The 144,179-nt window shown below is 35.5% G+C and overlaps 9 protein-coding genes across 25 annotated transcripts; 5 read left to right on the forward strand and 4 right to left on the reverse strand.

Annotated features, from left to right (window-relative positions):
- The first annotated feature begins 2,682 nt into the window (after positions 1-2,682).
- Positions 2,683-13,476, forward strand: LOC122275998 (protein REDUCED WALL ACETYLATION 4). Of its 4 annotated transcripts, XM_043085402.1 has the most exons (17): positions 2,686-3,000; positions 3,129-3,187; positions 4,198-4,289; positions 7,094-7,231; positions 7,356-7,412; positions 7,497-7,569; positions 8,871-9,029; positions 9,638-9,787; positions 9,920-10,175; positions 10,961-11,076; positions 11,164-11,250; positions 11,366-11,454; positions 11,604-11,666; positions 11,821-11,877; positions 12,431-12,527; positions 12,631-12,789; positions 13,015-13,476. In XM_043085402.1, exons 2-17 carry the CDS (start codon positions 3,155-3,157, stop codon positions 13,018-13,020), a joined length of 1,632 nt encoding a protein of 543 aa, XP_042941336.1. In that variant the 5' UTR covers positions 2,686-3,000; positions 3,129-3,154; the 3' UTR covers positions 13,021-13,476. The 4 variants fall into 4 exon arrangements, with proteins under 4 accessions (XP_042941335.1, XP_042941336.1, XP_042941338.1 ...); XM_043085401.1 differs by having other exon boundaries at positions 2,683-3,000; positions 9,638-10,175; XM_043085404.1 differs by lacking the exons at positions 2,686-3,000; positions 3,129-3,187 and adding an exon at positions 5,220-5,522.
- A 4,631-nt stretch (positions 13,477-18,107) lies between these two features.
- On the forward strand, positions 18,108-20,389 carry LOC122275999 (purine permease 21-like). 2 transcript variants are annotated; one of them, XM_043085405.1, is made up of 2 exons: positions 18,108-18,285; positions 19,075-20,389. In XM_043085405.1, the coding sequence occupies exons 1-2, from the start codon at positions 18,246-18,248 to the stop codon at positions 20,241-20,243; spliced, it is 1,209 nt and encodes a 402-aa protein (XP_042941339.1). In that variant the 5' UTR covers positions 18,108-18,245; the 3' UTR covers positions 20,244-20,389. The 2 variants fall into 2 exon arrangements, with proteins under 2 accessions (XP_042941339.1, XP_042941340.1); XM_043085406.1 differs by having other exon boundaries at positions 19,078-20,389.
- A 10,763-nt stretch (positions 20,390-31,152) lies between these two features.
- LOC122275440 (probable starch synthase 4, chloroplastic/amyloplastic) lies at positions 31,153-49,287 on the forward strand. Of its 3 annotated transcripts, none has more exons than XM_043084494.1 (16): positions 31,153-31,524; positions 32,988-33,225; positions 39,994-40,075; positions 40,188-41,280; positions 41,352-41,403; positions 43,037-43,159; positions 43,236-43,311; positions 43,386-43,570; positions 43,681-43,875; positions 43,955-44,026; positions 44,395-44,625; positions 45,389-45,514; positions 47,891-48,040; positions 48,145-48,206; positions 48,299-48,374; positions 48,639-49,287. In XM_043084494.1, the coding sequence occupies exons 1-16, from the start codon at positions 31,391-31,393 to the stop codon at positions 48,813-48,815; spliced, it is 3,072 nt and encodes a 1,023-aa protein (XP_042940428.1). In that variant the 5' UTR covers positions 31,153-31,390; the 3' UTR covers positions 48,816-49,287. The 3 variants fall into 3 exon arrangements, with proteins under 3 accessions (XP_042940428.1, XP_042940429.1, XP_042940430.1); XM_043084495.1 differs by having other exon boundaries at positions 31,154-31,524; positions 44,395-44,604; XM_043084496.1 differs by lacking the exon at positions 31,153-31,524 and adding an exon at positions 33,323-33,439.
- Positions 49,288-49,854: 567 nt separating this feature from the next.
- Positions 49,855-50,890, reverse strand: LOC122275442 (chlorophyll a-b binding protein of LHCII type 1-like). Its single transcript, XM_043084505.1, has one exon. It carries the CDS (start codon positions 50,888-50,890, stop codon positions 49,961-49,963), a length of 930 nt encoding a protein of 309 aa, XP_042940439.1. The 3' UTR covers positions 49,855-49,960.
- Positions 50,672-65,039, reverse strand: LOC122275441 (CTD small phosphatase-like protein 2). 7 transcript variants are annotated; one of them, XM_043084499.1, is made up of 9 exons: positions 64,863-65,033; positions 60,970-61,229; positions 60,024-60,163; positions 58,706-58,790; positions 57,604-58,140; positions 56,279-56,616; positions 55,469-55,613; positions 53,278-53,325; positions 50,672-50,950 (listed from the first exon to the last, which is right to left on the reverse strand). In XM_043084499.1, exons 2-9 carry the CDS (start codon positions 61,136-61,138, stop codon positions 50,898-50,900), a joined length of 1,515 nt encoding a protein of 504 aa, XP_042940433.1. In that variant the 5' UTR covers positions 61,139-61,229; positions 64,863-65,033; the 3' UTR covers positions 50,672-50,897. The 7 variants fall into 7 exon arrangements, with proteins under 7 accessions (XP_042940433.1, XP_042940434.1, XP_042940435.1 ...); XM_043084500.1 differs by lacking the exon at positions 50,672-50,950 and adding an exon at positions 51,984-52,518; XM_043084501.1 differs by lacking the exon at positions 50,672-50,950 and adding an exon at positions 51,984-52,438 and having other exon boundaries at positions 64,863-65,031.
- Positions 65,040-80,751: 15,712 nt separating this feature from the next.
- LOC122275512 (phytochrome E-like) lies at positions 80,752-86,380 on the forward strand. Of its 2 annotated transcripts, none has more exons than XM_043084610.1 (4): positions 80,752-83,144; positions 83,627-84,431; positions 85,295-85,585; positions 85,797-86,380. In XM_043084610.1, exons 1-4 carry the CDS (start codon positions 80,906-80,908, stop codon positions 86,038-86,040), a joined length of 3,579 nt encoding a protein of 1,192 aa, XP_042940544.1. In that variant the 5' UTR covers positions 80,752-80,905; the 3' UTR covers positions 86,041-86,380. The 2 variants fall into 2 exon arrangements, with proteins under 2 accessions (XP_042940544.1, XP_042940543.1); XM_043084609.1 differs by having other exon boundaries at positions 80,753-83,144; positions 85,292-85,585.
- A 287-nt stretch (positions 86,381-86,667) lies between these two features.
- LOC122275514 (protein MEI2-like 5) lies at positions 86,668-95,847 on the reverse strand. The gene is made up of 13 exons (XM_043084616.1): positions 95,632-95,847; positions 93,362-93,446; positions 93,129-93,272; positions 92,580-93,049; positions 91,065-91,223; positions 90,842-90,958; positions 90,583-90,734; positions 89,660-89,751; positions 88,632-89,577; positions 88,451-88,535; positions 88,282-88,350; positions 87,686-87,865; positions 86,668-87,419 (listed from the first exon to the last, which is right to left on the reverse strand). Exons 2-13 carry the CDS (start codon positions 93,390-93,392, stop codon positions 87,291-87,293), a joined length of 2,574 nt encoding a protein of 857 aa, XP_042940550.1. The 5' UTR covers positions 93,393-93,446; positions 95,632-95,847; the 3' UTR covers positions 86,668-87,290.
- Positions 95,848-98,436: 2,589 nt separating this feature from the next.
- Positions 98,437-117,408, reverse strand: LOC122275513 (alpha-protein kinase 1). Of its 4 annotated transcripts, none has more exons than XM_043084612.1 (11): positions 117,180-117,408; positions 116,814-116,914; positions 113,520-113,749; positions 112,895-113,041; positions 108,286-108,655; positions 108,065-108,208; positions 102,669-102,821; positions 102,449-102,565; positions 101,696-101,776; positions 101,102-101,251; positions 98,437-100,427 (listed from the first exon to the last, which is right to left on the reverse strand). In XM_043084612.1, the coding sequence occupies exons 1-11, from the start codon at positions 117,196-117,198 to the stop codon at positions 98,727-98,729; spliced, it is 3,213 nt and encodes a 1,070-aa protein (XP_042940546.1). In that variant the 5' UTR covers positions 117,199-117,408; the 3' UTR covers positions 98,437-98,726. The 4 variants fall into 4 exon arrangements, with proteins under 4 accessions (XP_042940546.1, XP_042940545.1, XP_042940547.1 ...); XM_043084611.1 differs by having other exon boundaries at positions 112,874-113,041; positions 117,180-117,407; XM_043084613.1 differs by having other exon boundaries at positions 112,874-113,041; positions 113,520-113,757; positions 117,059-117,187.
- Positions 117,409-133,801: 16,393 nt separating this feature from the next.
- On the forward strand, positions 133,802-135,396 carry LOC122276717 (UDP-glycosyltransferase 89B2-like). The gene has a single exon (XM_043086625.1). The coding sequence runs from the start codon at positions 133,886-133,888 to the stop codon at positions 135,287-135,289; it is 1,404 nt and encodes a 467-aa protein (XP_042942559.1). The 5' UTR covers positions 133,802-133,885; the 3' UTR covers positions 135,290-135,396.
- The last annotated feature ends 8,783 nt before the right edge of the window (positions 135,397-144,179 follow it).

Here is a 144,179-nt window from a genome sequence, read left to right on the forward strand (position 1 = left end):
TCCCCATTGCACTTGCTATAACTCCCTTTCCCACCGCACAATCTGAGCATATCTTTCCAATAAGACTTTTCTCTCCCTTGCGATGTATTTCATCTTCACATCCCTAAGGGAACTTAATGACTTCTTCTTCTTCCTCCGTAAGCCTCAGGTTACTCCACCGATCTTCTATATCTTCCATTGTGCTTTACTTTGGACTCTCCCCAACGAGGACTGGAACTCTCCTTAGAGAGAGACTTAGCTATCAAGGATTCTTTAAAATCTGTATTAACAGTCATTTTGTTGACATGTATTTTTACAACACTATCTTAAAATGATGGTATTTATATAAAGTAATTAGAGAATCAATTAGTCTCTCTTAAATAGTGGGCCAAACCCATGATTGTAAAGGCCCATGGACTAAAGGTCAAAGGCCCGTGAAATAAACATAGAAGGACCAACCTCCAAAATATACCAACACATAAGGTCAAATATGGTACCCATTAACGGTGATTTAATGATATAACGGGCATATAATCTCCCACCTGATATCCTTTCGCGATACTCGTCCAGGACATCAATTCACTTTAACATAACGGTTGATTTAGAGTTCTCATAATCCGCGATCCAGCAAAGATCAGAGAAGGTCAAGCCTTCTAATCTCACACTCAACTCATATAAATAGAGGTCAAAAGATGTGTCTGATATAATTTTTGAATTATTTAAAAATTAGAATACTTTCCACATTTTATACTGAGTTAGGCACAAGAAGTGTCTTCCACCACATCGAGCCCCTCTCATCTTTTTTGTTGCAATTTACTGAAAGTCGTTCGCATAAGTATGAAATACATCCGCAACAATGATATTATTTTAAATATAGTTATATAAACTGCTACTCGATGCATACAACAACCTTAGTAAAAAATTATGGGTTGGAATCTCCATGGGATGAGCACTGAATTTGTAAAATATTTGAGAAAGTTATATACAAGTCATTTTCAGCATTTTTTTATTATGATGATTTGGTGCTTTTTTAACATCTGCCAACCTGTCTGTCACAACCATATAAATATAACTTGCATTAAATATTGACTATGTTCTGTTACCAAAAGCGTGAAAAGTCAGAATTTACAGTTTTTTTTTTAAATTATTATTATTAAAAAAATGAGGCTTAAAATGGTTTTAATTAATAAGTAGTTATATATTTGTGAATGTATAAATATCGTATAATTATTTAAAAAAATAAAATTTATTATTAAAAAATTAATTTTTTATATAAATTTTTTTTATAATGTTTACACATTCACGATTGTAAATATTATTTATTTTTATTAATAAATTAATGGTTTCTTTATTTGCACATCTGCAAGTTTGAGTTGGATGGTAACCCCTCATTATTGTTAAAATGGCTCTAGTCATACGAAGGTGCTACTACTTTTCCTACCAATGCTTATTGATGTCAGCTACAATAATCCAATCACTTTCTCCAAGTCTTGATCATTAATGGTTGTCAACGACATGGTAGTGCCTATATGTATATATAACTGCACCTATAAGTACTTTTTTTAATGTAAAATTGTAAGTATAAATGTTATTTTTCTAAGCACCTAGAAATTGTAAGCATAAATGAGATGTGGGCCTTGCATTATTTATTGGTTATTTAACATTGCACGACAAGCGCGTTGAAATAGTAATGGAACATATATATATATATATAACTCATTTCATTTATTTATTTCTCATCCATTAACAAAAACCTAACCCCGATAATAATATAAGTCATTTCATTTATTTATTTATCATTCATTTATTTAAAATAATGTTAAATATAATCGTAGAGTGCATAAATACTATATAGTTATTTTAAAAAAGAGTAAAGTTTATTATTAAAAGATTAATTAATTTTTTTATATAAATTTTATATTTACTTATTTTTTCAAAAAAAATTATGCAATAATTAAATACTTTATAATTATAAATATCATTTATTACCGTTCCTTTTTCCGATTGTTCTTTTCTTTTCTTAGGTTAGAAGCTAAACGAAGACTAGTGAATAAGGATGACTAATCTTAAAGTCGCCAAATCAACTCAAATTCTATATGCTTGACCACCTAACCTCAGATCTTGAATACCAAAATCATAGGCTTGTTTTCATTCATTATAAGTGCACTAAAAATTGAAAAGGTCACCAAAGCGATTAAATTTTTAAAATTGTGTAAGTTTTATGTAATTATTTTAAAAAATTAATGTTATATATAATTTTAATATGTGTAAATCTCGTATATTATTTAAAAAATAAAATCGCTTTTTAAAAAATAAAATTTTCATATTAATTTCAAATTTATTCACTTTAAATACATGAGTTTGCATGCTATAAGAGTAGTTTTGCTTTCTTGTATTGACAACTATGCAGCAAAAGAATAAAATTTTTATATATACTCCTTTTGCATATTATTTGCACACTTTATGAATGGAATATGTTGTTTTGCGTATTGTTTACACACTTTACTAATAGAATGTGTTGCGTCATTTTTTTAAAAATAAATAACTATTTTTATAAAGAATATAAAAAAATAACTGTAATTAGTAAAACTTGAAAAGAAATTACATCACAAAACAAAAAAACAAAGAAATGGAAAAACTTATTTTATCTACACCGACACAACACAAATTCTGATGAAATGAAGAAAATTTTAACAAACGATGTTTTGTTGAACTCAGTTAGCGAGAAAACAAAAGCACAACTACAACCCACCCCCAACAGCTTTGAACCGCTGAGCAGAGAGAGAGAGAGAGAGAGAGAGAGATATTGAGAGGGACGTCCCCTCCGACATTTTCTCTATTCTTTACGCGAAGGCTTTCTTCTTCGTCTCCGTCTCTTTCTTGTATTTAGATCTCTCTCTGTGTGTGTTCGATCTCTAGCTAGGGTTGTTTTTCTTCTTTCTTTTTCTCTCATTTCTCATATATATGATTCCGATGTCCTAGAGATCCAATCGATCTGTTTTGCAATCCTAAGCTTCAAAGGTACTTCTCTGTTCCATCTGCTACTCAAATTTTACAATTCTGTTGTTTCTTTGGTGTTGTTTGTGATATGATTACAATATCGCATTTGTCTGTCATTGATGTGATTAAATTTTCTCGGGATTTCGCAGTTCCCTACCGATTTGAGGGGCCGAAAATGGTGGTTTCGGCGCCACTTACGCCGGGGCAGGTACGGTTTTATGCATGCTTTTGTGTCATACTCTCATTTTTCTGCTTTTTTTTTGACGGAATGCTGAGAACGTCGGACATAATCGGTTGAATTGAATAGGTTATTTGGACTTATAAAAAAATTGAATGTTGAATTTGTGGTTGTGTTAATTGGATAATAACGTGGGTCAGGGTGATGTCTGTGTTCTAGCTTGTGAATTTTTGTTGAACACGTAATCATTATTCTTAAGTGAAAATTGTTTGCCAATTTGAGAGTGGCCACTTGATCTGCAGAGAATTCTATTTCATTCCGTGATGTCTTATTGGCTTATGGAATGGCTACATACATACTTTGTTAGCTCATCATTAGTATTACTGTGTCTGTGTTTATTGGTCCATTCCAAAACTTTGTGCGGATCATGTGTCTGCTTGTCCTAAAGTCATGCTCTTGGTTCACTTTATCAAATTGTTTCTTTCAACGCATTCATTGCAAACTCCAAATTTTCTAAACTCCTTGGATTTATTGTATGTTTTGAAGAAAATTTTAAAGGATTTGTGGTGGCTTTCTTTTGCTTTAATTTTACACTTAAAGTGGACGAAGCATTTCATTTTTGTTATGGTTTTGAGGACTCAGTAGCATAACTATTCCTAAAAGAGGAATGTTTCTACTTGACTCCATGCTGTACACAATTCTCTTCCTACCTGGACACATTTGACTGATCTAAATGCATAACACACTGTCTACTTGTATCTAATATAGGGTGGATGACATCGATACCGTGATTTAGTACCGCAAAATAATAGAATTTAATAACTGTTTTTTTAATAAGTAGAATTTAATAAATCTTTGGTACATGATTACCATAAAACTTTGCAATATAACCTCTTGTATACTATCTTGTGTACTTGGGTTTTGCCTATTGATGCCATGCTGCACATCTTGTTACTGCTCATCTTATCAAGATCTGTTTAATACATATCTGTTCTTTTTGCTTCCCTCTTGTTTAATGGAGCTTCCCTTAATACTTTCAGGTGTCTTTTTTGCTTGGAGTAATACCAATTTTTGTTGCATGGATTTATTCAGAGTTCCTTGAATACAAGAAATCTTCACATCCTTCTAAAGTGTAAGTTTCTTATGTCAACATGGAGACCTACAGATTTTATGGGTTGGGATTATTCGCATGTTTGGTGGTCTTGATTGACGTTCACTTGTTTACATGTTATATGTTTTAACCAATTGCAATCTACTTCCTTTATTTTACTTACCATAAATGTATGCTTAGCTTATTCTTTTTAAAGTACTCACATAAGAAACCATGGATATAGAGCTTGGTTATTAGTAGTAAGCCTTTGCCTTTCAAAGGGTAAAATGATATATGAATTAGTTTTAAGACAGAAGTGTTAGCTAGATTTTTTTTCTTTCTTTTGATTGTATTTTTTCAACTTGTGCCTCTTTTAGAGTCAATTCGACTGCACAAATGAATTATGATCTCTAGTTGGTGTCTATGCCAAACCCGCTTGATAGCCCTGCCCATATTTTACTGGATAAATTAATTATGATACATGGTTAGTGGCCATGCCAAACCCTCTGCTCTTTTACAGTGTTTGAAGGAGTCAAGCAACTAGTGAGTGTGCCTTGGATAAGGGAGAGATTTAATATAGTTCTTCTAGGTTTCTTGATCTGTTGAGCACAAGGTTTAATAAAGCATTGTTAGGGAAGTGGTTTCGGCATTACACTGTAGAGAGGGATTCTTTATGGAGACGTGTAGTTGAAATGAAGTAGGATATTATGAATGGAGGATCATGCCCTTAGGAGGTAGTGGGTGCTTATGTAGTTTGTGTTTGGAAACACATGAGGGGGCTGGGTGGGGGTTTACTTTTTTAGATACGAGTTGGGGAGGGTACTGAGAAACTTTTTTTTTTGATAGGTAAGGGAGGGTACTGAGAAACTGTCAGCATGATCTTGGTGTGCGAATTATTCATCAAAAAAAAAAAAATCTTGGTGTGGGAATTGATCACCAAAGGCATTTTCTGGATTTTTTTTTTGATGTCAGGGAACCTCTCCAAGGCATGCGCTCGTCGGACCCATCCTTGCAGAGTAAATCCCAGTCCTTTGCACCATACCCTTGGAAGTTTCCCTTCACGGAACTGTTTAAATCGCTGGCTTTTCACCAAGGGGTGTGGCCCCAAAGGATTGTTTGCACCCATGAGGCGTTAAACCTTGGACCTTGAAATGAGTGATACCCCAAGACCAAGGTTTTCACCACTTGGGCCAGCCCTTTGGGGTTTTCTGGAGTCTTCTAGTGTTGCTTGTAATAAGGAGGCTTGGGCAGCAAATAACAGGGAGTATTCAAATGGTATTCTTCATTTGAATTTATCTTTTATTATATCTTTTCAGGATTGGGAGGTGGAGTTGGTGATGTTGTCTTTTTTATTTTGGGTTTTATATTTTGTTTGATTTACCTATATATATATATATATAAAGGAGACTGAGGCAAGGGATGATTATAGTATTTGATGGATCCCTTACATAGAGGAGGTAGTTTGAAGTTAATTTGTACCACCAAGCATTATCTATCTAGGAGGACTCCTATTTTGCGTGGAAGAGCATATGGCAAGTCAGTGTACTTTTGAGAGTAAGTTTCTTTGTGTGGATGGTGGCTCTTGGGAAGATTTTGAGTTTAGACAACCTGTTGAACAGAGATGTGATAGTGATGGATTGATTTTGCATGTGCAAAAGGAGTGAGGAATCCATATATCACCTTCTTCTCCATTGCAAAGTGGCACAAGCAATATGGATTGTGATTTTTAGCCTTTCCGAAGTTGATGGATTGTGCTTAGACAAGTGATGATTGTTGGAGAGGTCAACTGGGGGATCACTTCATTTTAGCCATTTGGAGGATGACACCTTCATGTTTATTGTGGAGCTTATGGAGAGAGTAGAATGTCAGATGCTTTGAAGATTGTGAGATGTCGGTGGAAGAACTCAAGAATATGCTGCTCCAATCTCTATAAATGGACCTGGGCGCATAGTATTTCTCTTTACACTAATATTTCTGAATTTATGGATTTATATTCTTTTGTCCATTGAAGGGCTAATCTCTTGTATGCATTTGTGTACTAGGGTTGCGCCTCTCTGCATTTTTTAATGAAATGAATTAACTTTTTAAAAAAGATATTGGGATTGGGCTGGGTGGATTAGGTCATATTTAATCCAGAAAAAGACATGGTCGAGAAATGATATCAAAGACTAATGATGGATCAATGGTGACTGAGGCAACACTTGATGAAACCCTTAAGAGTATGTTGCATCAAATTGACAGGAAGAGTGTTAGTCCAAGATAACATGATGAATATAAAAAGGGTAGGGTCATTTACTACCGCTGTTATTACTTTTTGGCCAGTAATAGAACATTTGATCTCCATTTGATGCTGCAATTTGTTGAATTTGATTGAAATTTAGTTTCCTAAGATGTAATTTACTCATAAATCTTGGCTATGCCTAATTACTTGGTTTCTTAAAAAGCATTTCTACTTATAAAAAAAAATAAAAATCATAAATTAAATGTGTCTCCCTTTTTCCTTTGGTCACATGCGGCTAGGTTTGGATACAAAAAGCATTTCATCTTATCTCATCTAATCATTACAACTTTTCCAAATTTCCACACAAAATATAATAAACAATTCAACATTTTCAAATTCCAAAACAATAATAATATTAAAAAAATAATAGTAAAAATATTTTATTCAACTTTCAACTTTTATCTCAACTCATCTCATCTCAGTTCACTGTCCAAACCTCCCCTAGTCTCCGATCTTCTATTTGATGTATTTTCAAAATTGAGAAGGTTATTATTTTTGAGACGACAGGAAGAAAGAATGTGACTTTTGATGCTAGTATTCTCTGAATAATTTTTCTGGGTTGCAGTCACTCGGACATTAATCTGGTTGAATTGGGAAAGGAGACAATCAAAGAAGATGATCGGGCTGTTTTGCTGGAAGGAGGCCTCACAAGATCAGCATCTGCAAAGTTGCATAGTTCGTCCATGAAATTGAATCTAATTAGGTCACTTGCTATGACTAATCCTTTGTAGTTCTTTTTTTTTTTTTTTTTTAACTAACGGAAAAATGGACTTCCATTTTTTATGTGTCTTTTAAGTGTTCTTACCCTCTGCTCATCATGTTTATAGGTTCTTGACCATGGATGACTCTTTCTTGCTCGAAAATAGAGCCACTTTGAGAGCAATGTAAGTCGCTATTTTTTAAAAATCTCTTTATTGAAATACATAACTTTTAGGCTTTCTGCTTTATATCTTATTACACTCTTGCAGGTCTGAGTTTGGGGCAATTCTGCTGTATTTCTACACATGTGATCGCACGAATATTTTGGGAGAATCTACTAAGGTGCTTTTGTCGTGCTTCTTGATTATGTCTGTTAATCACACGCATGATCCTATTTGGCATAGCTTTATACTTGGATGCTACTCCAAGATATTATGATGCTTACTGATCTCTACGCGGCACTATTTTCTACATAATTCTGGACAATAGTTCTTTTTGTCACTGATTATAGTGCTGCTTCATACCTGTCCATCTTCATGTCATACATAATTTACATTTGGATGACATGAATTTTCATTTGTTGTAACATGCCATAATTGTAAAATATTACATTTTTTAAAATTTTTTTGTTTGGTGTATGTGAAAAACAATTCTTTCCTGTCTGCCATGCTTGCTTACTTTTTCCAAATATGATTGTTGATGGCAAGATTTAGATAGTATCTTTTTTTTTTTTTCCGATAAGTAGTAAGACCACCCTACTTAAGAGTTTTTAACTATCTGAAAGACTATAGTAAGATTTTTCGGTCAAACGCCTCCTATGTTTTACCTAAATTGAGATACAATTCATCTGTTACATATTCAGAAAATATATGGCAATCAGCAAGACTGTCGTGTGAAAAACTTGGAATATTTAAAAATATGAATTAATTTTAAAAAGTATAACTAAAAAAATAATCTCAGAAATTTTTTTTAAAAAAATAGTAAGACCACCCTTTTACTTTCTTTTTTATAAAATATTTACAATGTAAAAGGTTACTTTTTATTTTTTTTTTAATTTTAATTTTATTTTTGAGTAAAATTAATTTTCACGTTGCAGTCTTACTAACTTCAACATGTTTTAAGATAGTAAGGGTGGATGAGATTTTTCTGACTTCATCGAATATCAGAGATATCGTGAGAGGTTATTTCTAAAAAGAAAAAAAATATAGGTAGCGAATCTCAACTTAACCAAAGCACAGGGTCTAGGGGTGGTTGACCAAATATTCCTCATAATTTAGGTACTTACTTTAGTTTGGAGATAGAAATTTTCAATTTTTTTTCAGCTGTCTAGATTCATTATCATTAATGCACCTACAAAAAATTACCTTCAATGCAGCACTTAATTTATATTCAAAACGTACCAATGCTATTGATACAAGAGAATAAAATAACAACCATGCCACTGTATGTTATGGATTGTTTATTACTTTCTTTTTTCGTAAAAGAACATTATATTTTGACATCTTGGATGTAGGTGTCAGAGTCATGCTTTAAACTACTATGTTGTTACACACAATTGGTTGGATTTTTTTTTATAAGCACAATTGGTTGGAATTCATTACTGACAATTTTTATAAATTTTTGGTGATGGTTTCCTTGGGCAGAATTACAATCGTGATCTTTTCCTCTTTCTCTACATTCTCCTTATCATAGTTTCAGCAATGACTTCTTTGAAAAAGCACAGTGATGTGTCAGCATTCTCTGGAAAATCCTTACTTTATCTTAATCGACATCAAACTGAAGAGTGGAAAGGATGGATGCAGGCAAGTACACTTTTCAAAGCTCACAACTTGTGATCAGCAACTATGGTTGCATTTTCTCTTTTCTCATGCTTAGGCCTACCTTTTTTTTATTTTTTTGACGGGGGAACCACCCCACAGCAGAGTCCTTAGGACTCACTCATGGAACCTAAACCCCCGGGGAGACTAGCACAGCAGCCCACCACCATGGCCTCCCACTTAAATTGCAGTTTGATCCCAGGGGGAATCAAACCTGTGACATGGGGCGCATGCACACAAGTTCACCCTTACCACTTGGGCCTACCCACGGGTGGGTACTTAGGCCCGCCCTTTCTTTTAATGATTTCTTTGTTTTTGGATATTTTTGCTTTGGAGCTGCTGGCATTTATACAAACTTAGTTTACATTTCTTTCTAAATTTGCCTCACATGTTCGCACTTTTATTTCATTCCAGCAATACATTATGATTTGGATAATAAATGCTACTAAGAAATTATGAAACTATTTTATTTGGTTTTCATATGTTGGAATGTTAAAGATTGAGGAATGCAACAACCTTTGGGGATATGCCTAATCCTAGGTATCAGTTTAATATCTGAGATGGCATCTACAATTCTGTTTATGTTTTGGCAGGTCCTATTTCTAATGTACCATTACTTTGCTGCGACGGAGATATACAATGCAATACGTGTCTTTATCGCTGCATATGTTTGGATGACTGGTTTTGGAAACTTCTCCTATTATTACATTCGAAAGGATTTTAGCCTTGCACGCTTTACCCAGGTAATAGACTGTACAACCATTTCATTCAAAGACTCAATTAACTGTTTTTCTTTAAATCTTCTTTCCATATATAGTGATAATTCCATATATAGTGATAATCAAAATCTTCTAAATCTCTATTATACAATGCAGATGATGTGGCGGTTAAATTTCTTTGTGGCGTTTTGCTGCATTGTTCTTAATAATGACTACATGCTGTACTATATTTGTCCAATGCACACGCTTTTCACTTTAATGGTGTATGGAGCCCTTGGGATTTTTAACAAGTACAATGAGATACGCTCAGTGATGGCTGTGAAGATTCTTGCATGCTTTCTCGTGGTTATCTTGATTTGGGAAATTCCTGGAGTTTTCTACATATTCTGGCGTCCACTAGCATTCCTTTTAGGTTAGTAACCTACCTGTGTTACCTTTTTAATGTTTTAACTTTAATTTGGTGCTAAATTAATTATTAATATGAAAGTTACTGAGTCATTTCATAGCTCTGCTTGTCAGCTTGCTTGATTTTAGCCTTCAAGTGATCTTTGCCAAAATTTTTGGGCACACAACTTGGACTTGAAATCTAAAGCTTTAGTTTTTTGGCATTTATATTTGGAAGTGTTTTGGTTAGGTCTCATCTTTTGTCATTGTGTTTTTGTTGTTGTTGTTGATGATGTTATCTCTTGACCGCAATTATATGTATACTTTTATGTTTTACTTTTATCTCCCTTGAACTTTGATTTTTCACCACCTTCCCCTTTTAATGGGAATTTTATTTATTGTAAACTTCTGTCCTTAAACTATTTTTGTTCTCATCAGACTCTATTTGATCATGATTATTAACTCAAGCTCTCCTCCTGGTTTTCTTATTATTCTTCCTCTGATTTTCTTCTTATTGTGTTTGTGGGGTAAGATCTTTGTAAGGAATGATGACTGAATCTGTTTTAGTTTTTTACTTTCTAACTTATAAAAAAAAAAAAAAAAAAGGGTTTGCCTGCTTTCTAGATTGTAGTAGGTATTTCCTTGTATACTTCCTGTGTACTTGGCTGTGCCTATTCTTGATAATAAAATTTCTTTTCAATTATATAAAAAAAAAGTTATTTGCTTCTTCCCCTACTTTTCTCTCTTTTCCTTTCTATCCTTCTCAATTCCTAGCGTCTTTTGCGTGTACTTAACAGTTGCTTCTGATGACAGGGTATACTGATCCTGCAAAACCAGATCTCCCTCGTCTGCATGAATGGCATTTCAGATCTGGACTTGATCGGTATATATGGATCATTGGAATGATATATGCATATTACCACCCCAATGTAATCTCTTGAATGTTCGATCATCTGTTAAGTCTTGCTTTCTTTGGTTTGCCAACTACTAAATTTTCAAAAAATTGAACTTGTTAGGTTGAGAAATGGATGGAAAAATTGGAGGAGTCTGAAACTAAGAGGAGAATCTCAATCAAAGCAAGCATTGTTGCAGTCGCTTCATTTGTGAGTTGCATGATCTTGTGACCACATCATATGCATTTTTTGCTTATAGATTATTAACGATCTATTTTGGATTTTCTCACTTATCATCTTTACTTCATTTTAATATCTTTTCTAGGTTGGTTACATGTGGTACGAATATGTTTACAAGCTGGACAAGGTTACATACAACAAACTTCATCCTTACACATCATGGATTCCAATAACGTGCGTACTGACTAGTTGCTATATTTGTCCTATTTTATCTTTACTTTTGGGAGTGTGTATGTGGAATCTTGTAAAGTTTCACATCGACGTTCAATCAATTACCCTTTTTTGTTCATTTCCAGCATCTTACGTGACCTTTGTTATTGCAGTGTGTATATTTGCTTGCGGAACTTCACTCAGCAGTTTCGGAGTTTCTCATTGACTCTTTTTGCGTATGTTTTCTTGTCTTTATAATGAAACCATTCCATTTTTGAGACACCCCCTTTTCAGTGATTGAATGGCTTTATTCTTCGTTTTTTAATAAATTCAAATGAATTCCGCTACCATATTTTGAAGGTTCTTTAATGTTCTACTTGGCATTATTAGGTGGCTTGGAAAGATAACTTTGGAGACCTATATTTCACAGTTCCACATCTGGTTGAGGTGTGTAAAATCATTTATCTTTCACTGGTTTGGAGACCTATATAACAAATCTGTATTTATTAATTTATATATTTTAAGAACATCCTTTTTTTTTATTTTTTTTATTTTATTTTTTATAAGTATGAAATTTATATTTTAAGAACATCCTAGCATGGTATCATTTTTAATTCTCTTTGATGTTGTCTTATATAATTGCTTAACCTCATGTGACCCTTCTCGGGAGTGAATTAATGCTATGGTTTCGAAAGCTTTTCCTTATTTACACTTGGTGGATGAGATATTTAAGCTTTCTTGTTAAGATTTCCATGTGATATTTGGATATTTTTTTTATTGTCTAAATTGATATTATGGTAAAGGTAGTCACTTTCTCTTCCTCTAACAATTCCAAGAAAAATTACTAATGAATTATGAAACAGTACCAAATTGCAAATGTACAGAGAAAATAATTTGGTAGAGATAAGAGATAAAATGAGAGAATATTAAAAGAAATCTGAAAACAGACCATACTGATTCAACTCAAATGTGTTTCTAACTTCCCTCTATCTATCTGCAGATCAAGCGTGCCTAATGGACAGCCCAAGTTGCTTCTTTCTTTTGTACCAGAATATCCCATGCTTAACTTCATGCTCACTACTGCTATTTATGTCATTGTAAGCTTATTTCTTCTTGACCCTTAATTTATGAAGGCCGCCAGTACTATTCATGTCCCATTTTTTATGCATTTTTTGCTGCACTCTGAACTTGCTTATGCAGGTATCTCTTCGGATTTTTGAATTAACCAATACGCTGAAGACAGTTTTTATACCCACAAAAGACAACCGGCGGCTGCTGAATAATTTTCTTGCTGGGTCTGCCATTTCCCTGTGTTTGTATTTCTTATCACTCGTTCTTCTTCAGATCCCTCATTCACCGGTAATTCCATTTATGGCACTTGAAATTTTCTTTTTGCTACATAATGGCACTTAATTGTTTATTAGGGAGAGTTTTCATATTTTGAATTTGCGAAGGGCTTTGTCATAATTGTGGGTCAGAGATTCTGGTATATAATATATACATACACAGTATTTAAACGATCTCTGAGCTCAACTAGATGTTCTTACTGCATATGTTGACTAGTAACTGAAATTCCTCTTACAGGCCTGACAAATTAAGACTTAGGACAGAATTACATAGATGTTTCCTGTCGGATGTACAAAAAGTATCGTGGCGGGAGTTAAATAAGGGGACTTTGGAAGATGTTGGTTGCAAATCTAGCTTTAAAAGCAAAATTTCCAATGGGCTGGAGAGACTTGCCCTCACTGCTGCATCAGGGCTGAAATTAGAAGTCTGATATACATTTCTCATGTGGCAGAGGGCAGGAAATGACAGGAAAGATCTTTTTGTTTCTTCTTCCCTTTTTGTAATACTGCTGAATGGTGCATATAAATTCTTTCTTCTTGGTGTTCAATCATTAAAGAAAATATAGGATCCTGTGACATATATCACTTGTCTGGCATCAAAGAAATTCGAGATTCATTGCTAATGTAACTTTGATTGTCAATGTTGTGTTACATGATTGGAGCATATTTGAATTTTCAATTGGAAATCTTAATTCTGAGATTTTTTTTTTTTTGTTTTTAATATTCTTGGAACATTGTTCATACCCGCTGGATTTGAGTAACGCATTCTCAGTTCTCAATTTTGTTTTTAACACCTCGAGCATCCCCATCCGGTGTCCCAAACACCGAATTCCCTATAATTTGAAAAAATATTTAGAAATTTTATCCCAAACCACCCTCCATCCCATTCCCCATTTTGGGATTTAGGGATGTGGTTGCTACAGTAAGTCCCTAAATATGAGGATCTACTATTTGTCTCCAAACCATTTTTATATTGATAAAATTATTTGTAGTTAAGTTTATAAAAGGAGGTGAGAGAAAAATGTAATAAAGAAATAATAAAGAAATGTTATTTTAATAAAATAGAGAAAATATAGGGAATGAGATATAGGAGGTTTTTGAAAGATGAGTAAAATTTAAGGAAAAATTTTAGGAAATGTACTTTTTAGTTAAATTATAGGAAATTTTATAGGGAATAAGATGTGAATGCTCTTATGTTACCATCCATTCCAAATTGACCGCTTCATCAGATATTGTGCAATTGTCAGATAGAGGAAGCATTGTTTCGTATGTTTAATGCATTGCCTTCTTTATTATTCTTTATCGCAGAAATGGATGATATAGAAAAATAGAAAGGAATAATAGAAGCGGATTTGTTTTTTTCTCTTTCAAATGCCTTGTGCCCAATCTTCCAGCTCCTCACACCAACCTCCTCTCATGACCTTTTAGTTCCGGTCCATGCTTGTTGCATTATCAACTCCTTTGGCACCGTATTTGTCGATAAAATGACGCTCCCTAAGACTGGTATCAGTCAAATTTGGACAAGATCGACGTCCCCAGCGGACTGGTGTTGCAATAGAAGAAGTAATGAAGCTGAAGATCCCGCCAAATATGCCGTTCTAGAAGCCAAGGATTCCCTTGGTTCTGAAGGTCTGGCTCATGGCGTCAAAGGTGTAGGCATAGGTTATACACGTGCGTATAGTATGGAGCTTGGATTTTGTTGTGTCGAAGGGTTTGAGAGGTAGGATTTAGTGGTGCTGAGCTTGACATGGTTTGGAGAGTTTTTGGCTGGGACTTGGGAGGGGATACCAGGGCGCCCGGTGGAGAAGGATGGGGTTTGGAGGTGTTAGGCAGTGACGGAGCTAGGAAGTTTTCTGCACCAGGGTGGGGGTGAATTTTCGACACATTGAAATTTAAAAATCATAAAATATAAATATATATAAAATTAGATTTCAATAATTTACAATACATACGCAGAAATAAAATTCTAAAAATAAAACATCTTAATATATGTTTCAAATTTTTGATGATAATGTTTTATAAAATAATATTCATATATTATTATTTTTATAATAAAATATTTAAAATTTATTTATTTCGTATAACTATCAATTGATTTTTTAGAATGTCATTTTTCATTTTAATATATATGTAAGCTAGTTTATTAAATTTCATATAAAATCTACATATTTTCATGTCGCATTAAGCATATGATACTATAATAGAGACCTTAGAGAAGATTTTTCGTGCTTAATGAAGTCTAGATGATAAAACCTCAACTATTTTTCATATAAATTACTAATTTTAAATGATTTTTCTTGTATTTTTATTTTTGATTCCAAATTAAGAATTCTAATATTGTATAAAAAATAAAAAACTTTGGGATCCATATTAACAAGTTTATTATTTCTCCTAAACTTAATTTTGATTTAATTTTGATGAGATCACACTCTTAAAAATAAATAATATATAAGAATCATACAAAATTTTGAGACTAGGAAAAAAATTGAAAAGATATTTCTAAGTATATTAAAATTTTATAGAGTATATAGAGATTATAATTTTTTTTGGAAGGGCCATTTTCTATCTTTATAAAATTATGATTAAAAACTAAGGTATATTTTGATTTTTCAAAAAATCTTGGGGCGATGGCCTCTCCCTTAGAAGCATGTTGTTCCACCACTGGTGTTAGGTGTAGGAAGACGGCGGTGTTTTCCGTTTGATGGGGGACAGAGAAGGGTTCACCCGACATTGGTTTCAGATTTCTTGCAACTTCATTATTGGTACGGTTAAGACTTGCTGAAGTGTGGAAGCATCTTTGTTGCCATAATTCGTATCATTGTTAATGGATTATACATATATAAAGAATAATTTTGATGAATATAAGATGAATTTAAATTTTAATTATTTTATTTATATAAATCTCTACGTTAGAATAGTTATTTTTTTTATATTATATACTAATAAAATAATATAAAATAAATTTAATTTTGACTATTCATATCAAATTTCTATATTGGATTATCTATTTATTTATTATGTAGTAATGAGTAATTAATAATTTAAAAAATATTTATTTTTTAATTATTAATTTATTTCATTTTATCATATTTTATTATTTAATTTAAAAAAAATGATGGAAGTTTATGAATATAAATAGAGACAAGAGAGAGTGTGTTATAAAAAATAATAAAATAAATATTTAATATATGTATAGTAACTATTAATTTTAATTTTAGTTTTAGATTTACTATAGCTAAAACTACTGTAGCGAGTGTTTTTCTAATTTAATGTGAACGTATTTGATGTTTTAATAATTAAAAGGTATAATAATTATTTTACATTTAAATAATCCGGCGAGCGTGGTCTCATGACTTTCTGTGGACCGAAAGCCGTAACGTCGCAGCAAGGCTTGGCATTTGGTTGATTCACACTTTCAACGTCACATGAACATCATCGTTACTGGTTTACCAAAAGTCGTCATACACAGACACCCCCACCATTTCGGTTAGATTATGGTCAATTTCACACGCTGTAGGCACTAGTGATGAACTCTCACTCACGATGCCAAGGGATTCTCCAATCAAGAGAAAGAATCCAAAAAATAAAAGTTGGAAAAGAAACAGTAAATATTTGTCCTTTTGCATAAGGCCAATTTAGAAAAATAAGCTCCAGATGGAGGCCAGGCTGCTCCAACTTGACAGCTCGAGCCTTTTCGTCCGTTGACTAAGGGTAGTCTAATCTCAAAAGTGTTTATAATTTTATTTTTAAATATTATTAAAAAAATAAATATTTTTAATTTTAAAATTTTCGATTTTTTTATTTAATCATTATATAATTTTTATAAATTAAAAAAATGAAATATTTTCAAATTAAAAAAAAAACATTATATTATAATAATATTTTAATTTATAATATTTTAATTTAATTTCTTTTCTTCTTTATTTTTTAAAAATTTAATAAAATACCTTAATTCAAATTATTTTATTATTCTCTATAAATTATTTTAATACTATTCATAAAATTTTCAATATTATCATTCAAATATACCAAAATAAGGATGAGAAAAGTTTCTATGTCGCTCATGTTTGACCTGCCTAGTCGACCACTGGTTAAAAAAAAAATTTTTACTTGATAATTAAAAAAATGATTTTAAATATATTTATGTATTTTTTATTTTTTAAAAATATTTAAATATATTAAAAAATATGAAAAAAAAGAAAAAAAATATGTTGGGTGGCATAATAGCCCGATCCAATAAGAATTTAGAAGATGTTTTTTCACACACTAGTGAAGGTAGAAAGCGTCATTGTTTAGATTCAAAAATTATTTTATCTTATTATTATATATTTTTTTAAAATTTTTATATAAAATATAATAAATAATTTAATTTTTTTAAATTTAAATTTTAAAATATTAATATTATTAAAAAATAATATTTTATTTAAAACCATCTGTCCCATCGTACTCATTTAAGGATTTAAATCAATCACTACGGGGCAAACCCACCCAGGACAAAGGTGGTGCATCTTTGAAAGAATTGAAGTTAGAATAGGTGGGCCCCACCTCATCAGTTTCTCAGCTACCGCCATCCACATAACTGGACGCCACTTGAACTGATTAGCTTTCCTCAATTCAATTATATATACCGCCACTTGAGGCCCCACCAAACATGATGTTTCACTCAATCTATGGCTTTGTATTTAAGACAATGCATATGTCCTTATCCCGTCAATTATTTCCAGCTTTCTCCGCTTTATGCATGGGCCTCTCCGTCTCATTTAATTCTATCTATTTTATTTTTAAGTTTTATTACGTATTAATATTAATTTATTTATATTTAAAATTTAAATTAATATTATTTTTAATAAAATTTATTTTTTAATTAATCATATTAAATTAATATACATATTAATATATAATTATACTTATAACTATATTTTTTTATATTATTTAAAAAATTTAATCATAAAAAATAGTATTTACAGTTATAAAATATATAAAAAAAACTAATTTTTAATAATATTATAACATTAGTTATTAAATATTAATATTGCAAAATCTATGTTATATTTATTTATCTTTAAATTATTAAAAATATATGAATAGAAAATTGTAAGAAATCTTCGGTCTCTTTTTAACCCCTTATAAAATTGGTCAAGAGGCAGATTTAATTCCGAGCAACTGATGATTACTTAAGTTAATACACAAAAAATAAATAAATAAAATAGATCCAGGTGTCTAATTTTAATTTTAATGGTTAAGTACGTACCCCAAGACTACTGTCACTGACTTATATAGATGGGTCCGCCCTTGGAATAGTAAAAACAATAATATTAATAGAATTCAACGTTTATTGCACTGAGACACACCCATCGATCAGCCGCCAAAACTGCACGTTGCGCATGATTAATCATTTTCATTGATCTGTGTATCTCTCTCTCTCTCTCTCTCTCTCATCTTCATCTTGGGAACTTCTTGACATTTGACATGGGAGAATTAGCTCAAGAAGTGCAGCTCCACATCATGAGTAAGTTAAGCTTCCATAAATGATTTATTAATTAGCGAGAAAGAATTTGGTTTTCTTATTTTTATATTTTCAGTGGTCAGAGTTAGTATAGACTTGGAGAAATATAGATTTAGTTTGATATTCAGCACTACAATCGCTGCACATACATCAACTCTGAATCAGATGCTGTACTGTCAAGTGTACATGTGATCTTCCTACGTCCTTGAAGAACAAGATATGGGTCCTTTCTCTTCAGTTTATGGAATTACTACGCTAATAATAGATAAAAATCTTGGAAATATCCCATCTCTGTAGATAAGCTCATGATGTCTAGAGTTGTAATCCAAGGAATAGTTGAGGTAATTTATTCGACAAGGAATTCTGTGAACAGCCTCTTAAGGCCCTGATATAAAGCATTAATATATTCGAGCTTAATTATACCATGCCACAGCCAAAGTAGATTTACTTTTCTACGTGATCCATATATCAGAACTGAGAAGAGGCTCTTGGAATTTGATTATACGAGGTAAACTAAGGTCCAGAATGCAAAAAAGAAATATCACAGGCATGAAAAACATGATCCTGATATATTTGAGGATTCTGAAGTAGATCAGGTGAGAGATGAAATTAGACCCCTTTTAAGTTCTAACACCAAAATATGTAGATCAAGTGAAGAAGATAAGAACAGCCCAGATCGAGTGTGCAAAAGAACTGATCAAATCGATCGATGTAACTTTTTTCATACCATATATATATATATATATATGTATATATATTCTAATCCAGCTTTCGTTGTATTATTGCTCTTAGCAGCTGGTCATGGGGAGGACAGAGAAGCAAACTCAACTGAGCAACTGCATCTCAGCAGCCAAGCAACAATCGGTCAACGTGGAAATTATATGCGGTGGGTGCGGTTGGGCATCTACGCACTTTTTCTCCTCTCTGGGCAGTCGGTAGCGTTACTCCTGGGAAGGTTGTATTACGACAAAGGTGGAAAGAGCGTATGGTTAGGAACCCTTGTGCAGCTTGCTGGCTTCCCTCTCCTCCTTCCCTACCTCATTATCTCAGCACCCAAAAGACACAGTACCAGTACAGACACATTAATCCACTCAAAACGACCCTCCGTCTTGATACTTTCATCAGTTTATGTAACTCTTGGCCTTCTTGTAGCAGCAGACTGCTTCTTGTATTCAGTTGGGCTGAAGTATCTTCCTGTATCTACTTACTCCCTCATTTGTTCCTCACAGTTAGCTTTCAATGCGTTTTTCTCTTTCTTCCTTAATTCCCAAAAGTTCACTCCTTTCATAATCAATTCTCTTGTCCTTCTCACCATATCCTCCGTTCTCCTTGTTTTTCAAACAGATTCTGCAGACCCTTCTGGATTCTCTAAAGCAAAGTATGTAATTGGGTTCATATGCACTATTGGTGCATCTGCAGGATATGGGTTGGTGCTTTCCCTTACACAGCTTGCCTTTAAGAAGGTTATAAAAAGGGAGACATTTGCAGCCATCACCGACATGATAATCTATCAATCAGTAATTGCAACATCAGCTACTGTGGTGGCACTTTTCGCTAGTGGAGAGTGGAAGGGTTTGAACAGAGAAATGGAAGAGTTTCAACTGGGGAAGGTCTCATATCTCATGACTTTGATTTGGACAACCATATCGTGGCAGGCTTTCTCTGTTGGCTGTGTAGGGTTGATTCTTGAGGTGTCTTCCCTCTTCTCCAATTCCATAAGTGTTCTAGGTTTGCCGATTGTTCCGGTTATGGCAGTGATCTTTTTCCACGATAAACTTGGTGGAATAAAGGTGATCTCCATGGTTTTGGCTGTTTGGGGATTTGTTTCGTATCTCTATCAGCAGTACCTCGACGATTACGAGTCCAAGCCTCATGAAAATAGAAATGATCATAATGAAGTTTCAAATGCTTCCCCAAAGAGATCATCAGAGCTGGTTGATGGAAAAGACAGGCCTAGCTAGATAGATCAGTGCTGTGAGGCCAAATATGGTATGAAACAGCAGATATATGATCATCATATATTTACGTAGATTGAATATTGCAGGCTAAATAGTACTAAAAGACAAGCAGACATCATGCAATAAGCAATATTGTCCCTTTTCGATCATTCGTGCATGTGTACGGAGTTCTACTTATTCAGGTTTTTTTCCTCTGTAGATTGATGTTAATTAATTATCATATATAGGACTGCATGGCACCAAGAAAAAATTCCCCCCGGCCACGCCTTTCTTCAAGGTTAATGATCTTGTTAGATCCGCTTCCTATATTGAAAAACAAAGGGTTTTTAGCAATATCCCAGCTTGCGGAATGTAAAAAATCAGATTAAAAAAGAATAATAAAAGATCAGTTTTCTTATCTCTAATCACTCTGGTACGTTCATATGATATATTTTAAGTAGTTTTTTTTTTATTTATTTAAATAATTGATATGAGAAATCAAGGGTACTGTACGCGATTGAGATTGACAAATTAATAAAAATATATAATAATATTAGCAGGCCTCAATATATATTTTTTGGGATATCGACGAGTATTAATATAATTAGTTCGAACAAGACTAACAAAACAAAATCTGACTGGGAATTAAGACTCGAGTGACACTCCATACCCTAATGAAATGAAGTTCTTCCAAAAGTACTATAGAGCTAATTGGCCGGTGGAGAATATATGATATATATAGGACGCGGATCACCTCGGATTTAGGATGTTTTGTCTTCACTTCTATGGCATTATATATTTGTACGTACATCTTATACATATATGCAGTATCAATATTCACTAAGTTTATATACATCTTATATTCTTGAGAAATAACACAAAAAACGACGCATTCGTTTTCTCTCTCCAACGAAAAAGCTTTCTAGAGAAGGTCCAAAAATCTTACATTCTCCATCTAGATGGCTCTCATTCCGCGGTCTGTATAGCTAGGTACTATTCCATTGATCGTAGCATAGAGAAGTGCAAATCTACTGCTTTTTGGCATCCCACGACTACCACGTGCTGCACCGCAAGACTTGCCAGATGTTGATCATTTGAATGGCATAAAAAAACCATTGAAAAGAGTGGTGTGTGCATCTCACGAGCAGCCCAACCTGTGCTTGGATCTCACGGGCCACCACACTAGGGCGAGTCTACCGCCACCACGCATGATATTTTTAGGATTGGTGGCCTCAGATCTCATAGATTCGACTAACCTCCTCTCTCCTAGTGTGGCACGTGCTCATCACGCACCACCACAGTTCCTGATGATTGTCTGCCGGCAATTCTACAGTTTTTCCCTTACTATTTTTCTATGTTATTGCTCATCCTAGCTAACCAAGGATCGTGAGAAAAAATATAGTGAAATTCCCATTCAATCAGTCCAGACCAGTGACATGCAGCACAAATTCAAATCTATTCATTGCGGCTTCCGATATAGCATTATAGTCCATTTATCAGACTATATCAAAACCATTTTAGGCTGCTTCCTTTTGTGGGAAATGGATGATTGTTGAGTCTTTGGCCCCATATCTATTTTTTTTGTCTTTTTATTGTGTTGTACTAGTTGGTTTGAGATGAATATTGGGGCCTCCCACCCTATTATCTCTTATATCCTGTAACTATTTTATATATCTATAATATGCTTGATTAGAAGTAAAAACTAAGTTTAAAAAAACACTTCTACGTAAGTAATTAGTAAGGTACGTGCATTGAGGTATAGGAAAATGATACACTTACAACTCTTTTTTATAATTTTTATATAACTATATTTTGAAAGAGAGATATATTTGTAAAACAACTTATAAAAATAATATCACTTTACATAAATATTCTCAATTTAACATATAGCAGTATCAAAGTTATAAAAAAGAGTTGTAAGTATATATATCACCTTAAAAGTGTGTAAATCATGTTAGCATTTTGATTTTAAAATTTTGGTTAGCAACTGAATCTTCAATCCCCCTACTCTCCATTAATTGGTTCTATCTTAGTAATGAGCCCCACAACCTTTGCTTGAATGAATAGGGAGGCTAATTAAAAACTACATATTTATCCAGTGTGTCCAACTATTTCTTTTTACAGTTTTTTAGTTTTATTTTATTTTTTTGTAATTCCAAAGTGTATGATTGTTACTATAAAGGCAAGAATAGACAATACACTGAAGGTGTACGTTGAAATGCCTCAAAGGCAGAAGAAAAGTTTATTTGCTTTTACACTCCTTTCCATCCATACATGTACATTATTTATAATGATTAATACAACACCAACAATCCTCTATGATTTAGACACGTGTATATTATATTTCTATACAAATATATTCTATTTGTTTATGGAGCTTTATTGGCCTTTTGTGCCGCGTACACTTTCATTTCCGTTGGCCCTAGCTGCTACCTTCACGTCCTTGATGCTAGCTGTTGCCTTGTCATGTTCCGCTCCGGTGAGTACCTTATCTGTTGTGACCTTGTTGTGATCTTGAGAGCATGCTACGGTGACTAACTTATTATACCCCTTCGATGCAAGTAGCAATTGGAAAATAGTGAGGCTTGATCGCAAAAAAGTGAACTGAGTAGTAGATAGAGGTTTTGTTAAAATATCTGCAAGTTGTTCTTTGCTGAGAACAAAAGAAACATTAAGAGTTTTTGCAGCTACTCTTTCGTAAACAAAATGATAATCCAATTCAACATATTTGGTGCAAGCGTGAAGCATTGGATTGACTGACAAGTATGTGATTTCCAAATTATTACACCATAAGATTAGGGTTTTGGATAACATTATACCAAGTTCCTTGAGAAGAGATTGTATCCATAAGATCTCACAAGCGGTGTTGGCAACTGCCTTGTATTCAACTTCAGTCTTTGAACAGGCAACCGTAGGTTACTTTTTGGATCCCCAAGAAATAAGGTGTGAGCCAAAGAAAATACAGAAACCTCTCGTGGACTTTCTATCATCAAGACATTCGGCCCAGTCAGCATCAGAGTAAGCCGAGATGTCAAACAAAGAGTGAGCAGAAAAATATAATCCAAAGTGAGTTGTGGAATGCAAATAACGAAGGATTTTTTTGACAGTTTGCCAATGGAAATTTTTTGGACAATGCATAAACTTACAAACTTTATTGACAGCAAATGAGATATCAGAACTGATAAAAGTTAAGTATTGTAAACTACCAACTACACTTTTATAAAGATGAGGATCCTCAAACGAGGAGCCATCAAATGTTGAAAGTTTAGTGGTAGTCGACATAAGAGAGGAAACAACTTTGGCATTGTGCATATTAGTGCGATGTAAAAGGTCAAAAATATATTTAGACTGACTTAAATAATGACCTCGACTAGACTGAGAGACCTTTATACCAAGAAAAAAATTCAAATGGCCAAGATCTTTAATAGGAAATTGTCGGCTCATGAGAGTAATAAAATCAACAATTAATGAGGAATTTGAACTAGTAACAATGATATCATCAACATAGGCTAGGACAAAAACAACATGACCAGCTTGTTTAAAAATAAATGAGGAAGAATCAGACCTGGACTCTTGGAAGCCAACAGAAGAAAAGTGCGTACTAAGCTTGGAAAACCAGGCCCGAGGTGCCTATTTAAGTCCATAAATGGCCTTTTTCAGCTTACAGATGTATGTCAAAAAATCATGATTAACAAAATCAGGAGGCTGGTACATATATACTGCTTCTTCCAAGTCATCGTGTAAGAACGCATTTTGGATATCTAATTGGTGTAAGGGCCATTTACACGAAACAACAATGGAAATGAGTAATCTAATGGTCATGAGTTTCACTACAGGAGAAAAGGTTTCAGTATAATCTACCTTGGGCTGCTAATGAAAGCCATTGGCAACAAGGCGTGCCTTGCGCCGTTCAAGAGAGCCATCAACGCACCTCTCTGTTTCAAAATCCATTTTGGACCTAGCACATTAAAGGAGGAAGAATAAGGTACCAGATCCTAAGTGGAGTTGTGAAGGAGAGCCTGAAATTCCAAATTCATGGCTTGGCGCCATTCGGGATACCGTGCGGCTTCAGTATAGGTAGCTGGTTCTTCTGGGATTTCAGAGGAAGATGAGATCGAAAGTGAGGCTGAGGGTTTAGGAATAGGCTAGGGGAGGGTACCATCTTGACGCACTTTAGGACAACGCACATTTGCTTTCAACCTTGTGACCATCGATTGGGTGTTGATTTAAGGAGGAATTTCAGTAGCTGACAGCACTGGAACACAAGGATGTGAGTGGTTTCGGGATGAAGATGATGAACTAGGAGGGAGCGGACTCAAAACACTAGTGGGTTCAGAAGGGGGGCTTGATTATCTTAGTTGGCTGTTGGATGTGGATGGGCCCGTGGGTATGAGAGGAGAGCCACCTATGGTTTGGGTATTACGGGCCATTGGAGGACTTGATGAACTCGTGGGTATTGAAGAGAACACAGCTGGGTATTAGATGAACCCGTAGGAAGTGAGTCAAAGTGGGTATTATGTGAGTCAAAGTGGGGCAAACGAAAAGCTGCTGTGTATGTGGGGTAGGGGTGAAAACCGAACTCATCGGCACGATTTTTGGGTAAAACCGACGTTGACTGACGAGGTGAGATTTTTCGGAGCAACCGACCTTAACCGGTCAATGGGGAGGAGGAAAACCATCCATATCTACTTCGGCGGTTCTCTAGCGGTTCACGATCGGATCTCGGTTCCTCTAGCGGCGCTGGTTCTCGAAGAGAGTAGAGAGAGAGAGAGAGTTACAGAGGAGAGAGAGAGAGGATGTGAAACCCAGGTGAATCGCGGAAGAAGAAGAAGAAGGAAGAAGAAGATCAAAACGATGTCGTTTGGTTCTAAATCCAACGGCGTTGTTCTACTTATTTTTTTTTCGTTTCTCATAGATAAAACAACGCCATTTGCTTTAATACAAATGATGTCATTTATATGTATTTTAATCATAACTGATAGCATCAAACGACGCTGTTCCACTTAAGTGGAACGGCGTCGTTTTATAGGTATAAATTAAAATATATATATATATATATGTGGTCGGCTGGTTCAGCGGTTTGAGCCGGCCTCAAACAGTGACCGAACCGACGGACGTCGGTTTTGTTAATTTTCTGCTACCCGCCGATCGGTTCTTTGGCGGTTTCGGCCAATTTGGGACTCCGGCAGCCGGTCTGTGTCGGTCACGACCGGTTTGTCGGTTTCTTGTACACCCCTAATGTGGGGCGAGAACTAATGACCTCCCTGGAACCCTTAGGAGTAGACTCAGAAATAGAGGCAAACAGAAATTGATTTTCATAAAATAGAACATCCATAGAAATATAGGTATGACCTGATGATGGATGAAGACAACAATAACCTTTATGGTCAAGACTATATCCCACAAAAACATAAAGTTTAGAGTAGAAGTCATTTTATGCTTATTAAAAGGACGTAGATTGAGCCAACACGCGGCGTCAAAAGTCTAAAGGAAAAGATAATCAGGAGAACGTTTAAAAAGTTTTTGAAATGAAGATTTATTTTGTAAAATTGGGGTAGGCATTCTATTAATTAAAAACACCGCGGTTTGGAAAGCAGTTGACCAATATTGAAACGGCATTGAGGATTGGGCAAGCAAAGCTAGTCCAGTCTCAACTATGTGGCAATGTCGTCGCTCTACACTACCATTTTGGGCATGAGAGTATGGATAAGTGATACGATGACTGATGCCATAAGATTGTAGTACATTTTTAAGAGGGCGAAATTCACCACCCCTATCCATTTGTACATTATGTTTGTTGTAAAACAATTGGTAACATAATGTAAAAAGGCAATAAAAATAGAAGTAATATCAGATTTAGCTTGAAGTGAAAAAATCCAAATATATTTAATAAAGTCATCAACAATTGACAAATAAAATTGACATCTAGCATATGATAATATTGGTGTCGGGCCCCAAACATCAATGAATAATAATTCAAAAGGATGATAAGAACGAGATGGAGAAGGGGGTGAGGTAAGACGTGGGTTTTGGCTTGTGGACAAGCCGAACATGGAGATGTCAAGTTACTCGTATTTATGGGAAGTTTAAAAGTATTAATAATAAAAGAAGTAGTGCGAGAGGAAGGATGGCCAAATCGCATTTGCCAATTGAAAGCCGATGTGCGTTCTCCAATAAGTATTTACATAAGCTTCAATCTAACTCTGACTTTGACTTGTTGATGCGAAGTTAGAATTGAGCTTTTTTCTTGATTTCATTTTTAGCCCATTTTGGGCTTTATTTTTATTGTGGACTTTCACGTTTCAAGTTTAAAAAAAATATTTAAAAAGAAAAACAAATTTTAGATATGTAAATACAAAAAATATAACTAAAAATATTTCATATAATATGCAAACCTAAAAAATTAAAGAAATTAAAAATATATAGTAGGCCCTTTAGACTATTATTGATAACCTATCATTCATAATTTTATATTAGAGTCTCATACTCTCAAATAAGCTAAAAAAAAATGATTGTTCAACCAGCTCAAGCTAACAATTAAGGCCCAAATTATAAAAACTAACAAATTAGATCAACCATAAACCATCATAGTCCAATGGCAATGTCCATAATCCATTCATCCACTACTAACTAAATTATAAATAAGAAACAAAACCAGCCATGCAGCCACTCAAATACAAACTAAAATATTGTTCCAACCACAACATCAACTGACAAAACTAAAACACAAATTGAAATCAATTACATTACAGACAAAATAAAAACAAATAAAATCAATTAACTTATATATATATAAATATATTATATTAGACTTATTTCTATATTAATGTTTAGCTTATTTCTATACTTGATTATGTATGGCAGTAATACTATAATATTTATATGTACTAATTTATTAGTCTATTTATCGTATAATATAAGTATATTATTTTATAATACTGAACTCATACTAATATATTATTGAACTAAACTATGTAAGTTCTAATATAAGTTCTAGTTATATAACTATGTAACTATATTAGTACATATGATCAACCTACAAATAATACATATTTTTATAACATATGTATAATATTAGAATCGGAGGATAAAAGTCAAAGTCGAAGTTAGTCAAACAACTCTTCCGACTCCAACGATACAGATCGGTCGGGTTTTTGAATTTTTGGTCTGCCCTAGTGAAGGCATCCCATATAATAATTGTAATAATTGAGTCCCATATAATGATTGCAATAGTTGAGAAAAAATACAGGTTTCAAATCACGCATTAACGATTAGGAAATAACATCACCACAAATTCTATACCCAACACCACTTATCCATATTTCATCCTGTTTTATGTTTATGTTTCGTTACAATGTTTTTATGAAGGCTCTGGCTATGTGTGCGTGCATCTTTCTTTTATAATTTTATTCAACATGATGCAAATAAGCTCAAAATCTGCAATCCCAAATCAATATATATTAAAAAAAATGCTACTTTGCTCTCTGGATTTGATTTTTCGTACATTTTTTTAAAAAATGTTTAAAAACGTTACTGTTAGTAATTAAATTTGTGTTTTTTTTTTAATATTTAAAAATGTTTAAAAATGTTTGAAAAAAAAGTGAAGTTGCACTAACAGACATGCTGGCGATAAGAGTTGGGCCACCTAGTAAGGATCTATTGAGTAATATCATGGGCTTTGATTTGCAGGGGAAAAGAAACAAATTGATCTCAAAGAAGAAAGGACATTTTTTTCCCCTTTTTCTTGATATAAAGAACAATATGTGTTTCTAATCACTTATGCACAACCCAAGAGGCTTTTCATTGGATGGCCCTGATAACATATGGTGCTTCATACTCTAGATGCTTATTGATGAATGGTCTATGTCGAGCCCTAACGATGCTTGACACCTCCGAGTTTCTAGAACAAATTCTCAACTAATTTTAAGAGTGACTAAACTCTTGATTTAAGAGAAAATTCTCCCAATCCGATATAAGAGAAAATTCCCCCAATCAGATATTCCTAGAAAGCTCAAAGAAAACAAGTGCTAACGAATGTCTTCTATAATTCATATTTCATTTTGGTCCCTAGCAATAACTACCTTGTTGAAGGTAAAGAAAGTCTTTATTTGTAGTAACAAACCACTGCTCCCACATTTAGGATATCGAGAGGTTTTAGTAAGAAATAATTGTTCCATAGCAGCAGCTATCTTCAGATCAAGTACTGGTGAAATCATTTTTGCAACTACTCACAAAATTGATTCTGTTAATCCCAACTTTGGAGAAGCTATGGCTGCCAAGCTAGCCATTGAGGAAGCAGTACATCTTAAGCTCACAAACATAATCATCAAAGGAGACAATTAGGTGGTAACCAATGTTGTAACATGCCCTTCGTCTTCACCAGACTAGTCCATCCACAACATCCTAACTGATATCACATACCTTTTAAAGTCATTCAAAAGTTGATCAACACAAAAGATTTATAGATATTAGAACAAATGAGTGCATTGAATGGCGCAATGGGATGCTACAAACAATATGTTTGGCAAATATCCCTTATCAAAATACCTCAATGTTTACTAAATTTTCATAACGGGAAAGATCCTCACATTAACAATTTGGGATGAATAAAACATTGGCATGTAAGCATACATATAATTTGCCATTATTAATATGATATTAATCTTGCCAAGAAAAAAAAAAGGCTAAACTATACTGGATGAATTAAACAAGTAAAACTCAATAAAGAAAGTCAATTACTTTTTTCTGGTTTCAAATCTATTTTAAATATGAGCTATGTTATATACAATCATTTTTATGTATTTCTTACACACTTTACTAATATGATTGATCAAAACAGTTATTTTATATTAAAAAAAGTGACACAGCCAATTACATTAGTGGAGTGTACAAGGAGTACATAAAAGTGATTGCATATAAAATTTTTGATCAAATATTCATCGTTATGCACAGATGATATGTACATATACTAATACTAATTCCTGAGAATTAGGATTTGGGTGTTGTCGCAGTAAAATTCTACTACAACCCTTACTCATTGCTCCACATTTCAACTCCAGTTAACTTCAAACCTAAATGCTAAAGGGAGTATCAACATGGAAACAGAGTAATAAAACAAATTATAGGAAATCTAGCCATACTAGTCAGGAATTACTACTGATCATGAACATAAGTACATGACAATAAGAAATCCCTCAATTTTATCAAAGATAACAGTTTCTAAAATATATACTGCTTGTGAACATCTTGAGATTTGACTCCATCCATGTCAAAGAATTCACCTCCTACATTGTTCCCTAGATAGAAAGTGCAAAACTCTTAGCTGTGGTGTGAAGAAGAGGAAGAAGAAGATAGCATTTACCGGTAAAGTATTGTCTCAATGCCACGTTAGCTTTCCTGCTAACACGATGCTTTTATCGGGATGCAATGTGTCTTGGACAATCTGTCCATTCCTGTTTGATAGTAACTTTTCACCCTGATCACGAAAAAGAAAAATTTCTTGATCTTATTTATCGGGATGCATCACCATTCATCTCTAGGGTAATAATATCCTTACACATTCTTTATTACTATTTGAGTCTTGCTAGAAAGAAGTCTAATCATTTTGCATACCCCACACACCCTAATGTAGAGGTGACATGGAGCTTTTATTAATAAGAGGACAAAAAAGAGTCACAAGTGTTTTGGGCATAGCATAGCATTTCTGACTCGGTGGTTCTTCTTCTTTCTTATTCAACAGCAGTACAACTTTTCTAGTCGTTGAAGGTAGAGGAGGGTAATCACAAATTTCCTTTTTAATCTTCTCTGCTCTAAACAATTTTTACCACTCTACGAAGGTGGCTTCATTGATTTAACCAATCAACAACCGCATAGCATTTTTGGGCATAGCAGTAATGAACTTTCTCGAATAGAATTTGGTTTTGCTAGACCCAAACTCTCTCTATCTCTAGCTTAAGTTGCATACAATAGATTTTTGATTGTGTATTCGATTTATTAGCTTCACAGTTGTAAACCAAAAGGCCCTAAAATCCCTCTTAATATCCCTTCTCTTATGTTTATAGCTCCAGTTGCATACAATGAGTTTGTGATTGTGATATTAATATATTGGCTTCATAGCCATACACCATGGTAGTCGTTCCCCATTTTTTTTACATAAATGTTTCTTCTGCAGGTGAGTCGTGAGCTTGGCTGCTTCAGGAGGAAGAAGAGAAGGCTCCATTGAAATGGTTTATTTTTTATAAAGGTAAAATTGACTTTTCATAGTACTGACACGGAGGGTATGCGTTTCATGCCTGAATTTCGGCGTGCTTTCTAGCATTTTTCTTACTATTTTACTCTCATTTAGTTATTTTTTTCCTTTTGCTGTTTGAATCTAGATAAAAAATTTCAAAACATGTCTTTTTTGTATAATTTAAAAGAAAATAAATTCAATAGAGAGATATCAAGTTTTATAAAGAATTTATTTTAAATTAAATTACATAATTACTTTTGCTGATTGAAATTATTTTCTTTTATATTATTATGTAAGAAGATAATATAATAAGATTTTTAATAGGTTTGGAGAGTGAGATGAGAATTTTTTATTTTAGATAAAAGTTTAAAATATTATATTTTATTATTATTATTTTGAAATTTGAAAAAGTTAAATTTAAATTTAAAAAATTAAATTATTTATTATATTTTATATAAAAATTAAAAAAATTTATAATAAAATGAGAATTTTAAGGATCATCCCATACCGTAAACTTAGCCTAAATATCATTACTAAGATCTAATCAAAGTTCAAATCAACGAAAAAATAAAATAAAATAAAATATCAGAGGGGAACGTGGAGGGCGAACCTGGACCCCACCTGTCGAGCCCAAAGTCCCAGCAACCGTTCGATTTAGATAATGCTGTGATAAGAAAGCACAAACGATGGATGGCTCAGTAAACCCGCACGTAGCATCATACAATCCTCAATCGAAGATACCAAAGGCTCTCTCTCCCCCCCTCTCTCTCTCTCTCTCTCTCTCTCTCGTTGGTCCTTACCCGGGAGAGAGAGCAATCACATGCCAAGTTGCCACCTTCCCAAGAAACCGTTTTGTTCCATCTCTTACTTGCTGCCGAGTGTTTATAGTCTCTCTTACATGTAGAGTATAGACACAAGGGTTTCAACTCGAGGAAAAAATATGTCTGTGAAGTTATCGACGTGGTTTGTGAGCGAGGGGATCGGCGGATTGAGCTGCAAGCACTCGGCTGTGCGCTTTTTCTTACCTCGTCGCTCACTTCCTGCTTCCTGCAAAATGCGTCAGCGTAATTTTAGGTTCTCTCTATCGTCCCCAATTCTGTATATTCGGTCTCGTCTCATTTTCCTGTGCTGGCTTTTCTTTGTTTTTTCTTCTTTTGCAATTGGAAGTGTGTTAATGTTCGGTTCTGTTTCTTGATGATTATTATTTTTTTTGTAGTTAGAATCTTGTAAATTGAGCTTTTGTATTGGGTGAATGGTCTAAAACTGATTACCATTTCGTTCTTTTTGAAGTTTGGTACTTTTCCTTGGGTTTGGAATGAACATTAGGATGATGGTTGATTTGTTTTGTTTTCTTATTCTTTTGGCCATAGAGTGGTGGTGGTGTGTGAAACCGCAAAGTGGTTCGAGAATCAGGGCTGTAGGATGGTATTCATAACTCCAGATAACAACAAAAACCGCATTGATTTTTGCCTTATTGGTACATTTGATTCTACACTCCTTTTCCAAAGTTATTCAATGGACTTATTATCGCCATTGCCGCTTTCTTGCAGTTGATGTGCCTCTTAAGAATCTTGATGGGTAACTTACATAAACAGTACATACAATTATATAGAAAAAAAAAAAAAAAAAAACAATTTAGAAAAAATCTATGAATTTTCTGCTTCTAAGCTTGTAGTACCTAAGTTCTTGGTTGAGTTTGAATAAATATAGTTGGATCAAGAGGTTGACAGAATGAGTGGCAAGGCTAGATAGAAATTGAAGTGGACATGTATATTTTGAGGCATAAGAGATTGCTTGAATCAATAGAGAATGCGGAATGCCAACAAGATGAACATATACTATGAGGCGCAAAGGGTAAGAATGCTGACCCACCCATTCTTTATCATGTAAGGTGGATAAAATCTAATTGCTAAACATTTTTAAAAAGGAATCCTAGAGTATTATTATAACTTTAATTGGCTTTCTTTCATATGATCTTACGTACAAATCTTGCTTTCTCTCATATGATCTTACATACAAATCTATCTACATGCACTCTTAGGAACATTATAGCACTTGCCGGATTTGGAACTTCCTAGCATCCATTCACATTGGATTTTGCTCGCAATGTTCATTATTCAACTTGGATGCCGTGCCTTCTGAACTGAATGTTGTTTTTCTTGTTTGAGTTGAAATAAAATGAGGGAAAGTGGTTAACTATCTGAACTATGTGCTTTTATTCCAGATTGACTTTCCTTAAAAAGTTATTGTGCTTAATTTGGATTCAATTTTTTTCTATTAGGAACATTTACAGTGGAATATTTTTTTAGAACGTTCATAAATTCTCACCAAGTCACCAGCTCCAGCCATGTGCTTGTGGTTTTGGGGGAAAAGGACTTTTATGTTAACTTAATCTTTCTAGGAAATTTAAAACAGTCTTCTCATTGGATGTTTTATCTTTTGTATAATTTATACTGAGTCCATCTGACCTGTGGAGAGAGTTCTGTATCCATTGTAATTAGTGTACGCTAACTTGATAATATTGAAAATACTTGCAGTTCCCAGCATAAAAAACAACAATTGAAGAAAGCCTCTCATGAACGGACTTCAACAAATGCAGATTTCCAGGCAAATGGTGACGAGGAGTCTGAAACCGAAAATGCTTCAATTATTAATGTTCCAATTTTGAGCCAGGAAATTATATCTACTGATGATGTTGACACTGGCATAGCTATAGAGCATATCAATGCAGAGGAGTTGAGTGGCCCGACTGTACCCGATGAACAAAAATCTTTGGTATGCTCCTTCACCAAGAAATTTAAAATCAAACCAATAATCCATTTTGAGATAAACTGCCGTGTTTCTTTCTATATGTATTTTTTTTATTTACCAGGTGTTGGGATTCTTGCTGGTGAAAGACTAACTGCAGATAGATAAAGACTAACTGGTATTAATTCATTGAATACCCAGAGATTGACTACGCGGAACTTGATAAGTTTTCACTGCTAAGGTAGTCAACACTGTCAAATGGGGGTTTTTGGTGGGAGCAGGGGGGAGGGTTGTGCACATCTCACATTTGTTTTGGATAAGAATAAAAAATGTCTTGTTGAAGGACAATATATGTGACTAGTTTCTCTATTTTTTTTTTTACAAGTAAGATAAGTTTTACTAATGATCAAATAGACATTATCCCAAGTACACAAAGAGTATATACATCAAATACACCTAATTAGAGAGAGAAAAGAGATTAAGAAAATCCAAGAAGCTAAAGCTAGAGAAAACTCAAATAGGCAACGGCCTACTGTGAAAGTGATTTAAAAAAGAAATCTGTGAGGTTCTCCACAGCCCTTTAGAGAGTAACAAAACTTCAAAACTTTGATCATTTCTTTTTTCTCCATATGCACTACATCAAATAGATCGTGATAATTTTCCCCAAGGTCTCACTGTGATGACTATCAAACTGTCATTTCCAGTAAATGGTCTATCACCCATCTAGGCACCGCTCAGCCTAGCTCAAAAAGACTATAAATAACTTGCCACAAAGTGCTAGCTACATCACAATGGAGGAAAAAGGATCCACAGTTTTTTTTTCCTCTTGCACATATAATATCATTCTCTCGCTATAACATGCCTATTCATTAACTAATCCAAGGTGAGGATCTTTCCTGGCACAACTGTCCAAAAGGCAAGCTGTTCTCAAGGGAGACTGGCTCCTCCAAATGGTCTTGCATGGAAAAGTAATGCGTCATGGGGAAAAAGGAGGGGGGTTTTAACACCTTATAGTATGATTTGACTTTAAGCACTCCTCATTTGAGAGATCACAACTGGTCATAAAATAGGGTAAAGAGGTTCACCTCCCAACCTTGCATTGCCCTGATAAAATCCACTTCTCATTGAGAAAGATCCATTTGCAAGCTGTAATTTGTCTGCCACTGATGCATCGTAAAAAATGTTGAATAAATCCTGAAAAGCTTCTTTAAAGGGCTAATCCTTGCATCATACATGATGGTAAAACTTTACTTTCGATCCATCTTCCACCTTTTATCTGGTGTGCGGGGAAAACTTCCAGCAATGCCATTGAATATTCTTCTATAGTCCGATCCCGTAGTTCCCATGCACCTCATTAGAACTCTATCCACCCCATGCACTACCATACTGCATAATTATGATCGATCTTCGTAGGCTATCTCTGTCATTGGCATAGAGCTTTATTGAATGTAATCAATTTCCTGATAAACAGACCCTTTAGAGATTGGGGAGCAGACCTTGGGCCAATTTGCTGAATGGGATTTTAGATTTTCCACCATGGCACCCCATAGGAGGTGCCTATGTAACTTTTCATGCCAATAGGGAGGAGCAATGAAGACATAAGTAAGTCGGGAGGTTTGAAAGGGCGTTGTCTTACCTTTCTCATACAAAAATACAACCTCTTCCATCTAGCCAACTGAATACCCTCCCAAACCAATTAAGCTTTAAAATGAGCTTCCAATGGGAGGCTTATGTGCATCATAGGCAATGAATACTCTATTTATTCCAAAATTTGGGTCAGGTTGTCTCCATCATCCACATTGCTAACTAGGAGAAACTCAAACTTAACCAAAGTAATCTTCAACCCTGATACTGGGTCTCCACTAAACAGCCTGATAAAAGATTCCCAGTGCTCAGAGCATTCTAGTAAGGCCTTGACAATGAAGGAAACAAATGATCCCTATTTTGCAATCCATGTGCCACCAAGACTGAAAAGCATTCTGTGCAGATGCATACAACTGAAATGCACTGTTGTTGTTCTTCGTTTTGGAGGCCCACCCATGCAAAACAGCAGAGATCTTGCCTGAATTACCAGTCTGGACCCTTTGTCTAGCATTGTATTAAGGAAAACAAAAGACTTTGCAGAGCTCCTCGGCTAAGCTTTTCCTACCCATCCCCTCCAATTCTCCAGGTATTACTATGAAACCCCGCTGGCCACCTCCACCATAGTCACTTGAGCCAAATTACTCCTGTTAGTGTTTGAACACCACTAGGTATGCTCTGTTCCTGATACGTGAGGTTTTTATGAATTGTGATAGTTGGGGATCATCCTCAAGCTATACGTGGCTGGAGTCAGAGAGAGAGAGAGAGAGAGAGAGAGAGAGAGAGAGAGAATTTCTCTGCTCTATAATTTCTAAGTAGAGGGAATCTGAAAAATGTCCCAAGTATATAATGTTTAGACAGAAGTTCTTTATATATAGTGTTCAGGGCAAATGAAAGGGGCAAATCATGTGCCTCTCCACTTGTGGCTGTAACAAGAACTCATTTTGTTTGGAATTTCCCAAATTTCCCTACTCTAAGTTGCTAAGAAAAAGGAATCTGGGAAATGGTCTTGGTCTATAATGTTTTGATCTTTGAGTCAGCTGTTTTTCATATTGTTATGTAGTTTCATCTTAGGCAACTTGCCAAGATATCTATGTAGCGACAGATATACCTCGTGGTGTCCCCGTTGTGTCCCCACCTAAGATCCTATCTTGGAATGTGTGGAGGTTTAATGATCATATCAAGCACCTTCGCATAAACTCTTTATTGTGGACATGGAAGATTGATATTGTGTGTTTTCAAGAAACAAAGTTACGTTTTATCAATAGAATCATCATTCGGAGTCTATGGGCGTGTCCTTTTGTGGGATGGTCTTTCTTGGCATCTTTGGGAACTTCACGTGGTTTTCTTTTAATGTGGGATGGAAGAGTGGTGGAGTCTATCAAGGACTGTATCAGGAATTTCTCAATTGCTAGTTTATTTAAAAATGTTGCGGATGGGTGGGAGTGGGCTTATGCAAGCACTTAAGGGCCAAATTTGGATAGTGATAGGAGACTTCTTTGGAAGGAGCTGGTGGGTTTATATTATCTATGGAATGTGCCATGGTGTATGAGTGAGGATTTCAATATTACTTTGATTTCTGAGCTTATCTTTGATTTGGATCTCATGGATCTACCTCTTGTTGGGGGTGAGTCCACGTGGTCCAATAATCGGGGTTGGTCACGATTGGATAGGTTTCTTGTCTCTCCTCCTTGGCAGGCTCACTTTCTGGAGCTGTATAAGAAGCATTTGCCTTGAGTTTGTTTGGATCACTTTCCCATTTTGCTAGATTGCGGAGGTATTCATGGGTAACGCCGATACTTCAAGTTTGAAAATATGTGGTTAGCAGCTCATGGATTTGGAGATAAGGTTAGAATTTGGTGGTCTTCTTATCAGTTTACAGGCACTCCTAGCTTCATTCTTGCTGGTTTTGGAGGGTAGGGAGGTGATTGGAGATACCTCTAAGGAGGTATTGTTGAGGAAAAATTCGGTTGTGGCTGAACTGGAGAGGGTGTTGTTGATGGAGGAGACATCACGGCAACAAAAATCGAGGACTCTTTGGTTAAAAGAAGGTGATGAATGCATGGAGTTTTTCCATAAAGTGGCTAATTCACATCAACAAAGTAATGCTATTGAGATACTTCATTCAGATAATTGTGTGCTCTCTTCCCCTCTAAGATTGAGGATCATATTGTGCATTATTATGAGAACCTTTTCACGAAACCAACTAATTGGAGGCTGAATCTCAATGGCTTGGTTTTTGAGTCTCTTTCTCCTTAGGATGCGAGTTGGTTGGAAAGACCTTTTGAAGAAGTTGGCATTTATCAGGTGATTGGTGGAATGGCAAAAGATAAAGCTCTAGGTCCGGATGGTTTTCTATGGGATTCTTCCAAGCTTGTTGGGACATTGTGAAAGAGGATGTGATGCGGGTTTTTTTCGAGGTCTATTCTTTTAAGAATTTTGAGAAATGCCTTAATGCGACTTTTATCACTCATCCAAAAGAAACATGGGCTTACGTAAGTTAAGGATTTTAGTCCTATAAGTCTTGTGAGTGTTACAAGATTATTTCGATAGTTCTAGCTAATTGTATGAAAACGGTTATGGATTAAATTATTTCTAAGCCTTAAATGCCTTTGTTCGGGGGAGACAGATTCTTGATTTGGTTCTCATTGCCAATGAATGCTTAGATAGTAGATTGAGGGAGGGAGTTCTAGGTATTCTGTGCAAGCTTGACATGGAAAAGGAGTATGATAATGTGAATTGGGAATTCCATTTTTATATGCTTGGGAGGTGTGGCTTGGGCGATAGGTGGATTTTGTGGATTCAACATTGTGTAACTACCGCTAGTTTCTCAGTGCTAGTTGTGGCACACCTGCTGTATTTTTTAACAATTCTTGTGGCTTGAGGCAAGGGGATCCGTTATCTCTCTTCTTCTTTATTGTTGTTATGGAGGCACTTGGTCAGATGTTGGAGGTTGCCATTGGGGGAGGCTTTTTATCTAGATTCTCGGTGGGAAATGGTATTAATGGTTCTACCATAATTTCCCATCTCCTTTTTGCATATGATACCCTTCTTTTTTGTGAGGCGGATCATGGCCAGATTCAAGCTTTAAGGGCACTTTTGTTATGCTTTGAAGTTGTGTAGGGTCTCAAGGTAAACCTTGGTAAATCCAAGATGGTTTCAGTGGGGTTGTTGAGAAAGTTAAGAAAATGTTGGCAGGGTGGAAATAGATGTATTTATTGAAAGGGGGTAGACTCATTGTAATTAAGAGTACTCTTTCCAACCTATCCACTTATTTTTTATCCTAATTCCCTTTGCTTGTAGGGGTGGCCAATAGAATTGAGAAATTATTTCGGGCTTTCTTGTGGGGTGGAGTGGGGGAGGAAACTAAGTTCCATCTTGTTAATTGGAAAAAATTTTATTCCCCAATTTCTAATGGAGGCTTGGGGATTCACAATTTGAGGATATTCAATAAAGCATTTTTGGGGAAATGGTTATGGAGGTACCACTTAGAGGGGGATTCGCTTTGTAAGGAGGTTATTGATCATAGATATGGAAGTGCTTGGGGGGTTGGTGTTCTAATGAAGTGAGGGGGGAGTATGGTGTGGGCTTATGGAAATTCATTAGGAGGGGTTGGAAGAGTTTTGCCACTAATATTAGTTTTGTAGCTGGTGAGGGATCTAAAATCAGATTTTGGCATGATGTTTGATGTCGAGATTGTGCTCTCTATAGGCCTTTCTCAGCTCTCTACGCATTCCTGTGAATCAAGATGCTTCTGTGTTGGATCTGTTGGCATTTTCTCATGGTTCTCACCAGTCGGATGTTCTATTTAATAGGGATGTTCATGATTGGGAAATGAATACTGTTTCTGAAATTTTCAGTCTTATATATTCTACGGGAGGGCCAACGATACATGGGGATAGGATGCAGTGGAGGCCCAATGGGAGCAAATGGTTTACTGTGAGATCTTATTACAAGATGTTGGCATCACATGGTAATGTTCCCTTCCTGTGGAAGAGTATTTGGATGTCCTGTGTGCCCTCTAAAGTAGCTTTCTTTTTATGGACCGCCTCTCTTAGGAATATCTCGACCATAGACAATTTGAGGAAGCGAGGTCTCATTGTTATGGATTGGTGCTATTTGTGCAAGAAGGATTGGGAATCAGTGGATTGTATATTACTGTGTTGTGAGGTGACAAGAGTGTTGTGGGAAGAGGTCTTTAGAAGAATTGGGGGTGGCTTGGGTTATGCCTTTGAGGGTGGTGGATTTATTAGCCTGCTGGAAGAATATTCAAGGCTGCCCCAAGTGGCTGCAGTTTGGAGGATGATTCATTTGTCTATTATGTGGTGTATTTGGATGGAAAGGGATGATCGGTGCTTTGAAGATATGGAGTGCACAATAGAGGAACTTCAAAACTTTTTTGTACACGCCCTATTGCTTTGGTTTTCAGCCATTGTGCTTAATGGAACTAGTGTTCATGATTTTCTGTCTTTAATTTCTGGTTCCTAGAATGTATTTAGGTGTTCTTTTGTATACTTCCTGCATACACGGGCTTCGCCTACTTCATTTGTATCAATGAAATTTTCATTCTATTATAAAAAAAATAAAAAACTCTTTTGACATCAATTGCATAAATTATAACGTCATTTTTTTTTATTGGAATTGGGTGTTCGAGAACAGTGTCCTGGCTAATCCTGGGGGTGCACAGGCCCTCGGTAAGGAGTTTTCCGCAAGTGTTCCTCGGGTAAGTCAAGAGGAAAATCTCTCAGTCCGATGACTTCTAGAGATTGTTTGCACTCAATGGGATTCGAACCTTGGACCTTGGAGGGAGCATACTACCAAGACCAAGACCTTTACCACTTGAGCCAACCCCTAGGGGTTTTTAAAAATAAAAGTAAATCAACAGCGACTCCGCTGGGGATCGAACCCAGAATCTCTGGTTTTTATATCGTCAGGTTGGATGATATGATTGTATAGGAAAAACTAACAATCAAAAATTTCTATCACCGTTAATAACTTTAGCTCAACATCATGGAACTGTGGTTTCCCACTTAGGTGATAATAGGTGATAGCCAAAGAAAGAATTGGAGTTATTGATCCATTTTCTTTCTTAAACAAATGAGGGTCCTGTTTGTGTATTTCTGTGTATATTGAGATAGCTGAGCCAGTTAAAAGATTATAATCTTCTACTTGTTGGAGACGGTATATTGTAATTATTCTTTGGTTATCTCACAGGCTATAAACATAAGTGGTGACAAGCAACTTTCGGGTGTTCAACAAGAGGACTTAATTGGCATGATAAGATATGCAGAAAAAAGTAGGACGTCTGCTAACTCTTAAAGTTCTTTTGATATTTTTCTCTGTATGTTAGTGCCTTTGTTTCAATTCTGAGTGAAATATATGTGCCTGTGTTGTCATTCTTGCTATAGATGTCATTCTTTTAAATCAAGCCCGAGTGAGTGCACTTGAAGATCTTGAAAAGATTGTCACTGAGAAGGAGACACTGCAAGGAGAGATCAATACTTTGGAGACGAAACTGGCAGAAACTGATGCCCGGATTAAAGTTGCTGCCCAAGAAAAGATACGTCTGGAACTCCTGGAAGACCAGTTAGAGAAGCTGCAGAATGAACTGGCTCACAGGGATGTTAGTGAGTTAAGTGAGATTGATATGAATGAGAATCATCACAAACTTTTGCATCATGAAGGCTACGTACTAGATACTAGTAGTGTTAGTTCTGTTAGCAAGGAGCTTAACTCATTGAGGGAAGAGAATATCTCCCTCAAGAATGATATAGAAGTACTCAAGACTGAGCTTAGTGATGTCAAGAACACAGATGAGCGCGTGCTTATACTGGAAAGAGAACGCTCATTGCTGGAGTCTTCCTTGAAAGACTTGGAGTCTAAACTCTCTGTTTCTCAGGAAGATGTTTCCAAACTTTCCACTCTGAAAGTTGAATACAAGAGCTTGTGGCAGAAGGTAGAAAATCTACAGGTATTGTTAGATAAGGCAACAAAACAGGCAGATCAAGCTATTATAGTATTGCAGCAAAACCAAGAGCTCCGGAAGAAGGTTGATAAACTGGAAGAATCCCTTGAAGAAGCTAATGTCTATAAGCTCTCATCAGAAAAATTGCAACAATATAATGAACTAATGCAACAAAAAATCAAAGTGTTGGAGGACCGTCTTCAAAGGTCTGATGAAGAGATTAATTCCTGTGTACAATTATATCAAGAATCAGTGAAGGAATTTCAAGATACACTTCATAGTTTGAAAGAACAGAGCAAGAAAAGGGCAGCAGATCAATATGTGGATGACATGCCTTTGGAATTTTGGAGCCGCTTATTGCTTATAATTGATGGTTGGTTGCTTGAGAAAAAAGTATCAACCAATGATGCAAATTTATTGAGAGAAATGGTATGGAACAGAGATGGACAAATTTACAATGCGTACATGGCATGCAAGGAAAAGACTGAACGGGAGGCTATAACTACGTTTCTCAGGCTGATATCATCACCAACACGGTACTAATTATTTAAACCTAAATTTAGAAAACATGTAGGCTGTGATTTAATTTGTGCCCTTTGTTGACCAGTCCAGGATTACATATCATTCATATTGCAGCAGAGATGGCACCGGTTGCTAAGGTGAACTCAACTTACTGCAGTACATTTTTTCAAGTTTTTACTTGATTTTTTTTTTTAAAATGTTAATGTATTTCTTTGTTATGCTTACTCAAAATTACATTACACCCATCAAAATTACTCAATATTACTTGAGAAATTTGATGTTGTTAAAGGAAATGTAAGTTTGGGGAACATCTCAAGGGAGGTCCATTCAAGTTGGAAGTAGCATATTATGTCAAGTTATTTTAATGTATGCTTTTTAAAATTACGTTACACACTTTCATCGTTAATAAAACTTACCATACTTATAAAGAATTACGTTACACTGCTTAGTGGACAGACGCTGTTACTTGAGGAATTCAAAAGAAGTCAATATCACATGCTATTAAAGAATCTCTATATCATCCGTTTAAAGGAAATGTAAGGGGGAATCCTGAGGAACTTTCATTCAAGTTGGAAGTAACATGTTATGTCAAATTATCTTAGTGGGTACAGCATGTCAGCATCCACCGCTTTACTTAAGCTTATTTAGTAAGATGCTTACAGCTTAATAGCACTTGAAACTTGCCTGTAGTATAGTTTCCATGTTCAGAACTGCAGTTTTCCTTCTGGCTAAATACCTGAATTGGAAAATTGTTTAGACAAATTCTTAGTTTGTCCTCTTTGGTTGAACTGTTTGGTTGATCTTTTTTCTGTAAAACGGCATATGGCTGCAAATAAGTGTTACCCTTTTCTGAAAAAATGGGACAAAAAACAATATTCTTATTACAAATCATTAGACTAACCCTATAGTTTATTGTTATTGCCAATAAGTTATGATAATCGTTATTTATCCTTTTGGAGCCCATCAAACTAAGTATGTTAGCGTCTCCTTGATGCTTTAACACTGCTTTATGACCTAGTCTGAGCTCATATTTGGTCATTGACTTTTGTTTTACAAGTGTTTTTTAGATTATACAGCACACTATTCAATTGGCAAGGTGTTGACATAAATTACAGATGTACAAAATAGGCCATATAACTTTTTCAATTGCCTGCCCATCCAAAGTATCTACCCAGACTCGCTCTCTGGCAGTGTGGCGGGTATTTTCCACTTGGGAGAGACAGCCTTGCAAAGACCTGCAATGGTCAAGCCTTATTTTTATTTTTTTCTTTATACTGAATGAGGCATTGCACACCACAGAAAATGTTTCCCCATCCTGCTTGCACATACAGCACCGTTTAAACACCACCCAACTTGGAAATTACTTTTACAAGGGTGGTTGGTTACATTTGGTCCTCTGGATTTCTCATCTCTATTTACAAGGTTTACTATCTATTGTTCTTATTTCATATCTTAGCATACAGGTAATTTTTTCTTTCGTATCTCATCTGCCATGCTAATACAAAAGCTTCTGGTTGTGAAAATGTTCCATTGACGTGTTTACTGTTCCATGTTTTGCCCTTGAAAGTGGCATAATATTTTGTCAGGCTTCTGTCTAGTTATCTGCTTTGACCCATTTTCTCTTCTAGTGCTGATCATGAGTCCCTGTGGAATATGAAAAGAAATTTTAAACTTCAGTTTAGTTAAAACTTTTTTAACTTACTCTGAGTCACAAAAAAGTTGATGCTATAATGATAATTAGTGCAAAATCTTATGCCTTTTCATTTACAGGTGGGTGGTTTGGGGGATGTTGTAAGTGGTCTTAGCAAATCTTTACAGAAAAGGGGACACTTTGTGGAAGTTGTTCTTCCAAAATATGACTGCATGCAATATGATCGAATTCGTGACTTAAGGGTGAGTTGTGATTTTGGAAACTATTTTAAAGTGCCTGGGTTCCATGAACATCTTAATGACCTGATTACTGGTACAGGCCCTAGATGTGATGGTAGAATCATACTTTGCCGGCCGGCTATTCAAAAATAAAATCTGGGTCGGCACTGTTGAAGGTTAAGGATTTCATAATATTTGTGTGCATTATATATTTTAGCATCATGTACTTACTACAGTTTTAATTATGCAGGTCTTCCAGTTTATTTAATTGAGCCTCATCATCCTGAAAATTTCTTCTGGAGAGGACAATTTTATGGCGAGCATGATGATTTCAAACGTTTTTCTTTTTTTAGCCGTGCAGCGCTTGAGTTACTTCTTCAAGCTGGCAAGAAACCAGACATAATTCATTGCCATGATTGGCAGACAGCTTTTGTTGTATGGACCATTTAAAACTTTATTTATTGACCCATGCTCTTTGAGCGTCTGACATTTATTTTCATATATGCATTGTTAGTTTAAATAACTATTTTGTTTTGATTTCTTAGGCTCCACTTTATTGGGATTTATATGCCCCTAAAGGATTGAACTCAGCTAGAATATGTTTTACATGCCACAACTTTGAGTACCAAGGGACTGCTCCTGCTTCAGAATTGGCATCCTGTGGTCTCGATGTCCATCAGCTAAATAGACCAGATAGAATGCAAGATAACTCTGCACATGATAGGGTCAATCCTGTTAAGGTATGGCATTTTATGGATTCCTTTATTAGTATATCATTCTTCGAAACATGCATATATTTTAAATATTCCTGTTTTTCAGGGTGGAATTGTGTTTTCCAATATTGTGACAACAGTATCACCTACTTATGCACAAGAGGTGCGGACTGCTGAGGTATGATGTTGCGTTGTTTTTACTGCATTTACTTATAGTCATTACAATAAGGCTCCGACTGAGAAGTTTTCCTTTTTTTTTGGTTGGGTTGGGGGGGGGGGGGCGTGATCGTTCGCATTAGGTAACCTATATGTGGTATTTTACATGAAATAATGGAATATGTCATTGGTGTTCACAGCTACAAATTTTTTGCCATGACTAGTCTCAAGTAAAATGCCAAGATTTTTTTTTTCATATATCCATGGGTGTCCGCCTATGCCAAGATTTTAAACTAGTGTTCAAATCACACTCATTGGTTTTCATTCTTAAATCTATGGTTGCATCCTTCATTCTTACTGAAGGTTGTGTTGGTACTTTATGATTTACAGGGAGGAAGAGGTCTTCATTCAACCCTTAATTCTCACTCCAAAAAGTTCATTGGAATTCTAAACGGAATTGATACTGATGCATGGAATCCTGCCACTGATACATTTCTCAAAGTCCAGTACACTGCAAATGATCTTCAAGGGAAAGCAGAAAATAAGGAAGCTATGCGAAGGCTTCTACAGCTTTCTTCAGCAGATATCAAGAAGCCACTGGTAATTTTGTTTTACCAAATGGTTAGTTTGTGAGGAGAAGACATCATCATATCATATTAAGTTTTCATGTTTAATAAGATTTCAGATTCATTAAATCTTAATATGCAGCATTGATAGAGGTATTATAATGTGTTGCCCTTTAAAAAGTTATGAGAGGCCCAATCAACTCCAGATCCTTGACAAAGCTTCTAGGGCTATACTCCAAGCTTTGTACTACCATGCATACGTGTAGAAGTTTCCAGCAAGGAGGCTTAAGATGTGCACCTATATCCATAAATTATTTATCAATATTTAGCAATTCAATTGATTGCACAGCCAACATCTTTTGCTGTTAAGTTACTTTGCTCGAGGATTTGGTTTTGTACTATCCATGTTAATGCTTAACAAAAACTTCACAAAAAATAAAGAAAGATAAGGAAGTATCAATGATGAAGTAGAAAAGTCTATTCTGTATTAATGTCTAGGCACTTCAATCTCTTTTATTGAGGGGAGTGGTTGTGATATCATAAGAATTAGCTTAAAATGTATCTTTGGCCGTTTGTATGTTATAATTTCACTGGTATGCTGCCATGTAGGTAGTCTCCATGTTCTTTATTTTTTGGAAGAAATAACATTACTACAAAGGTCTTGATTCAATGCATGATAGGATAAGGGTTTGCAAGGGAGGCTCCTCTCGTTGTGTAGCCTAATATTGCCACTATATTGCATTGACATTTTTCTTTATTTTATAGTAGTCAAGCTTCTTGAATTCTTGCTTGATTCCTTTCAATCTATTATTTTATAGGTAGGCTGCATAACAAGATTGGTTCCACAGAAAGGTGTACATCTTATTAGACATGCAATATATCGAACATTGGAGTTGGGAGGACAGTTTATACTTCTTGGTTCAAGCCCAGTCCCACATATTCAGGTAGTGTTTTACTTTCTTCTTGGCAATCTGCAATTTCCTCCATTCCCCACAGTCTGCTCAAACAAAAGGAAAGAAAGATAAAGAGAATGGGGACATACTCACTTGATTGAAGTAGTTGGTTTGTGGGTTTGAAAGCCTGATCCGAATTATATGTTGTGTTTATATCACATCAATATTTGGTGTTAATTTTAACAATGTGGAGAATCAAGATCAAGATCAGATCCACAAGGTATTTAAGGGTAGAAAATTCAGAAATATGTATATTTTTTATAGTTAATAAGAGTTTTATTGCCATAAATAGGCATTAGCCCAAGTACACAGGAAGTATATAAAAGGAAATACCTACATACAGCAACTAAGAAGAAAGAAAAAACTAGAAAAACTCCAACAATTCATCACTATTCGATACTAAACCCTTAGCCCAAAGATATAGTGTTATGAGAAAAAAATCCCTAATTTCTTCCAACGAACATTCTGTCTTCAAAACATCTCTCCTTCCTTTCTTGCCATAGACACCACATCAAACACAAAGGAATCATTCTCCAAATAATAGTGATAGAGAGACACCACCCAGCATACTTCCAGCAAGCTAGTAAATTCACCACATGCTTTGGCATCACCCAAGAAATACCCAACCTTCCAAAAATAACATTCCACAAACTTTTAGCCACCTCACAGTGTAGAAACAAGTGATTAACTGATTTGCCAACTTTCTTACGCAAAAAACAGCAATCAACAATACAAAGACCATGTTTTCTTAATTCGGAAGATTCTTATATCAGTAAGTGCAGCTGTCTGTGCAATGATAAAATTTAGAGAACTCTAGTAATTCAGCAATAAATATCCATAGGGCCAGTCCATATTTATCTCGTACTTAAAGAAATTAGTATTGAGTTTGCCTCCTCATTGTGATGCACCCCAAAACAGGCAATTAGCTTTGCTGATAGTCCATATTTCTTTATAAGCTTGTCATTATATTACAAGAAGTTAAAGTAGGAGTTATTCTGCGGAGAGTGTCTCTTTACCTATCCTATGAAGATTTGAGTAGATAAACTTTAGTTTTGGAAATTTTTGTGACAGTGCATTTGATCTGAAGCAGTTTTGTTTTGTTTTCAACATGGTTATCGTAGGGTAGTCTGCTCTTGAAGTGCCAGTGATCCTGTGTGAAATGGCTAAAGCCTGTAATTTCAAAGTCTTATTTGATTAGATTTTTTCTTTATAAAAGAATAAATATACATCTGTGGCGCTCCACTAAATCACACCATCAAGGAATTTCCTTTTATAAACCCCACGAGCAGACTTCAACTTAATTGTTTATATCATTACACCTTTTTAGTGCTGTTCTACATCATTATTGGCATTAGAGCCAAAAACTGGTATATCAATTGATATGCTGTCTTATGAGATGGCACATTATCTGAGAAGTATACACGGAAGAGCTATGAAATGCTCATTGAAGGATTTCACTGACGTGGTATGTGAAACTTTTGATTTAATGAATGAATAGTGGATCATGAGAGTAAAATAATAATAATAATAAATGGACCGAATCCCACTAGGTGCAAACAATGTAGTGGCTATCGGACTGGGAGATTTTTTCCTTGAATTACCAATATGCACTTGCGGGAAAATCTTTGCCGAGGACCTAACTTGCAGGGAACTCCTTACCGCCTGTGCACCCCTGGGATTAGTCGGAATGCTATTCCTGGACACCCAGTGCCAATCAAATAATAATAATAATAATAAATGGACTTGGATAATGTCTGTCAATAACACTGAGTTTTTTTTTTTTGGGTTGGGGGTGGGGGAGGGACAGTGCTTTAAGCTAAATTGAGGGGGAAGGCATCTTTGTGCTATATCCCTGACATTTGGATAATGAAAATATCAGATAGACTGAACATGCTAGTTATATGTAATTTCATTATGTGAAATCACTTATCCCAAAAAATTTAAGTTGATGGGAAAATGTAAGTTTATTTATTTATATTATATCTTGACGGGTCCTCAGTGTGACAACCCCCCCCCCCCCCCCCCCCCAGCCTCTCTTCTTTCTTCTCCTCTCTTAATAAAATAAATGGGCCTAACATGTGGACTATTTAATTAAATTGGATGAAGTGTAAAGTAACTCAGAACCTCTACTCTGATACCATGTGAAAATCTCTAGCTGTCTCAAAAGAGGTAGATTTTATTATTTATATTATATCTTAACAATAACTACTGATTTTGTTTATTAGAAGCTCAATACTTTTTTCCCCGTAGTGTACTTTCTTTGTTTGATAAGTCAACAGTCATTTAGTTTATGCTGACTAATACATGTTAGTTTACTTGTACATTTTTTTAATAAGTACTAATGCATGTTTATTTTTTATCTTGCAGAGAGAATTTGAGGGTATTGCAAACCATTTTCAGAATCATGATCACATTCGGTTGATATTGAAGTATGATGAGTTTCTTTCCCATTCCATATATGCAGCTTCTGATATGTTCATCATCCCATCTATCTTTGAGCCATGTGGCCTTACACAGGTAACGTCTGCATTCATTCCTAAGCAAAACTTCTTGAACAGAAAACAGCTTGAGCAAATCACTCCCTCATCAAACATTGCTAATTCCTTGCTGACTCTTTCCAGATGATAGCCATGAGATTTGGTTCTATACCAATTGCAAGAAAAACGGGTGGTCTGAATGACAGGTGGGGTACTTTATGCCTCCTTGAATATAACATCACCACATTGTTCATTTGAGAGGACTTACCAGAATCGTTGTATTCTTCTTCTTCTGTAGTGTTTTCGACATTGATGACGATACAATTCCTCTCGAATTTCGAAACGGATTTACATTTTTGACACCTGATGAACAGGTACGTCAGTGGAGTAATGGCATGTGGTTGAGTAGTTTTGTTCAAGTGTTTACGTAATTTCCTCCCACCTCCATGTATGGGGCTTTATTTGGCACTTTTCTGCTCGAGTCTGTTAGAGGCTTGGGCCATTGCAGTGAACTACTTGAAATCTTAGCATCCTATGTAAAGGCCAGTTTTGTCCTCCCTTCTTTTTGCATGGTTCTCCACTCCATAACGATGTTCCCTTTTGCAGTTCACTGTTGTAATGCATCCTTATTTTGACAGGGTGTAAACAATGCTTTGGAACGTGCATTTAACCTCTACAAAAATAACCCTGACATTTGGAAGCAGTTTGTTCAGAAGGACATGAATATAGATTTTAGTTGGGACTCTTCGGCAGCACACTATGAGGAACTCTACTCAAAGTCTGTTGCAAGAGCAAGGGCTGCAATTCAGACTTAACTTTGCTTGCTGACAATAATTCACATCCTCTTTGGTGAAAGGCTTGTTCGTACAAGCCCGCCCATTCGAGCATATGTATAGAGGTGGAGGTGAAATTGGAATGCTTGATTCAGGGATGTTTGAAGTGGGACAGCCCCTCTAGCAAGCGGGGCGTGCAGCATGAGAGTAAATAGCATAGAGTTTTATGGCTTTGACGAGGTTGAGAGCTGCAATGTTGGTGGATTTCACGTTCCTTGCCCCTTCTCCTAACTTCCCAACTTCTTCCTCCATTTTATATGCTATTCACTTTATCATAAAAGCAACCTACCCCGGTACAGTAGATATTTATATGAGGTTCTCATATTCTTTTTAAGACCTTTAATGTATACCTGCTTTCACAGGAGTTCGAGTGTGCAATATCTTTTATGCTTTCAATGTAATATAAGACAGATTCGATATAGAAAAATAACGAGCTCATTGCTCAAGTTAAACATACTCAAATATAAATAATTGTGACAACAACTAACGAAGATTTGAGCAAAATCTATCGTTAATTAGTAATGAAAAACTCTGCATCCCTCCCTCCTCTTTGCTCGTTTCTATTCCTTCCAATGTAATTGATTAAGTTCTTTGGCAAGGCAGGCAAGCTTCATTCTGAGGAAATATTATGGTGGAAGATGAAAACCCTAAACATGATAAAAAGCAAGGTTTCCATCAACAAGTTACTGGTGTAACGTTTTACTTGCCAGAAAAACATGAAGATTGTTTCTCGATATCATTTATTAGACCCATTTTGCTTGAAGCTGCCCAACACAAAGAAAACAACTTCCAGGATTTGTATGTCAGCGTAAGAAACTAGAGTTTCATTAAAGAAAAGAAAATTCTCCTGGTATCTGTGTTCGAAGATCATTGACTTCATCGATTTAAAGGCCAGTGTAGATATTAAACTAGTGCTCGCCAGATGCTAACTGCTAAACAGCCCTGAACATCATGTCAATTGCGGATAATTTGAAATTATACTGGATTCACGAAACCAACTTTGCATGAATAATTCAAAATCTAGAACACAAAATTTACATTCAGCTCTTCATTACTTTTTCAAACAAATAATAATTTACATCCCCAATATCAGTCCGAAAAGGAAAATTCACATTGTTTTACAAAGTTCACTTTCCGGGGACAAAGTTAGTGGCATAAGCCCAAGCATTGTTGTTCACAGGGTCTGCAAGGTGGTCAGCCAGGTTCTCCAAGGGTCCCTTTCCTGTCACAATGGCTTGAACAAAGAATCCAAACATTGAGAACATAGCCAATCTGCCGTTCTTGAGCTCCTTCACCTTAAGCTCAGCAAATGCTTCTGGGTCATCAGCAAGACCCAATGGGTCAAAGCTTCCACCTGGGTAAATTGGGTCAGTCACCTCACCCAATGGCCCACCTGCAATACGGTAACCCTCAACAGCACCCATCAAGATAACCTGTGTGGCCCAGATAGCCAAAATGCTTTGTGCATGGACCAAGCTTGGGTTGCCCAAGTAGTCGAGCCCACCCTCACTGAAGATTTGGGCTCCAGCCTTGAACCAAACAGCCTCGCCGAATTTCACTCCGTTGCGAGCCAAGAGTTCTGGGAAGACGCACCCAAGGGCTCCGAGCATGGCCCACCTAGAGTGGATGACCTCGAGCTCACGGTTCTTGGCAAAGGTTTCTGGGTCAGCTGAAAGTCCAGCGGTGTCCCAGCCATAGTCACCGGGGAATTCCCCAGTAAGGTAGGATGGAGGCTCTCCAGAGAATGGGCCCAAGTATTTAACGCGGTCTGGACCATACCATGGGCTTCCGGAAACGTTCTTGGTGGCAGTTTTCCTCATGCTAACACGACCAACAACGAGCTCGGGGGTTGATGGAGAGAGCTTCACTGCCTTGCCAGCGAAAGATGGGGATGAGAGAGCCATGGTTGAGGCGGCCATTGTTGGAGGAGAGAGCTTGATTACTAAACTTTCTTTTTCTGTTGGTAGTGGGGGAAGTGGGTCGTACTCTGGGAAGACATTTATAGGGGAATACGAGCTAGACTCCTTATCTCTCAGTATCCAGATCTTAAACTCCATTGGGCGTTCAAGATCTTGTTTTTGTTTTTTTCTTTGCCGACATGGCACTCCCTGATCCACCTAGTCCATAGATTCATTTTTTCAGATTCTAACCAATATAGTTGTAACACGTGTAGATTTCAGATTATACTCACCCTGATATTTGAATATGTTTTTCTTTTTAATTAAATAATAATAAATAGAACGTTAGCATATCCAATAAAAGCAATATATTATTATTGACATTTAAAACTTTATTCTTATTTGATATAATTTAATTTAAAAAATAAATTTTAAAATTTAAATCTTACAAATTAAATCTTAATATTTTAGTCATTATGGACGGTGTGTTCTTTATACCGACTTGATAATAGAATAACTCGATTGACATTTGTAGAAGAAATATATGCAGATTTTTGGTTTGTTTGTTTTGGGAAATAGGATAATATCATTAATTAATTAATTGGATTGAACACCACTTTGAGATATGATTAAAAAATAAAAAAAACCAAGGATATCAAGTTATATATAGGCTAAATTTCAATTTCCAGGTCAACAAACATTTTGTTGAAAGATGACAATTGTTGAATGATATGTGTAGTAGATTTTTCTAAAAGACAAGATGGTCACGTGGGTAGGAATGGACAACAAAGGAGAACCATACATCTCATGCAATATTGATGGCTTTTCACTATCGTGGCATCACATCTATACCCACCATAAATGGAAAATTGGCTTGGAGTCCTTCATGAAATTGAAAGTATGCCAGTTCTTTAGATGATTTGCATTTAAGATCTTTCACATTTCACTCTCTCTGCTTTTTTCAAGCTTGAACTTACACATTTTCCCATGAAAACATTTCAAAGAAAGCTTATTTAAGAGAGAACATGGACTTTAGATCACATCTTTGAAAGCTATGGACAATGAACATCTACCTAATGGAGGCATCTCTCTCTCTCTCTCTCTCTCTCTCTCTCTCTCTCTCAGCAAAGTGGTCGTTCATCAGGAAAATGATAGAGCTACCGCTCACATTTTCTAATTATTTATTTATTTTTTATCTACTTCGTGATTAAGGAATTTTTTTTTTTTTAATGATGATGTGGTTTTTTTAAAAAAAAAAAAAAGAAAATTAAAGTGTTAAAAAAATACATGTAAAAAACACCAAAAAATACAACCCGGTCATACCTAACGGTAGCTCCCAGAAGAAGAATCCTTAAAACGGATGTAAACGATGAATATTGGGCTGTTAAGAAATTCTGTGTCCATCACAAATAAATTTATAAAATCTCCCTTAAATAAGGAGCATGACATGGATCGATCCTCTTTTTAACTTAATATGAAGACCTCAAAAGCTTACACATAAGAACTTGATTCAGGGCTAAAGCATTGGCAGCTAAAAATTTAGGCTTGATTTTGATCTTATTCTCTCCTCCTCAGATACCCAAAATCCAAAGCCAGTAGCTCCATCCTGGCTTTTTGATAAATGCATGCCATGGTAATAAGGAAATGAGGGGAGTGAACGAGTATACTTCCATCAAAATCAAACTGATACCATTTTCAGTGAATTCCCTGCACCCATTTCAATTGTAATAGACATTGATTTCAAACCAATGGATATCGTGGGTTGTACTGCTTTGACCCTTTTCCCTCTGGTAATGAAATTAAAATTCAGTTGGTGTAATTAACTCTTCCACTGCTGAAATTGCTAATCAGTCTACATGAATGCAAGTGTGTATTCAAGAATAGAGTAACAAGAATCCACAAAACTTAAAAAGGAGAAACCAAAAAATCCCTGCCAAACATGGATTGGGAAGAGGAAAGAAAATGGAGGGCTATACATAGAAATTGGGTGGGTCTAATAATTCTACATTCCTAGAGTCTCGCTACCAATTTGGCATGACTAAATTGTAATCAGCGGGCAAAATAATTGTTGCACCAACTTCATGAAAAATCCTACCAAGTTCACACCATTGACAGATTGAAATGCAATCTCCATTCAGATGAACTGAGTAAAAAGTTGAACACAAAATGATATTCATCCATGAAAGAGATAATTTGTTAAGTGAACGCAAAAATAAACAAAGCCAAATTCTGATATTCCAGAGAGGAAAACCACGATTTGAATGATACAAGCAATGATACATCAAGTCAACATAGCATGAATCTAGAAATTATCAAGATAAAACACTACAAGCTGGATGCTCTTTTAGTCATATTACAATACAAAGCCTTGGGTTAGTGAGAAACATGATGTCAAGAAGAGAAAACTATACAGAGGTAATAAAAAGGTAACAATCCAATTATCTACAAACGTGGTTGCACATTCTCAATGTTGCTTCAGATATTCGAAATTTGTCAGAAAATTTATTGTACGTACAACTTCTAATAAAGATACAAACTCCACGTACCTACTGTTTTTTCCATTAGCAGATATTTCTGCATGTTCTTCAAATGACCTGCAGAAAAGGTAAACTGTAATATATTATGAGATTGAACAGAAGATCATGACAAGCAGCGATATCAGCTAATTTATACACTCATAACACATCATCTGTCTCTCCAATTCTTCGTGGTAGTTGATGAGCAGTTTAACCATTTTTCTCTTTGCAATCTTCCCACTGGTCTATCAACGGACAGACCAACTCAGGAGACTACTCCCATTCTCATAATTCTTAATCCATCAATTCAAACATAGCCTCATATCTATAGCAGTACCCCAATCATCCACCAATCCAAACATAGCACCATGCCTATCATCATCCATTCCATGTATCATCTCAAAGTTTGTGATCAGATTCATAACAGTTTTTCACATGATCCAACGACAGAAAATTATAACTCAGCATAGGCAGCCTCGTGAGAATTTTCACTAATAACTTAACTGTTGAGAATACTAGGTCAGTTAGTTGAGATCCGTACATGTGATCATAATTTCGATCTCTTCAAGCGAAATGTAGCTCAAACACAATAGCTTCTCAGAAAGAAAAACATAGTTTCCCCTCAATCTTTAACTTATATGCCTAGTTGGATCTTTTCAACTAATTTTGACTCCATGTGTTCCATTTAGTTATCCAAATAAAATAACTTCTTATACCACTTGTAACTCCAACTCTAAGAGAAGTCTTTAAGTTTATATATACTTTTATGCATATACTATCAAGGAATGAGCAAAATGAATTTGCTGATGTGCTCCTTATGTAAGAGAGATGGAACAGGTTAGAAGTGTATATATTGTTCTGGTCACAACCAGCCAAATTTGCCTGTCTTCGCATGCTACATTTGGATTCTACAGCAATACAATCAATTCAAAGTATCTCCGTCTTTACATCCTACATGAACATGAATGTCCCATTGCAAGAAGGAAATTCAGATTGAAAGCTAAGGACAGTCTTTGAAGATATAGATGGAAATCAGAGATAACAAAGTACAATTCAATAAGGAGAAAACAATTTTTGTATAAGCTATGTTCAAAGTGTCGCAATGCATGTACGATATCAGGAGAAGTCTAGGTTAGCATTCAGAAGGCGAAAAATCAAATTTATGCACAGAGAATCCAGAAAGAAGATAACCGTTGAACAAGAACCATATTGGGGGTGGTGGGATCACCTCCAAAACTTGAGATCTCTTTTTTTTATTCTTTCTATTTTTGAGATATGAGAATTAATTACAGAAGCACAGAAAAGGGGAACCCTAAAAAAGAAGGTAAAAGAGTTATGGTTTACAAGAACCACCCCAACCTGGTGGCCCTGAATCCCAAAAAAGCTTTTGAAAAGTGGATTTTGGGTCATTTGAAAATAGAATGTCACCAAACTATTAACTAGATGAAAGTACAACTCCCCTTTCCACATGTCTGGAAAAAGTGTGGTCTTGAATCATGAAGACACCATCATTCAAATCTCCTGATCTCTCGTTGTTATTTATACTGGGTATTTAAACTTATTATGTACTTCAATTGTATATATTTCAAGTTATCAAAAAAATAATACTTTCCCCTTCCAGGCAGCACCATGAAACTGCCAAACGAATTGTTGGGAGAGCATCAGTGACCCACTACACATTGCCTATGTATGAATGAAATAATAGATCATAAGCATACCGGATTATACATCCTAATCCATTTGTACTAAAAATAAATAAATTCCCAGCCTCTTTTCAGTAAAGATGGAAGAATTCGGAGCGATAAAAAATCATAAGCACAAATTTGGGTAATAAGATAAAGGAAGCAGCTGCTGCAAGAATTATATTCCATAATATGATAACAGTTTGTATACACCTCCTTCCGAATAGAATAGCAACTTGAACTGTACAATATAAATATATAAGAGAAAATCCTTATACTACCTTCTCAACAAAATTAGACAAAGAACTCCATAGAGTTGTCAGCTGAGAAAAGAAAGAAAGGGACAAGCACCAAGAGCTGGACCAACAATTAGGCAAGCAACAGTTCATTGTATAGCTAATTACCTAAAGAGCGCAAGGAGGGAAATAGTATTGAATCTAATCTAGAAGCCATTTTTTGCACTAAAATAGGCAGGAGGGGACAAGGAGCTGCTATATTCAAGCTAATGAGAAATAAAAGGGGCTCTTATTCTTTGGTACCAAATCTCTTGGCAATGATTGGACGGACGTCATCAGCATCAGCCAGGGTCTCCAAGAAGGGAAGTAAGGAAATTAGTGCACTGTCTGATGAATCATCAAACCAACTTTTTATAGGAATCCCATTATTGACTTGCAAACGGAAAACCTGAAATGATCAAAATGAGAACAAGGCTTAAACAATCAAGCGCCCATGATAGAGATGACTTCTTTTAGTTTTTCCCTCATTCTCCTATGATATATACATTATCATGTCATTGTTAATCAGGTTCAAGAGACCTTATTCAGACTCTCGCTCTTCCTTTTGGAGTTATCTTAAATTAGGCTAAACCGGTTAGCACATAAATATTTGCCTTCCTAGATATTAAACTGACATAATGCAAAATTGGATTAATTTACTGCATAGATATATGCATATATATAAGACTGAAATTCATGTCTTTACTTCTTAAGTTCTTAGAAATCCACATGTTGGGAAAATCTTGTCCAATTTTAAGCCATTGAATCAGATCCACATAATTTTCACCTAAGTTATTAACCCTTGGTTTAGCAACAGTCCACCCTCTTCTTTCTGCTATCCCTGAGGATATTCCCAACTTTATAGGAAAAGGCAAGCACTGTCCAACTAAATCCAAGTTGGTAGCCCAACAAAATCTGATGTCAAAAGTCCATCAACCTAAATCATAAACGTACTGGGCAACAACTCAGAACACCAATGAAAGAAAATTTCAACAAAAGAAAGCAAGAAAAGTAACCAAAAAAATGGAGATACCAAAGGGTCAAACTATCATGATGGCTGGGAAGGTGATGTACCTGAGGAGAATTATCAATTATGGCAACTTTTGCAAGATCAACACCTAAAACTGTCAAATCTTTAGTGTAACTGCCATCTGCAAAAATGCATGCTTCACGGTAAACTCGGCGAGATATAAGTTTTCCAGCTGGATCCAGTATATCAAGAAGTTGTTTTGCATAGATGCTTTGGCTTGCGGTAAAAATAACAATTTCAAACATCTCCGCAACTCTCTCCAAGAAAGTATGGAGATAAGGCCTCTGTTTCACATATACAGTGTGTTCCTTCATGTCAAAGAAAACAGTGAAGGTGAAGTCCGCATCATCACGGGGTTCCAATGTGGAGTGAACTAGTGTTTCTGCATAGAAGATGGACAATTGCATCAATAACATTCACTTAAGTGAGAAAAAAAAAAAAAAACACACAATTTAACTTCACCACACAATGTCAAAGTCAAGGCTACCCTTAGATCCCCGAGTTGATGCACAAATTACTGGCTCCATCAGAACAGAGACCCAAATTATACAGTTCCCTGAACATAACTCAGTTTGGAATATCAAACACTTTTTAAATCTTTCTCATATTTGTTCCAAAAAGCCACTTATTCAGAAAATCTTTAACCAAGAAAACAAATGGGGAAAAAATTAAACAGTCAAAATATATACATACATAGATAAATAAACAAAATACACATATACTTAATGTGTGACTTTATGCCAACTTTCTACAATTTAAATCAATTCACAAAATTTCCCAAAGCTTAGAGATTTCAAATTATCGAGCCCACTAGTAAACTGTTAGGCTTGCAATTCAGTTGTATAAGCACAGTTCACCAAAGAGCCATCTTGAGAGCTATCTGATGTTTTCATCATACATGCAGGCGATGAGACATGTGCACTGCATCTGAGATACGAAGCTTGTTGTCAACAATGGATACTATCCCAGATTGTATCACTGAGACCAATGACTCTTAAGAGATCTTCAAAGCCAAATCTGGGACCAACAAAATCTGCTGACTTTTCACCATGTTCACTTTCATTAGCTTTAAAAAAACATAATTTATCATCTATTGATAACAACAAATGACCATATGTGGGAGCAATTCCGTAGCAATAGTATGGATGAGTTTCATTAAGCATTCATACTATATAATGCAAGAAATATTTGATCAAACAAAATTATTTTAACCAGAAGATGGCAGTAAAGTATACGAATTGGGCCAATAAATACCAAATAACTCCAAGTTCATACCATATCCACAGGAAATAATGAGATATCATTTTCAACAAAGCTTGGATAACATATATGCAAAGGGAGACAGACTCGCATAACTCAAATTCCTTACCATCCAAATCAAGTACTAGTGTTACAGGTTTCCCATTCTGAGCTTCCTTTGGCAATATAGGGGGCTGAAAATTTGATACCACATCTGAGAGTTCCGGTAAATTTCTTAGGAACACTTGTGGATCGAAGCACTCTGCCTGATCAGAGTCAGCGTTGACATCAAATTCCTGGTTGCAGGATCTCAATTGATCAATTGCTCGGTACAAGCCAGTACTATCTGAACCCATCATGGCTTCTTCACATGATTGAGTGTTGTTCATATTGCTGGTTTTGACAGTGTCCTCAAGGAAAGGCAGCGTCATGCATTGCTCAGCCACATCAAACAACAAACTTGGCTCAGCACATCTGTAATCAGGAAAGCAATTGCCCTCACTAATGTCATCATCGTCAAACGCATGCCCATTGAATGGTAAGCTAGCAACAATCATGTCAGATATGTAGAAATCCGATACATCACAAGTTTGGTAATCGGATGAACTTCTATTATCATCACTGTCATTGGCTCCCAACACTGGCATGTCAGGATCTTTGTTGTTCCCTATAGCACACCAAAAAAAAAGTTAGGTATTAGACACAATCTCTTCACAAACACATGTAAAAGAAGTATGTAAACGGAAGTTGAGAAGCATATTCTTTACAATTTCTTTTTTGAAGGTAACTTGGGGTTTATGTTCCAGACAAAGCATGAATACGGCCAGATTTTTTTTTTTTTTTAAACATTGAAAAACTTATATCTTATTTCTTGTAGCAGTAAAAATAGTGACAAATAATAAACATATAAGCAATAATCTACCCTTTGAACAACCAGAAATTGGTAGAACATAAATATATGGTAACAAAGGCAGTGAGAAGAGTCACATCAGTTTCTTTATTTAATTGTATATTTCTTTAATTATTGTCCACTCCAATGGCATAGTATTTTCATATTTGTAAAGGTATACTATATATAAAAAATACAGGGGATAAGTGAAAAGAAACTATGGTTAGCCTTTGGTGAGGGTTTCACCGAAAAACTTCAAAGAATTTCATGACCATCCCATTTATGGGGGACGGGAAACATGTCAGATTGATATTAACTGTTCAACCAAACAAAATCATCAGACCTGCATCATCATCAGCTTTAGATTTGGTGATGGGCTCCAAAGCAGGGGAAAAAATTGTCCCTAGGCTTGAACTGTGGATAGATTCCTACAATAAGATCACGATACAGAGGAAGAATAATCAAGAAAAAATTCATAAGTAAATGTATAACACGGACACATTTATATGCATACAACCTCACAAAATACAATTTTCAATTTGATTTTAAATGTCTTCAGAACAAAAGGTACATATTATAAGGAAAATCTCCATCTCCAACCAAAACGAATAGGTCCAAAAATAGTTTAGAAAAACTAGTCTCCTTTCAACTAACCTATAAGCAGCACTGATTTCCACGTTTTCCAGTAAAAATAACTTCTCCCACTTGGGCTCCATTAAATTCATCAGATGTCCCAGCCTTAATAAAAATATTTGCAGTCAGGGACAAAGGGAAGGGAGGCCAATCCCCCCCCCCCCCCCCCCCCCCCCCCAACACCAAGAAAAAAAAAAAAAAAGAATTCATCCCCATAAAAACATATTATAGATCTTCAAAAATATAAATATCTCTTCTTAATCTTTAAAAAAATTGTAAGTTAACTAAACTAGCACGCAACAGACGATGCTCTTGCACATTCCCACTAGGCTTTTGCCTATTCTTATGATCAATAAAATTTGTTTGCCGATCAAAAGAAAATTTAAGAAATACATCCTTTGGCATCCCAAATATCTGGAAAAAAGCTCCTTACCCACTCGAAAATCTGAAAATCACTTCAGCAAAGTAAAAAGCTTAAAGTGCCCCAAAATCTTCAAAAGAGTATATATTGGAGTTCTTTTTATACCTAAAATTAATTGGATTTTTTTTCCAAGGTATAAATACTTTATTTTTAATTATATTTTTTTAGACCATCTTGCTCACTTTATTTTTTGAAAATTAATGTTTGATTGTTGTTACTTTGATGTTTTACGTTGCTTTGGGAATACTTGTAGGAAAATAATGACATGGAAAATTATTTTAAAATGGGTATAGTCCCGCCCCCAATAAAAAAATAAAAATAGAAAGACTGTTCCTATCTGCATTGACTAGGCCTCTATGAACTCACGAATACATCCACAGACGCATCAAAAGGAACCAACCATTGCCATTAAGATAGGTTTCAAGCAAATACTTAACTGCCAGCCAGTCAAAATAAAAATAAGAAAAAGGAGTAAATGCAACAGTTTAACCTAATATAAAATGGTAAATTTGATCTCTAGTCCATAAACCAATACTCCCCCTCATGTGTGGTTGCAGAACATTTGCAGAACAAGAAATATAAAGTAGCAGTCAACATGAAAGTGTACCATTCTCCCGATGATTGCAGAATCAACAAAAAATGATGACTGCTTCTGAAACTGAGAATTTTCTTTATCCAGTAACTCTTCATGGTCAATTGCTTCATCACTTTCAATGTTCTTCATGGACACTTGTGTGCTTGAAGAAACTATAAGAATGAGGAGCATTAAAAATAAAAACTTTAGGTAAACTCAAATAAGCATCTCTAATCACAAAATTGGGAAAATAGTCAACCCATCACGCATGCAAATAATAGTACTCAATGTTTGGACAAATCAAACTATGGTTCAATTATGTGGAACACAATACAGAAAGAAACACCAACAGATCACACAATCAATTATAACCATTCTATTACTAACTCAAAAAGTAATTTCGCTTGTTTTCTTCAAGATTATAGATAAACCTTTTGAAAAGAAAATCATTATAACATACTGAAAATAAGGAAAGATTCAAAAGCCATATTTTTGCTTTTGATATAGTTGCTCTTGAAGTTTGGAAGAATTCATACGTTTTTTTATCAGTAAAACATTATTTGTATTTGTTATATATTTATTTATTTTTTTACTTATCCCTTTTATTTAAAGCAGACCAACCAAATGGTAATATCGTAAATTTTGAATAGATATATAAAGGTATGAAAAAATGGGAGGTAGAAGATGTCAAACTTTAAGAGACACTACAATTGTGCTTCATAATATGTATGTCAGTGTAAAATAACCATATGCAAGTGTATTAAAACTATTGCACAGATACATGGTCTGCTTTTAAGATGAGACATTTTGCCCACAATTGGCAATAGAGTGTAATATTGTAAAACATTAATCAAACTATACCAACACCAAGTATCTAGATCACGATAGGCAACACAAGAGAACTTGAAATTTTTAACATTTTGTACATAAAAGATAATCCAAGAGATTAAGCATTATGTGCAGTGGGCCAGTGGCTTACCATCCTGACATTTATGAATAAAGGAGTCAAATTCTGCTGCTTGTTCAGAAATCCTGACATACGAGCAAGAGTTTTTGGAAATTTTACTTGACTTTTGACATGCATGAAGACCATTTTTTTCTTTGAAACAGCTTGAGCTCAGTTTGGTCTTCATTTTTAATGAGGGCATTTGATCTGTACTTCAAATGTCTATCACAGCCTTGATTCAAGAACATCAGTATGAAAGAAGGCCCTCTAAGCAATCAAACCAGCAGCCAAGACTGCATCATGTAAACAATAAAGATAAATAAAGGAGCAACCGATCTGGCAGAACAACCCAAAAGATAAAGAAGTATTGTTAATTTCTTCATGCTTGCTCTAAGTTTGAAGTACCATTAGCAAAAGGAAAAGATAGATGTGAAGCAACCATAGGAAACAATGAGAACTATGAGATACAGTATTGAAACATTGTAAATACTGTTAAAGAATAGTTTCTAAGGGTATCTTTGGGTGTCAAACCCATCTCAAACCAATCATTGATGAGACCTACTACTTTTCCAACTTCCCATAAAAAGTTAAACAATCTCAACCTATTTCATACATTCAAACACATCTCAATAGGACCCACAAAACACTACTATTCACAGATTATCTGAAATCACCTCAACACCCAAACGCAACCTCAGAAAAACTTAAGCCATCAAATATATAATCAAATTAACTTGCAGAACAATAATCTACAAACGATTATTCACTAAGAACATTAAAATGTTTAGAGGGAGGAAAAGCATCCCAAAATTTATTCCTCAAAGCATCTAATTAATGGCCATAGATATCATACCCAAACTGTCACACCCCATACCAGGGGGTGAACCCTTTAACCTAAAATCCATAATAATAAGAACTTAAATACAAAAATCCTCCAAAAAAATCAAATATCCCAAAAGGCAAAAACTCTTCCAAATAGAATAAACTAGACATTGGCAAACTTTCTCTTAACTCAGACTAATCCACTCATGCCACCTGCCACTTATCTCACATTTCGCATCTAATCCTATCACAGGCTATTTATTCCGACTATCACAACCGTCAAAGTCATCTAAAAAAAAAAAATGGTGGAGATCAAGGGGTGAGTCCATTGACTCAGTAAGTAACAAAGCTATAATAATGTGTAAACATGAGCTTGTTACAGAATGTAGAAATAAGTAGTTCTCAAAAATAGCAGTGGGGGAGTTGAACCCAATTATGTGCCACAAACCCCGACAAAGAAGGAGCCAAAATGGAATTGAAATTTCCTAAACCCCATGCCAATATTTCATTCAATGTTTGGCCCTCTAGATAATGCTCATTCTGTTAACCATATCTCTCTATACACATATAATAACCAATTGATAATTATTGCTTCCCCTTTTAATTTTTTGTTGTAAAAACATGTTCCAAGGCTGTCATCGCAAAGATAGAAACCCCTTTGAGGAAGGTTTTTCTAAATACTCTCTCATGATAGTAGAAAAAATAGCACAATCACATTATCATCCAATGAGATCTAACTTCCCCTCTTTTTGTAGATTACCCAAAAAAAAAAAAAAAAAAAAAAACACAAAAAACTGTGTTGATTGGAGATGTCATTTTGTATGAAATGTTTGAATACTTACAAATACATTTTCTCAATAGTTGAAGCATTTAGAATAACCTTTCAGCTAACATATGCAAGAGTTAAACATCATGGTTCAAGTCCCATGAGATGAGATGTGATATTCTCATGCTCTGCGAAACTAAAGGCATGTTTGGGTAATGAGATGAGATGAGAGATTCTCAAAACTTCTCATAATTTCCTTCCCAAACATCACTCAAATACAAAAGACTTTTCAATTTCAAACCTTCAACTTTTTTATCACATCATTACCTAATCATTATCCAAACACAAAAAACAATACAACTTTTTCAAACTTCCAAATAAAATACAAAATCATAACTTCATAGTATTTTTATTCAACTTTTTCTCTCTCCTTTCCTAAAACGCAATAAAATATCTTAACTCAAACCATTTCACTACTATTTACAAAATTCTGAGATACTCTGAGGCCGTGTTTGGGTAACAAGATATCTCAGATATTCCAAAAACTTCTCATAATTTCCTTCCAAATATCATTTAAACACAAAATAATTTTCAATTTTCCTTCCAAATATCATTCAAATACATAATATTTTTCAATTTCAAATCTTTAACTTTTTCGTCTGATCATTATCCAAACACAAACCAATATAATTTTACCAAAATTCCAAACAAAACACAAAATTGATACAACTTTTTAAAATTTCAAAACAAAAATAACATTAAAAAATTATATTCAAACTATTTTTTAACTTTATAATATTTTTATTCAAAATTTTCTCTCCTTTCCCAAAACCCAATAAAACATATTAACTCAAACCATTTTATTACTATTCATAGAATTATGATATATTCTAAATGTTCATTCGAGCCCTAAATCTCCAAACAAGCCCTAAGGGAACAAACAAAAGGATTTGTGCACATGGACTGCATAGATAAAACCACCACAATAGACCATGAAAGATTTGCTACACATGAGATGGAGTAATGGATGATCAACACTTTCCAATTCTATCACGATCTGAGATTAAAACACTACAGACACTCTACCCTTGGCCACCATCAAATCCATCATTGCCACCACTCCCACACCCGTTCACAATTACCCACTCATTTAAATGTGTTATGCCTATTCCGTGCATCCCAAATTTGTCATTTATGACTGAGGTGACCAAAAATCACAACTTCGTGTGTTTCAATTAGAGCGGCAGATGGCAAAATTATTCCAAATCACCTCAATTCGGGAAAGAATACCCAAAATGAATTCTAAAGGGCCTTCAACTTCAAAATTCACTGTCACCTAACTCATCCATTTGAGCTCAACTACACCAAGGGATAGCATATAACAGAATTCATTTATCTATTAAATCTAAAACTATAATTAAGATGCAATATCACTGTATTACTGCTGCACCAACTAAAAAATAAAAAAGAAAGAGAACTAAGCTGTGCCATTCAATGGTAAATTCTGGAACCCAAAAGGAAAAATGGGATTTTTTCAAGAAACAGCAAACGAACTTATTGACACGGTGAGAATCCACAAAGCCCAGGTCCAAAACACCACAATTTTGAAGCACAACTACACGAAAGTCGAAGTCAACCAAGCTATTTACGACCCCAAACTCAATAAAGTGAATAATTTACATCACAGAAAACCAAAACAAACTAAAGAATGAAAGCAGAGCCTATGATTAAAACGAACTCTTGAAACTAAAACCTAGAAAGACCAAGTTCAAATGACAGTTATTGAATCTAAAACTATAATTAAGATGCAATATCACTGTATTACTGCTGCACCAACTAAAAAATAAAAAAGAAAGAGAAAACTAATCTGTGCCATTCAATGGTAAATTCTGGAACCCAAAAGCAAAAAATGGGATTTTTTCAAGAAACAGCATACGAACTTATTGATAAGGTGAGAATCCACAAAGCCCAGGTCCAAAACACCACAATTTTGAAGCACAACTACACGAAAGTCGAAGTCAACCAAGCTATTTACGACCCCAAATTCAATAAAGTGAATAATTTACATCACAGAAAACCAAAACAAACTAAAGAATGAAAGCAGAGCCTATGATTAAAACGAACTCTTGAACCTAAAACCTAGAAAGACCAAGTTCAAATGACAGTTAAACAGTTGAACAACCATTTCACATGGCAAACATAACCTTGAAAAAGAAAATCACCAGAAAATACAAGATTCAACCAACAGTAAATGGAGCCTTAATTAGCTGAAACCAAAAAGTAGAAAAGAATTGTACAATATACAGTGAATTGAAAAGAATGAAGGAAATACGCATACCCGTAGAGCAGCTGAGAGTCTCTCTCTCTCTCTCTCGCTCGCTCGCTCTCGCGCTCTCTCTCTCTCTCTCTTTAACTTCCACGAACGGTCAGACATAGGTGACGTCGACTTCTGCTAGATGAATCTGACGGTTGACATGGGACCTCGGGTACGGGATCGAACCGATGAGAATGAGCCACGAGGGATTGGGAACCAGCTCAGATTGACGCGTTGACACGTGCAGGTTCGCGGAAAGAGAGGAGAGTCAGGGACTCTGAAGGAAAACAAGGATGCAATTGGGGGACGGTCGTCCACGTCCTTCTTGTGCCCGTGTACCGCACCTCATTTCCAAGTGATTTAGGGCTAGATTAGGTAATGTTCTGAGAATACTTTAACATTATTTATTATATTAATATTATTTAATATTTTATTATTATTTTTTATTACTATTCATAAAATATCTTATACCACCTCACTATCTAATCATAACTTGAATTTATGTTAAGCTGAATTGAAAAAAGTCGAATTCTTTATAAATAGTCATAAATTGAAATTGTGGAGTGAGTTTCGTATAGCTCACCTATGATAAGTTTAGATATTAAGATGAGTTTAGATATATTTATAAAAAATTGAAAAAAGTTGTAAATCCTGCATGTAAAAAGAGATTTTGAATTGAGATTAATTTAGTGATTTGAGAGTTTAGAGTTGAGTGTTTAAATGTTAGGCTCAATTTAAAATTAAACTGAACTGATTAAATTCTAAACGAGGCCTTTGGCTGTTTTTAATTGTTGAATTTATCTTAATTCATCTTAATTTAATTATTAATGAGATTCATTATTTTTAAAAATGTTTATATGTATTTACTTATCTAAACATATTTCATATATTTAAATAAATATCTTAATTTATTTTTATTCAAACACATTTCAATAGAATTCACAAAATATTACTATTTATAAATCAACTCAGATCATCTAAATTCATATTAACATTCAAACGTAGCCTTAAAGATTCCTAAATCTCAATCTGAAAACAAGGCCAATCTCCATCTAAGTTGAGATGAGTTTACATTACAATTTCTCTATGTAAAAACTTGTTATCATTCGAATCTTCAAATAATATATTCATACAGGAAGATGTTATTTATATTTATAAATTTTATTCATATAATAACACATGCTGACATGTCACTAGTTGATATACTAAAAATTATAAAATAAAAAATTCAAAATTCAAATTAAAATAGAAAAATTGATAAAATTGATCTTTTACTCAATATGTATAATGTTTTGTATAAAATTATAAATACATGTAATACTATTCATCTATAAATTGTGATTTCACGTTATTAACTCTTGTGCATATGTTTGTAAAAGTTAGTTTGTGATAGGATAATATATCATGTCTGTAAGAGGATTTTTTCCATTGGGTCGAAGGCCTAGAATGAATGCCCAAAATATAGGAAGCTCGGGCCGGCCGGGCGACCCATCGGTCCATTAAGGGACCCTCGACCACAAAGCTAAGGTTGGCCTATAGTTGTAATTGCACTGGAAGTCTCAAGAGGCGGGGAACGAAGGTACATGTCACTCTAGCCTCTTCTGACGATGCCTAACTTTAGAGAACCTGTGTAGGTAGGTATGCATGGAATGTAGTGAGCCATTGATCCTTTGACAACAAGCAAAGAGGAGTCTGACAGGGCACACCTGATGCAGGGTAAAAAGGACATGAGGCCACACCTCATTAAAGGGCTCTGACCAAAGGGACAGCTAAGTTGACATGTACTCCTGACATAGGGTATGAGCAGTTGACCCCCAAAAACCAGGTATATAAGCTAACCTCCAGGTATGAAGAACTCCATCTAACTCTTTTACTCTATCGCACAAACAACCAAGACGATATTGACTTAGACATTTGAGACTCCCCGACCTCTACCAAGGCCCCCGTCTCTTTGTGTTCTTTTTGTGCTTACAAGTTCAAGACCAAAGACCCAAATCGTTCAAGCCTAACCCAAAGGTGTGCGAAACACGCCATTAACAATGTCATTCATATATATAATAATCTTCCTTCCAAGTTTTGTCTAAGGAAAAAAAAAAAAAAAAGAAGCTTCCTATACAACTATATATTAATATGTCTATGGGTATCGCATTGACCTCATCAAGTGTATTTGGAATTGGTATATATTTTGAATACCAGGTTAAACCTGAACAATCAACTACATTATTCAAGTTTGTTAAGAGTTAAAGACAAAAGTTTGTTATGAGTTTATTTAGTTAATTGTTTAAATTTTATCCTTAGGGTCGCAAAAACAATACTTTTTTTTTATTTTTATGAACGTGAGTCTTTGACTTTGTCATTAAGGCTGTGTCTGATAAGCGAAGTAGGCTGAGACTACTTCATTATTATTTATAAACATTTCATTATTATTTACAAATGAAAAAAAAAATCTATTTATCATTCATTTTCTCATCAATTTTTGATATGATATTAAATAATAGGTTAAAAAATAAAATATAATAAATAGTTTATAATTATTTAATGTTATATCATATGATGATGAGAGGATGATGAAAATTGAAATGGCGAATAATATTAATCCATAGCCTATGATTCAATTCAACGTAATTTCAAATTTCAATGGAGCGAAAGAATGATTTGCAACCTTAAACTTTGGATTATGCATGGGAGGACCAAGCATAAGGATGAATTTAGGGGGGCCATGTCTCCAAGATTCTAGAATCTTTTTATTAATTTAATTAAAATGGATGTAAAAATAAAAATAAAGATTTATATGTATAATATACTATGAGACATGAGATTAATGGTGGTTTAATATTTCATACCAATCCCGTAAAACCGTAAAACTATTACGATAGTTCCTTTATGTGAAAATTTAAAGAGTAGTGGAAGACACATTTGTTCTATCTCTTTGTTTCCAAATTTTTAAAAATTTCAAGACTTTTAATAAAAAAAAAAAATTAAAAGAATTTTTTTCCAAAGAAATTTGCATACTCTTACCTATTGAAAAATGAATAAAGATATTTTTTAATTAAAGAATATTAAATGTGAATTATTTTAATCTCAAATATGTTTTGTTCTCCATAAATCATATATATACTCATTGATTTGTCATGAAACTCACATTTCTTAATTTGATTTATTATGTTGTATGTACGTTTAATTAGTTTTGAATATCATAATATGACTTTTCACAGTCTTTTTTTTTTTCCTTTTTTTTTTTTTTTTGCCTTTTATTTTAAGAATTTAAGTTGGACAGTATGGACAAACCAAAAATTTTAAATCATAAACAATGTTAAGACTAGATTTCAAAATAAAAATAAATTGAACGAGGTTTTTTCAACTTTTAATATTATTGAGATTAGGCCGTTTTGAAACAAAATAAATGATAACTTTCTTATAAATTATTTGCAAGTCTATATTGAGAAGAAATGTAATAGTTAATGATCTTTATTTGTTGAAAGAACATTGAGATCAATAGGTATGTTAAATATATATATATATATATATATATTAAATTCAAACTTGAAACTTACTATTAATTAGGGCTGAGCACTGATTCAACCGGAGTCAGATTTAGCCTCCTCCAACTCTGACTCCGACTTTGTCGGAGGCCAAATCTGACCTCCAACTCCGACTCCGCTTACACCCCACTCCGCTCCGACTCCGACTTGTCAGAGCGGAGTCGACAAGTCGGAGTCGGAGTTGGGCTTTTTGTTGGACTTTTTTATTGGGTTTTTTTTTTTACACTTTTTTCTTTGACCCAATTAACATTTCAATTTTACAATTTACAACTTTAATCGGATTTGGGCTTCTATATCAATTTTTTTTAAAAATATAATTTGAGATTTCTAATTTATCTAACTAAAATTATCACATTAAAAAATAAAACTAAATTCAAAATCTATCACTATAAAAAATAAAACTAAATTAAAATGTGCAACCAAAATTAAAAACTAAATTAAAACTAAATACACACATTAAAATTACATAACCAAAATTACAACCTAAAATTAAAAATACATAACCAAAATTAAAACCTAAAATTAAAAATACATAACCAAAGGTCCAAAATTACAACCTAAAATTAAAAATACATAACCAAAGGTCTAAAAAATGTCATTTTTCAACTTGTGCCTGAAAAAAAAAAAACAAAATTAGTAAAGAAATAAGATACCATTTAAATTTATAAAAATAAAGAAATCAAAATTGAAATAAGATATCAGAAACAAGATTGTCAATCCTCTTCACGAAGTATGCTGGCCATAGAATTGGCTAATTCTGCATTAAGATGTTAAAGTATAGGAAATTAGTATTACAAAATGTTAAAATCAACTCATATAACAACTTAAAAAAATCTCTAAATACATTACCTGAGTTTAGCTTATAGCTCTCTGCATCATCAATGGCTTCAGAATAATTTTGACTCAAGCATATGGGAGAAGACTTCAACCAATTTTGCGAGCACACGAGAGCTTCTACAGTTCTAGGAGCCAAAGAGCTCCTAAACGGATCCAGGACACGGCCTCCTGTGCTAAATGCTAACTCAGATGCAACAATGGTGATAGGAATGGCCAAGATATCTTTTGCCATTAGAGCAAGAATTGGATACTTGGTGGAGTTGACTTTCCACCAAATTAAAATATCGAAACTCCCCATAGAAATCTCAATGTTCTCCAACAAATACCGTTCTAACTCCGACTTACAATCCATCAAGGATGATGTATGCTCTTTATGGAACTCCCTCAAAAAATCCAAGGGATTATAATCTGTAACAGTACTACTACTCCTCATTGATGCACTAGCTTCACCGCTTTGAGTTTTGTTAGCACCAGTTACACACCCATCACCAAACTCTACATATGCCTCATACAAATATTTCATATCCCTCTTGAGGAGTGCAACAAATTCCTCACCCTTCTCCTCACCCAATGTTTTTTTGAACCAATATGCTTGAGTAACCAATTTGAACCGCGGATCAAGAATAGCAGCAATAAACAACAACCGATTTATTTTTTCAAGATCACCCCAATATTTATTATACTTTGTCTTCATTCTGAAAGTCATTGAACTCAAACGTCGATTACTATTGTCACAAAAATTATTCAAGTGTTTATGGATGGAAATAAGCTATTGGACATAATTATTTGATGTGACATATAGTGTACCAGAAATACGCAATGTAACACCATAAAATATTTGAAAAAATTTTCAAAAGTTTCTTATGGTCTCCCAATCATCCGGCCCAGGAGCTCCTAAACCCTTTCTCCCATGTCCATCCTCAGACAAATAAACTCGTGAGTAGGGATCTTCATTAAGCAAAAGTTGGAAGGCTTTTTTATACTTCTCAGCCACGTCCAACATAAGAAAAGTCGAATTCCATCTAGTAGGCACGTCAAGAGTAAAAAAACTAGAGTATTGAACTTTGGATCTATCAACACAAGACTTGAAAGTGGCAAGTCTTTGGGGAGAAGACTTCACATACTTAATCAAATTTCGGACCCTTACAATTGAGTCATCAACATCTTTCAAACCTTCACTCACAATAAGGTTTAAGATGTGTGCCGTACACCTCATGTGAATAAACTCGTGACTTGCAATACAATCCACACTTCCTATTTCCCTTGTTCTCAACCAATTAATAGCGGAGTCGTTAGAGGTAGCATTATCCACTGTAATTGTGAGGATTTTGTCAATGCCCCAATCAAGCATACACTCATCCAACTCCCTCCCAATCGTTGCCCCCTTATGGTCGCTAATCTGAACAAATGAAATGATCCGATTATGCAACTTCCAATTATTATCAATGAAGTAAGCGGTCACACACATGTAATTAATATTTTGGATAAAAGTCCAAGTGTCGATGGTCAGGCATACTCTTTGTTTGCTGGTCAAAAATATTTTCTTCAAACTATTATTCTCTCTCAAGAATACCCTCATACAGTCACGCATTACGGTAAATCGAGAAGGAATAGGAAACCTTGGATCAAGGGCTTTAACAAATTCCCGAAACTCTTCTCCCTCAACACATCTAAATTGTAGCTCGTCCACTATCACCATCCTAGCAAGGGTAACTCGGATTTTTTTCTCATTATATTTGGCCATCCCTAAGGTCTTCTCCATTTCCCCTCCTTCACTTCTTGCTTCTGGGACCAAAAATGTTTGACTCTTGTCCAATTTACTCTTACTGTTTTTGGGGCAAAGTTGGATGTGTGATTTCATGGACGAAGTGCCTTGCCTTTTGGGATGGCATTTCCATTGCCTATGACAATGGTTACAAGTAGCTATAGGCTCTTCGGGATCACAATCGGGCACTCTTGTGAAGTGGGACCATACCTCAGACTTATCCTTAGGATTTCTACTACCAGGTGGAGGGCGAGGGGTAGAATGAAAGGCACTAGGAGTGCCTACCGAAGAGCCTATTGGTCCGCTAGACTCATCAACTATTGGACTGGGAATATCAATCGGTTGTTCTGGAGCTGGAATGCCAGTACAAGATGCACCTGTGAATGTAGGAGTGTTTGTGCCTTCTATATCCATAATTTAATAACTAGAACTGTAGAACATAACAAATAAGATAAACTTAAACAAAATAAATTCATGAACTAATGTAAAGATTACTCAAGTAAATCAACCAAAATATGCCACCAACAAAAATATGCTTTATTTAGTAGACATAGACTATAGTAGCTAGCCGGATTCACCTATGGCTTTAAAATACAAAAATATTCAGAAAAATGAACCTTGAAAGCCCTTAATGTTAAATTCTAGAGCTTATACCTGGAGGAGTGTTGGATAAGTAATTATAAGGTGCTAATAAATATTGTGATTTCACTGCAATGTGTGAAAGGTAATGATTTACAATTTGAGATTTAAGTTTCTTCTAATGAATATTAGCAATGCTGATGTAATTTGGTTAAAAAGCTTAAGAAATTGAGCTTTAATCCCTTAATATTATTCTATATATTCATGTAATTATTACTGTCATCTAACAAACTAATTATTAATTAATCCTTTATCTTCATTTTTTTAGCCGAAAAGAATCTAAAGCCCGGCAACTACACCTGGAATATTACTCCAACAGGAAACTGCAACCATACGTACTGCATTCTCAACACTTACCGGTCTTTTAAATACGAGAAACAACAAATCTAGTGCATAATGTTAGCCGGCCTCACGATAGCAGATAAAAGAGAGAGAGAAATCAAAAATCAACAAACAAGCAACAAATCAATAATCAACAACCAAACTCATAGCATTTAAAAGGGAAATAAAAAATAAATCAACCAACGCCGTTGGAGTCTCGGAGATACCAGATTTCAAACCCATATCTATGAATCAAACACTAGAGAGAGAGAGAGAGAGAGAGAGGATATACCGTTTCGTGGTGGCTGAGGGAGTCGAAGGCTGGGGCTGAGGGAGTCTGCTGGGGCTGTTGAAGGCTGGGGCGCCGTTTCTGATTGGAGTATAAAGTTATACACCCTAAGTCACTTCACTTCAGTATCAAGTGAGGGGAGGGGGGGAAATAAAACTGGTTTTAATACTTCAGCCCCTTTTCTTCATAGCTTTTCAGCCCCTTTTTTTTTTTTAATTCTAAATCAAATAATAATTTTGTTTTAATACTATATATATTAACTAATATAACTATACTATTATATATAATATAACTATATATATATTATATAAGTATAGTTAATTAGTAAGTTAATATATAACTATATATATTATAGTATATAAGTATAACTATATATATTATAGTTATATATTATATGTAAATATATATGATTAATGTATAAAAAATAAATAGTATAGTAACTATATATTATATAAGCCCTTAATATATATAGTATATATATAATCTATAATTATATATAATATAACTATATATTATATATTAACTTATAGTAAACTAGTAATGTAAATTGTAAAATATAAAATAAGCTATAGTAACTTATACAGTAACTTATAGTAACTTATATAGTAACTATATTATTATATAGTTAACTTATAGTAAATTAGTAATGTAAATTAACTTATACTAACTATATTAACTTATATTATTCATTATAATGTTTATACATTATTATTTATTAGATGTTAATATATTGATAACACATATTTTTATAAAATATGCACAATATCGGAGTTGGAGTCGGAGTAGCAGTCGGAGTCAGATTCGGAGTAGCAGTCGGAGTCGAAGTCGGATTTGGAGTGGCAGTCGGAGTCGGAGTTGGAGTAGAAGTCGGAGCCGGAGTTGGATTGGGAGTCGGAGTCAGAGTCGGAAGGGAAGTCGGAGTCGGATGATTAATCGGAGTCGGATCGGAGCGGAGTCGGGACAGCTCCACCTCCGACTCTGACTCCAACTTTCAGGGGGGAAAAAACTCCGACTCCGACTCCATCGAGTCGGAGTCGGAGCGGAGTCGGAGTCGGATTCGGATTTTCAGATTTCTGCTCAGCCCTACTTTTAATGCCAAAAATTATATAACAGGCCGGAAGGAAAGAAAAAGTCATTCTTAGCCTGCTATAACGATCTAAGTCTCGATTAGTGTGGTGTGGAGCCCTCAGCATGGTCCGGTGCGGCTATGCATGCATTCATAACAATGAATAGAAAATAAATACTGAAAATGTAAAAGAAAGGAAGACACACAGATTTACATGGGTTGGCATAAAGCATATGTCCAAGAGAGTTTTGGAGAGGAAATATCCACTATCATAAACTTATTTATAATCTCTTATAGTCACTCGTTATTATTGTACAATAGACATCAGAGATTTATCTTCTGATAAAGCAATCGTCGTTGGAGTTCCTCTCCTCCTCTTGAAAGAGCCAAAGTTAAGATTAAAAAAGAAATCAAAGTCATCTGGGAGTCATCTAACACTTTTTTTTTATTTGTCCCCTCTTTTTATGTGCCTTTAAAAAGTGGTGAATATTGCAAAATTTCCTTTGCGTGTTTGACTATCTCTTTTTTCTCCATTTTCTTATTTACCTTCTTGTCTTTTTCTACTTATACATTTTCTCCCTTGTCCCCTCTTTGTCCCATATTTTTGTCTCTCCTTTTGTCCTTTAATGAGGCCCTTTGGTGGGCTAGGCCTATTCATATGGGCTTGGGATATTTTATCCTATTCACTTACTATATACTTATGCATACTTTTAAGTAATTTTTTAATTTTTGTTACATAAAATTTTTTATGTGTCCTATAAATATTTGCTTCATCCCTGACCATGCAGAAGCATATGTGTTGTTGATACAATTTTAAGGCCATTAGAGCAAGTTGCGAAGACGATTGGGTAACAGAGATTGGAGATGGTTTAGCATAAACAACTGCATTGATGTTCAACAAAATTGCTTCTTAACATGTTTTGTTTTACCTTGCATTTTGTTCATTAGATTTATCTTTTGCTAATTTGTAGTCATTTTTTTAGAGATTTTGTATTGAATCTTATTTAATAAAAGGAAATTTTATGTTAAAAGAAACAAAGTTGTTTCCGCTTTCTCAGTAAAGATTTTATGTTAAGAGGCATATTCTATTCCCAACTAAACTATTAGGCATTCCGTTACGCAATCAATCAATCGATTATGAGTCGATTAAACAATCTATTTATCAATCTTACTGAACATGAAATTGATGTTATAATGAGGTGGATGTATCAGGAAAGCAAATAAATCAATTAAAAAATGATAACATTTTTTTCTTGAACAAATGAGTGACCTTAAAGAAAGAGAATGAACAAATTTGAATTAGAAATCTGCACTTCACGTAGCAATAACACCTAATTCTGTTTTAAGCTTTAAGGAAAAATTTCATTTTGCAACTGAAAGAGTTTACAAAAGAGGGGTGATCAAGATGATTAACTCCTAAAATATATTGTGTATTTATAATGATAGAGTACACTTGAATTTGAGTTAGAAAGATAAAGATAAACATCAAAGATAAGCATGTTACAAAAGACTATGATATCATTCAGATGGATATGCATTATCCTCACAATATTTAGATATGACTTTGGATGAGGACTTATCTTCAACAACAGTTTTATTTTCGATAATATTAGAGGCCACAATAGTAGAGTTTTTATCTTTAACAACAATGTTATTCTCAATAACAGCATTGTCTTTACTTTGATAACAGTAGGATCTTTATCTTCAATACATATTAGGATAGGCATAGAGTTGTCTTGGTTCACATCCCTGCAAGTTTAAAGGGGGAACCACCATGACTTTGAACTTAAGGTACTGGAGTCTATTGGATGACAATCCCATTGTCAAAATGTCTACAACTTGGACATGAGCAGATATATACTTGATTAAGTTATCTCGATTTTGTACTTTCTCATGTACAAAGTGGTAATCAACCTCTTTATGCTTAGTTCTAGCGTGAAATACCATATTTGAGGCAATGGACCAAGCACTTACATTGTCACACCTTAGCATAAGGGCAGTAGGAAGAGTGATGTGCAGATCATGAAACAACATGCTCACCCAATATACTTATATAGTGGCCAAAGCAAGAGAGCGCTATTCAACTTTACTGTTGTACCGAGAAAACACCCATTGTTTCTTGGCACTCCAAGATATTAGGAAATTGTCAATGAACGCAATAAGATCAGAAGTAGAGCATCTATCATAAGGGCAGCCCAATTAGAATAATAGTTGTTAGTAGGTTGAGGTTTGAAGTGAGCTTGAGTATAGACTAAACCATGATCTATAGTAGACTCCAAATAGTGTAAAATTCATTTTGTTGTTGTCCAGTAAACTAAGGTGGAATGATGGAGATGTTGGAAGGGCTAATTGACTGAGAAGGCTATCTTAGATCTGGTTAAGATACAGTACTACAAAGAATCTGCCACATTTCGATAGGCAGCTACATCGCAAAGAGGTTCGCCTTCAAATTGTGATAGTTTTGAGCCAAAAGAACAAGGAGTCTTGGAAGGCTTGGCACCAAGCATGTGTGTCTAAGTGAGCAAATCAGTGGCATACTTGGTCTAGCTGAGTTGGAGACAATGAGAGGTTCGAGTGGCTTGAACACCCAGAAACCCAGAAAATACTTTAGAGGACTTAGATCTTTGAATGGAAACTCAAGTTAAAGGCGAAAGATAAAAGATTGTAAAACATCAATATGAGTGCAAAGAAATGAGAGAATATGTGAAACCAGCCCAATGGCTTGCTTGAGACCATAAATAGCCTTGTATAATTTGCAGACATGGTAGGAATGAGTCTTATCCTTAAATCCTTAGGGTTGCTCCATGTAGACCTACTCAAGTAGAGAACCATGAAGGAAAGCATTTGACGCATCTAATTGATGAATGTGCTATCCAAATTGGAGTACCAAGCTTAAAATGATGCAGACAGTATGTAATCAAGGCCACTGACTTGCTCAAACCCCTTGGGCCACTAACTAAGCTTTAAACTATCAACTGAGCAATCAGGCTTTTGTTTGATCTTATAGACCCAATTTTTTTTCTTATTATATTGTTGTTAGGTGGTCTAGGGTAGAAGAACTACATTTCATTAGCATGAGAGCATCGGGTTTTTGTTTCACTATAGCTTGCCATTGAGAATTAAAGGTAGCTTTGCTATAATAGCTGGGCTCAACATCATGTAAGACGCTATGAAAGCGAGAGAAAGGGTGTGAACAAGTTTAAGACCTGGTTACCTTAGGATGCGTGGAGGACACTTGGGAAGAAAGTGGATAGACAATAGACTAAGCATATGCAGAGGATGGGTGCTTTGTAGATGGTGGGGAACTTGGTGTAGGGATAGGAAGGTTGGAAGAGAGAGCCTGGTTGCTTGGAGAAGAGGGACTAGGAGTTGTATGTGAAGTAATGGAATCTACACCAATGTTAGTGGAACTGCTAATAGAAGTAGGATAAGTTGAAAGAGGAAATTGTGAGTAAGAAAGAGGGAAACTTACATTGAAATGTAGATTAGTCGATAAAGAGACGTTGGAAGGCAGTGAGTTAGCTCAAGTTCTTTTGTTGAAAAAGTGTTCTCATCAAAGATGACATGGCAGGACAAGTATACTTTGTTGTTTACTAGCTCAAGACATTTGTAGCCAGCATGATGATAGCCAAAAAACATGCAAGGGTTGGTTTATACTCCAGTTTATGCAGACTAGTATGTGGATGTGCATCTCCCATTATTTTTGGTTTTATACCCCAAAAATAGTTGTGATAATGCATCTCCTAGTATTTATTGGACATATGTGAATGTACAAGTAGAATAAGACCAGTTTTCAAGGTATGGCAAAATTTTCTTTTTGTAAGTCCATTTTGCTCGGGGGTATAGGGGTAAGATTTGTGATGTAAAGTACCATGCGCATGTAGGAATGATTGAAACTAAGTTGAGGTATATTCTCAACCTCCATTTGATTGAAATTGTTTGACGATGGTGGACAATTAATTTTCTACAAGGATCTTAAATATGATAAATTGATTAAAGGCATCATATTTGTGATAAAGTGGATAGATCCATATATATCGTGAGAAGTCATCAATGAAAATTATATAATACTTAATAACCTATAACAGAAATGACTAGTAATGTCCAAATATCAGAGTGGACAAGCTATAAGGATATAGTGCTATTTCTTTTAGAGGCACAAAAGGGTAGACCAGGGGTGCAAAATTTCTCATTCGAATTGAGAGAACTAACCCAACCATTGGTTGGTCTGGATTGACCGATTAAAGGAGTAGTTGGTCTTGGTCTAAAAAACTAAAGAAATTGGATTTTCAACTTGATCTCGAGTAGGGTTTTTTCACCCCGGACCAAACCAAATTTAATATATAAGTTTTAAAATAATTTTTATATGATATTTATAATTTTTTTAAGTCGTTATATAAATTAAAAGCAAGTAATCATGTGCTTTTCTTCTAACTAATCATAAGTAATTATTTAATTATCTTCTAAACTAATTGTTTATGCTTAGATTATATAAAAATTAAAGGTTAAGAATTTTAAGACAAAGATTAATTATTGATAGTAAAAATACTATTAGCATTATTAATGTATTATATTTAATTAAAATACTTAATTAGTAAGTTAGACAACTTAGATTATATCCTTCACTTAAATTTTTTTATGATCATTTTATATAACTTTTTGTCAAAAAGTTGAAAAACATAGCTCGAACTGAAATACCTCGATAAGACTGATCGGATCGAACCAAAGTGGTCCTTTCCAATCCAAAGTCCTTATCTATCCGGTCCAGTTTGAACTTTTTATGGATCGAGAAAATCAATTCGGTTTGAAATTCTCCTCCAAGATTGACTAGACTGGACCAGACGATTACACCCTTAGGGGAGAAATTTGTTTTTGCCTAATTGGCATGAAACAAAAATATGGAATTCATTGAAATGATTAACAGTAACAGGAAGCTTGAAATCTTGAAGAACATAATGGACTAATATTAGATGCAGAAAGTCATAATCTAGAGTATCATCCTATGGATGGAGTCCTTATTCCAATGAAAGCAGTGAAAGAGGCATCAACTGGAACACATATACTTTTATGAGAATCATTTTATATAACTTTTTGTCAAGAACTTGAAAAAAAAAATAGCCTGAACAGAAATACTCCGATAAGACCAACTGAACTGAAGCAAAGTGGTCAAACTGGACCAATAACCAAAGTGATTTAGTTCAGTCCAAAATCTTTATTTGTCCAGTGTAGTTTGAAATTTTGATGGATAAAAAAAATAATCTGGTCTAAAATTCTCCTTCAAGACGAATTGGACCGAACAATTACACCTCTAGTGAAGACATTACAACCATCCAATGTTACGACTATGACTCTAGGCATAATGCCTAGAACAATGCCAGGCATTATGCCTGGCATCCCAATAAGGGAAGTGGCACGCCCAACGCCCACTAAGGGCTCATCACTTTATTACACTATCACTTTTGGCAATTATCTCTAAACTACTAAGAAATTGCAATATGTCTCTTTTTTACCTTAAAATATGAAATTACCTCAAAAAATTCACGAAAAAATCCTCCCCATTAAGTTAATAAAATAAAATAAAATATTCTAAAAATTATAATATTTTAAGAAAAACAATTCATGTTTATCATTTTTCTATTTATTAAAAAATTAGCTTTCAAATTTATTTTTAACAAATTATTGATTCTAAAGTTTTTGAAATATCTTTTTTTTTGTTTTTTAACCTTTTTCTCAATTCTTTTCTGAATTTAATTTTTTATTAAGGAAATTTATGTCAATTAATTCTAGAGAAGTAGATTACAATTCTTTAATAATTGAGGGTGTGATTACCAAATTGAAAGTTTAAGGTGATATTGGTATTTTTTTTCCCCTTTGTTTTGTGTTAGAGTTAATAACTAAGAACATTGATGCCTTCTTTGCCATTTCACAATAAAAAGTTAAACCACCATGCAATAAATATATTTGTCACAAATTTTGAAAGAGATTGTTATATAAAGGATGGTCCCCTAAACAATAAAAGGATCAATAGCGCATGCAATGTAAGCAGTAGCACACAGATTGGCATTGCAACAATTTTAATATGTTTGGATGTTTCTGAGAAAGAATTTAATTAGGTGCAATTTGGATAGTCAGATAAGATGTAATATAATAGTTTTAGATGAAAGTTGAAAGTTTAATAAAATATTGTTAGAATATTATTTTTTTAAATATTATTATTATTTTAGAATTTAAAAAAGTTGAATTGTTTATTATATTTTTTGTGAAATTTGAAAAAGTTATAATAATAAGATGAGATAAAATACTTTCACTATTCAAACAGGACCCATGCTATCAAATCAATCATGTCATCTAAAACAATAGTGTAACATGTTTCCACATTGGCGAGAAATTAGAAATCTAATTTAATTTTTTATAAAAAGATACGACGTAACTTCCTATAGACCCACACTCTTTTAATAAATAAAATTTATTAATTATGACATTGGAGTTAAATTTTTTAACAATTTCTTTTTTAATATAGATTATTAATTTCAAGAAGTCATCTTCCATTTATATAAAATATGAACATGAACATTCAAAAGAAATATTTATATAATTCAATCATCATATCTTCAAAATTAAGAACTTGCATTCTTGATCAGCAGAATTTCTTTAAGACTCTTTTCTTATTTTGATTCTTATTGATGCATTATTAAAATAATCAAATATTGAGTTTCAAAAAGAAGAATAAGTTCCGAATTAGTTACAGAAAATTAAAAATCTCATCTCATCTCATTTCAACTAATCATTACAATTTTTTCAAATTTTCATACAAAATATAATAAATAATTTAACGTTTTCAAATCTCAATACATAATTAATATTAAAAAATTATATTATAACAAGATTTTATTAATTATTATTTAAAACATCTCATCTCATCTGTGTAACGAAACGGGGTCGGGACCATTCAGAAAAGAGGCTCTAGTAATAGCTAGCTTGCACACGGTTGTTTGGATTCAAAATCTATCTCAACTTATTTCATTTCAGTTTAATTAATTATTTTAACTTTTTCAAACTTTTAAATAAAATATAATAAATAATTTAATTTTTTTAAATCTTAAAACAAAAATTGTATTAAAAAATTATATTCTAACAATATTTTATTCAACTTTTAACTTTTTTATCTCATATTATCTCAACTTAACTCACTATCAAAACTTCCATATTCATGCATTTAGCATTTTTGCATATTTATATATATATATATATATGAAATTTTTGTCACTTCAAAACTTTTTTTCTCCTAAGAAATATCTTTCGCTAAAATTAAGGATTTAAAACTAAAATCGAGGAATAACTAATTTTTTAATTACAAAAAAAAAAAAAAAAGTAAAATATATTTTCTGAACTTTTTCCTTCTTTGGAAGTTCTGCAAATGTTTGTAGTATTCAGGACAGAAGACAAAACATAGGAGCGGTGAAGTGAGTGGAGTCGTTGTCTCATTCACTGGTTTTTAAGGAAGTAATAACGACAACAGAAACTAAGATTGATTTTCTAGGAAATGAAAATGACAGACAGAGAGAGAAAGGTTGGATTCATAATAAGACTGGCTAGATTAGCAAATCGATGAATTCAGATGTAGGAGAAGATAAACCCAAACCGCAAGATGAAAAAGACGTGCGGAAGCTACGAGTACAAGAATCAAGCAGCAGAAGCGGCAAGTACAGCTACAATAAACATCCAGCTACTTTCACTACTCCCATGTCTACTTCAGTTTCCGAGAAAAACCCATCAACCGGAGCCCTTAAAATGGGGCTGGGAACCAGAGAAACAGGCTCACCGACATTATTATCTTCAGGTGAGAGCAACGTCATGAGTCCTGAAGACAAGACCGGCACCACCACCCCCAACAAGGACACGAGGGACAAGGAAATTGCTCAGTACAATGCTGATGCCAGGATCATGGCTGAGTTTGAGAAGTCCAGTGGTTCGGGTAAGTCTTTTGACTACTCAAGATCAGTACTGCATGCTCCACAATCTGTGTCTGAAGAACAAATAACTGCATATCTGTCCAGAATACAAAGAGGTGGTCTAATTCAGCCCTTTGGATGCTTGCTTGCAATTGAGGAACCCACTTTTAGAATCATCGCTTATAGTGAGAATTGCTTGGAACTGCTGTCTTTAGACAGCCAATTCGAGTCAAAAGAATTTAAGGGTTTGCTTGGAATTGATGCTAGAACCTTGTTTACGCCTTCTTCAGGGGCTTTATTGGCGAAAGCTGCCTCGTCTAGGGAGATTTCGCTATTAAACCCTGTTTGGGTCTACTCTACAAGTATCCAAAAGCCATTTTATGCCATACTACATAGAATTGATGTGGGGATTGTGATTGATTTGGAGCCCGCACTGTCGGATGATCCTGCATTGTCCCTTGTGGGGGCGGTGCAATCACAGAAACTGGCTATTCGGGCGATTTCTAGACTGCAGTCAGTCCCTGGGGGAAATATTGGTGCACTGTTTGATACAGTTGTGGAGGATGTTCAGAAGCTCACTGGGTATGACAGGGTTATGGTTTATAAGTTCCATGATGACGATCATGGGGAAGTTGTATCTGAAATCAGAAGATCAGATTTGGAACCCTACTTGGGTTTACATTATCCTGCCATAGATATCCCTCAAGCCGCTCGCTTCTTATTCAAGCAGAATCGAGTGCGAATAATTTGTGATTGCCATGCAAATCCCGTAAGCATCATTCAAAGTGAAGAACTAAAGCAGCCTCTTTGTTTGGTCAACTCAACACTTCGGGCACCACATGGATGCCACGTGCAGTACATGGCGAATATGGGCTCCAATGCCTCATTGGTGATGGCAGTTATTATCAATGCTAACGATTCGTTAAAGCTTTGGGGGTTGGTGGTAGGCCACCACACTTCCTCACGCTATGTACCTTTCCCCATTCGCTATGCATGCGAGTTCCTTATGCTGGCATTTGGACTTCAGCTATGCATGGAGCTTCAACTGGCATCACAATTGGCAGAGAAGAAAATTATCAGGACACAAACCTTATTATGTGACATGCTCCTCCGGGATGTCCCATTTGGTGTCGTCACTCGATCTCCTAGTATCATGGATCTTGTTAAGTGTGATGGGGCTGCATTGCTTTATGATGGGAGATGTTGGTTGTTGGGTGTGACTCCAACTGAAGCACAGGTGAAAGATATTGCAGAGTGGCTGCTTACTAATCATGGAGATTCCACGGGACTGAGTACGGATAGTTTGGCTGATGCTGGTTACCCTGGTGCCGCTTTACTTGGTGATGAAGTTTGTGGCATGACTTCTGCAAGAATCACTTCAAAGGATTTCTTGTTCTGGTTTAGGTCTCACACTGCAAAGGAAGTAATATGGGGAGGAGCCAAGCATCAACCGGATAGTAAAGATGATGGCCAAAAAATACACCCAAGATTGTCATTTAAAGCTTTTCTTGAAGTAGTAAAAAGTAGAAGTATGCTTTGGGAGGTTTCGGAAATTAATGCAATTCATTCTCTACAAATTATTATGAGAGACTCATTCCAGGATATGGAGGACCGTGCTTCTAAGGTATTGAAAAAAATTCAGCAGAGTGATACTGGTATGCCGGGGATATATGAACTCAGTTCAGCAGCATATGAAATGGGTAGATTGATTGAGACAGCTACAGTTCCTATTTTTGGGGTTGATTCGGATGGTCTCATAAATGGATGGAATGGAAAAATTGCTGAATTAATAGGATTGCAAGCTAGCGAAGCCATGGGGAAGTCCCTGGTTAGTGAAGTTGTTCATGAGGACTCGCGTGGAACTGTTGAGAATATTCTATGCAGAGCATTGCAAGGTAAAACCTTTTTTAACATGAGTGAATATTCATTGATTGCTACCCGACTAAAATGACATAGTAAACTATCTTGCCTTCCTAAAACTTAAATGATGCAAAGAGCTTACTAAATGATGTAACTTATATTTCTTGTGTTATCAGTTATTTCATTAAAGATCCAACTGCATTAAAAACCCTATTCCTTAAAGGGAACTCAATGGGGATTTGTCCTTACATGAATACATTCCTTTGGAGCACACAAGTATATAATTTTTTTTTGGCGTCATGAGCATTACTTTAAGTTATATGACTGTAAAGATAGAAGTTATTCTTCAGGTCACCATCATAAATTGTTTTAGAAAAATATTTGCTAAGATATATGAGATGCGTGTTTATTTTTTTACATTGTCTCGTAAGTCCCTAGCCTTCATCTTGTTTCTCTTTCCATTTTTCTTAGATTTTCTGTATTGGTATAATCTTTAGCCAACTTCTATATTATCCAGGTGAGGAGGACAGAAACATTGAATTAAAACTGAAAAACTTTGGTGGTGATCAGCATAAGTCAGTTGTATACATTGTGGCCAATGCCTGCAGAAGTAAGGATTACATAAACAACATAGTCGGTGTGTGCTTTGTGGGCCAAGATGTTACATCTGAGAAAGTTCTTATGGATAAATTCATCCGCATGCAAGGGGATTATGAGTCTATCATACAAAGCCTGAATCCAATGATTCCACCTATATTTGCTTCTGATGAGAATGCCTGCTGCTCTGAATGGAATGCAGCCATGGAAAAGCTAACTGGTTGGAGGAGAGATGAAGTCATGGGTAAAATGCTTCTTGGGGAAATCTTTGGAAGTTTCTGTTGGCTGAAAGGTCAAGATTCACTAACTAAGTTTATGATTTTTTTGTATCGAGGAATTAGTGGTCATGATACTGAGAAGCTCCCTTTTGAGTTTTTTGATAAAGATGGAAAATTTGTGGAGGTAGTCGTAACAGCAAACAAGAGGACCAATGCAGGTGGGCATGTAATTGGCTGTTTCTGCTTCTTGCAGATTGTTATGCCTGAACTGGAACAGGCTTTAGAAGGATGCTGGCAAGAGGATAGGGAATGCTTTTCAAAATTGGGGTTGGCTTATGTCCTGCAAGAAATGAAAAATCCTCTGAATGGTATTCGCTTTACACACAGACTCCTCGAAAATACAGCTGTTTCAGAACATCAAAAGCAATTTCTTGACACTAGTGATGCATGTGAAAGACAGATCATGACAATTGTTGAGGATATGGATTTCGAAAGTACAGAGGAAGGGTGAGTCTTCTCATTGTGGGCCCATGACATGCATGATTTTGGGTCTCAAGTTCTTTACACACAATTGCAACCAATAAACCATAGAAACCAACTAAATATATTATAGAAAAGGAGATTACTTACTTTAGAGGGAAATCTAAGATCTTCAGTAGAAGGACCTCGCAATTTAATTTTTTATGCGTGGCACATATACTTGTTTAAGCTTTTGCGATTCTGTTGCTACAGTGGTTACATTTATTAAATGTGTCATACACAGTGAAAAAGCAATTAAAATTTTTGTATTGATTCTCAGGGAATGTACACTTCTGTTGAAGGATTTCAGAGGAATACATGCTTGAATTATCAATCAACCTCCCTTCTCCCAGAAGAAATCTAGAAAAAAATAAGGAGAAAGTAATAAAATTAAAACCTTGATGGAAATTCCGGGGGGATGAATCAGTATTCTAATTCTTCAGGCTCCTTTTATTTTGAACCAGATACTTGGAAAATCAGAGTTGACACGTACATGCCTTAAGAGACAAGACTAGATATTTGACATAAGAGAAGAAAATCAAATTCTTTTCTTTCTTCATTTCTGTGTCCGTAGTAGTTGGTAAATGACTTATAATTAACTGTAGTTTCTTTCATCATGTAAAACTGCTTTCTTTCTATTACTAAAGCTATTTTTGTAATAAGTTCTTGCTCCTTTGATATTAATGGTACTCGTACCATCATTTATAAATAGCAAATTATCATTACGCTCATCACACACCAAGACACCACTTTCCATAGACCTCTCATATTTGTCATTCTTGGCACTGATAATGAACCTATGCGGCAATATCTCAAAAGTGTCTGATATCTAATCCTGGTCATGGCAGTAGCCTGCAGCTAAACATGGAAGAATTTCTCTTGGGAAATGTTTTGGATGCCATTGTCAGTCAAGTCATGATCTTGCTAAGAGAAAGGAACTTAAGGCTTTTTCATGAGATTCCAGAAGATGTCAAAGCACTATATCTGTATGGTGATCAAATCAGGCTTCAACTGGTCTTGTCAAACTTCTTGCTTAATGTGGTGCGTTTCGCATCTTCTCCTTCTGGCTGGGTGGAAATTACAGTTTCACCTGGTCTGAAGCTTATACAGGATTGCAATGAACGTATTCGTTTACAATTCAGGTACCCAACCACAACTTTTTTCACTTGTGAATATTCACATTGTATGTTAAAAATCCTTGTTGCACATTTCTCTCTCTCTCAACACAACCCACACACACATCTTTTAGACCACTTAATGCAATGATAACTTTTTATCTGTGCGCTTCTCCATTCCCTTTTCCTTACAATTTTGATCATAATCACTTAAAAAGTTTATTTCCTGTGCATGTAGAATGACACACCCTGGGCAAGGTCTTCCTTCTGCTCTTATCCAAGATACGTTTGAAGGCGGAAACCAGTGGACAACACAGGAAGGCTTTGGGCTCAGCCTGTCTCGGAAACTTCTCAACAGGATGAATGGTCAGGTCCGCTATGTTAGAGAGCATAATAAATGCTATTTCCTCATTGACATTGAACTTAAAACGAAGAAAGAAAGGGAAAAAACTTCACAGGCAGATAAAACCAGGATGACTTGACTGTCAAGAAGATTACCTACACAGGAACCTCAATTATATTTATGGGTATGTCAGGAAAATTCTGGTAAAAGACCTTCATGGTTTATTACAAGTTAATCGTTTCCGGGACCTTAGTTTTGACTACCAAGCCTAGCCATTGACATTCTTAACTGTTTCTTTATCATGGGCGGCTGGATGTGTAGAAACGTTTTGTTGATACATGTATATATGCGTGTATTCTCCTGTCTAAATATATGTGCTAAAGTCGACATCTTAGATTTACCATCCGAGGAGCGTAGTATGTACCATGAATGCATATTGTAAGTTTAAGAATTCGCAAAATGGTGGTTACTTTTCAGCATCATAGCTTCTTTTTTGTTCTTGTAGCAATTGCTGTGCCCCTCTCAGACCCCGTGGGTGCCCCATTCCCCTGACCCTTTGCTCCCCCTCCCTCCATGCCCCCCAACCCAACATGCGATGGCATATTAATAAAATTTGGGGTACCATTTTAAATAGACATCATCAAGAATATAGTTTATTTTCACGTGCCAAATATATACATAATTTAGAACAGGAACCCATAAAAAGGATCAGTTGAAGGAAGGGTTTCTCGATACGGTGGTAGTAGTTTTCAACACGTACACTCTCTTATGTCCGTAATCAGGCAACAATAACTTGTGTTTATTGGAATGGCTGTCGGGAATATTTTTACAAATATAGATATATAAGCACGCATGCCTCTACACAACGCGAATTTCTACTCAAGAACACCGAATACATGATTTTGAACCCACCATCTCCTTCCCTTCTCTCTTCCCCAAACTATACACAATTATGCAGTTCATGCTAAATCGCCAGCCCTCAAAAGCTCACATCAGACTAACAAGTTATACAACGCCAAATGTCAATCAACATAAAGGAGGCCAAACTGAAAAGAGCAGATAAATCATTGTAGCACAAACACTGATACTGCATTTGCCAGCTCAGTTGACTCAGTTCGCTCATTCCTTGCTGTTGCTCCTCCCTTGCATATAATTAAGCCAGTGATCTGCATCTCATATCACCAAAATATGCTCCTACTACAGCTTTCTTCCAAAGCTCTCTATCAAAACTTGGGAAGTAATAACATACAAAATCTTCATGCCTTTTTTTTAGGGTGGGGTTCTGATACTCATTTCTTCCTAGAGATTTATACACTTGATTATGTACGCAAAAGTTAGGATTCACAGTCACTATCAGCTTGGGCTGGGTGAAATCTGCACAGGACACTGTTAGGAGCTATCTGGCCCCTCACCAGAGCCATCCTTTGTCAGGCTTCCCAAAAAATCGCTGAAGTGGGAATCATTCGGCTTGAGGACCTGGACGTTCAAACTGTTGGAGGGAAGATGTTCCAGGATGATCTACATAGAAACATATGGAAAACTGGTCGGCAAAAGACATGATCTACTTTGTCCTATTAGACCACATAGCCATTGCGTATTTAGATCAATTTACACACACTTAATAATTAGAATGGCATCATTTTGAGTATACTTTGAGAGAGCTATATCAAGGGAATTCCAACATGCTGGGAAAATTCTTTAACCTTCAATTCTATCACTGAGATTAATATCACTACAATGAAGAACAACTCAAAAGCCTTTTATATTTTTAATAATTTTATTACCTGATCACCTGCCTCTGAGCCCTCCGAGTGAAAGAGAATTGGGCGGCAGCGCTTATCTTCATTCATCAAGCTTGAGTTCTGGAAGTGGGTCACAAGGGCTGCCTTTCCCTGGATTCGAGCATATGCCAAGGAAGCAACTTTCTCACTATTAAACTTCTCCCACTTTTTTCCATTAAATGCCTGCATAAAATTAGAGACGTTAAAAATGTTTTACAATCTATCTTCCAGTTCATTTACCAGGGAGGAACCTTTTTGTGTTCTCTTTGGTCCAATGGTTTTCTGCTATTGTACTAAAGGGAGGGAATGTTCATGAGTTTTTATTTATTTTCAGCCTGCTAGAGTGTGTAAATAGGTGTCTTTTGTATACTTCCTGTGTACATGGGTTTTGCCTAGTTGCATTCGATCAATAAAGTTTATTACTTATTTAAAAAAAAAAACTTCTCCCACTTTTTTCCGTTAAATGCCAGCATAAAATTAGAGACATTAATGTTTTGCAATCTATCTTTCAGTACATTTACCAGAAATCCCTTAATGATAAAGAGAGAACCCAATAAACTGAATACCAAAAAATTTTAAAAGAGCATAAAAAATGAAACCTCATAGAATGGAATAATGTGAGAAGGAGATAGCATATTGATAAATGCATAGCCCACATTGCATTTATTCTGCACCAACATAAAGGAATTACAATCAGTTCCAATCAAAGAAGCATTGAAGACTGAACATACAGAATACAATAACAAAAGTAAAAACTCAAAAAAATACCTTGAAATCAATTGGCAGATAGAGGAAATCATAATTACCCCTGTGGTTTTCATCAATAGCAGCTAGCAACATTTTTGAGGTGTATCTGAAAGATAATAATAACACAAAAGCCATCATGAATATACATCCAATATCGTAAGAATCTATTTGCAAATGACACAATCAGAGAGTTAACTCTTACTTATTTGGGATATTTTTTATCATTAAAGTTGTCCGAGTATCTTCCCCACTTTTAATCTTATCTAAGTCAAGCTGAAACTGTTTCTTACTATCAACCTGGTTCTCAACCCTTCTGCTCCGGCCACGCTCCAAGCCCTCCATGCTGGAAGGTGGCATCGCCGGGTACAGGCCATTACCTAAAAACACAGGGCTAAGCCTCGGTGAAGACCGTATCCTGAAACTTGATGAACCATTTTCAGACATGCTCCCAGGCATATTAATGCCAGGGTTAATTCCAGCACGAACACCCATATTCACCATAAAATTTCCGTCATTTGGGCCCAAACCCACACCTCCATAAGCAGCAGGACTCATCAATGAGGTTTCTGGTGACTCTGGGAAGAAACCAAAATGCCTCTCAAATGGCACACCGGTGGGTGCAGATCCAACATGATGATGGGGATGTGGCTGGGACGAGCGAAGTAAAGAGGCATGCCGACCTGAGTATTGAAAGGGAAGGCCCTTTCCATTAGATGTATATGGATGTCCCACAGATTGACTTGGCCAAGCTGAAGAACTGGTGGGCTCTGGGTATGGATTTGGATTTCCCCAAAGAAATTGCTGCCCAGATAATGTTTCAATGGCAGATCCATTTGAAGTTGAAGGGCCAAAAGAGGGCATAGTTTGGTGGTACTGGTCCAACTTGGGCTCTGGAAATGAATGCGACTGTTGTAAAGCAGCCCCATAGGCTGAGTTTGAACCGGTAAATATGTGGTCCACATGGCTAACCCTTCCTTGGTCCTTGCCAATAGGAGCTACTTTCACAGAGGATGATAGTTGAGGATGCAGAATTGAAGCCAATCCAGGCAAATGATTGCCAGCTGTTGGACTCATGGTCGTAAAAACTGGGGATTTACTAATAGTTTGCATAGAATTTTCAATAGAGCCATTCAACTGTGCCCAGTTACCTGTCATGAGCATTGCGTTAACCTCAGAACATTTATGTGTAAGACTACTCTAATTTCAAAAAGGCATCACAAAGGACCCTACCTGGCGGAGAATTGGCAATTGGTGAACCTACTTGATGTCTAAAACTTCGAGATTCATCTTGTTCGAGCTCTTGATTCAATTGCAACATCAAGCTAAAGGTACAATAAATTATAATATCAATAATTAAAAGCTAGAAATAGAAGGGAAAAAAATATTAACAAGTTTAAATTTTAAAAACCAGCAATTAAAACTATCTCAAGTCAATAATTAATTTTTTTTTTTTTTTTTTAAATGTGCTGATTGACTTGAGTAAATTTTAGTAGCTGATTTTTATAAATGTCAAAATATCACATACACCAGATGAAAAACAATGCCAAAATAGTAAGGGAACACTAATTCAGTCCCATGACAACAATGGTTCCCACATTTGCAACAGCTTCCAATTCCTTACTATTTACTTGTCTTTTTAAAGGGATGTTTAATGCCTAAAAGAAATTAATCCTCACTATATGCAAATATAACGTACAAAAACCAAATATTGTGAGTTATCCTGTACAAGAAAGTCAAATATAGAGTTCGACGGGAGCCCTCAGTACGTATGAAGACAATGAATATAATTACAGTACAGTACAGTACAGAACAGCATGTTATCTATTCCTTCCATCATATAGGATGAAAGTCAAATACCAGAGTTTGATTCCAAAAACGAAAAAAGCCATTATCTTTTATGGACAATTGTTACATAATAAAAAGCAGGGAAGGTCACTTTAGAAAAGTAAAGAAAAGTAATGATTATAAGAGGATTAATTTTAGATGTAGTCTCACTAAAAAAAGAGCAGAGGGGAGCAATCCTAATACACAAGAAGTACAAAAGAGAACCTCCTATTCAGAAGAAAAAGAAAAACAGCAGTTCAGAAAGAGGATTGTGAATTTTGATAGGTTATAAAATTTAAAATGTGAGTCAAGCACATCAGAATACGCACTTTCTACGAGCTCCACCAGGACGACTAGGTTCAAGCTTTATGCGTTTGCCAGCTATGTCACTCCTATTTAATGACTTAAGTGCTGCTTCTGCGGCTCTAACATCATAAAATTCAATAAACTTATGATGCCTCTTGTGTGGTGTTTCCCTTATCTGTTTTGTACAATATGTACCAAAATGCACATATATTAATGTTTATGCAAAAGAAATTCCTGAAGGAAAATAAGAAAAGGAATGATTTAAAAAGAGAAACCAATCACCTCTTTGACCTCGCCGTAAGCCCCAAATATTTGGCGAAGATCTTCATTTGAAACAGAAGGATCCAAATTAAAAACTACCAAGGTTCCTTGATTAATATCCTTGTCCGATGGATTATCCTGGCATGGTACCACAAAAAGAAATAAACATTGATGGGATGATAAAAAAATGAAGCATCGACGGCACAAAAGTAGATAATGGGAAATTGGAAATTTGTATTACAACCTTTGGAATTGAGAAGTGAATGTCAAGTTTTCTCCGCCGAAGTGGTTTGTTTTGTAATGCACGCATGGCAGTTCGAGCAGCACGGATATCAAAATAAGATATCATTACAAAGCCCCTATGTTTACATGCAGTATACAGAGTTCTGATATCGCCATATTGCTACAAAAGATTTGTAAAAAAGTGATTATAAGAAGAAAGAAAAACATGATTTAGAACCATAAATCATCTAAGCCTAGACATAAAAATATTATAATCCAGAATAAGAATAACAATATCTTAAACTGAAACTCGGACCTCACCAACTGCATTCAAGATTAGGTAGCAGTTAAAATAATTGACAGGATCAAACAATTTAAGGAAACTGGTGTAAATTTAAATGCTAACAAGTAACAGAAACCATACTTAAGTCAGCCAATGACAGTTAAAAAGTCCAAAAATTTTGATTAGATTAATCTTAGTCCCAGAATATACTTTATTTTCCTTCGTTTCACAAGTAACGCATCCGATAACGCTGAATTCAACATAAATGACATCTCAAACAAGGCAAACCAAAAGATGGATCTTGCACCACAGCATGTGCCATGGTCCACAAGGTAAATATGGACAAATGTTTTGCAAAGGCATGCCATGCACAGTCAATATAAGAGGTAGATACGACCCATATACCCTGCAACGGGAAGTTACCATAAAAACTGAGGGCCCTGTGCAGTAGAGCAGAAAAACTAACATGTAATGACTCATGGCCACCAATTTATGATGCCCCAACCCTTCACACCACACCCGTGTCAACACAAGACATTCAAGTATGAGAACTAGAAACTTCAATGGTCAAAAGCTTTTTGAAAGGCATTCAACACTAACAGTTATCAATTTCTGTACCCAACACCCTTCCCCAAGTCCTTGAAATAGCAAGTGCTTAATTAATAATTTATTCATTAGCACTCAGTCAAAAACAATTTATTCATAAGAACGTATTCTATGAGCCAGAGACCAATGTTTACTTCATATTATACAAAAACGAAGTAACACACTGCCCTCCATAGCATTCCAAAATCAGGATGTGCATCTTACACTTGAAAAAAATACTGGAAATTGGGAAAGCATGTAAAACATGGATATAGGTGAAACAAATGAACAATCAGATCAGCAGGAACAAAAAGAAAATGAAAGTTATGGTAATAAATTAAATACATATTTTTTTTTTGATAGGTTGGTAATAAATTAAATATATTTGTTGACAGATGACATTCTGAATTTTACTTCATTGTTGTTACTTTTTTCTTGTTGGGGAGATGAGTAGCAGCTCATGCTGAATAAGTTCAATCCTTAAGAACTATGGATGCCACAAGAAATCATACAAAACAGCTTCATGCAATGAAGACATACAAAACTGACCCAGTAATGAAGTTGCTTGCTGTAAACCAAAGAAAGAAACTATCTCAAATCATGATCAAACAAAAATGTATACCGCATCCTCATATTAAACTAAGGGGAGCTTGGACCAACTTAAATTACCTCAAAGAGTGCTTTTAGTTCAGAATCCTCAACATTACTATTAATATTCCGAACAAATAATGTTCTGGAAGGATGTTCCCCGTATGGGTGTTCTCCGGCAACAGTTCCCACACCATTTGGAATGGCATAATGAAAGATCCCATTCCCAACAACTCCATCAGACAAATTTATCGTGGATATACCCATGCTCAAGCTCTCCTGAGGATCAGTTTCCAATTCCATACCTCCTCCACTTTCAAAAATATTATACTCTTCCAAGTCCTCCAGTGAACCAGGCAATCCGTTCAGATCAAAATCATCCATTATGCCAGCTAACAGCTCCTCCTCATCATCAGGAAGCAAGCTTCCAATTGCATGAGCTTCAAGATCTTCAAGGGGATCATTGCCATCCATGTCTTGGCGGAATTTCTCTAAGTCAGATGGGACATATTCCACAGATTGACAACCATGTTCTGATTCATTCAAGTTTACTGCATGTTGGAAGAAACAAGTTAAGAGTTCACAAAGTAAAATGACAAAAAAAATGTGTACGCAATCACCAACACCTACATTTTTCGTGAGGAAGAACAGGCAAAGAGCTTGAAAAAAGGCTAGCATCAGTGGAAGCATAGTAAGCATCAGATCCAGACAGGATCCCCCATGCACCACTTCCAGCCTCTTTTGAAATACTTATAGATGGAATCTTAGTAGTACCTATTACAAACAGCACAGGAGACTTGCACATCAAAGGTTTTACTTCATCAACTCTCCAAATAATAAAATGGAAAATTTTAAAAAACTACCTGAGGATATATGGTTTGGGAACTGCTTCATTGCATCACCTTTATGTTTAAAATACAATGATTCAAGTTAAGCACACCTCAACATCTGCAATGGTTAAGATTAAAAAAAATCATTAGCAGAACATAGAAACCGATCACTAAACAATTGCCGAGACTGGCTAGGGAGACAAGATCATAAATTCTTAAAGAGGATGGTGCTCAAATGAGATCCATAGACCATATGGGGTGAGTTCGTGGAAACACATTAGAAAAAAAGGATGGGAGACTTTCCTAAGCCATGCAACTATTGAGGTAGGTGATGGTTCTCGAGTCAAGTTTTGGCACGACAAATGGTGTGGTGAACAAAGCCCCAAAAAAACATCTCTTAGTCTTATCATGTGGTTCCCCTCAATGGAATGTAGATTTCATCAAGGTAGCACAAGCTTGGGAGTTGGGAGTTATTTCCAAGTTATTTGCCTTACTAGATTCCATCATGGTGACCAAGGGCACCTTAGATAAGTTCAGTTGAAGCCCCTCCAAGAAAGGTAGATTCACAATTAGATTGTTTTACCAAGTTCTATCAAACATGACCACTTTTCCATGGAGGAATATATGGAAGATGAAAGCCCCTCTGATAGCAGCTTTCTTCGTTTGGACAGCTTCCCCAGATGATTCTTACAAAAGAAAATCTGAGAAAACATCATTCAATGGTGTTGGACTGGTGTAGCATATGTCAGGAGGATGGGGAATCTGTAGATCACCTGCTTCTACATTGTGAGGTGGCCAGGACCTTGTGGGATGGTTTTTTTGCAAGAATGGGACTATCATAGGTCATGCCTCATAGGTTGGTGGAATTGGTAGCAAGCTGGAGAGGACTCCAAGGCAATCCACAATTGGCTAGCTAGAGATGACTCCAAGGCAATCCACAAGTGGAAGATGGCCCCTATATGTATGTGTTGGTGCATTTGGCGAGAAAGAAATTATAGGAGCTTCGAGGATCGCGAGAGGACACTGGATGAGCTTAAAGTTTTCTTCTTTAAAACCGTGTTCTTATGGGTGGGGGTCATTGATTTTAATGGACTTAAGGTGATTTTCTACTTTCAGTTGGAAACCCTAGTTAGGTACTTCTCATGCATACATCTATGTAAGTGCCTACTTTTCCTATGAATAAAATTTCTTGATCACCTATAAATAAAAAAAAGTCAATTATTTTAAGCGGTTATAATTCCCATTAGAGTCCCAACAAAAATAATTATAGTGCATATTCAAAACCCTAATAACCAAATTCACAACGTGAATTACTTGAATTTAAAGGAAGCAGAGTCTAAAACTAGGTTCAGCATTCTAGCTCAGAGATACTCAAAGCTTTTGTTTCCACTGCAGAGTAAATTTCATTAATCAGGGTGCATAACAATAATGTAAAACTCTTCAATCATATATATTTTTTATCGGTACCAATACAAATGTTGTATCCTCTCTACCATTGAGCCAATGTATCAACTTGTTATATTTAAAGCAACCAGGCACCAGAACCCCACCAAATTCAATTCGAAAGCAACATTTTAATACAGTCAATTGGCACGTAAGCACGCTGTTTCATACATGCACAATTTGTCAAATTGGGGCATCCTATTCCAAAAAAAAAAAAAAATACTGGTTCAAAAGTTGGCTGTGCAATATAAAGACAAAGTAGCAGATGATTACAGCCATGGCTAATCCAGCTTTATTCAAATAAAAATAAAGCATGGATACTGAATACCTTACCCAGAACAAGGAGGGGAAACTAAAAAAAAGCATAACAGAGGCAATAGAAAGCAACCGCAATAAATAAATATATATTTTCCGAGTGTGTTCGTGTCTCTGTGTGTCTGTATGGGAGTGTACGAATGAATGTAGGTAGCTTGGTATGCATGCACCAAATAATTGCAACACAACAGATAGGGAGGAAACAAAAGTTGACAGTTTACGCGAACTACTGTTACAGCACAGTACGTGATCAAAACTACCAAACAAAACCCATAACCCAACTTTGCATTCGACCAAAAAGGTAGAGCAAAATCCCAAATAAATTCCAAGCAATCTGAGAAAAATCAGTACTATCCTAACAACAATTCAGGAAAAGAAAAAAAAAAAACAGAATTTTCGTTTCAAACCAACAAAAAATAGCACCTTCCAAACCAATCCGATCAAAGCCATAAAACAATTTACAGCAATAACAATTGATTTCACGCAAAACTAAAAAAAAGGGGGGGAGAGAGTAATTAGCACAAAGAGAGTCGTAGTCAACGAACCCTAGAGCTTGACAGGATAGAGAGATATCCAAAAACAAAAACCTCTTCACGATCACAGAGAGATGCTACTCTTTGAAAGTACTATCGCATGTTTCTCTCTCTAAACCAATGAGATTTTTTTAGAGAGAGAGAGGGGGAGGATGACGATGATTGGACGAAAGGAGTGAAAAGGAGCAGAGAATGATTGAGAGAGAGAGAGAGAGAGAGAGAGGTTTCTCAGAATGTTGGTGATTGAACTCTATTTAAATTGTTTTTGGAGTCCAAAAATAATTAAATAATAATTAGAATTATCATCTCTATTATTGGTACTTACCAGCAGATACTCAGTATTTGTAAAAACATGATATCGAGAAAAAGACCCTCACTTTGATCAAAATAACCACATTGCCCGAGAGAGTATGTAGTAATTCTGACCAATAAACAGGGATATGAATGGGAATGCACTTCTCTCATGTTAAGCTAGAAAAGGATAACGATGAGCCACATCAGCTAAAACGACTTTGTTTTAGTATTTTACAAAACATGTTAAGCTTCACAACATAAGCACTTGCTCCCTTTTGTGGTTTTTGACTTTACACAAGAGTTCAGTTAGATACCTTCTTACGGCCATTTTTATATAATTTTTACGTATTTTATTAATATAATTAATTAAAAAAATTATTTTATATAAAAAAAATAAAACAGTCAATCACAATAATAAAATACGCAATGAATACATAAAAATAACTAAACATAAAAATTTTATTTACATAAATGAAAAATTATATATTTTGATTTTTTTAATTGACAAAATATTAAATTATAGACTATAGGAATTTTTTATTTTATTTTTATCAAAATAAGTTATAATAAGAGTAATTTTATAATTTAATGCATTATATTAAGTCACTTTAATTTATAAATTTATTTTTATGAAATATATCTTGAATTAAATTAACTGTAATTTTATATAAATGAATACGTAAATTTTAAAATAAATTTGGAGTCACACCGAGTAAATTAATTAATATAAGTGACCATATGATAATAATTCGGATTTATATTATCTAATAATTAAGTGAATAAATTCAAAATAAAATAAAATAAAATGATGGGTTGACTAAATATATAAATCATGAGAATCCGTTCATTTGTTTTCAAAAACTCCGAAAGTCCGAGCTCACTTGCGGTCAGAATACCTTATACTTGCTTGTGACTTTCTCGTTGGTAATTGAGATAAGGTCAAATAAAAAATTAATAATTAGTAATAAAATAGTTTATAAATAGTAATTAAAATATTTTATAAGATTTTAAAAAAAAAAATTTTAATAAAAATATTATAAAATTTAAATATTGTTAAAATAATGCAGTCAATTAATTATATAATACAGTGTATAAAAAATACGTAAAAGTGACTACACATAAATTTTTATTATTTTTTAATATGATTTTTATTTAAAATTTTGAAAAGTTGAATTATTTATATTTAAATAATATTTAAATGTTAACATAAAGATAAAATAACATAAAACGAGTTGAGATATAAAAACGAAAATGACCTTAACTTTAAGAACTCGACAACTAATGTCATGAATGACGTACGATAGTAGTTCTTGTTTCCTACCTATACGACAACGTCGACCAACATGGTAGAGCACATTATACTCTTTATTCTACCATTAAAATTTAGTATTAATATAATAATTTTATAAGCATGATATTTTGTTATGAATAATTTATCATTTTTACTTCGAAAATACTTATTAATTTTCCATTTTGTGAGTTATTGAGCGAAAATTAAGTTGAGATGATTTGTAGAGTTATAAACTAGTAGATACTTATTTTGTAATTAAAGACGAGAGAGCGAAATCTTAAATTTTAAAAACAGTTTGGATTTAGAAATTATCTCATTATTAATATTTTTTTAAATTCTTATATAAAATATAATAAATAATTTAATTTTTTTAAATTTCAATTTAATTTTTTAAAATTTTAAAATAATAATAATATTAAAATATAATATTTTAATATTATTTTATTCAACTTTTAACTAAAAAGTATCTCACCTCATCTCACTATATAAATAATTCCTTAATCTCCATATAAGTTCATTTTCTCTTTATAATAAGATAAAAACTACAATCTAATTGTCACGATTGTCGGCATCGCAAGAAAATAATGTATGCTCGATAGTAGAATTTTGGAAATTTTGTATTGTAATAAATTTAAAGGAAAAAAAGTGCTGACTACATTTTCTTCAAGAGCAGTGCTAGCCCGAGGAACTACCGAGAAAGGCAAAAAAAAGTTTTTTTTTAGGTTTTTTTCATTCATTTTTTTTATATTCTTAAATATTTTTTTACAAATAAAAAATTTCCTATCGTTAAAAAATATTTCCTTAATCATTAAATTTAAAAAAAAAAGGAATCAAGACACAAATTCAAGACCCACATTCAGTGGGTTTAGCATTTATATTTCTTCAAAGATGCTAAAAAATAATTATTTAAAATTGAAAGAAAGGCTTAGATAATGTGAGTCAAGATGAAAGTTAAATAAAATATTATTTTTTAATATTATTCTTATTTTGAGATTTAAAAATATTAAAATGTTTGTTATATTTTGTGTCAAAATTTGATAAAATTTTAATAATTAGATGAGATGATATAATATGAGTTGAGAGTCTTCTTGTATCGAAACAACCTTGAAGTGAAAGTTGTAGTCTATATTTGGAATATTCCAATTCCAACACTAAAAATTAAAAAGGAATATTCTGTTCATGACTTTTTTGATCAAGGGACCTTTCTCACTTTGCTTCCAACTCATAATCCATCCAACTAATATGAAAATATTTCAACGAATTAAAATCATTGTCAGCCAATCATTTAATATCACGTCAAAAAATGTTAAAGAGGATAAAAATAAAAGAGAAATGATAGTTGCTTTGAGGCGCCTGGCCAGCGCTCTCTCAAATATGGAACTTTGGCCCAGGCAGCATAGCAAGTTAGACATTGTCATTTAACCTATAAAAACTGCAAAGAAACAAAAACTTACGACTTTGTATTATTTTATTAATGGCATTTCTCCTGTAAGATCCTGTGGATAATGGTTGGGTTAACATTCTATGCTTCAACCTCTGATGGAGTACTCTGTTGCTGGTGTTCTTTCTGTTCTAGTTCTTGTTGCTGCTGTTGTAGTGGCTGTGGCTGCTGTTGGACGTAAAGTTGATGCTGTTGTTGCTGCGGTAGAAATTGTTGGTGTTGCATCTGAAACTGTTGCTGCTGATTGTATTGTAGCTGTTGTTGCTGAAGATGTTGCAACTGCTGCTGCTGTTGCTGGTAATGTTGTTGCAGTTGCAGTTGCTGCTGATACTGCTGCTGCATTAGCTGCTGATTAGGCTGCTGTAGAAGAAATTGATGCTGCTGGTAATAATAATATTGCCACGCCTGGTTATATTCTTGGCTGTTCTGCATTGAATATTGAGATGTCTGCAAAGCAACATGAGGAGCAGGCAGTTGAGACTCGGATGCGGTGGCAAAATTCTGCTGCAGCACATTTTGCATTGGCCACATGTGTGTTGTTAAATTAGCATGAGCAGCTGCTGCTTGATACTGATTTTGTGCTTCACCGCTTTGCTGAACTTGTGCATTATGAGAAGGCAAAGGCTGATTGGAATAACCTTGATTTATAGGCGTTTGAGAATCCATTTCAGCCCGCGGGTACTGTTGTGGAGAGTTCTGGCGCTTTTGATGCAGTTTCCGTTGTGAATGCCCACGAACGCCAAATTTAGACTGTCTATGGATTCTATCAGTATTATTGTTTTGACGCCAGTTTCCACCAGTGTTTGCAGGAACCTGTGGCTGTTTAAGTGCTTGTGCTGGAGTAAGATTTTGCTGGTTTGATGAAGATGAGGGATTGACCGCTTCCATTCCAGATCTGGCAGAAGCTTGTGAACCTAATGGGCTGCACAAGGAACCATCTGGACTAGCATCACAACTGCTCTCTAGCAAGCTTCCATGCAACACACAAGTTTCTTCTGGAGCTTCACACCTGTGAGATGTAGAGGGAACTGAGACTGGGGATCTGTCCTTCTGAGTGACCAAGGAGAGATTCTCCAACAAAGGTTGCTTCAGGTCCTGTTCGGACTCATGGCCACATTGTTCCTGAACATCATATTCTCTTAAGTATTCATGTGAATCTTGTACGCATTCAGTTTCATAAGCGATATAACTAATTAAGTCAACTGATGATGCGTTCAATTTGTAAGCATATTCTCTATGCTGCTTGGAATCTTCAGGAGTCTCTCTCCTGTGCTGATCAGGAATTTCTGGGGACACCAGTTGCTCTTGTGCTACATCGCCAGGTGGTACATCTGCTTCAGCAGTATCATCTCTGGTGCACTCCAAATCTTCTGGGGATGACTGTTTTACAATTTCCTGTACATTACTATCAGATTCTCCTGATAGATGCTGGCAAATAGTAACCAACTCAAACCGATTATCATCATTTTCCAAAGATGGCAGTTTCTGTTCTACTACTTTGGTTGGAGCATGGTCACACTGAGTATTATCACGATTTCCCGATGGTGACAATTTCTTCTCTTGTAAAGAGAGCTGGATCAAGAGGTTAGAACAAGAATCTCCAGATGGCTGACAAGATTTAGCAACAGAAGTTTCCTCTCTTCCTTCCTTAGCCGGTTCCAAGGTTTTTGTACCTGTAGCTGGGTGCCTATAAGGAGCAATCCTTAGAGAGTGTGGAAATAATCGTATGTGACGGTTCCACGCCCTCCTCAAATCATGGATAGTTCCACAATGGTCAACAAACTGTCATACATACGTAACAGGTGAATATAGATACATGTGTTATACTTTTAAAAGTAGAAACACATGTAAACTGGTAACCATACAATAAAGTCTCGGCGGGTTTCAGCGTAAGTGCAAAGACGCAATTTCAGGATCAGCTATGAACTCACTCCTTATAACGCCCCAATGGAAGACCCAAACCACATGGCCTATACTCCAAAAGAACTAGTCAATGATACAATTGAAACCCCATTGGAACCTTATCAAGAGCAAGAACTTCTAATTCCCAAATAATGTGGGATCCCATACACCACCTACCCTCAATCTTATCATATGGGGGTATCACAATCTACCCCTCTTAAATTTCTGACGTTCTCGTCGGGCCTGTCTGTTGTAGGTGGCATGACTAAAGTCCTACATTTCTGGTTGGGATATGCTCTGATACTATTTGTAACGCCCCAATGGAAGACCCAAACCACATGGCCTATACTCCAAAAGGACTAGTCAATGATACAATTGAAGCCCCATTGGAACCTTATAAAGAGCAAGAACTTCTCCTTCCTAAGCAATGTGGGATCCCATACACCACCTACCCTCAATCTTATCCTATGGGGGGATCACACTCCCACACAGAAACCTATTGAACAGAATGATAAACACTGCGGTAATATACAAGTTAAAAGAGAGATTTTGACCTCTAAATACAAGCTTGAAATATCCTCTGCATCTTTTGCATTCAATCCTTGAGATACACTCAGTCCTGAAGATATTGCATCAGCTATCACAGATTCTACCACGTTCCTATGCTTTGGCCCTTCATGCATCATTGTGAAATTTATCAACTCCTGCAGGAGTAACAATCAAGCATTTTAAGCAACACTTAATTTTTTAATATATTTTTGGCAACTCACCTTGGTTGTAACCCTTAAACAAGCTCTTGTATGGTGTAAAGACTGTAAATCATTTGTGCTTCAGCATTTCAAATATGTATAACAGATAATTTGAAATTTAATAGAAACTTTGATGCTGACAGATATTCATATTTGCTATGGATTGAGATCACCGAAAATCCCCTATGCTGATTTATCTGCAAACCAGGCAGGGCTGTAGGAGGATGTGGACCTTTCCTCCCTGGACAGGTTATCCAGTGCAGGGGCCACCAGCCCGAGAGGGTGGGGCCACCCACCCAAGGCAGCCCCCTCCCTGTGACACCCGTGCCTGGATTGAGACCAATTAATTTGCAACAGTTTTGGTTCAAAGCAATATTAGATGGAAAAAGAACAAAGAACCTCTATAAGTAATTTGCAGTGAGGCACATGTTTGACACCATCTACTAAGACATCTCTGGCAGCATCTGCACTACCAGTTCTCTGCAAACCGAGAAGACAAGGATAACAATTAATAACCATTTCTAATATCAGCATTCACATGTAAAAGTAACACAGAAGGTCGGATATACGAAAAAGAACAGAGTATTCATAAACAAAAGGAGCTACAAGTGAGGGTTATTAATACAATTATGGGATACTGTCATCTTCTTAAAAAAAATTAAACAAAAGGAGCTATGAGGGAGAAAAATCCTTCATAGAAAAGCATAGCATGGACTTATATATTTATATTCTCCTCAAGTGCAAAGTTTTATACAAAATCATCTGGGAAAAAAAAAAAAACTTAAATCGATGTATCGGTATCTCAGGCACAGACAAGCACACAAAAATACACAAACACAAATATAACGTTTTGAAAATCTAAATTGATTTTTTCTGATAAGTAACAAAATTTCATTTAAGAATGCAAAAGGGACAACCCAAACTGAGTACACAGGAAAAAATATAAACTGATATTTCTATGCAGAACAAGAAAGGCTAATTCTGGCAAGCAGAATAAAATGATTGCAAGACTGGCAGTCAATAAAGAAGTACTTAGTAAATATAAACATAAAGTTTTTAAACAAATCTGAAACTTGAATCAGTACACAGGTAGTAATTGATAAGACTAAAAAATGGAAAAGTTAGGGGAGAGGGCCTGCATAAATCACCTACCACATATACATGACGAGAAAAGTGAATATATAAAATGGGAAGAGTATGAAACATCTTCTTTGTAGCAGCCATTTCTATTGCCTCTTTATATACATTAGAAGCTGCATCAAAATTTCCCTGGCAGTGTTGGAACACAAACAAATCTAGTCAGTAAAGTTTTCCTATTGAATGATAAAAGGGCAGGTAGCCATGGTAATAGGAGAAAAGGTCAGGGACACACCATACGCTTTTCCATGTTAGCCTTCAGTTTCACATTTTCCACAAAGTTGGAAGCTGATTCTGACTCACATTGCTGCAAACTGGCACGGGCCCCTGATGTATCTCCTATTTGCTCCTTAAACCTAGAATTGAAAAGATGGATAACTGGCACTCTCTGCAGGGAACATGTTAGGAGGGAAATTAACATCACCAGTCATGCATAAAGCAATAGCTTCAAAGCATTCTATGAAAACAAGCAATCAAGCAAGTTCAGTGTTTCATTGACTAGTCACGTAATTAGAGTAATGTAAATAGTGGAGATCATTATGATTTAAGTCAATTTTCATAATGCCATTGAAGTCTTCACAAGGCGTATTGAGAAGAAAAGATTAGCAAGTTCTTCTGAGCATCCAAAAATATTCAAATTGCTCAATACGGTGTCAGTTCAAAATGTTATCACATTAAAAAAGCGATGATAATTTTTTTTTTGATAATTAAAAAAAAAAAAATCCTATAGCTATGATAATTAAGCTATAGTTTTCGTTGGTGTCAAATTAGATTGTTTGGCAGGCAGCATATTCCCATATTGACCGAATTAGATTAATATTTCCACTAGCTTGAATTGCATACAAGGAAATTCATTGTAAAAAAATCCAACATCCATGGTAACCAAAAATGCACATTCCTTTACCAAATCTGTCATTTGAGCAGTTACCATTTCACTGAAAGAGAAAAATTAAATATATATATACATTTTTCAATCCGTCAAACATAGCAAAATATTACGTCAGTAAACATATTTAATTAACGCAAGCATTCTGCATTTAATTTTTGCAGCTGTATGCTCAATTTAGTTTCAGGGACCTTCAAAACATAGCCTCGTCATCATGTGTGGTGCCAGGAACAGGTCCATTGTGACAATTCTCAAAGAAATAAGTTGTCAAAGCTCGAAGCAAATAAAAAATAACCACTTTCTTGCTTATTTAATTATGTAAAAGAGAGTATCAATCCTGCAATCACCGTGTGCAAAATTCAGTCAGTTCTGTCCACTAGGAAGTGTGCTGCTATGATCAAACCCAACTAGGGAAGCCACCTCCAATGGCCCCCTCCTACCCCTTTTTACCGGGCAAAAGAAAAAAAAAAGAAAAAAAAAAAAAAAAACACTTCTATCTGTCTGCATCTTTCCTCAAATAAGTCATTTACATTTTGATTGTGTTGCAGAAACTTATTATCACCATTGACTATAAATATATTGTAATCACAGAATGCAAACTTACATTTTTTTTTATGACTTAAAACCTCACTATGGCAGAGTCCTTCAAACCCATCCCTGAGGAGTAAACCCCATATTCATGACCTGACCCACCAAAGCCATATAGAACTTACAAAGACATACTTTTAAAAGCAGAGTTTCCCCATAAGCATATGAGTTTTAGCATAAGAGTATATGCATAACTATTTTCGAGTTTAATGGAGCTTTTCATGGATTTGAAACACCACATTTTGCCTAATTGGTTAAGAAGCTTCAGATGTCCTCTGCAAGAAAGAAGATTTAGCCTGTTGTGCCGGTTAAATTCATGCATGCGGTGGATTTCTTTGCTTGCTGGCACGGTATCAAGGGGAGAAGTAACAGTACTGCAGTGCTGAAGATGATCCCCCTGTGCTTACTTTGGTGTTTATGGCTAGAGAGGAATGGGAGGTGCTTTGATAATTGTGCCCATTCTATAGGGGAACTTAGGGAGTTTTTTCTTAGTACTCTTAAGCTTTTGGGTGAATAATCTTGTAAGGAATGGGAATGATTGTAATGTTTTGTTTTAGTTATATTCTGTTTTAGCCAGTAAGTAGGTGTTCTCATTTGTATACATCCTGTGTGCTTGGGCTATGCCTATTTACTTGGAATAAATTTCTCTTATTAACTATCCAAAAATAAAAATTGCCCAACATCTTTCTTAAGTGAACAAGACATTAAAAATTGATTAGCATATTTTAGTCCTTTTAATCTACATGCTAATTGAGTTTGAAAAATATCTCCATCTGCAATCATTTATATACGATTACTATTTAGCATGTCCCAGAAACTTTCCAGGTATTCAAAAGGCACAAATAGTAATTTCCTGATATGCCCTTTGCTTTGTTTGAGTTCTAATGTCCTTAGGTACAGTTTTGGAAGTTTGCGTGAGTTATTACCAAGTATTTCTAACAATAAAAGTGCATTAATAGTGTCCCTTTAAGCCATTGAATTTTGGGTTAGTGCACTTCCCTCCTCCATGCATGAGAATGAGATGATAGGTGAGGTTACCTGTTCAAGCCCAGCGGCCAGTGGGGTATATGAGTCAAGTACTAAGCAGAAATAAAATGATGTCCCGTTAAAAAAACGGAAATTTGATATGGACAAACATTCAGGATGAACAGTGTTTGAAATTTAAATGAACTGGCTGACCAAAACTACTACAGAATGCGTTTTGTTTAAGATGCTCCTTCAATGCCCGAAAGGTTAAATCCCCCTTAAGGCAAGTGCCTCCAACTCTCAACCACCAAACCTATTCCCTTATATGTCATAAGGATTTCAAATTTTCATCCTGCAAAGACTAATGCAGATTGGTTGGTTGGAAACAAATATATTTGTCAAAGGGTGGTAGATTAAATCTCATTAAGAGCACTTTATCTAACCTCACTACTTATTTTCTATCCCTATTTCCGTTACCTGCAGGTGAGAAAACCTTTCATAACTTTCTTTGGGGAGGTATTGGGGAGGAAACTAAGTTCTATCTTGTTGGTTGGTATAAGGTTTGCTCGCCAATACCTTACGGTGGGTTGGGGGTGCGTAATTTGAGGGTCTTTAACAAAGCAATTTTGGGGACATGGTTGTGGAGATATCACAGGGAAGGGGAGGGTTTGGGGAGAGAAGTCATAGATTCTCAATATGGGAGTATTCGGTCGGTCGGGCGGGCGGGCGGGGGGGGGGGGGGGGGGGCTGGTGTTCTAATGAAGTTAGGGGCACATACGGTGGGGGGTTGTGGAAAAATATTCGAGCTGGATGGGGAAGATTCTCCAAGTTTTTCAGATTTACGATTGGATGAGGTCATGGCGTTTATTTTTGGCACAACATCTAGTGTGGTGAAAGGGCTCTAAAGCAGGTGTTTCTCATGCTCTACCAAATTTCTACTGACAAAGAGGCTGTTGTGGCTGATTTATTGTTGTTCTCTAATGGTTTTGTCCATTGGAATGCTAGTTTTTAGAGAGTGGCTAAAGATTGGGAATTGGATATATTTGCTTATTTCTTTGACTCGTTGTATGCTATGTCAATTGACAATGAGATGGAAGATAGGATGATTTGGAATCCTGGTGGAAATAAAAAGTTCTCGGTGCAAGGTACCTCCTAAGATTTCTTTCTTTATATGGACTGCATCTCTTGGGAGGATTCTCGTCTCAAATAATTTGAGGAAACATGGTCTTCTCATTTTAGATTATGTGCAAGAAAGACAGGGAATCAGTGGATCATCTTTTTTTACATTGTGAAGTGGCCCGGTGTTAGGGGAAATGCCCAGTGCTGGACAGGTATTAGGAGAAATGCCCACATCGCTGCTGTGTGGAGAATGATCCCTCATTGTATTATGTGGTGTTTGTGGATGGAGAGAAGCAAGAGGTGCTTTGAAGACATGGAGCGTTCTTTGGATGAGCTGAAGCGATTTTCTTACAATAATTTACTTTGTTGGGCCATGGCAATTATTTGTAATGTGGACAATCTTCATGATTTGCTTGTATCTCTCACTAGTGCTTAGTTGTAATTAGGCATGTTCGATGTATACTCCTGGGGTAGTTAGGCTATGCCTTCAATAAAATCTTATTTTTACTTATCAAAAAAGACTAGTGCATTACTCCACATGTAATTTCACAGAACATAAAATGTAAGTAGTCACCGATAGAGTTAGCAATTTGTTATTTTTACAACGATTTATCTTTCAATCAGAATCTTATCACTTACCATATCAAAAAGAAGATTCTTTTAGTTTATCATATGCACACTCGGAGAAAGTTCATATTGGAGTTCATTGAGCGTTATAGATGATTGTTTTCGCATATAGTTTCCATAGTTACAAGTTTTTATTCTGTTAAAAAACAACGAAAATGGTCAAATGAACCCCCCCCCCCCCCCAAAAAAAAAAGCGATGATCATTTTCGTTTGCCATATAGTTTCCATAGTTACAAGTTTTTATTCTGTTAAATAAAATTGAATATGGTCAAATGATAACATTTAAGTTTTTTTATAGAAGTGCTACATATACAAAGAGAGTACACAAAAATAAACCCATAAACTAATGTGGCTTCACGTGATCCGTTAAATCTACTTTATAATAAAAGTAACTTTACAATGACGTATTGTATCAAACCATATCAGTTTGTGAGTTTACTTTTGCATAATCTCTTTGTGGCTAAAGTATTTCTCTTTTTTTTACCCTTCCCCCCCCCCCCCCCCCCAAAAAAAAAAAAAAGTTCCCAAATAATAGTCTATATTTCCTTTTATGGCTACCAGAATATATCTGTCTGTCACCAAGAAAGACGAGAAATTTTTTTTAACACTTTCACCAATAGCCTTCCTAAATTGTACTTTTTGCGAGAACAATTTAAAAGTACAGAGAAATATTGGAAAGTGGAAATACTAAGGTAGGATAGTTACTTAAAACTTTTATGGTTCTAAGTGGGACATTAATTTAGAGGGAAATTTCATTGTTCACCCCTAAACTACCACCCTTCTATCGAATTGCGCCTTCATTCATTGACATGTTACATTTGTCATAATTTAAATTATTAAACAATAATAATAAAATGAAATAATCAAAGTTGGAGAGAAAAAAGAGGGCTACCCATGCCTACCCGGCCATTCCTTGGACAGCCCAAATCAGGCCATCCAGGGTGTCCACCAGATGGGCAGCCAAGATCGGGCTGATGGGTGGCCCTGGCTGGCTACCCATGGTGATGGGTGGCTCTCCTTTAAAATTTTGGTTTTTTATTTATTGTAAATGAAGGGTAGTAAGGTCATTTTCATTTATAGAGAGGATGCTTTAGACAATTTACTCAGTGGTCCAAGATTCCGTAATATTTAACAGGTCAGTTTGACGGTGTTCAAATTGAAAGAAAATGGTACTTTAGGATACCGAATTGTTGGTTTTGGCAGTTTGGGGTGCAATTTAAAAAACAATTAGTAGCTTCAGGTGCAAAAAGAAGTTTTCCTTTAATTTAGAGATAGAGGGAGTAGTAATTTGTCAGATCAGCAGTAGAAAATCATTAATGTAAAAGAAACCTAGGTGCAACAAATTCTCAATTTCTACAAAACCAATAGACAAAATATTATCACGTAATTAACAAAATTGGTGTGTTCACAATGGAGAAATGTAGATCTGTTTATGAGGAACACACCTTCAGAAAGTTTAGCGTTGCTCGGTCCATTGCATGATTGGCTATTTCTCTTCCACCCTTGGTTTCCATGAATTCCACGTAACGCATCCAGAATTCAGGGTAATTCGCACAAGGAATCAAGCACCTCTCATAAAGTTTAACAGCCTGCCATCAATAAAAAGTTTTAGATATCCTTCAATAGGAGCGGGAGGGGGAAACAAAAGGATAATAGAAAACCACACCCAATCAAAATCCCCTTGCATCTCAACAAAGTCCAGATAGTGATGCCAATTCTCCAATTGACTAGAATCTAGTGGCTTCACGTGGAAATAAGACCTCCGGATATTAGCCTCAAAACAACAAATTTTTTCATTCAACTGGCATGCTTCCTTATAGAACAATTCTCCCATCAACAGGTATTTTTGGAGAGCTTTAGATTTAGCAAAGCCAGCAGTTGGATCCAGCAGGTCTTTGATGATGCAAGAAATTTCCTCATTCTTAAACCAAATAGGGGCTTTGCTATCAAGCACAGGTTCTGCCGGTGATTCTTCACCCGCAGAAATGCTCGGGAATTCCATTTTCTCTCCCCATGAGGCAACCAACTTCTTAAAACTGAAAATAAATGGAACTAATATCTGGTAAGTATAAACTTAGATGCTACAACCGACCATAGAAAAATGATGGTAAAACATTGCAGTATGATCATGATACAAGAAAACACAATAAAAATTACTGCAAGGGATACGTTATGGCAAATTCTTGAACACATTGGCAGGTCAATTATTAGAAACTTATGGAATTGCGTTTATGCGGGATGGACTAGCTTACCTTCCAAGGGTGCATCAGGGGGTATTATAGTGATGTGGGACAAGAGAGTAGTTGATTTGGTGGATGAATACATTGGCGAGTTCGTGGTTGCATGTTCTTTTATGTCACTGGAGGACGGGTTTGAATGGGGCTTTGCAGGCGTGTATGGTCCTAACAATGACATTAGCAGGAAGTTTTTATGGGACGAGATTGCTGGTTTGTGCAACTGGTGGGAGGGTCCTTGGTGTATTGGAGGTGACTTCAATACCACTCGGTTCTCGAGTGAATGATCAGGGGTCTCTACTTCGGGGTCAGTCGACTTCACAACCTTACTTTTTGAGCTGGATTTGATAGACCTTCCCCTAGCGGGAGGCAACTACACTTGGTCAAACGGGAGGACATGGTCTCGCCTGGACAGATTTGTTGTCTCCCCCTGCTGGGAGACACACTTTCCCACCCTATGTCAAAAATGCCTCCCCAGGCTTTGCTCAGATCATTTTCCACTCCTACTAGACTGTGGGGGTCTTCACGAGGGGCGGAGATACTTCAAATTCAAGAATATGTGGCTGAAGACGGAGGGATTTATGGACAAAATCAGATCTTGGTGGTCCTCCTATCATATTTCGGGCTCCCCCAGCTTTGTCTTAGCTGGGAAACTTAAAAACTTGAAAAATGATTTGAGGATATGGAACAAGGAAATTTTTGGGAATCTAAATGATCAAAGAGGAAACTTTTTTTAGGAATTGCAGAGACTTGAGGACAAAGAAGTGACGGGGGCTCTCATGATGAACGAAAAGGAAATAAAGACGGTGGTAGTAGCTGAATTGGAAAAAATCACGCTTATGGAGAAGATATCATGGAGACAAAAATCACGGGCCCTTTGGTTGCAAAAAGGGGATAAGTGCACTAATTTTTTCCATCGTGTTGCCAACTCTCATTGAAGAACCAATGCCATCGAAGTCCTACACAATGAAGGGAGGACTATCTCTAACAGGGTAGCCATCAAAGAACACATCGTGCACTTTTATGAACAGCTTCTCAAAGAGCAACACCCCTGGCGACCTAAGGTAGATGAACTCACTTTCGACTCTATCGATGCACCAAGTGCAGCGTGGTTGGAAAGGCCGTTCGAAGAGGAGGAGGTGTGCACTGTTCTAAAAGGGATGGATAAAGACAAGGCCCCAGGTCCTGACGGTTTCACGATGGCATTCTTTCAAGCTAGTTGGGACATCTTCAAAGAGGACATTTTTAAGGTATTCCTCGAATTTCACTCTTTCTTGAAATTTGAGAAAAGTCTCAATGCCTTTTTCATTGCCCTTATTCCAAAAAGGGCAAGGTCGGTTGAGGTGCAGGACTTTCACCCCATCAGCTTGGTGGGTGGGATCTATAAAATCATTTCCAAAGTGTTAGCTCGACGGATAAGTGTAGTTATGGGGAAGATTATATCGAAGTCCCAAAACGCCTTTGTGAAAGGGAGGCAAATTCTTGACTCTGTCCTTATTGCTAATGAATGCTTGGATAGTAGGGTTAAAACTGGCAACCCAGGTATCTTATGCAAGCTAGACATGGAAAAAGCCTTTGATCATGTAAATTGGGACTTCTTGTTGTACATACTTGGCATGTACGACTTTGGGGAAAGGTGGTGCCAATGGATAAAACATTACATCACTACAGTCAGATTTTCTGTCCTGGTAAATGGCACCCCTGAGGGTTTTTTCAATAGCTCCCGGGGTCTACGGCAAGGGGACCCTCTATCCTCTCTTCTCTTCATTTTAATAATGGATGTTCTAAGCAGAATGTTGAATGGAATGGCGGAGGGTGGTTTCATCTCAGGCTTCTCAGTGGGCGACTCCGCCCATGGTAATCTCTCAGTTTCCCATCTTCTCTTTGCTGATGACGCTTTGATTTTTTGCGAGCCGGACCCTGATCAAATTCGCTCCCTAAGGGCTCTTTTGTTATGGTTCGAAGCCGTCTCGGGACTCAAAGTCAATCTTGCAAAATATGAAATCGTACAAGTTGGTGTGGTGGATAATCTAAGCGAATTGGCTGGTTTTCTGGGTTGTAAGGTGTCATCCCTGCCTATGAAGAATCTTGGTCTCCCTCTGGGGGCTCCTCACAAATCCAAAACTATATGGGATGGGGTGGTAGAGAAAATCGAATGCAAACTTGCGGGTTGGAAGCGACTCTATCTATCCAAAGGAGGCAGAGTCACTCTTATCAAGAGCAAGCTTTCTAACCTTCCCACATATTTTCTCTCCCTATTCCCCTTGCCTGCAGGTGTGGCGCATAGATTGGAGAAGACCTTTCACGATTTCTTATGGGGTAGCTCAGAGGAAGTAAAAAAATTCCATTTGATCAAATGGGATAAGGGATGCACACCTATGGCTAATGGAGGTTTGGGGCTCCGCAACTTGAGAACCTTTAATAAGGCTCTATTGGGTAAATGGTTATGGAGATACCACAGGGAAAGAGATGCTCTTTGGAGGGAAATAATCGATGGCAAATACGGGAGCCTGCGAGGAGGTTGGTGTTCCAATGTAGCAAGAGGGGCTCATGGAGTGGGTTTGTGGAAATTCATACGCAATGGTTGGGAAGCTTTTCTCACTAATTGCAGGATGGCGGTGGGACAAGGCAACCAAGTTAGCTTCTGGCATGATACTTGGTGTGGTGAGGTAGCCTTGAAGATCACTTTTCTCTCTCTTTTCAGGATTGCATTCGATAAGGAGGCCACAGTTGCCGACAATATGGACAGCTTCTCTAATTCCACCCATTGGTCAGTAAGATTCACACGAGCTGCACAAGATTGGGAGTTGGGAGACATTGCTGATTTTTACAGTGCGTTACAAGTGTCAACTCCACAAGCTGATGGAGAAGATCATCTGCTCTGGTTGTCAACGAGGAACAAGCGATTCTCAGTACGTTCCCACTACAAGGTACTATTGGCACACCCCTCCATTGCATTCCCTTGGAAGTGCATTTGGAGGACTAAGGCTCCTCTAAAAGTTGCCTTCTTCGGTTGGCTAGCATCTCATGGGAGTATTCTGACTATCGACAAACTGAGAAGACGTGGTCTCTACTTAACAGATTGGTGCTTCATGTGCAAACACAACAGTGAGACAGCGGATCATCTACTTCTACATTGTGAAGTAGTTACGGTCTTATGGAATGACATCTTCACAAGACTAGGCTTGGCATGGGTAATGCCTAGAAAGGTGATTGATTTGTTGGCATGTTGGAGAGGTGTTCAGGGAAAGGGGCAGATTGCAGACATTTGGAAAATGGTGCCACTTTGTCTAATGTGGTGCATCTAGAATGAAAGGAATAGTCGCTGCTTTGAGGATAAGGAGCGTTCACCGGAAGGGCTTAGGGATTTCTTCTACCACACTCTAGTTTTACGGGCCTCCTCTATTGTACTGAATGGCACTACCTTTACTGAACTTCACGCTGCCCTTCGCAGCTCTTAGTCTGTAGCTAGGCTCTTTGTATACCCCCTGTGTACTCGGGCCTTGCCCTCTTTATGTTTTAATATATATCTTTTTACTTATCAAAAAAAAAAAAATTTTGAACACCATGGGATTCTAAGTCTTTGCAGAAATACATAATTGTACCAATTGAATATGTCTGGTTAATGATGGAGCAATCATTTACCAGACCGATTAAATCCTGCACTTAGTAGGCTGGATGTTGTTTAACCAATAAAGTCAATTTAGCGTGTATCAGTAAAATATTGGAAAGAATCACTGATTGCTAAAAATAAAAGTTGGAATAGTATAACCTTTTTTTTTTTTTTTGGGGGGGGGGGGGGGGGGGGGGGGGGGTGCAGAAAAGAATACAAAAGAGAACTAAGTGTCCAAATTCCTTTTGGGCAAGTAAAGGCATCCAATCTCATTGGCCTATCACATTGAACAATAAAAATAAGACACAAATCTACCACATATAGAAACTTTTTCTTTTTTCTGATTTCATAAGCTTTTAAGTTCCTTAGCAACCAGAGAAAACAAAATTAAGAAAAGCAAGACATACCGATCATAATAATGATTTAACCTTTTGGTTGGGAACCGCAGAGTTTGGATACAAATGTGCGCTAGGGAGCTCCATTGTTGTTGAGAAAACTCAAATTGGATGTATTTGTCCCATAAAGCATGGCACAAGTAATCTTTTCCAACAAAGGAAATGCCTCTTTGAAACAATCTATGACAGAATATCAAGAGGGAAACATCATTTGCCTTTGAACTGGTACATTTGTCTCATTAATCAAGAAGAGACAAGGTATTGAAGAGTTCAGCACAGGCAAGCTTTGCTCAGAATATCTATATAATAAAAACCCCCAAGAACTTGTTGGTGTGTGTAACAGTCAATCATGCCTTATGTAATACGTGCACCTGAGTAACCAGAGTCTGAGGTGCACTGTTGAGTTGCAATATGATACTGTACGCATCTGTTTAACTTTTTAGAGAATAATAAGCATCCCCCTAATAATGATTAGGAAGCAGAACTTTTAATTAAATTATTTCCTATTTCTAAGTGAGAGTCATGTGGATCATTCAGCCTTCAAGATTATATTCTACCACTGAGAACTCCAACAGCATCAACTCTGCATGTCTCATAATATGTACAGTTAGTAATATTTAAGGAAGCTAAAGTCAAGTCCCGTAAATATTGAGATTACCTACGAATATCAGATGGATCCTCAAAAGCTGACATACTGAAACTACAGTAGTCAACCCACATGCCAACAGAATATGTTGCTGATTGAACAGCTCGTTCAAAGATTTCAAAAACCTTGTCAATAGTACAAAGGCGTGTTTTATGATCAGCGTACTTCCTCCAGTATCCATAGCACAGGGGAAACTCGGACAAGAAGGAGTCATAAACTGAACATATTTTTTCAATGTCATCCTGCAGTACTTGGAGAAAATACCTTATTTGCAGTCAGCATACAAGTCAATCTAGGAGCATAAAAAAAGAACAATTAAGTAGTAACTGAAGCAATGGTGGAAAGTAGGCAGATTATCATGAACTTGTAAAAGAAATTCTTAGAAGCAACAGAAATCTACTCAAGTCGCACTAGCAGATAGAAGACCAAATTCAACATATCAGGAGAAAAATAATAGGATAACTTCCAACAATAATACAGTCCTAAGAAAAGCAAATTTTGATCTTAAAGGAGTTCATATCTGTCAAAAGCTTGCCTATTACTCTCCATCCACAACAATTCCAGTCAACCATAGAAGTGATGTTCCAAGAATCGAGTGTATATTTTCCAAATATCTCATTCCAGCACATAAGTTTTGTCAAAGACCCCAGCATCGCCTGATGCACAGAAAACAACAGGAAAGCCAACCCCCACTACTAAACATTTTTAAAGAGGAGATGCTCCACCATTATTTATTTATTTATTTATTTGAAGACCAGCTTTTCAGATCTTCTATTCATACAATTCCAACAGGTGTCGCTATTGATCAACATCTTCAATTGTTAGAATGTGGTAAAGTAAAACCAGTTCTTTTCTCCTTTTATTTTTTATTTTTTTTGGTAAGTAAGAAAATTTATTGATCCTTATAATTAGGCATAGCCCAAGTACATAGGTGGTATACAAGAGAGAAATACCTAAGTACAGCCTACTAACAAAGAAAGAAGCATACACGTCGTTAAAATTAACCCCCTCTAATACAATAGCATTAGCCCAAAGTAACAAAGATTGAAAAAATAGGTCTCTAATCCCCGCCGATGAGTGTTCTCTATTTTCAAAACATCTTCCATTCCTCTCATTCTATATAAACCACGTAAGACATAGGGGTACCATCTTCCAAACCTCTACCACTTGGCGATCATGAGAAGTTTTTATCGCATTAAAAAAGAAGAATGCCATCAATACAAGAGAACCTAATAAAAATTTATACTGATTTTCAATGGATCAAGATATTCCAAAAATGGGGCAAGAATATGGAAGACTATAAAAGCAATCATCTAGTGTCAGGGACAAGGCCAAGGCTTGGCCCCCAAAGGCTCTGACCCAAAAAATATATATATTATAACCTTGTCTAATTTGTATATCTCCCTTAGTTTTTGATATTTTTGTTCTTGTTCTTGTCCACAATTCATAATTGGCATTGGCCAATGCTCTTAAATGTCCAGTCTTAAGGGTGCCTTACAAATTGTCAAATTGTCAACAACTTTTTAATAGATCTTTCTTATATATAATCAAATTAGAATTTGGTCTCATTTAAAATTTTATGGTAACTACATTTTTTTCCTGTTTTATTTCAAGAAATTAAATTCGAATCTAATATTCACATTAGATGATATCTCTTTTAAAGTTTGTAATTATCTAGGTGAAACATATTTAACAAAAAACCCCACGTTCACTAGATAGCTGACTACTTAGTATGCAATTGCGCTACTTAAAAAAACTTTTAAATATATGACATCAATGCTATACATTATTCAGCAAAATTCAAAACTTAGTTTATTGTTTGCATATATTACCTCTTTTTTATAATTCCTATATAGATCGTTTCCATAGTTCAACCTCTTCTCGTAATTGCAACATATGAAAAGCAACCTGGTTTGTTTTCAAACATGAGATGAGATGAGATAAGTTGAGATTAAAGTTGAAAGTTGAATAAAATATTATTAAAATATATTATTTTAATATTTTTTTGTATTGGAATTTGAAAAAGTTGAATTGTTTATTTTATTTTTGTATTAGAATTTGAAAATTTTGAATTGTTTATTTTATTTTGTATGGGAATTTGAAAAAGTTGTAATGATTAAAATGAGATGAGATGAGAGTTTTCTGAAAGTGAACAAGGAGATGTAAAATTACCAATATTCATGGAAGAATGTAAGTTTGAAATTTATTTTTTTCTTTCTTACTTTTTACTCGGTTTTTTATATTTTGCTAAAGGTGTTCCTAGAAAATTTCAATTCAACTATTTATTCTAGACCTAAAACCTGCCTCTCCAAACTTATAATCCTGGCCAAGTCCCTATTGTCCACTTGCATAATGATCTTAAAAATAATTGCATTAAGTAAGTGGAACAGCATTCCAAACCACAATACATATACAAAACCTTCACTCATGCAACCTATGAACCAAAGCAAAGTGTTAGGTTCACAAAACAATCTCACAAAAGTAAAGCTTACAAAGTGACATGGCTAAATGTGATACGTTGGATCTTTTTTTTATTGGCACCAAGTGTCCGAGAACAAAGTCTCGACCAATCCTGAGAGTGCACAGGCCCCCAACAAGGAGTTTCTCGCAAGTGCACCTCGGGTAATTCAAAGGAAAGTTCCTTTAGTCCGATGACCTCAAGAAACTATTTGCACCCAAAGGGATTTGAACCTTAGACCTAAAGGGAGCATACCACCAAGACCAAGGCCCCTACCACTTGAGCCAACCCCTAGGGGTTTTATACGTTAGATCTACTTACACTAAAAAGAATTTTACAACCTAATGTACCCAACAAACCACATTAGTTTGTGAATATTATTTTTGTAATCTCTCTTTGTGAACTAAACATTTCTCTTGGCCAAAAGGTGTACCAATTGCCTCTCCTGCAGATAACTCATAATTGCTACCCCTCCCAATATGATCCTCTTCATTGTAAACCCCCAAAGCCACTCACCTAAGGCGTAAGCCACCAGTTTGCAAGGGAAGAAAGGTCACCAACCAATCAACCAAGTAATATTTAAACTCCTCCCGGACTCCAGCCTATAGAATACAATGAACTAGAAATAACATCGTAGAGACTAGTGACCTCTATAAAAAGGCAGGAATCTGCTTTCACTGTTTCGCAGCAGCATCATTCTGATCATTAATGAATTAATTAACTAGAAAGAAGAAACGATTAGGAAAACAGAAAATTTACGTTGGTTGCATTTGTACAATTCAGTGTTCGGAAACCAGATCAACAAGGTAACGCTATTTTAAATTCTGAGGCGTGGGCATGAGACTTACAGGATAATTTTTCTCAGTGTGCGAAATCAGTGATGCCCATTCGTCAAAGTCCAGTGAGCCTTTAGTAATAAGTTCATCAAGCTTGAGCTCATCAAAACCCACTGAACGAAAAAGCAACGTTTATTGTTAAGCTTCTTAGCTCAATAAACAGCTCATTCAACCCCAAATTCCCAATTTGAGAGCTTTCATCAGAGTATAAAAGTCTTCACTTTTACTTGCTATGAAATTCCAAATTTTTTGCTTACCCAAAAAAATCCGAAATTTTCATTATTAGGTGAACGGAAATCAACGGCGAAAATGCATCACAAGGCATGGAAATTAGGTATAGAAACTAGGAGGAATTCGAAGAGAGTGAGAGAGTTATACCCAGAGACTCTGAATCCATGGGTCAAGCCGATGTTTCAGCACTAGAAATTTAAAACACAGAGCCGCTTGCTTTAGGGTTCCCTGAATTGAGAGAGATGAAGATGCAGAGCAGGACAGTCAGTGAACCAGAGCCGTCAGGTTATCATCGGACGGCTGCACGTGCACCGTGAGCCGGGAGGCCACACCCTTGCTGTTGTGTTTAAACTTTAAAAGCTAGACCCTATACGAAATATAAGCAAAATTAAAAAGAAAAAATCTTGTTATAAGTAAAATTCGTATCTCAATTTATGTAGATATGTAAAATATATATTTAACGAAATAATATAAATTAAAAAAAAAAATAATTTTTATAAAATAGAAAATTTTATTCTTCTTTTAAAATTTTTTTATATCTTTTTAATAAAAAATTATTAATGCTTGAATTAGTCCATGTATTTATTTGTATCTAATAAAAATCTAATTAAAATTGGACAGTACATAATATGGATAGACTAATGATAGATAAAGAATTAAGATATACAATTCTCACGTATTTTTTATAAAAAATAGTAAATTTATTATTAAAAATTAATTTTTTTATATAAATTTTATATTTATTTATTTTTTAAAAAATAAATGTGTGAGATGTAAAAATATATTTCTGGTATGCATATTAATTATTAAATAAAACAATAATTCTATTCTCGATCCATGTTCTTAACACACTGCCAACATGGCAAGAGAGTAAAACCAAGGAAATAAGGATGGCGGGATCCAGGTTTATGTTCCATTTCCTAAAACTCGCCACAATTTCCTCAATGTTCAAGCTACCTATCCACTTCCTCTTTACAAAAACCTACTTTCTATCCTGGGTTTCTCGAGACTAAGGTATTGTTTGACCACAAAAAATTTTCATATTAAATACAAAATTTTCATATCATCATTATTATTTTCTCAAATCTCCATACAAAATATAATAAATAATTTAATCTTTTTTTACTTTTTCAAATCTCAAAATAATAATAATATTAAAATATAATATTTTAATATTTAATCTTAAAATTCAAAATTCTTATATAGAAAATCTCACTGGTCAAACAGAACCGAAGATGGATCTCACCTTCATGCTTGCATTTTTGGAGCCATAGTCCTGGTCCTTTGATAATTGTGGTACAAAGCTTAAACCCTAAACTTTTGCTTTTTAGAAGCATCAATTGTAGTAGAAATTGTTCATACCCATTCAATATGATAAATATTTAAATAGTTTTCGATTCCATGTGTTATGAGCATTACAGAGATTGCAGGAGATTGATTCGGTTCTCACCTTGTTATTGTGGATAAATAATCCTAGCTAACACATGTTGATATTATCGGTATGCTTCAAAACAACGAAAATAATATTTGGGTGGCTGTTTTGAATTTTGAGACTCTGCAAAGCAAGACCATACCCATTCAAGAACTTTGTACGAATTTGAAAATAGCAAATATAAAAATTGTTCATAAGAGATGGAAGTCACAATTTTGGTAGAAGTTCATAAGAAATTTATGGCTTTGTGCACATTAAAATAGGCATAGATGTTTACTCTTTGAGATAAAAATGTAAGGAAGTCTGTTCATGTATATACCAACTCAGAAAGAGGTTTTGATCTAGAAGTCATGGATCCATATTGTGTTGGTCTGTTTTAGGTCTTAAATTCTATATTGTCTAATTGGTATGGAGTGACTTGATCTAATAATGTTGTAGGTTTTTAATGACTTTGGTCATTTTTACATTATCTGATTTGTATGTAATTGATTTAGTTATTGTAGATTTTGGTTAAGTATGACATCTACACGATTATCATCTTCTATTATTGATGGTTTCTAGATTGACTCGCCCCTATGTTGGTGCGGTTTGAGAGCATCACTACAAATTTTGCAAACAAAAAAACTCTGGGCAACAATTCAGTGGTTGTCAAAGATATAAGATGGTAACATTAAATTTTGTTAAAAGAACCATATATAGATAGTTTAAGGGCTGGTTTGGGGGTTGAGATGAGATGAGAATTATGAGATTTTTGTTAATAGTGTTAAAATTATTTATAAAAGATTTCAGAGTCTGATTTTAAAAAATTCTCAGTGGGGCCCATATAAATGTGTTTGGAAGTAAAGTGAAGATGAAAAAATTTTCAACTTGGAAAACGAAAAAGAGACCGATTATCGTGGGCCCACCAGCCTTCACGTCCCAAGGCTGACATTCACGTGGTTCTGAACTTTGATTAAACCAGCCCTTTCCCTTCCCCTTTCCTCATCAGGGTCTTGGTTGCAATATATTCACCAAATTCATCTTCAAGTGGGTTTCTGAGTAAAGCGGCTTCCATCGAGAAGGACAATCGGTAAGAGATGAGTTTTCATCTTCCGTTTGAAATTTCCCTTTATAGGGTTATACACCAACAACAGTCCACCAAAATTTTCATTTCGCATCACCGGGTTCTCTGTTTCGCTCTCACCGGGTTCTCCCTTAAACGACGACAATTTCATGTGCGTAGCGTACAATATGTTGCCCATGTTTCTGGACATCCATTTAAACAGAGTGCCCCGACTCTCTATTCTGTCTGTGGATCTGAAATAGATTCGCAACGGCTGGTAAGATTCACACTTCTCACATGTTGCGAACTTACCGGCCTTTCTACATTCTCAAGGTCTCTTGAAATCTTCTTCTTGTTTCCAGACAGAAATAACATCAATCGGGTTTCAGATAACCTTTTCCTACCAACATGTTTGCATCCTTGGCGTCCATTCGATTTCTTCCACTTTCAGAATTTGTCCATTTTTTTCCTATACTTTAAGTTATTTAGGGATCTCTAATTTTGCAATTACCTTTTGCGTTTGAAATTTTATAGAAAGCACTGCCAGTAAGGCTGGAGATTCTCTGTTTCTATTAGGTTCTAGGGTTTGAGTGAAGTTGTTTTTTGCCGTCTAGTCGTCTGATTAACATACCTGATAAGGAGATGCACACGGCATAGTTATCATTCCACCATGAATTGAAGGTAAATTGTCTTGAATTCCCATTTTTAGTCCCTCAGTGAAGGAACGGAATCGATTCCACATTCTTGAGTAATAAACAGAGTTATCATCATTAAACGTTACATTTTATTAATTGTTCTTTTACTTTTCATACCAAACATGAATAGATTATACGGATAAGTTAATTCCCAACTTTTCATCATTGGCACGTTTTGTTCAGCAAATATTTGGCAAATTTATCAAGTACAATAGACCAATATCGTTATGTTGGTCGGAATTGAGTTTAGCTCGTGAATGCTGTAAATACTGCTAATTTATGTTCTGCTTGAGCTGAGATGTACTTATTTACGTGAAATATTAGTAAATGGAAATAAAACTATGTAGTAGATTGCTAAAACCAAAAACTCTCACTTCATGCTTGGATTGTTGGTTGTTTAGGATTGGGGGCTAGCCATGGATTCTTTTTGAGTTTGGATCTATGTAACAAGTTGCAAATGGTTGGTTGGCTATTTCAGGTAGTTGGAATTTGGCTGATAATTGGCTGTTAAGTTGTCGAGAGATTGTTGTGGGTTTATATGTTGGCTTTTTTTAGCATGTTACATCACTGTTGTTTTACATCTTTTGTAATTTACCAAACATTTCCAATGTGCAAGTTAGATTATAACCGAAATCTGTGTGAAACCCGGTTCTAACAAGTGGGGTTGCAGGCCTAATTTCCCCTACAGTTTTTCCATTACGTACAATTTACCGTCTCATTTTCTCACTATCATAGTAACTAATCATGAGAACTATAATTATTACATGCTCAAATATTGTACGTAATTTATCATTTCCCATCACCCAAACTGCCACTTCTTGCAGCCCTTTGTACCGTATAACACCCTCATTTTTGGTTGTATAAATGATGAGGTGTATTTACTGCTTCTTTTTTTTTTTGCAAGAAATATGGGAAGCAGTAGTGGTGCATCCATAAACAGTTCATACCCTACCAGGCCAGAAGATGATATCATTTTGGCTCGACAGCCTTTATGTTATTGTGGCATTCCCGCCAAATTGCGGACTTCTGGCAACCCCAAGAGTTTTGGTCGGTGATTTTTTAATTGTCGATATTATAAGGGTCAAAATCAGTGCATTTTTTGAATGGGTTGATGTAATGTCACAATCGGAATGTTGTAAGTGCACCTTAGAATTAGCTGAACGAAGAAATGAAAGGATAGCAGATGAACGCGCAAGAATATCAGATGCAAAAATTCGAGCCCTGAAGAAGAAGTACAAATGTTGCTGGTTGCATTTTGGGTTTTATTTTTTGCCTTATTAGTTAGTTTCAAACTTTCTAAAGTTAATGATAATGAAAATCGTTTAAAGCTATATTAATATTTTACTTCTAAATGTGTATGTAGATTAATGCTAAAAAGTCAGTCTTACTTATATGTGTAAAACTGATAGACAATGTTGGTGGAAGCCAAAGTCACCAAATCCCTCAATGTACAACTCTATATTTTATGTACTTTACTTGTAGCATTCTCTGATAGACAATGTTATTTGTGTATGATGAATATTTCAAGATAAAATTTTGTGGTCCTATATTTAGGCGGTTAAACATGCCATTACATGACTCTATAATTTTGCTATTTGGATGAATTTTCCGAATAAATATTGAGCAAATCCATGCTAACTCGAAATAACCCAATATTCTACAAGATAATAATTTCCTATGACAAGATATTCATAAAAGTCATTTTTTATCCTCCTTAGCGATTACTCAAAATAACCCAATAATTCTACAAGATAACAATTTCCGATGAACATATTCATAAAAGTCATTTTTTGAGCTAATTAGCGATTACTCAAAATTACATTATATTAAACAAGATAATAATTTCCCCTCCCGGATCATATTCATAAAAGGTCATTTTTTGAGCAAATTAGCGATTATTCGAAATAACCCAATATTCTACAAGATAATAATTTCCGAGTCACATATTCATAAAAGTCACTTTTTCAGCAAATTAGAGATTACTCGAAATAGCCCAATATTCTACAAGATAATAATTTCCGTTAGTAACATATTCATAAAAGTCACTTTTTGAGCAAATAAACAAGCATACAAAAGAGAATAGCATGGTATGCTAAAGTACGTAATCATTGGCCATTCCTATATGCCCACATCGGAATGGCAATCTCATCCCTCTGTGTAGCCATAGCTCCAGCTGACTCATGGGACATGTCGACCACTTCAGACGTCTCGCCCGCTTCTTCTTCTCCAATAGAACCATCTCCATTAAGTTGCATTGTTAATGCATGCTAAATAAACTCATCGTATGGCGTCACCGTTTTAATAAGATTGTGTAGGGTACAACATGCAGTAATGAGCATCCCTTGTCTGGTTGGGCGATAATGAGGCATCGCCGATAATATTTGAAATCGATTCTTCAATAATGCAAATGTGCTTTCAACAATATTCCGCAGCGATGAGTGACTAAAATTGAAATAATCTCTATACCCTCGAAAATTCCATCCACTTACACGGTCAGATCAATGATACATCTCTCGTGGATAAGGAGGCATAAACTTCTCATTGTATGGAAACACAGAGTCTACAAAATAATAATATCCTGAACACAATAACCCAAAATTGTATGATTAACATTTTTAATTATTGTCTTGAAAACGTTACAGAAAAAAAATTGAATGCGTGAACCATATTGTTGTGGGTTTAACTTTACCTTGCGAGGGCCATGGAAACCGATTCCGACCGCGGCTCAAAGCATCCAAGAAAACTCGTGCATCATGTGCTGTTCCCTCTCATCCAGTATACACATACGTGAACTTCATATCAAAGTCACACAAGCATAAAACATTTTGTGCAATTTGATTATATCGGTTTCTATATGCATTGATTAGGCGAGATGGTGCAGCAGCTGAAATCATTGTTCCATCCATAACACCAAGACATTTCTACAACTCCAAAATCATTTAACACACCCAATCATTATATAGATATTAAAACCTAAAATTCATATAAAAAAAATTATTTTCATGAACGAGTAGTCCTAGCAATTTCACGAAAATCATTACCTGAAACCATGGATAACAATGGGGGTTTCCAGCAATGTAAGAATGGACGCCCTCTGTGTGTGTTGGTCTAATCACACTTCTCCTTAGTTGATGTAGCACTCGCATAACTGTCTTTACATGTCGATTAATAGTTTCAGTTGAATGTTGGAACCGGTCCCCAACGATTTGTTGACCTTGTGCATGGCCAACAACAAGGCAAAAGATGCCTACCGATTCCTCCACTGAGATCCGCTTTGTAGGGTTCATAATTAACGCGTGTTGTAGTAGGTATGAGTGTTCAACCGGGTACCGAACTGGGTATCTAGGTATACCCGGCCCGGAACCTGGGTTTAAAATCTGGACCGGGTTCCGGCCCGGGTATACCCGGTTATGACTCCGGGCCAAAATCCGGCTTAATCAAGGTTTTATTAACTCGGAAATCCGGGTACCGGGTTTTACCTGGTTTTTTTTTTTTTTTTTTTTTTTTTTTTTTTTTTTTTTAAGTCTGTTTTAGAAGCAAATTTTTATGATCCTTTGAGGTAACAAGTGGAATTAATTATTCTAATTGTAATTGATTTTAATATATCTTAGGCCGTATTCTATGTTAGGCTAACAGTACACGGATAAAAACTCTTTTGAAGTAAATTCTTTTTCTGTAATTAGCCGACCTTCCCATGAGGAAAAAGAGGGTGCAACAGAGACTTACTAAACAGAGGTCAACGAAAAGGAGGCTGTGCTGAAACACGATGTAGGGACTTCCAAGCTCAGTTAAGAAACGATGACCAACCGGTTTGAGATCCAAGGAGATTCAGCTCGACGTGAGGATCTGCGATGGGCTGGAGGATGCAGGTTGCTCTGTTTCAGTTGCTAAAAGCAGGGGACAACGGCTAGGTTTCAATGAGATGGGGGGTGGGGTTGGGTAGTTGAGGTCTTGAAGAATTGTGGCTTCGTCGTGGAGAGTTTGTCTTGCGAGGCTGTTGTTCCGCACGACGGAGACTGAGGGAAAAAGGGAGACTGCAACTTCGTGAAGGAAGGCTTATACGAAAAATCCAAAGCAACGGCAAACTTTTGCTCTAAGAGAGAGAGAGAGAGGGGGGGGGGAGATATTTAGCCGGGGCCCGGGGGGAAAAAAAATGAAATCGGGTACCGGGTTTAACAAGATTTAAAACTAAAATGATAACAGGTGTCCGAGGAAAATTGGTCGACCGCTCGACTGGTAGCCATAAATTCGAAGACTAATGGAATTTGGGGTCCCCCATGGAACTGCTTTCATTGTTTGGTCAATCACTTCAAACTCCAAGCCCACTTACTTCTGCGATCCTCTGAGATAGACACAAACGACCTTTGAACTTTTATCAACAACAATCGGTCGAAGCACTTGTTAAATTGCTCAGTAGACAGGGGAGGTTGTACCTCTTCCAACAACTTCATGCAATGCATTTGGAGATCAAATGCTCCATCAAACTCCATGCTATGCTCTCCTTTACTGCGCTTCCTCGATCTGCTCGACTCCATCACCTCCATCGCAGCCTCTCGCCTAACTTCCGCACTACGGCGAATCTCCTCAAGTGTATCAGTCATTTGCGCTTGAAGGCCCTCGTCCATCGCGGGACCTCCCCTTTGGCATCTACGAGATCTACTTGAATAGGAGGCAGAATATGGTGTTGTTGACTATCTTGGAATGCGTGTCGATGGCCCCCCATCATTATCAATAATTGGCTGGCCACGATTTAGAATCTTCTCATCGAGGAACCTCTCATCGTCAGAGTCTGGGGTCGGATCAGTTGAAGCACGGTGCATTATCCCAGTTGCAACTGCACAATCGAAGATTGTGTAGAGCTGTTCATACCTTGGGCATCCCCAAGTCTTGAAATTCTTCCATGATGATCTCACCTAACACCCATTTAATGGTAATGATGTCAGATCCAAGTAAAATACTATGTGAAGCATATATTGGAAAAATTAGTTAAATAATGTACTCGAAGGGCATTTGCCCAATTTTCCTCACTCGCAACAGGGGCCTTCCTCTCTGAATCCAAGCCCAAACCGGTTTGCTTCATAAGATCAGTGAATTCTCATTGTTTGCGCTTTAGACGAGCAATCTTTCCCTTAACTTGTTCAGAATTGAATTTCTTATAACTCATAGCAGAGAGTTGTTCCACAAGCCTTACATTATCACCATTTGTGATCCTCCCTCCCCTTAATCTATCCATAAGGGTGTCCTCATACAGCATATCAACTAGTCGATCCTTGAACCCACCATTCGTTATGTCCCGATCACGGGCATTTTCCATCGTATCATTGTCCATAATTTCGTTCTATATGTGGTAATGATACCGATGATTAAACAAGTAGCATCCATGGCGCGCGATACGATGACATTATTCAGTGAAAAAATTCGATGCATGTTTAAGATCAAAAACCATATTTGTAATTAATGAACTATGCAGCAAATTGACAAAAACATTGGAAAGTAAATTTTTTACTATGAAATTTGACAAAAATTTATGCATTATCAGTCATAAGCCCATCATACCTGTATAGCGGATGACCTGCCAGTTGAGCGTAAGTAGTAACCCTACACAAAATAATAATTTTTGTTAGTCCTTCAGCAATTGAGATTGGTTAAGGTTTGAAAGAATGCTATTATTTTGTGTATCTTCCATAAAAGTCATTTAAAAGACGGCCATTATGTATGTTGATGAAGTGATTTTGAAGAAGCAAGGAAAGAAATCTAAATGATTGCAATCAGGACAACTGCTGAATGTTGAGAATGTTTTCGATGAATTCATGGAAATCGATTCCAACTGGGTTTTGTGAAGATGAGTTTGAAATAAAAGTCCAAAGCTGAAATCTTGCAGCATGGTGCTTTTCTAACTGGTAATGATAGCTATGTAATAGCTTATGCCCCTTAATCTGAATCAGTTTGAGATATTGTGGTTTTAATAGTATGTATTGTGAATTTCGATGCAAGTGAACATATTAGTGAAGTAAGACTTCCATCACTGCAAGTTATTGTCATCTAGAGTATACAACCAACAAGTCAGTTTTAACTGGATGAGCAGGTCAGACCTTCTATTTTATGGTCTTACTTACCTCTCCAGGAAAGTGGAATGGGTAATTTATAGCTTGATATCTCCCCTCCCGTGTTAGCGATGTTAATATAGGGAAGTCTACGAGCTTAATCTCTAAGGTGAGGTTTGGTTAGTGACTTGAGTTAAGATGAGTTGAGTGTGGTTCTAGAGTTGAGAAATGCTTGAGCTGGGATCAAGCTTGTATCGAAACAGGATAAATAACCCAAATGCATGTATTTAAAGGCACGGGGGTTCCTTAATTAACAGATTGGCAAATGCATGCATGCCATTATATATTGCAACTTTGACAAATGGCAGCTCCATATTTTAAGCATTACCATAATTGATGAGGTGGGAATATAGGGAAATCAGGAGCTAAAAAGGTCTACAAGGTAAACAACTTTATGTAATCAAGTAGATGATAACAATATCTAAAAAATAACATTAATTCAAACTGTTGATGTTTTGGTCGTAGACAAGTTATTGGTCCCTCTAAGATCTAATAGTAGTGCATATTAATGCCATTACATGAAGTACACATTGTACAACCTTTTCCCAATATTTGCAAAATGCAAGTTGTTCACGGTTGACATAAGAAGGAAAAGAAAGAATTTCTAGTCAGTGCATCAACAATCTCCATGTAATAGGTTGCTGCCCAACGAATAAACAGAGTTATCATCAATTCCATACTCTTTGGTTTAAGACTTGACCAATATTCTACAAGTCAGTGAAGGTCTCAGAAACATCCAGGAAAGCTTCCACTATTTCCTAGCACAATCACTGCCACATTTTGTTCCACTAGGCACCGTCTCATTTTATTTCCTAAACCCATGACTATTTCGTGCACCACACACTGCAATGGTTATAAACTTATAAAAGCAGCCATTTGTATAAGGGCGGATCAAATGGCAGGGTTGCATACATGGATTAATACCAAGCTATAAGGGTCAAAATCGGTAAGCTGGAGTCAGCCATTAATCCCAACACCAAAGACAAACATATCAATATTATTGAGTACATTTCTCCAAATAATTCATTAATTCCCAGCACAGCAATTACCATAGCTAATTCGAAATGGAAATATCAAACAACTCAACAAAATCAATGTAAAGATTGGAGGTGATTGAAAAAAAATGGGGGAGAAATGCTTACCCGGTACGATCGAGTCGTGGGAGCCGTTGTGGTAGGGCTGTCTCTTTGGAGAAACGGGACACTCGCTGTGATTTTGCCAGTGTTTTCCAGGGATGGTTTTGAAGGCCTTCTTGGGTTTATAGACCATTATGCTTTACCGTCCACTCTAACAAGATGAAAGATCTGAAAAAATGTCGACTATTGCAACCTTTCGAAAGGAAAGCAGACCGATTGACTGAAGGGACAAACGGAAGGGAGTGTAGAACGATCCTTGGCAGAGATTTGCCTGCCAGTGTTCTCTTGGTTTGGGCAGAGATTCGCGGAAATTTCAAACATCAACCTCACGACAAGGGGGATTAGGCCAGCTAGAGATTCTCTGTTTCTGGCCTTTCTTGTTCACAGTCCACGGTAGGTTCGTACCCAATGTAGGTCCGTTTCGCTGTTTCTTGTTGATCCTGTAAATGGGAGTTCTGAATAGGGGGGTTCACTCATCATAGATTGCTACGCAAGCATCAGGTTGCAAGAAGGAGAAGACTTTCCCCATTGTTTTGGCTTATGAAGATTTCCGATGAAATTTTCGGCTGACCGAATGAAGGGGTTTTGGGAGTGGGGGTTTGGGGCGTCTAGTGTTTGAGAAGTGTTACGGGAATTTACGTTTGGGAAAATTGGGGAAAGAGAGAAGTAGTTGAACGGCATTACTGCATGCATCTGGTTGCCGGTCATGTCATTCTACAGTATCAGAATATTTTACATACGGAAATCTCGTCTCAAGTTTCGAAATTTATTGCTGTTTGGTAAAACGATCTCATCTTGGTTTTAAACTTGTTTAAGATTTCCATATCTCATCTCGGGGGCCAAACCTGCCCTAACAGTTTCTTATACTAAGAGGTTTTCATATCTTTCAAGGGCATCCTAAATGCAATTTCTTCATATGGGCAAATTTTTATAAAGAAAGATAAAATGAACTTGCAAAGAGATTGAATGAAGTTCAGAAAATTGAAGATGGAGTCTTGAAAAAATGAGTTTCAAGTTCAAAAAATGGAGGATGAAGTCTTCAAAAGAGAGTTTTAGACTCGAATGATAGAAGATGAACTCTTACAAATGTCAAATGAGATACAAAACCAGCAAAATGAGATTAGAGAGCAAAGGGTGGAGAAAATGTGTTCATGGCTTGCTTTGTGCATATACTAGGAATTGATTATGATAATCATTTTCAACTACTTTGACAATACTAGAGGCTCTCTCATAATGACCTTCCACCATAATGTAGGGTTTGTAACCAAAGGCACTATAGTCAGTAAATGTAAAAGACAATGTCAGCAACTTAATTTTGAAATATGGATATTTTGTACTTAAGAATGCTTGGTTGTAAACTATACGGGCATGAATGTGTTGTTGCTTGTAATATTTTATTTTTCTTTTAAATTGACATTTGCAAACTTGATAGTCAGGAATGTCACTTTTTCTTTTTCTTTTATACATTTATGGTTCACTGCTCCAATAGTGTTGTCAACAGAAGATAACATTTAGAATAATTGAACCTATCTCATCAATGGAACTTTCTCAAAAAGTAATTGAACTCAAAATGAAGGTTTAGAATAAAAGAAACTTGTATAACCTAAGTCCCGATTATGCACTTTTATGCAACAATGCACTTCTCAAAAAGCAACTTATCAATTACATGAAAACTTAACATAATTTAGATAATAAGAGCACAACATATTTCTCTGCCCAACTTGTCAATTACACGAAATCAACTCATTCATTCCATTAAATGGAATCATACATTGTCTCCACTCATAATTCAGATAGGATTGAAATGAAAGAAATGATTAAATGTTTAATATATGAAAATACGTAATAGTCATGACTGAATGAATGGGTACCAAATGATTGGGTAGACTGCAATACCGGGTAAGTAGTACAGGTATTGCACCCAGTGTTATCCCCTAACTAAGGGATTCTCAACTTGCGGCCATGGGCGGAATGAGATTCAAAAAATTGCTAACCCCAACATACAGGGCGTAATAATGTGTAACGGCTAATAAAAGTGATAAGAGAATGTATATATGCTTAGACTCTTTAAGAAATAAAGGCACGAGGTGTGGAAAAATATTTTACGAAAGAAATGAAACATTTTATGAAAGAAGATCATTTTCAAGAAAAACCCTACCTCGTAATGTTTTAAATGAATGAATGTCTTATGAATAATATGCATGACTGAAAACCTATGTAATTATATTTTAATTGAACGAAGTAATGCTTACGAGTCATTGACTCATTTTAGTTTTATGTGTGCCCTCCCAATGATAAGATGACCAGAACGCATCAGGATGGATACGGCCCCAAGGGGAAGAGCACGAAAGCCTAGGCATGATGTTTTGTATGAAAAACTTTTAATTATAAAGTTTAATGATTTCAACAGTAACTCTCTTTAAATTAATAAGCATGTCTTATTTTATAAACAATCTTTCGCATATTGGGAATGAAATGAAAAAGTTTTAAAAGGAACAGTACTTCTCGTCTTTTTCTTAAATCATTTTCTAAAAGTTCTACCACAAAGATGGGTGTTATAGGGTGGTTGTCCATCGCTCAAGATTCCCTACCCTAGGCCTTGCAAAATGCTCGGACTCAAGGTTGAGGAAAGAGTGCTCAGACGAAGGGGTGAGAAAAGTGTGTTGTGCTTGAACCCAAAGCCAAAGAAAGTGTGATTGAACCCTAGAAGAGTAGTCACACCATGGAGGACAAGTGAAATTCTCACCACCCAAGTGAGCTTAGGGTGAAAAAATGCTTACTTGTGTGGAGGGCGAGCGCAATTTAGAAAAGTGCTCACCTTGAAAAGATAGTCCATCCTAGGTTGATCTGGACCCATGTTGATGTCGTGGTCCCATTGTTGAATAAATTTAGGCCCATGGTAGTGTCATGAGTCTATCCATGGGTCGGATGCACAACACAACGTTGTCGTGGGTCTCCACACCAAAGACCCATGACATTGCCATTCAGGGAGCAAAATGAGGGAAAGCATCCCCTCAAATGGGCAAAATGTTGGCGACAAAAAGGTAGTTAGATGATCGAGTAACGTGCAACGAGGAAGGGAGTAAGACAAACAACACGTTGTAGAGAGCCTAACAGATACAAACAGCATGAGGCAAGTGAAGGTTCACCCTACACCTGGCTAGCAAAGGATTTGCTAACCGTACAAAGGGAAAGCAATGGGAAAAGGCAATGCCTATGCGGAACTAGGAGCATTCTAAGATAGTATGAAGGAGCTCAAAAGACAACATGGGACATACCAAGGCTCATGATCTACCCATGAACACCGAAGCATGTTTGACCTCAAGAGTAAGGCTTAATTGCCATGTGAGCGACTCTCATAAGGTGAAGGATTGCAGATTTAGTCCTGAGGTAAACTGCAGATACGTGCGCACGTTGTCCTATTAGTCTACTCAATTTCTACCATTCTTCAAATCTTTGAGGGTTTTATAATGATTGAGAATGAAAGCTCTCTAAGATGCAAAAGCTATTCTAAATTATTGCTTGCAAGTGTTTTATAATAAGTATTTAAAATATTAAGAATTTATATATCTCTATAATCAGCGAAATGTTTAATAAGTTTTTGTTTGCAGAACACACACTTGAGCCCAAAACTTTAGACGGGTCTGGTCAAGTTTAATGTCCCAAGCCGTCTGAACATGGTTGAGAAGGCTTTTGAGAGAAGCATTCCATCAACTAAGCTATAGAGTCAAGATAGTGAAGCTAGCATTGGTCCATATGATAATAGACATGATAACACTAAACTAGTTAGAACTCACTTCGAAAGCCATTGCAAGTTCTACAACTTCATAACCTTCCTTGTCAATAGAGAAGTTACCAATTGATTTTTTTCGGTCACTGTTAAGAACGTGTCTCATCACTATAAGTGCAACCGTTCACTTGCAAATGTTAAGATAACTCCAACGTGATATGCCTGAAAATATTCCGATACTTAAATCAGTAAAGTGTATCACTTAAATAATTATAAATTCAATGATAGATAGTCTTTTAGTGTTATCTTGTATATATATAGAGTTCATGTTGGATTAGATCAACACTATATAAAATTACCTTCATGTGATATCTATTATTTGTTGTGTTTATCGACTTAAATCATCTCTAAGCAACTGAAATAATCACAAACGTGTATGAAACTCACTCATTTTTAAGTAAAACGGTGTGTAATGTGTAGATCCTGTTGAGCCTAGATTCTTTAGTTTAAGCCTGCTTACCGAAAGCTTTTATATTGAGTTTAAATACAAAAATAGGCCATTCAGTCGCAAACAAAAATGGCTTGTGATCGATTAGCTGATCAGTAGTCAGTTCACATTTTAAATTCCTAACGTTTTAAAATTGTGTTTCTCGGGATCCAAACCAAACTCAGAGAACTAAAGGTCAAAACTAGCTTTTTCACATAGGCCATTCGACACCGACCGAATATTTTTGTATTACCTTGTTTTCGAATATGCTAGTTGACAGAAGTGCATTATGAACTTTATTCGCTCTTTGATTATGCATAAAAAAACATGCCTCTTTCATGATGGAAGGTTTCCAAGCAAAACGAAAAGAGAGAACCTACCATCGTGATCATGAAATAATACTATTTAATTTCCTCTTTTTCATGGATAGATTCGCTGTGAATACAGAACTCTAAATTTTTTTAGGAGTAACTTTTTTACTTTAAGAGATGTTCATGTAAGATAAAAAATATTATAAAATTATAAAACATAACTATTTTTAAAATTAAATATTGATAATTTTTCAAATATCGCAGAAATAAAATTTTAAAAATACAACTTAATGTCTATTTCAAATTTTTACGACAATATTTCATAAAATAAGACTCATCTATTATTATTTTTATAAATATGAAATATTTAGAATGCCATATTTCATTCTAATACCTATTTTAGTGAATATGAAATATTTTTGTAAATATGAAATCTTTTATTTTTGAAACCATTGAGTATTTTTTTAAATACCATTTTTCATTTATATCTAATTTAGTTTATCAAATTTTATATAAAATATATCTAGTTTGGTGTTATATTATGCATATAATGCTACAATAGAGGCCTTAAATAAATTTTTTCTTCCTTATTGAATTTTAGAAGATAAAATATATCTACTATTTTTTATATGTATCATCAATTTAAAATAATTTTTCTTATATTTTCATTTTGAATTCTACATTAAGAAACTTAATATTGTATAATAAATACTTTTACATCAATTTTAATATTTTATTATTTCTCATAATCTTAATTTTAATTTAATTTTATAGAGGCCACATCCTTAAAACTAAATAATATATAAAAATTATATAAAATTTAAGAGTGATAGGAAAACAAGGTTCTGCTTGGCCACTGAGTTTTTTCAGATGATAATTTTGAATTTTAAGATTAAATATTAAAATATTATATTTTAATATTATTATTATTTTAGAATTTGAAAAAATAAGAAAAAAGTTGAATTGTTTATTATATTTTATATGAGGATTTGAAAAAATTGTAATGATGAGATGAAAATTTTATATTTGAGATGAGAATTTTTTTGTGGTTAAACAGTACTTTAGCGAGATATATTTTTATATATATTAAAATTTTATAAAATTTTAAAAAGCATATGGGAATAAAATTTTTTTTAAGGGACCAATTCTTATATATATTAAATTATAAATAACATTTAGGAGTTGTTTTGAATTTTAAATCTCAGCTCTACGAAGTTTAATGCCACTGTGTGAATGTAAAGACGTCAGTCATGACGCAAAGCAAGTGAGAACTTACATCAAAAAACCATAAAATAGTCAAACCGCCAGGCACTAAGGCACGTAAAGTCATGCTAGGGCGGCAGGACCTATACACAACGTGTTCGGAGATTGTATTTTACTTTTTTTTTTTTTTTTTCTTTTATGAATAATATTTAGATCACCGCTGGTAGCTCTAGCTGTGGCCACCGTTGGGGGTTTTTTTTTTATTAATGAATAAGAATTTTTTTTAATATTATTATAAATTTTTAAATATTTAAAAATATTAAAAAAATAAAATAAAAAACAAAAAAAATTCTAGAGCCTAGCATGACTCTAACATGACTTTTTTTTTTTTTTAAATGTAAATTTTTAATATTTTAAGATATATTTATTTAAAAGAATTTATAATATCATTAAAATATACTTTTAAGTAAAAAGAGTCAAACACATCATCAGGCGGGACCATAGCATTTTCCAAGAAATTTACAACCGCATGTCCAAACAGATCGGGAAAAGCAAGAAATATGTTGAGGAATCCCACGCAACTCTCTCTCTCTCTCTCTCTCTCTCTCTCTTATGAGTACTGCGTTATTCCTCTTTTACATATATATAAGCAGCACAAGGTTCTCAAGGTTTAGCGCCCACCGAATAGCCATCCCAAAGTTCGGGTCTCAATCATGTCTACTAATGGCGTGCACATCGCCGCTTATCCGTACCCAACCTCAGGCCATATTATACCTGTGCTCGACCTTGCCCACCGCCTGCTCACCCGCGGCCTCACTGTCACCGTTTTTGTTACCACCTCTAACCTTCCTCTGCTTCAACCTTACTTCTCCGCACACCCGTCTTCTCTTAAACACCTGGTTCTCCCATCCCCTGATATTACAGCTCCTTCGCAGAAGAGGCTCCTTGCTACCATGCGCGCCTTACGTGACCTTCACTATCCTATCCTCCTCCAATGGTTCCGATCTCATTCCTCGCCTCCTGTTGCTATTATCTCCGATTTTTTTCTCGGCTGGACAAACGACCTAGCGTACGAGCTCGGTGTTCCACGGTTAGTCTTCTCACCTTCTGGTGCCTTGGGGATGTCAGTTGCTCTCTCTCTCTGTCGCGATCCACCAGAAAACGTTGATCCATATCAGGATATCAATTTCCAAGTTTCGTTTCCAAATATTCCGAACTCCCCAGCATTCCCATGGTGGCAGATTCCCGGACATTATAAAAATGTAAAGGGGGACTCGGATTTGGAATTTTTTAGAAACGACATGCTGACCAATACGGTGAGTTGGGGGATGTTGTTCAACTCGTTTATCGAGTTGGAGAACGTTTACTTCACGCATCTGAAGAAAGAACTCGGAAATGATCGAGTGTGGGCCATAGGACCCGTATTGCCTCCTGAGAACGGTGATTTACAGGAATACATTGTTAGAGGTGGAGTAAGCTCTGTACCGTGCCATGAGCTAATGAACTGGTTGGATGCTCGTCCTAACAACTCAATTGTCTATGTCTGCTTCGGTAGCCGTGCGGTGTTGACACAAAGGCAAATGGATGTGCTGACTGCTGCGTTAGAGCAAAGCGGCATCCAGTTTGTTTTGTGCGTGAGGGTGCCTCGCGAAGACGAGCAGAAGCAGGCGAATGCTGATCATGGCGTGATTCCTGATGGGTTCGAAGATCGCATGGAGGGCAGAGGATTTGTAATAAAGGGATGGGCGCCACAGGTCTCAATACTGAGCCACCGAGCCGTGGGTGCGTTCATGACTCATTGCGGGTGGAACTCGGTGCTGGAGGGAATCACTGCGGGAGTTGTGATGTTGACATGGCCAATGGGTGCAGACCAGTACTCGAACGCAAAGTTGTTGGTGGATGAGTTAGGGGTTGCAATCAGAGCTTGTGAGGGCAATCAAAACATTCCCGAGTCAGCCGAGTTGGCTCGGCTGTTGGCCATCTCAGTTGAAGAGACTAGGCCAGAGAGGGTTCTGGCCAAAGAGCTGAGTGCTGCAGCCGCAAGTGCAGTTAAAGGAGGAAGTTCAGATACAAATTTGGATGAGTTCATCAAACAGTTGGGTGATCTTGGAAAGTGATCAGAGCCAAACATTTATATTTCTTTATCTTCATAGCTAACTATTTTGTTCTTCCAAACGATCAAACATATGTTTACTCTAATATATACCAATTATTGTTTTAAGCACGTGTCACTCTGGATTTGTTACTTCACTTGTCTTTTCCTCGACTCCATTTCATCATGTCATTTCCTAATTACCTCCTCGTATTATTTATATATCTGTACAGAAGTATTATAGTTACTAAGATTTCCCACGAAAATAAACTTATAGACAAACATTATTTTATATAATAAGTGAGATTTATTTTATAATAAAAGTAAATTTACAATTTACGATATCCCATCAAGCCATGTTAGATTAAGTTTACTTTCTATAAGATCTCTTTGTAGATAAAGTATTTCACATACATAGAAGCATACTTCTCTTACTATTGGAAAATGATGAAGGTGACTCTTATCTTAATTTTTATCACCAAGGCATAACCTGACGTTTGCAGACATGTATGCTTGTTATATTAAATGAAACTTTCAGTTTCAGCCCCCCCCTCTCCTCTCTCGTGATGACTATCTAATTACTTCATCTTCTTGCCTCTTTTTAATTTTTTGAGTCCTGCTGTTCACACTCAATTGTTCCTTCCTCTTTCCTTGGACTACTTATGTTTTTTGTTATTTCTATCCCTAGGAATTGAATACAATTCTTAATTGAAATGAAAGAGAATGGTAGTTCATGGAAGGTGGTTTTTCTTATAAGCATGCTTGATGGTTTTTAATAAGGTTGAAGATGTAAGATTCCATTTTTTATATACGAGCGTCATTTCGTTTCTCTCTTTTCCATATAAAATGCAACTACAAATTCGCACCAAATTTCATGCATTGAGATTATGCATGACTGAATCTATATCTAACAATATATTATTAGCAAACACAAAGGATGTGACACATGCAGAGGTCATATTTTCAGCTTTTGCTTTAAGGTGTCATGTCTAAGTATGGTTTACTTAGACACTATTACTATCTAGGCATGCATTAGCATCGTGCACATACCGTAGGTATTAATCTATCAAATAATGGCTAACACCTATTGAAGATAGTCATGACTGGAAAAGGTTTTGTTAACTCGACAGTTTTGTTCTTTTGTATTTGTAAGCAGGAAATTATAGTAAGGGGTTGTTTTTTGAATTTTTTTTTGGTTGGTCTTAAAGGATATGCTACTGTATTCAGATTTTCATGTAGAGAGCTCACATTAACCAAAAGGTAAAGTGACATAGACTAGTGTAAAAGGCCAACTTAATTGGCAAAAAGTGATATTACCAGGTTTGAGAGTTAGAACTTTTCCAGGTTGACGCGTAGTGATGATACAGGCACTAAGGACATTCAGAATGTCAAAAAACAGTTTTACAGCTTATATTCACTTATTTTTCGATGTTAACACCTTTTAATGAAGTGAATTGTTTTGTTCCCTTGTTATTAATGCAGTAACTTAGGTTCAATTATCTTGACTTTGATTATCAACCTGTCTGGCTAAGCTTCAGATCCTAATGGTAAGACCTCCCTCTCCATTTAATGGATTGTTCTAGGATTTAATCACTTGGTTTTATTTTCTAATTTGTGCATGTTTATGCCTTGTATATTAGTCCAACTTATTAAAGAAATTGTTTTCTAACTTGGAATTCTCTGGACCATACAATAAGGGTAAGAGTGTGGCTTACAATCTTTTGCTGTTAAATCTTCTTTGTTGTAAGTAGTGAGTTGAGAAGACAAGCCATTATTGGTTAAGATTCATTGATATTTTCTGTTATATTGGCTCTATTGCGTGGATTGCAAACTGCACAAGTTTGATGAGGCCTATGTGTTGGAAACACTGTAGTTGGATCCATATCTGGTGGTGTAAACTGTTTTTTTATTAAAACACAAAAGTCTTGCATAGAACCAATATGGTATGTTCTCCCCCATTTTCTTTTGCAAGCAAGCCTACCCATTTTGCAAGCCACTCTCATGTATTGCCGTGATGCTGATACAGTTACAATTACTTGACTATGTAAAGCTATAACTTCTTTTCTGCTGTGTGTGTAAGGGTCATATATTATGTTTTTTTTATGAAGAAAAAAGAGAATTCATCAGTTGATTTCTTTGTTCTTTTTTGTTGCAAGTTTGGTTTAATTAAAGATTACAGTGTGCTAAGATGGCAATTGTATTCCCTTTTATGGTAATGGAAATGTCTTAAACAGTGTGATCTTTGAAAGTTGCTTGGATCAGTAACTAAAAGGATCAGTAATTTTTTTAGTTACTGATCCAAGCAACATGGGCCCATAGCCTTTGGGCCAAATGACTGGTGTATTAAATATGGAGGCGGAAAATAAGAGAAGGGGGGGGGGGGGGGGACTTTCAAGAGGCATAAATGAGGCCTTTAATTATCATTGATTGACCCATTACATGAGACATGCACTGTGCACAGCCACCTGTTCATAGATTGCAGTTAAGAAAAGTTACAAAGGGGCACATATATATTCCTTAGGTTGTAGATTATTGTAATCACATAGGTCTAGTGACCACCCAGGTTCCCATGTACACTTGATCAAGGTGTTTGAAGCCGAGTCTGGGATTTGTAGATGTCCCCAGTATTATTACTCAATATTTATCTATATCATGTTCAATTAGTTGCATGAAGAAATTAAGCAGGACACATTATTTATTTTTTCTCATTCTATTGTCTTTTAAGAGGATGTTTGTCATTGTGGTGTGAAGTTGTAACAGATGATAATAAAAAAGTCCAGCTCTATTTTCTTCCAGGCTTTTGAGTTTTTTCACACAAATCTCAGCAGTGCCACAGAACAATAGAGAGAGTATGAATCCAGCCAGACTCATGAAGAATCCTTGGATACACCTTTATTATTGGATCAAGTACAGGCTTAAACTTACAAGCTTTAACTACTGGTTTATCTTCTTAGCACTACCATTACCTATTATTTTACTAGATGAGATTAAGGCTTTTGCTAGACTATTGTGAAGGAAATGTCAACTGTGTGAAAAAAGATCAACATGCTAGTGTTACTATGGTAGTATCTCAGTTACATTTTAAGTGCTGAATACTGCAATTTGCAAGGTAAAAGTCTCCCCCATTGTAAAGTGTGAATTGTATACTGGTTTCTCTGAGAAAATATGTATGTATTTTCAAAGCAGATACCTTAAAAGGTTTTTGTGTCACTTATGCATGTATATTCCTGATTATGTTTCATTCTTAAATTTTGTCATTTTATTCTAGGATCCATTTTAAAGTATTACAATAGTTCATTATTCTGTCTCTTCATAAATATAAGTGGTGATTTGTAATCAGAGGTTAAATCGATATTTCTGGTAGAGTTCTGGTGTTGGAACTCCTTGTCATTGGCAGTGTATGTGAATACAGGTTTAAGTTTGTAAGAATTTTTTTTTTCCAAATTAAGAGAACTTAACAAAAAAGTACAAAGATCATGCATCCTAGTACTCGAGTACGACATGGACATCATAAGTCATTAAAAGAAATAAAAGAAGTTTTGTAACTGAAAACAGTTAACTGGTTTATTCTTTTGTTGTATAATAGAAGTCTTACCTCTGAACTTCTGGGCGCTAGATTTTGTGGTGTTGGGGAATTTCATGACTTGAACTGCTGGTTGTCATGAGTAACCATGAAGTCAAATTGGGGGGATAATGAGAATCGGAAGAGGTGGTTTCAAATATCTGGATTTTCCTTTATAAATCATCACAATATCCTTCTTCTATTAGTCACCTGCAGTCTGTACCCATGATAAACAAAGTTTATGTTCAGTGAATCCAATCCTTGATGTTTTATCTAAACAAATTTGAGGTTGCAGATTTTAGCCTTTGTAGGAAAGAATTTTTATGTATGTATCTTCTTGGTACACCTGTTCTTCACTGTTGGACTGGAAAGTATACTCCAATATTTGCTTATCAGTTGGTTCGGTTGGCTTTCTAGAGAATCTTTCTGGTTGTTGTTTTCTAAAGTTTATTAATCTGCTTGTGGTGATACACAAGTATTATTGAGTGGCGAAGTAGCTGACCAGGCCTGAGTGTCTATTAAAGTCATTTTTATTCTTCATTAGCTCAATTCTAATATTTTTATATTTGGCTAGATAAATTATGGTACTAAATTATGTTGCTTTTATTTCTTACTTCTTACTATCATTGTTTTATTTTATTTTGTGGTAGCAATATGGTGATATCAGAACTCTGTATACTGCCAAAAAGCTTGAGGTATGTAACTTAATTAAATGTTTTCTGGGAGTAGCGTATGTCTGTCATAGAATTTGATTATGGTGTACAGGCCAAATGTATCGTAATGTACGAAAAATTAGAAATTGTTTGGCTGGACACAAGAAAATTCCAAGTTTTCATCACTAAACTGTAGATGTCAGAGGGCTGGGAGTTCCATTGACTGTTTTGTGGTACCAGGTGTTTGCCACAAACTCTTTCTTAAACAATCATAAGTCATTACTATGTGACGTTCTGGTCGATTAGAATAATCCAGCTTTTCAATATGGTGTTGCCAACATGTCAACCAAATCTATTTCTCTTTTATGTACTTATCTTAAGGAAAGCCTGTGCAGCATGCATCATTTCAATGCCCCATGATTGGGCTTTTTTATTAAATAATCTACGATTGTTTTTTTGCATTAAATGATCATTCATTTCCTCTGTTGGCTCAATGGCAAGGAGTAAGTAATCCATTTATTTGCAATGTCTTGGTGATTATCTCATTAATCTCCCAAATATTTTTTTTTTTATTAAATTCTAAGTGATAATTGCTAAAAGAAAGTTCTTTAGTGGTTTGGGTTTATGATGAAAGGAAGTAACTAGCCTTCCATGGTATGTCACCCCAAACTTCTTGCTGGATTTTCCAATTTTTCCAAAAAGCTTAAAATGTTAAGATATCTGCCATACTCAGTTGAATCCTGTGTTCCTCTCTTCCTTTTCTTCAGGTGAGACTGACTCACAAGTGTTAATGCAGGTGTTTGCATGTCAAAATGCTGAGAGCTGCTCATGCTTTTGTTATTTACCTCTGTTGCCTTCATATGTGTATTTGAGGTGACAATTGACTACAAACTTTCTTGGATGTAAACACCATCTTGTATGTTCTTATACTGTTAGGAAAGAGAGACCTGTATCTTGGAGGTAGGTGGCGTTTCAACTAGATAGGATTGCTTGGGCTATTATCACATGCTCCACGTGATCTATGCCAAGCATGTGTTTTCTCTTTCTTCTGCTTGACCGGGCTTATATTTTACTGAGCTCTGTTATTCATGGTTGGTCTTATTTAGTTTTCTTTTTGCACTTTGATTGTAGGATTCCTATCATTGGAGCTAAAGACCTAGACTTTCATCGACTTTTTGTGGAGGCAACTTCTCGTGGAGGTATCAAAAGTGTAAGTTGAAGTAATTTACAACAAGTTAGTTGATTTTTGTATCATCTTTTATGTGAATGCACATTTGGGACTCCTCCATATTAGGCTTTTGTTTAAAATTTTAATTTTGTAATCTCATCAGAATATCATTTTAAAAATGTCCCGTTGACAAGTGATTGAAAAGTTGTGGTGGTCCTTTGGGTCTTTGATTCTTTACATTTTTATAGTGTTAGCTAAATGATGTCATTCATTTTATGGGTGTTCTGTATTTATAAGATCAAGCCATCCCATTTTTCTGTTTAATGGGAACATATGTGAACGCTTAAAATTCCACACCTAAGATCTTTGAACGTTAGATTTCCTCCCTAAGAGATATTTTAACTAGAAATACTTTTAACTCCAGATGATGTCAATGTCATATCTCGAGTGAAAGCCCCTTACCATTGTCTATCTTAATTGCTGGGTGCAATTTAAAGAGAGAAAAAACAATGAGGAGGAATCCAATTGCTTTAACGCTGCTCTTGTAGAGCTCTCGGGCTGCTTTAAATGCAATAGGCCTTCCACATTGGATTTCTCTCTGATTTGAATACTGTAATTCAATAAACTAAATTTGGTCTCCCAATTCTATATTTCCAACTTTAGTGTCCATACATATGCATATTTTTTGATCTTCCATGAAAATGATGAATAGAAGGGTGGAATGCTGATGTGAGATCTCGTGTACACCGCTTTCCTGTCATGAAGTGACTTCAGTTGTTAGCTTTCTGCAATATCCAGCCTTTCTTTTTCTACTTTTGACATGAACTTACATTGCCTTTTATCATACACAACAATCTAACTTGAGAAGCTCCAACATACAGATAACCGATAAATTGGAAACCTGTAAATACGAACCTTAGTTGTCTTTGCTGATTTCTTCTTTCTTGTGTTCTACCAGGTTATTTTTTCTTCCTGGTTGCTGAGTGCAATTTAGTATGTAATTTCTGCTTATCTGGAAAAGTGGAATTTACAAGTTATTAGGGAGAGAAGATGGAAAGAAGTAACTGCTGTTTTCAACTTTCCTTGCACAGCTACTAATGCTTCTTTTGTGCTGTGCAAGTACTATTTTTCATTACTCCACCACTATGAACAAATATATTTTTTCAAGGCTCGGGGATGGGTCCCTATATCTTCCGGTGAGTGCATACAGCAACCACCCCTTCTTTTAACATTTAGTATTGGATTCAGTTTTATAAAAACCTATCTTTGGCTGATTCTTTGACGAGCCCACCCTTAATCCCAGTTCCAATTCAAAGAACAAAATCTTTGCAGCCAACACCAGAAATCCAAGCAGCTCTGCTCCAGCAGCAAAGGATAAATACTGCAGAATTGGATGGAGGTATCTACATTTCTTTTCAATTCCTAAAATCCAGGAGGAAAAACAGAGGATAAAATTGGGTGTAGCGATATTAATATTAGCTATAAATCTTATTTAGTGTTAGCTCTTGTTTTGAAAACAGAGTACAATAATATCAAGGGGGCATGCTCCCATGTACAGCCATAAGGATGCTATATAAAAGAAATCTCAGCAATAGCTAGCTACACCAAATAAGAGACCAAGCCAGACCATAATATGTAACCATTTAACTTAGCAAAGGAAATTATCTAAGCTCCCCAAGTCTTTGCTATTTCTGTAGTCACTGAAGAGGATTGAAAGAGTAATGACACAAACTGTCTGTCAGAATAAATAGCCCAAAACATATCAAGTCCAATGTGAGCTAGAGTTGTACATATAGGCACTCCATATGAAGTAAACCATGGTAAGATGTAAACTGTTAGAATGGAGAAGCTTGCCTTTGGCATTTATGGACTTATCACTTGTCTTCAATTGCTGCATTTTAATTGGTTAAAGCTGTTGCAGATCAATAATGGATGCTGAAGGGATTCTATATGCTTGGACTTTTCTCAGGAGACTTGGTGTTCTATACGCTGCGGCCTGGTTTTTTCTACATGGATTTTGATCTAATTTACAAAAGCCTTGAAGAGGGAGGAGAACCAGGAAAGAAAGAACTACCTGAAGGTGTATTAAGGTAGAGTTTCCCTTTTTTTCTACATTGTTCTTACAATCATCATATAAGTTCCACAATCTAGTAATATGTTACATAATCTATTACACAATAATAAATAATTGAATATGCTAGAAATATAATTTCTACAGTTTTTTCTGCACGGTTTGATTTCTTGTGACACCCATTTCCTTGATGGTGTTTTCCCAGCTGTAAAAATTATGTGATAGAGGATATTTTCTATTTTCCCCCCCTTAATACCTCATGGTTTATGTTTTGGATGATACATGTTGATTTATTTTGTAACTTAGGCCAAACAACTTATGCAAAACTTTAATATAATTCATGATCTTCTAACACAAGTGAAAAAAAAATTACTACTGGATGTTTCAGTAGTATTTTATTTTTAAATTTTGTAATTGAGTATTTTCGACGACTAAACATCATTGGGAATAGGCCTAAAATCATCGCAATTGCTCTTTTCTAGCAATTTCTATGAGTTGGAAAAAATTGTATATGCAACAAAGAAAGCAAGTGCGGCTTCTGATATTGAGTATTTGTAGCAATTTTGTGAATTTTTGCAACTATTTTTGCGCATTGGGAAAAAATTTAAATGCAACAAAAGAAGCAAGCGTTGCTTCGGATATTGGGTATTTGCAGCAATTTTTGAGTATTTGCAATGATTTTTGCGCGTTGGGAAAAATTTAAATGCAACAAAGGAAGGAAGCACTGCTTCTAATATTGAGAATTTGCAGCGATATTGAGAGTTTTCCAACGATTAAAATCGCTGCAATTGATCTTTTGTAGCGATCCAAGTGGGAATGGGGTAGTGTGCTAATTTAGAATTTACAGTGAAAATAAATCGCTGGAAATGATAGTATTTGCAACGTCTTTTTCATATCGCTAAAATTAATTAGAAGTGAAAGGATTATATTGTTGAACGTGCAGCGAACAAAAAAGCGTTGTAATAGATCTATTGCAACAATTTTTGCTAGTATTTGCAACGATTTTGAGCGTTGCAAAAGGCCAGATTCCTTGTAGTGCCATTTGGCAGATTGGTAACAAACTCTTGCATCTACAATCTTCCCCTTTAATGGATTAATGACAAAATAAACTTTGATGAATGTAATATAAACCTGTCAAAACAAAACCAATAGACTAAGAAACCGAGTGGAAATTTCAAGCAAATAATCAAGAAAAAAATGACATGGAACAATGATTAAGATTAGTATTATCATAATTCACAAGATTTAAACTCTAATTCAAAGTCTAAGAATGTTTTAGTCCAACATCAAATTTATGTTCAGCAAAATTAAACTTTTCTTCCCCTCAATATTAAACAACACAAAAAAAAATCATTTAACCTCTTCTCAACAAATTCATTTCAACAACAAATTCATTTAACTCCCTCTCAACAACACACTTACTCAAACTCTCTCCAAATTTCACAATATCAAAAAAAATAA

This window comes from Carya illinoinensis, chromosome 9, assembly GCF_018687715.1.
Source record: "Carya illinoinensis cultivar Pawnee chromosome 9, C.illinoinensisPawnee_v1, whole genome shotgun sequence".
NCBI classification, from domain to species: Eukaryota; Viridiplantae; Streptophyta; class Magnoliopsida; order Fagales; family Juglandaceae; genus Carya; species Carya illinoinensis.

What these genes read in the sequence shown, in the direction of transcription:
- LOC122275998 (XM_043085401.1), top strand. Translation starts at nt 3,155, where the DNA reads ATGGTGGTTTCGGCGCCACTTACGCCGGGGCAG. An exon ending in CGCCACTTACGCCGGGGCAG is followed by an intron (nt 3,188 to 4,197) that starts GTACGGTTTTAT and finishes TAATACTTTCAG; the next exon opens with GTGTCTTTTTTGCTTGGAGT. An exon ending in TCTTCACATCCTTCTAAAGT is followed by an intron (nt 4,290 to 7,093) that starts GTAAGTTTCTTA and finishes TCTGGGTTGCAG; the next exon opens with TCACTCGGACATTAATCTGG.
- LOC122275999 (XM_043085405.1), top strand. Translation starts at nt 18,246, where the DNA reads ATGGGAGAATTAGCTCAAGAAGTGCAGCTCCACATCATGA. An exon ending in AGTGCAGCTCCACATCATGA is followed by an intron (nt 18,286 to 19,074) that starts GTAAGTTAAGCT and finishes TATTGCTCTTAG; the next exon opens with CAGCTGGTCATGGGGAGGAC.
- LOC122275440 (XM_043084494.1), top strand. Translation starts at nt 31,391, where the DNA reads ATGTCTGTGAAGTTATCGACGTGGTTTGTGAGCGAGGGGATCGGCGGA. An exon ending in ATTGGCAGACAGCTTTTGTT is followed by an intron (nt 43,571 to 43,680) that starts GTATGGACCATT and finishes TTGATTTCTTAG; the next exon opens with GCTCCACTTTATTGGGATTT. An exon ending in TAATTTTGTTTTACCAAATG is followed by an intron (nt 44,626 to 45,388) that starts GTTAGTTTGTGA and finishes ATTATTTTATAG; the next exon opens with GTAGGCTGCATAACAAGATT.
- LOC122275442 (XM_043084505.1), bottom strand. Translation starts at nt 50,890, where the DNA reads ATGGAGTTTAAGATCTGGATACTGAGAGATAAGGAGTCTAGCTCGTAT.
- LOC122275441 (XM_043084498.1), bottom strand. Translation starts at nt 61,138, where the DNA reads ATGCCCTCATTAAAAATGAAGACCAAACTGAGCTCAAGCTGTTTCAAA. An exon ending in TATTCATAAATGTCAGGATG is followed by an intron (nt 60,164 to 60,969) that starts GTAAGCCACTGG and finishes TCATTCTTATAG; the next exon opens with TTTCTTCAAGCACACAAGTG. An exon ending in CTGCAATCATCGGGAGAATG is followed by an intron (nt 58,791 to 60,023) that starts GTACACTTTCAT and finishes ATCTTATTGTAG; the next exon opens with GAATCTATCCACAGTTCAAG.
- LOC122275512 (XM_043084609.1), top strand. Translation starts at nt 80,906, where the DNA reads ATGAATTCAGATGTAGGAGAAGATAAACCCAAACCGCAAGATGAAAAA. An exon ending in TCTATGCAGAGCATTGCAAG is followed by an intron (nt 83,145 to 83,626) that starts GTAAAACCTTTT and finishes TATATTATCCAG; the next exon opens with GTGAGGAGGACAGAAACATT. An exon ending in CGTATTCGTTTACAATTCAG is followed by an intron (nt 85,586 to 85,796) that starts GTACCCAACCAC and finishes CTGTGCATGTAG; the next exon opens with AATGACACACCCTGGGCAAG.
- LOC122275514 (XM_043084616.1), bottom strand. Translation starts at nt 93,392, where the DNA reads ATGAAGCAGTTCCCAAACCATATATCCTCAG. An exon ending in TGTTCTTCCTCACGAAAAAT is followed by an intron (nt 93,050 to 93,128) that starts GTAGGTGTTGGT and finishes TCCAACATGCAG; the next exon opens with TAAACTTGAATGAATCAGAA. An exon ending in AATTGCCAATTCTCCGCCAG is followed by an intron (nt 89,578 to 89,659) that starts GTAGGGTCCTTT and finishes TGCTCATGACAG; the next exon opens with GTAACTGGGCACAGTTGAAT.
- LOC122275513 (XM_043084611.1), bottom strand. An exon ending in CTAACATGGAAAAGCGTATG is followed by an intron (nt 102,566 to 102,668) that starts GTGTGTCCCTGA and finishes CAACACTGCCAG; the next exon opens with GGAAATTTTGATGCAGCTTC. An exon ending in TTTCTCGTCATGTATATGTG is followed by an intron (nt 101,777 to 102,448) that starts GTAGGTGATTTA and finishes CTCGGTTTGCAG; the next exon opens with AGAACTGGTAGTGCAGATGC.
- LOC122276717 (XM_043086625.1), top strand. Translation starts at nt 133,886, where the DNA reads ATGTCTACTAATGGCGTGCACATCGCCGCTTATCCGTACCCAACCTCA.